Genomic DNA, 139,279 nt, shown 5'->3' with positions numbered 1-139,279 from the left:
CGTTTTGCAAAACAAAGAGCAGTGCTTAAGCTGTATTATATTTTCAGTGCTTTTTGGGGGCCCCCCCCCAAAAAAAAAACTTTTTACATTTTCTTCCCCAATTTGAAGAGCGGAGGAAAGTGGCTCCTGAACTGTGGTGGTTTCTAAGTTGGAGGGTTATCTTTTGAAACAGAAATGAGATGATGATGATTGCAACTGCAAGGAAAGAATTCCTCCTAAACAGTTGTTATTCTGGGAGCCTGCTTTTATAATTTTTCCCCTTTCCTCCCTGTGGGAACTGGGCTTCTTTCTCAACACCCCCCCCCCATAAAAGTCCCTTTTTTCCAAAACAGTAGGTTAGCAACATCCATAGCTTGGGTGTGTTCCTGAAAAAGGAAGGGAAAAAGAGAGGTGAGGGGGAGGGGAAACAAAAGGAGGAAATGAAAGGAACCTTTAACAAAAAAGGGAGGTTTTTTGGGGGGGGGGAATGAGGGTCAGTGGAGCTGTAGCTGAGTGCCTTTTAACCCCCAGGTTGGCAAATCCACCTCATTTTCTTTTCCACCCATCTCAGACCAGGCCTTGTCTTTTCTCTTCCTCCTCATTGAGAGAGTTTCATCCTTCCTTAGTAGGAAAGCAAACCCCCCCCCCCAAATTGCAAAAGGAAAAAGTGAAAATCTAACTGTTGCAATACTGGTTTGTTTTCCTCCCTGGTTGGAACCTTCTGTTATCTGTAGCAAGTCTTTTGTTTTGTTATTAAAGCAAAGAACTCCTTCTTTAAAAGCATCTTTTCTTCATCCTGCCACTTCCCAACTTCCCAAAAAGAACCCCCCCCCCAAAAAAAAGTGTTTTGATGTGAAACACATAAAGGGATTTGGAATCCTTGGGGTTTTTTATGCAGGGAACATCTCTTTCTTTCTCTCTCTCTCTCTCTCTCTCTCTCTCTCTCTCTCTGCTTATTGTCCTAAATTGGCCCCAGACAGTCAAAAATCAAAATGTCTCGTGGGTTTTGGAGATGGGGGAATACGGATGAAATCCTTCTGGGGACAGGCCTGCGGTGCTCCGAGCGAAGGGGACCACCCATTTGGATTCTTGCTCTCTCTGTAATTTTATTTTCCAAGCACTAACCTGTTATGTTTCTGCTTCGTGTGTGTGCGTGCGCGCAAAGTGTCTTCGTGGCAGGTTTTTAAAGCAATCTGTTAGGCAGGCTGTATATATAAAAACCTTGATTTATTTGCCCGGAAGTGTGTTTGCAAAGTCACTATCTTGGGTCTTGTTATATTCTGGCGAGGCCTTTCTGGAACGGATAAACCAAAGCGTGAGAATCCTTCTGGCAGGAGAACATTTGACCAGGAAATACATCAGATTCTCCCCTCCCTCCTCCTCCTCACGAGTGAAATGCCGAGAAACAGTTTCAAAAATAAAATGTGTTTAGGAACTTCTGAAAGAAGGGGTTGGCTTATGAGGCCAGCCATGTTCACTTAGGAATATTTCTTTATTTATTTTTTCTGAACAGCTTGACAAGACACTGGAGAAATTTTGTTTTGTTCCCATGCAGGCTAAGGGAAATTGTTTATAGACTCATAGAGTTGGAAGGGACCACGAGGGTCATCTAGTCCAACCCCCTGCAATGCGGGAATCTTTTTGCCCAGTGTGGGACTCGAACCCACGACCCAGGGCTTCAACATTTGCAATACACGGAATAATAGAAAACCGCATGTGGAGGAGCGGGGACGCGAACCCGGCTCACCAGATTACGATTCTACCGCTTTTAACCGCTACACCACACTGCCTTTGACAGAGTTGAACCATTCACCTGCTGCACTGACTGGCAGCTGCCCTCTGGGGTTTTAGGCAAGGGACCTCTGCCAGCTGAGCCTGGAAATGCCCTTTTAAATGCAAAGAAAGGTACACCACTTCCTGTGAAAGTAAGTTAAGACTCTAGTCCTCAGTGTTTTTGTGGTTTTAAACAGGAAGGTGGGGGCTGAGCCTTTCCCATCAGCTGAGCCTCTTCCCACTGCTTATGTTTTGCCGTGGTTCTTAAATCTCCTGACAACGCTGCGAGGTAGGCTCAGTCTGAGAGGCGCATTAGAATCTTCTGCTCCACAGTGGTTAGCTTAAAAGCACTTGCGCATGGGAAACAGTGACTTGCTTCTAGTTCTGTGGCATCAGCTGATACAGGGTCGAAAACGCCGATATATTAAAGATAAAGGTACCCCTGACCATTAGGTCCAGTCGTGGCCGACTCTGGGGTTGCGGCGCTCATCTCGCTTTACTGGCCGAGGGAGCTGGCGTACAGCTTCCGGGTCATGTGGACAGCAGGACTAAGCCACTTCTGGCGAACCACAGCAGCGCATGGAAACGCTGTTTACCTTCCCGCCGGAGCGGTACCTATTTATCTACTTGCACTTTGATGTGCTTTCGAACTGCTAGGTTGGCAGGAGCAGGGACCGAGCAACGGGAGCTCACCCCGTCGCGGGGATTCGAACCACCGACCTTCTGATCGGCAAGCCCTAGGCTCAGTGGTTTAACCCACAGCACCACCCGCGTCCCTGCCGATATATTAGCTTATCTCCAAATGGCACCTTAAACCCAGCTTGTTGTCGCCACAACAGAATGTCCAGGCACCATGTTATTATTACTTTCATTTCTGAGTGGTTGACAACACATGAAAACATTAAACCGCATGGAGATCTTTCTGGGTGCCTGGATGGCGACTGACCTCTCCCTCTGGCTGCTCCACCCCCTCAGCTTTCTTCTGCAGGGAAGCAAAAGAGCTTATTTATTGCATTTCTCTTCCATCTTTTTCTCCAAGGAGTCCATGGTCCACCCCCTCCTCAGTTAATCCCACAACGACCCTGTGAGGTGGGCCAGGAGTCTGTGACTGAGACTCCAAGGTCACCCAGTGAGCTTCAGGACTGAGTGGGGACTCGAACTCTGATCTCCCAGGTCCTCGTCCGACACTCTAACCACTACACCACCCTGCCTTCCTAAAGTCCTCCTGCTATAGGGCAGCTCTATAAATTAAGTAGGTAAATCAACGGGAGGAAAGCCAAATGTCCCTGAGAAAAGGATCTGAAATATTTTCCTGGAAGCTTGGATTTTTTTTTATTCTGAGTTGTTTGATTTGACGTTTTAATGTGTTGTCAACTGCTTTGGGATTTTTTCCCTTTAATATAAAAAAGCTTTACGGTTTACTATTACATTCTTATGGGTTGTTGAATATAGCTTTATTTGACATTGCTTTGTTTTCTATAAGTTGTTTATTCTGTAAAGTTATTGTGACTTTGTCTTGGTAAAGGGACCCCTGACTATTAGGTCCAGTCGTGGACGACTCTGGGGTTGCGGCGCTCATCTCGCTTTATTGGCCGAGGGAGCCGGCGTATAGCTTCTGGGTCATGTGGCCAGCAGGACTAAGCTGCTTCTGGCAAACCAAAGCAGCGCATGAAAACGCCGTTTACCTTCCCGCTGGAGCGGTACCTATTTATCTACTTGCACTTTGACGTGCTTTCGAACTGCTAGGTTGGCAGGAGCAGAGACTGAGCAACGGGAGCTCACCCCATCACGGGGATTTGAACCGCCGACCTTCTGATCGGCAAGTCTTAGCCTCCACTTTGTCTTGGAATATTTATCTACTTGCACTTTGACGTGCTTTTGAACTGCTAGGTTGGCAGGAGCAGACACCGAGCAACGGGAGCTCACCCCGTCGCGGGGATTCGAACCGCCGACCTTCTGATCAGCAAGTCCTAGCCTCCACTTTGTCTTGGATCAGATGCTTATTAGGTGTATGATCTTTGCTGCCTGTCCTGTGATTTCTTCAGCTCATAAACCACTTTCTGTATAGTAATATAGAAAGGAGATATACAAATTGAAATGAAATGAAATTTAAATGAAAGCAGTATAGAAAATTAATTTTATTATTGCGGTGGTGCCTTGGAATTCAAACGGAATCCGTTCCGGAAGTTCATTCGACTTCCAAAACGTTCGGAAACCAAGATGCGGCTTCCGATTGGCTGAAGGAAGTTCCTGAAGCCAATCAGAAGCTGCAGAAGCCACACTGGATGTTCGGGTTCCAAAGGACGTTCACAAACTGGAACACTCACTTCCAGGTTTTGCGGCGTATTTCATATTTCAATATGAGTAGGAAAATGAGAGTACCCCTAAACATTTTTTAAAGGGGAAAAAAAGCACTGATTAGTGTTACAGTGGGTTACCTTGGGTTACGTACGCTTCAGGTTACATCCACTTCAGGTTACAGACTCCACTAACCCAGAAATAGTGCCTCGGGTTAAGAACTTCAGGATGAGAACAGAATTCGTGCTCTGGCGGCGCGGCAGCAGCAGGAGGCCCCATTAGCTAAAGTGGTACCTCAGGTTAAGAACGGACCTCCAGAAGGAATTAAGTACCTAACCCGAGGTACCACTGTATTTCATTGGGGGGAGAATGATGCCGAGACAGTTCAGTGTGGCGACTTAACCTAGGTTTAAGGTGCCATTTGGCGGTTAGCTTATATATCTGAGTTTCTCACCCTGTCCAGAGGGTCCCATTTATCTCCCCAGCTAGTGCTGGGAAGGTCCCGTGCCCAAAACTCTGGAGAGAGCTGCTGCCGGTCAGTGTTGACAATATTGAATAAGATGGACTAACTCGGTAAGGCAGTTCCTTTTCTCCCAGTTTGTTAGAACTGCCAGGCCTGGAACCTTACAGTGCAGTTGGTGCGAATAATTACAGTCGTACGTTGGAAGTCGAAAGGAATCTGTTCCGGAAGTCCGTTTGACTTCCAAAACGTTCGGAAACCAAAGTGCGGTTTCTGATTGGCTGTCCTGCAGCCAATCGGAAGCCGCGTCAGACGTTCAGGTTCCAAAGAATATTCACAAACCAGAACACTCACTTCCGGGTTTGCGGTGTTTGGGAGCCAAAACAACTTGCAAGTTGAACACTTTGGCTCCCAAACACTGTAAAAGTGAGTGTTCCGGTTTGCGAACATTCTTTGGAACCCAAACTTCCTGATACAGGGCTGCGCTCCAATGCCTTCTGATACTCTGCCAGTCAGTGCAGAGGGTCTGACTGTATTATAAGGCAGCTCCCTGGGAGTGCCTGGCTTTGCAGCAGAGACTCCTTGGCCGAAAGTTTGAAAGCCTCTCCGCTCCTCCAGCCAGCTGCCCTGCACAAGCCGAGTTTTGTAAAGCCGCCTCGGCAAAGTTTAATAAATGAAGTGACCCAGGTGAGTTTTTTTTTAGATTACAATCACCGAAAAGCTGAAAAACCAGGTTAAAGCACATGTCAGCATTACCTAAACAAAACTGTTTTATCAAGTGAAGGCGTCAATAGGCAGTGAGTTCCAAAAGTGGGGAAGGTACCACACTGGAAGATGAATTTATGTTGTCAACCAATAGCAACTTAAAGCCCCTTCCCAAAAAGCCTCCAAAAGCCTTTCTCCACGCCTCTCCATTGATGGTTTGCTTAGTGGTTCTTGGTGAATCTCTTCCTTCAAATACTTTTGCGCTGTACCGAAAATCAAGCCAGGAAAGGAGGGAAAACCCAGCCGTCATGGCCAAAACCCAGTCGTCATGGCCAAGAGCCCTTGTCTTAGAATCACAGAATCTTAATTCAATACTACTACTACTACTACTACTACTACTAATAATATATTATTTATAACCCGCCCCTCTGGCTGGGCTGTCCCAGCCACTCTGGGCGGCTTCCAGCAAAATATTAAAATACTGTAATGCATCAAACATTAAAAGCTTCCCTAAAGAGGGCTGCCTTCAGGTGTCTTCTAAAGGTCTGGTAGTTGTTGTTCTCTTTGGCATCTGGTGGGAGGGTGTTTCACAGGGTGGGCGCCACTACCGAGAAGGCCCTCTGCCTGGTTCCCTGTAACCTCACTTCTCACAGGGAGGGAACCACCAGAAGGCCCTCGGAGCTAGATCTCAGTGTCCGGGCTGAACGATGGAGGTGGAGACGCTCCTTCAGGGATACTGGGATGAGGCCATTTAGGGCTTTCAAGGTCAGCACCAACACTTTGAATTGTGCTCAGAAACGTACTGGGAGCCTATGCAGATCTCTCAGGACGGACGTTATGTGGTCTCTGCGGCCGCTCCCAGTCACCTGTCTACCTGCCGCATTCTGGATTAGTTGTAGTTTCTGGGTCACCTTCAAAGGTAGCCCCACATAGAGTGCATTGCAGTAGTACAAGCGGGAGATAACCAGAGCATGCACCACTCTGGCAAGACAGTCCACGGGCAGGTAGGGTCTCATCCTGCGTACCAGGTGGAGCTGTGAGACAGCTGCCCTGAACACTTGCAATGCAGGAATCTCAACTCAAGCATCCATGACAGATAATGCCATCCAACCTCTGCTTAAAAACCTCCAAGGAAGGAGAGTCCATCACCTGGCCAAAGGAACCTGTTCCACGGTCAAATAGCTGGTACGCTCAGAAAGTTCTTTCAGCTAAGCCAATGCAATTCTGGGCTGCATCAATAGGAGTATAGCATCTAGATCAAGGGAGGTAATAGTGCCACTGTATTCTGCTCTGGTCAGACCTCACCTGGAGTACTGTGTCCAGTTCTGGGCACCACAGTTCAAGAAGGACACGGACAAACTGGAACGTGTCCAGAGGAGGGCAACCAAAATGGTCAAAGGCCTGGAAACGATGCCTTATGAGGAACGGCTAAGGGAGCTGGGCATGTTTAGCCTGGAGAAGAGGAGGTTAAGGGGTGATATGATAGCCATGTTCAAATATATAAAAGGATGTCACATAGAGGAGGGAGAAAGGTTGTTTTCTGCTGCTCCAGAGAAGCGGACACGGAGCAATGGTTCCAAACTACAAGAAAGAAGATTCCACCTAAACATGAGGAAGAACTTCCTGACAGTAAGAGCTGTTTGACAGTGGAATTTGCTGCCAAGGAGTGTGGTGGAGTCTCCTTCTTTGGAGGTCTTTAAGCAGAGGCTTGACAACCATATGTCAGGAGTGCTCTGATGGTGTTTCCTGCTTGGCAGGGGGTTGGACTCGATGGCCCTTGTGGTCTCTTCCAACTCTTCTATGATTCTATGAGTCTATGATTCTATTCTACTTAGTCAGAATATCCTTTCTTGTAAATTGAAGCCGTTGGTTTGGGTCCTGCCTTCCAGAACAGGAGGAAACAAGCTGGCTCCATCTTCCATGCTCTCCTATCTCCTCTCAGTTGCCTCTTTTCCAGGCTAATTATTCCCAGCTCCTTCAACCGTTCCTCATCAGGCTTGGTCTCCAGACCCTTGAGCATCTTGGTCTCCCTCGTCTGCACACCTTCCAGCTTGTCCACATCCTTCTTAAACTGAACCACCTGGAATTCGCGGACACTCTCCAAGGGCTGCCCCACACAGTGCAGTGCTCAAGCTTGATAAAGAACGGTGGCAGTATTTTTTGGGCCATTTTTTTTTTAAAAAAACACCATTATTTTAGGGACAGGTCAAGAGCAACCTTGCAACCTCCTTATGCCGCGTCAAGAGCTTAGAAAAGAAATGGGAGTGCCAGTCTTCTTCCAAATTCAAGTTTGCCAGGAGGTAGACCTGACATGCTGCAAGGCAGACAGCTATTTATAAACCTGGTCTAGGAAAACTTAGTGCAGAAAGCGAGAAAAGAGAAGTGGAATGTGTGCAGGGGTTTTTTTTGGGCAGGTAACACATTCACGGGAAGCACCTGGAGGCCTCCACCTGTTTGCAACTGGAAACACGCCAGGCGCCTGGGGGGATTTCTAGCACAGATACATTTGAATGGTGCTGGGCGCCAGGCTGAACCAAGATGGCAGACTTTGCTCCTTCGAAAGCGGCGCTGCCAGTTTGAGAATGACACTGGGTTTCTTTTTCGCTTTCTCCAGTTTCTTAGACTTCCTGATTGGCTCTAGCTAGGAGCCTGTTTGGAGAGGCCGGTAGCGTATCTGCGTGTCCTGCAAATCGTTGTTTTTCTTTCAGGAGCGTGAGCACACAGGCATGTCTGTCGGCCGCTCTCCTGCACGGACAGCATGCATGAAACGCCTCATTCACAGCCGCCCTGAGCCAAATTGCAGGCATCGCATTTCTCTGGGGGCGGGGGGGGGGCTGCAAGCGCTCCTGCAAAAACAGCTGGGGAATGAGGGCTGCAAAGGGGCAACATGGTGGAGCTGCCCCTCCGACTCTCCATTAGTCCTCTTTTACGATGGCGGAACGAAAGCTTTGTGGTGCAGAGGGGAAGGCCAGCGTCTCCCCAAAAGATGCCCCCCCCCTTTTTAAACACCTCCACTGACGGGTTTGCAAGAGCTAGACTGGATGCACAAAACTGGCTTGAAGTCCGTATCATGATACAGTGGACACTCGGGTTGCGAACATGATCCGTGCGGGATGCATGTTTGCAACCCGCAGCGGCGCGTCTGCGCATGTGCGGGTTGCGATTTGGCACATGCACAAAGAGCGATTTAGTGCTTCTGCTCTTGCACGACCGCCGAAACCCAGAAGTAACCCGTTCCAGTACTTCCAGGTTTCGACAGTCCGTAACCCGAAAAAACACAACTTGGAGTGGCTGTAACCCAAGGTATGACTTTATTCGTTTTGTAGTTTTTGACCTGGCAATATATCGCAAATTGTAATGTGTGTGCTTTTGTGTGCTATGCAGCCAATGCCTCTACATACATTGTGATATATTCAGATATTGGTATATTGCAATGTTTAGCTGGTGATATATTGTGATGCTGGAAACCAGATCTCACCCACTGCATTTTTTACGTCCTTCTTAAAAACTAACTTTTCTCCTAGGGTTGGGCTAGACTAGACAATGATGCTTGGGGTTCCTTCCAAACCCACTGTTCTGTGATTCCTCCATTCTATACCTTCCTGTGTGTAGAGCTCGAATACAGGTGGTTCAGTATTCAACAGGGCCACAAGGGAACAAGGGGGAAATAACGGAGGGAAGAAATAATTGGTTGAAGGTAAAGGTAAAGGGACCCCTGACCATTAGGTCCAGTCGTGGCTGACTCTGGGGTTGCAGCACTCATCTCACTTTACTGGCCGAGGGAGCCGGCGTACAGCTTCCGGGTCACGTGGCCAGCATGACTAAGCCTCTTCTGGCGAACCAGAGCAGCGCACGGAAATGCTGTTTACCTTCCCAGCGGAGTGGTACCTATTTTTCTACTTGTACTTTGACGTGCTTTCGAACTGCTAGGTGGGCAGGAGCAGGGACCGAGCAACGGGAACTCACCCCATCGCAGGGATTCGAACCGCCGACCTTCTGATTGGCAAGTCCTAGGCTCAGTGATTTAACAGAGTATTGCTCAAATGCTTAATCAAAACAGACACATGATTTGTTCAGGAAAAAGGAGAAATAGTCATACCTCGGGTTACAGACGCTTCAGGTTCTGTTTTTTTTGTGTTACCGACTGCAAAACCCAGAAGTACCAGAATGGGTTACTTCCGGGTTTCGGTGGTCGCGCGTGCGCAGAAGCGCTAAATTGTGCTATGTGCAGAAGCGCCAAATCGCAACCCGTGCATGCGCAGATGCGCTGCTGTGGGTTGCGAACGTGCGTCCTGCACAGATCACGTTCACAACCCGAGCGTCCACTGTACTTTGGAATTTGACACAGGGGAAGCAACCTTGGTTTTGCCGGTTTCAAGGCAACTGGGCATCCCTTGTGCAGCGTCATGCCTAGTTGCACATAAGAGCGTCATAAGAGACTGTCGAATCGGACCAGTGGTCTGTCTAGTCCTCCAGTGGCAAACTACCCATAAGAAGCTATGAATCCAGACTGTCTCTGGCTGTGGAGGTTCCACAAGAGCGCAAGAAGATCCTGGCTGCTGGAGACCAGGACAATTGACCCATCTATTCCAGCATTCTCTTCTCACTGCAGCCAACCAGATGTCTGTGGGAAACGAGTGAGAAGGATCTGAGCACCAGAACGTTCGGCTCCGTCGGACGCCCAGGATTCTAGCGTTGGGAGAGATGGAGGAAAACCTTTCTGCATTCCGTGCATAATTTTATGAACTCGTGTATCATGTCGCCTTTATGTTCGGAGGTAACCTAAAAGCTGCCGCCGTTCCTTGCAGGGGAGTCGCAGGGAGTGTGTTTCTCGCGCCACCTGCGACCCAAGATCCCGGGGCAGCTTGTTTTGCTCCTTCTCTTGATCTCACGGAGGAGAGAACCTCTGATTGTTCGTCCCGGGAGATCCAGGGAGCAGAGATTTGCCGAGCCTTGTTTAAAAGACTTGCCGACTTCTCCCCTGGGGTTGGAGAACCTGAAACCCTCCTGGGACGAACGGATCCTGCGCACGGCATCTTGTCTTCACCACACCTTCCCCCCAAACCCTCCTCTTCCTTTATTTTTCCAGCATGGGCGGGCACATGTTTTATTTAGACCCCTGGCCTATGCAGCGCTGCAAAAATCTGTGTGCGCTCGTTATTTTTAGTGCTTTCCTGTTTTCTTTGTGATTCCCGAACGGCCCTGCTTAAAGATTTGTGTGTGCTTTCTTTTTTTCCATTGTGACATCTCGTCACTCCCTTTTGGTATTGCACTGCATAATATATAAATATCTGTATATTCCAACCAGGTGTGTGCTGGCTTGTCTAGAAAAGGTGGAGCCCAGGAATCCTGGTAGGCGGGGAGTTAGAGCTGGCCTGATTTTTAGCATCTGGAAGAGACAGAGGCGGCATTCATGTCTCTCCCTTCCCTCTTGTGGCCGTCGAGAGTTTCTGTGTCGTCCTGTTTTTGCAAGATTTGGGGGTGTCAGGGATGTTCCTTTGGGAAAAGGTAGCAGAACGTTTGGCTACAGCGCAAAATACAGAAGCAGTTGTGTTGCAGTGGGTTCGACTAGATCAGGCATAGGCAACCTCGGCCCTCCAGGTGTTTTGGGACTACAGTTCCCATCATCCCTGACCACTGGTCCTGTTAGCCAGGGATGATGGGAGTTGTAGTCCCAAAACATCTGTAGGGCCGAGGTTGCCTATGCCTGGACTAGATCATGGGTAGTCAGCCTAAGGCCCGGGGGCCAGATGCGGCCCAATCGCTTTCTAATTCTGGCCCACGGACGGTCCGGGGAAAAGCGTGTTTTTACATGAGTAGAATGTATCCTTTTATTTAAGATGCATCTCTGGTTTATTTGTGAGGCATAGGAATTTATTCATTTAAAATATATATATATATAGTCCGGCCCCCCACAAGGTTTGAGGGACAGTGGACCGGTTCCCTGCTGAAAAAGTTTGCTGACCCTTGGACTAAATGATCTCTGGGTTCTCTCTCAGCTTCGGAATTCTACGATTCTGTCAGTCATATGTCGGAGGTTGAACAGAATCTGTTCTGGAAGTCTGTTCGACTTCTGAAACGTTCAGCTTCCAAAGCATGGCTTCTGATTGGCTGCAGGAAGCTCCCATTGGACGTTCGGCTTCTAAAAAGACATTTGAAAACCGGAACAATCACTTCCGGTTTCCGATCGTTCGGGAGCTGGATTGTTCGACTCCCAAGGCGTTTGGGAGCCAAGGTATGACTGTATATTGTTCTGGCAGGAGGACCATGTTCCCGACTGCAAAAATATTCTGGGAGCCACATGTTTGCTGGTGGGTGCAGGGTTAGAAACTCAGATATATAAGCTAGGAGCCAAAGGACTCCTTAAGGCCACGGTTGCAGTAGCCAAAACAGAATGTCTATAGTTGCCATTCTGGGGCAAGGCGGGTCTAATGTCTTATTTTCCAAGTGATGGACTGACTCTGACTGATTCTCTGTTAAACATCTGGCTAGTTGAGAGGACAACTCTGAGCTCGCTTAATAGCTTTGAGAACTTAAAAGAGGAAAAGTCAACTTGATCCAGTGATTGGCCTATTCCAACAGGATGAACAGAAAAGGCATTTTGGCTCCAGAAATTCGTTCCGATTGTGCGGATAATAGATAACGGATAGAATTTTACAGGATGCGGTATTAGTGTGCGAAAACAGTCCAGATTCAAGGATCCCCGGATTGTGGAGATGTCAGGAGCCATCATCACTTGGTCGCAGGTGGCGATAGCCAGGTGCAAAATGTGCCTGGTGCCCGGCTAATTCTGAACAGGTTGGAGGCAGATTCCAGGCCGGCCCACGGGCAGAGAGGTGACCCCCCTGGGGGATAAGGGGTCCTCAGCCATCTAGGGCTTTTAGAGGTTGAAACAAACAACAAACTTAACTGGGTAACCAGCGCAGTTTAGGCAAGAACTGGTGCAGTACACTCAGACCTTCTAATCCTGCTTGTTAATCCCAGTAGCCAAATTCTGCGCGATTGGGTTGTCTCCAAGGGCAGCCCCACGGAGAGTGATCTGCAGTAATCTAGCCAAGAAGTTACCAGAGCATAGACAGTGGAGGTTAGGGTCAGTGGTGGTGGAAGGCGCAAGTGGGTCCAGAAGTATTTGTCCTCCTCTGAAGAAAGGTCCTCCATTAACAACAACAACAACAACAACAACAACAACAACAACAACAACAACAACAACAACAACATTATTTTGGAGGTCCCAGGTCTCAAGGTGGTTAGGTTGGTCTCAACTAGGGCCAGGGCCTTTTCAGTACTGGCCCCAACCTGGTGGAACGCTCTGTCCCCAGAGACCAGGGCCCTGCGGGACTTGACATCTTTCCGCAGGACCTGCAAGACAGAGCTGTTCTGCCTGGCCTTTGGTTTGGACTCAGTCTGACCCTTATGTTCCCCTCCCCTTATGGTTTTGATCTATGGGCTACTTTTCAAACGAGGCTGCATTTTAAATCGCATTTTAAACCTGTACAGTCATACCTCATGTTACGTTTGCTTCATGATACGTTTTTTCAGGTTGTGTCCCTCGGCGACCCAGAAGTACCGGAAAGAGTTACTTCTGGCTTTCGCCACATGCGCAGATGCGCAAAATGACGTTATGTGAATGTGCAGAAGCGGCGAATTGCAACCCATGCGTGCGCAGATGTGCCGCTGCGTGTTGCGTTCTGCTCATGTTGCGAACAGGCCTCTGGAACGGATCCTGATCACAACCAGAGGTACCACTGTATTTTAAATTGGTTCCCGCCCTCCCATTATGTTTTTACTGTAATTTTACTGGTGTTAGCCGCCCTGAGCCCAGCTCTGGGCGGGGAGGGCGGGGTATAAATAAAATCTATTATTCTTATATTAATAATAATAATACTATACTATACTATACTATACTATACTATACTATACTATACTATACTATATAATAATATAATACACCGTATTTTTCGCTCTATAAGACGCACCAGACCACAAGACACACCTAGTTTTTGGAGGAGGAAAACAAGAAAAAAAAAACAATTCTGAATCTCAGAAGCCAGAACAGCTAGAGGGATTGCTGTGCAGTGAAAGCAGCGATCCCTCTTGCTGTTCTGGCTTCTGGGATAGCTGCGCAGTCTGCATTCGCTCCTTAAGACGCACACACATTTCCCTTTACTTTTTAGGAGGGAAAAAGTGAGTCTTATAGAGCAAAAAATACGGTAATTGTACCCCACACATCAGACAGGGTTGCCCCAGTCACTCTGGGCAGTGGATGATCAGTTTAACCCAGAAACGCTGGATAAACGTTTCTGTGTTTTTAGGTGGCTGGGGAATTAGGGAAGGAGGGTTATCTGCTGGCTTGCTGCCAAAATTCTGGCTTTTGGAGAAGGGACTTTTAATATTTATTGGCTGAGGGGGGAGGGGGGGGTCTGGCAATGCTTGCTTTATAGACACAACAGGCTGTGGGCAGGAAATTATTCCAGTCAACACACAAACATTTGAATTAGTCCTGGAAAAAGATCAACTGTGCTAAAGGCAGCTCCACCAGCTGAAATGCACAATTTCAAGAGTGCATGAACACACACATAAGAAACACAATCGTGGCACATTTTTTATTCCTCTGTTCATTTTATATATACCACATTTTTAGCCAAAGCTTTCTTTAAAGACTATATATGGTCATTTCCCCTGCCTTTATATTTTTAAATCCTTAACAACAACCTTGCGAGGTGGGACCAGGTGGAAAAGAGGGAGGCTGACCGTCCCCCGTCCCCCCGAGGTCGCCCAGCGGTCTTCAGCAGGGATTTGAACCCGGGCTGTGGCCTTGGGTTTTGGTGTGCTGTTTGCCTCCTGCTTTTGCAGCCGCAACACTGAAAACAAAACAGCTGGCTGTAAGGACGGCGTGGGAAATTGTCAGATATTGGAAGCCCGGTAAAACAGATAAAAAATGCGTAGCCTAGAAATAAGGCAGAAATCCATCAAAGGAGTGTTAGAAACTGGGGTAGAAAAGCTAGGAGCCAAATGGGGTTGTGGGCGCCAAAACAGAATGTCTAGTCGCCATTTTGGGGGGGTCGACAACACTTTTTAATTATTATTTTGATAAGCATGAACTAATACACAGTTCATGGACACTGTGGGTTAAACCACAGAGCCTAGGACTTGCCGCTCAGAAGGTCGGCGGTTCGAATCCCCACGACGGGGTGAGCTCCTGTCGCTCGGTCCCTGCTCCTGCCAACCTAGCAGTTCAAAAGCACGTCAAAGTGCAAGTAGATAAATAGGTACCACTCCAGCGGGAAGGTAAACGGCGTTTGGTTCACCAGAAGTGGCTTAGTCCTGCTGGCCACATGACCCGGAAGCTGTACGCCGGCTCCCTTGGCCAATAAAGCGAGATGAGTGACGCAACCCCAGAGTTGGCCACGACTGGACCCAATGGTCATGGGTCCCTTTACCTTTAACATACAATTCACATGAGTGACACATTGTTAATATCATTGTTAATACAGTGGTACCTCAGTTTCAGAACAGTCCTGTTTAAGAATGATTCGGTTTATGAACTCCGCAAAACCAGAAGTAGTGTCCTGGTTTGCAAACTTTACCTCGATCTAAGAATGGAATCCAAATGGTGGAAGGGCACCGGCGGTGGGAGGCCTTATTAGGGAAAGTGTGCCTCGGTTTAAGAAAAGTTTCGGTTTAAGAACGGACTTCCAGAACGGATTAAGTTCGTAAACCAAAGTACCACTGTACATGTTTAATTTGGTGTTTACAATGAAAATATTGGTACCATACTTCTCGTGGCCCCTTCCTACGCTACAATTCTATGATCTGCACTATGCATTTAAAGTGGGATCACGCCACGTTAAACAGTTGCAGCTTCCTGCAAAGCATTCTGGGAGCTGTAGTTTGACAAGAAGCAGAGAGTGGTTGGGAGACACCATATTCCCCTCCATGAACTGCAACTCGCAGCGTTCCCAGCGAAGAGGGAACGATTATCAAACAACTCTGGGAACTGTAGCTCTGGAAGAAGGATAGAGTGTCTCCTGACAACACCCACAGAGCTACAATTCCCAGACGATTAACTTATACAGTCATACCTCGGGTTACAGATGCGTGAGGTTGCGTGTTTTCAGGTTATGGATGCGCCGAAACCCGGAAGTACCGGAATGGGTTACTTCTGCATTTCAGCGCATGTGCAGAAGCACTAAATTGTGCTTTGCGCATGCGCAGAATTGCAACCCGTGCGTGCTCAGACGCGGCGCTGCGGGTTGCGAACGCTGCAGGTTGCGAACGTGCCTTCTGCATGGATCACGTTTGCAACCCGAGCATCCACTATATCCATGTTCCTTACACTGGACGGCTGATACGATTACAGTGGTACCTCGGGTTAAGAACTTAATTCGTTCCAGAGGTTCGTTCTTAACCTGAAACTGTTCTTAATCTGAAGCACCACTTTAGCTAATGAGGCCTCCTGCTGCCGCCGGACTGCCAGAGCATGATTTCTGTTCTCATCCTGAAGCAAAGTTCTTAACCCGATGTACTATTTCTGGGTTAGCGGAGTCTGTAACCTGAAGCGTATGTAACCCGAGGTACCACTGTACTATTAACATTTGTGGACCGCCTTTCATCAGCAGATTTCGGGCTGGTTTGCAACATAAAAATATGCAAACCTGGCTCCATGACTGCTGTACTTTTTGTGTTGATAACAGGAAAAAACCCGAAAGAAAACGGGTTGCTGTTTTTTTGCTGGTGGAGAAAGTGTGTCTGAAACTGGACAGAGACTTTTGCAAGAGTCACAGCTCCCTAGAATCTCTTGGGGACAGCTGATATATTTTGTGTTTGTAACACAGCACTGAACGTGGCACATATTAGCCGTGTGCGCATGGATTTGTGGAGGGGCCAGTTTTCCCTCCTGGGCAGCCCCACTCTTAGCCAAACCTTCGCCGCCAGCTCTGCCGTGGTTCTGCCGGCACCGTGGTTCCGCTCGTCTGTTTATGATGTGGCTTCCTTTTTTCCCAGAGCCCGGCCTCCTCCTCCTCCTCCTCCTCCTCCTCCTCCTCCTCCTCCTCCTCCTCCTCCTCCTCCTCCTCCTCCTCCTCCTCTTTGACGTAGAGTCGGCCGATGCGCTCGTTAGGTCTCTGAGAACTTGCTTGGTGGCGCTTCCTCCCTCCTCTCCCCGCCTGCTTTCGGCTGTCAAACCAGGAAATAGAAAAAGAGTCTCCGTTTGCTGGGTTAGAGAGACACACACGGAAGCGTTTCTCCAGGCTGTTCCACGGCAAGGTTTTTCTCTCTCCCCCCGCCCCCTCAGAAAAACCACGCTTGTGCAAATCGGGAGATAGAGATTTATATTTGGGGAAAGTGCAGCCGCCTCTCTGGAGACAAGGAAGGAGAAGGAGGAGGGTAAGGAAGCTGGAAAATGTGTGTTAAACACACCGTGGGAACAAGGTGGACCTCTGGTTCTGGTTTGGAGTCCCAGGATCCTGTTTCTGTGGGTCACCTGGGTGCTGTGGGTATGCTCAAGGGGGCGACCCCTGGTCCTTTCGCCTGTTCTCTGCTTCCTCCCCGTGTCTTGGTGCATAAGATTTGCACCCCCTTCCCGTTCTGTCTGTGTTTACCTGAGCTCAGAAACTTGGCAATTTCCTGGTATCTTGAATCTTGGGGAGAACTTTGGACGTGTGAGGCTACTGGGCGGCAGCAGTGTTTGTTCACAGGATCCGAAAAACTTCCCTTCCGCATCGAGAACGTAGAAAGCTAGCTCATCAACGTTCCGGTCCCTTTGTCATGCTAGCTTTCCCCTGGCGAGAAGTTAGAACGTTATTTTATTCTTGGGCTTCACCTCATCTTTGTTTCCATGCGTGTAGAAAGCTAGTCCTTCAGCAGCCCTGCCTCCTTGGCACGGCGGCTTTCCACTGGCAAGACGTCAGAACTTTATTCAAAATTAACCCTCTTTAGCTCCCTCTTTAATTAGGGAGGACGAGCCCGCCTTCCCACGCCTCGCTGGCAAGCCCTTGGGAGTTTGCTGCCATTTCTCCCCTCTTCAAGAGAGGCCTCTCCTAATCCAGATTAACAGGGCACCTTTTAAAAAAACTGGGTGTTTTGGTTCTTGGGGGGGGCAGTTCCCCCCTGCCCCTTGCACCAGCCACAAGCCCCTTCACTTATTCTTATTATTCTTATTATTCTTATTCTTATTATAATTATTAGTGAAATGCTTCCCTAAGGGAGAAAATCAAAACTGCAATTCTGGACCATGGTTTCCTGGGATTGTGAGCGCAGTTGCGTTCTGAGGGGCTTCTTGAGAAAGCGATGGCGCTGTGAGACACATAGTGCACGGCTTACCTGCGGAACTCTCTGCTGCAGTGGTCAGCAGCGGACACCAATCTTGGATTGCTTTGCCAGAGGGTTGGGCAAATCTGTGGAGGAGGAGAGGGCTGTCGATGGCTACTAGCCACAAGGCCCCTCTGCTCTGCCACCAGGGCTGGGGGAATAATGCTTCTGAACGCGAGTTGTTGTGGGACGGAAGGGAGCTCTTGCACCCAGGTCCATTTACGCCCTTCAACCAAGGTTTCAGGGGCCATTTGGCAATGAGTTCTATATATGAGTTCCCAGCTTTGCTCATGCTATTTGCTGTTGTTGTTTAGTTGTTTAGTCGTGTCCGACTCTTTGTGACCCCCTGGACAAGAGCACGCCAGGCTCTCCTGTCTTCCACTGCCTCCCGCAGTTTGGTCAAACTCATGAGAACACTGTCCCACCATCTCCTCCTCTGTCGTCCCCTTCTCCTTCTGCCCTCCATCTTTCCCAGCATCAGGGTCTTTTCCAGGGAGTCTTCCCTTCCCATGAGGTGGCCAAAGTCTTGGAGCCTCAGCTTCAGGATCTGTCCTTCCAGTGAGCACTCAGGGCTGATTTCCTTCAGAACGGATAGGTTTGATCTTCTTGCAGTCCATGGGACTCTCAAGAGTCTCCTCCAGCACCAGAATTCAAAAGCATCCATTCTTCGGCAATCAGCCTTCTTTATGGTCCAGCTCTCACTTCCATCCATCTCAACTGGGAAAACCATAGCTTTAACTATATGGACCTTTGCTGGCAAGGTGATGTCTCTGCTTTTTAAGATGCTGTCTAGCTCATGCTATACCAGCAGATAATGACTTGGCCGCTAAGCTCACTTGCGGGCTGCCTCTCCGCCCAGCCTTCCTCACAGGACTGTCGTGGGAGACTAAACATGGAGGGGGAGAGCCACATACATGCCACAATAGGAATACAATAGAATGGGGACGTCCAACTCCCAGTAGACTGCGATCTGCTTGCAGCATAAAAAAATGGGCAGTGATCTACCCAAAATTGTGGAGCTTTTTTTAGTAAGCCAAAGTTGGTTGGTTGGTTGGTTGGTTGGTTTTTTTGCTTTTTCTGCTTTTTTGTAAGGAGAGCGCTGAGGGGCCAGAGGTCAACCAGGAACGATCTCCCAGTTGGACATGCCTGCAATACAGTGGGACCTCTGGTTGCGAACGGGATCCGTTCCGGAGGCCCGTTCGCAACATGAAAAGAGCGCAACCCGCAGTGGCGCACCTGCACACGTGCAGGTTGTGATTTGCCGCTTCTGCGCATGACATCATTTTGCGCTCATGTGCAAGTGGCGAAACCCGGAAGTAACCCTTTCCGGTACTTCCGGGTCGCTGTGGGACGCAACCTGAAAGAACGTAACGTGAAGTGGACGTAACATGAGGTATGACTGTAGAATTAACGGCTCTCATGATGGACTACAGTGGTACCTCGGGTTACAGACGCTTCAGGTTACAGACTCCACTAACCCAGAAATATTACCTCAGGTTAAGAACTTTGCTTCAGGATGAGAACAGAAATCGTGCGGCGGCAGCAGGAGGCCCCCATTAGCTAAAGTGGTACCTCAGGTTAAGATCAGTTTCATGTTAAGAACGGACCTCCGGAACGAATTAAGTTCTTAACCCGAGGTACCACTGTATATGGAACTTGCAGAACTGTCTGGGAGACTCCGAGACCAGAGAGAAGAGACGTTGGAAGAAGAATGGAAGAAGTTTAAGGAATATTTGAAGAAATATGTTAATATTTAAATCTTAGAATAGCTTGGAAGTGGATAAAGGCTGTAGGGTTAGAAGTAGAAGATGGTGTATTTTAAAATAGTATTATTTGTTAGTGATAAAATGTGAAGTTTTTTATGGTTAAAGTAAGTGTGATAAAAAAAATAGGGTTAGAAATTATGATATATGTAAACTGCTAAAGATGAAGTAAAATGAAAATCAGATAGGTGGGACTTGGGGAAGCCCACTTAACAATATTTAGAAAAATAAGGATAAGACAAGAATCTGTTTGTATTGTTTGTTTTTCTGTTTGTGTTCTTTATTTGTGTTATAAAATGAATAAAACATTTTGAAGAAGAAAAAAGAATTAACGGCTCTCATGAAAAATTGGCTTGTACAGTGGTACCTCGGGTTACATACCATAGCTGTCAACCTTCCCTTTTTTTGCGGGAAATTCCCTTATTCCAACGCCGTTTCCCGCTGCTATCCCGGATTGTTAGATATCCCGTAGACTGTCCCCGGGACAGGTGAGGCTGCTGATCCCTTATTTTCAAATCTGAAAGTTGACATACGCTTCAGGTTACAGACGCTTCAGGTTACAGACTCCGCTAACCCAGAAATAGTACCTCGGGTTAAGAACTTTGCTTCAGAATGAGAACAGAAATCGTGCGGTGGCAGCGGGAGGCCCCATTAGCTAAAGGTGCTTCAGGTTAAGAACAGTTTCAGGTCAAGAACAGACCTCCAGAACGAATTAAGTACTTAGCCCAAGGTACTGCTGTACCTGAAATACAACTCTGTGGATGCTTGTTTCGTATGCTAACCTGCCCTCTGTTCCCCCTCCAGCTCGCACGTGAAGCGTTGTCGCAGGACAGCCCCTCTGAATCTCCCCCTTGCCGCCATGTCGCCGTCTTCGGAGAGCAGCCCGCTGCAGGCGCCGGAAGGAACCCCCACGGCCCCTTCGAGGAGAGGACCCCCGGCCCACTAGCGCGGCACATGCGGGTGGCGGTCCGCCCCCTGGCACCCTCCCCTCCTCCTCCTCCTCCTCCTCTACCCGGGATGGTTTACTGACCAAGAAAAGAGAAGCGGCGTTTTCAACCTCCTTTTCCTCTTCTCTCGCTTTCGCGCTCCCCTTCCCCTCCTTCCCCCTGACCCCCTCCCCCGCCCCCGCCCCGCCCTGACCCCCCAGCCAGCCCCCGCAACGTTTCGGCCCTCGGATTTGCATGGCAGCGGCATAACCGTGGAGAAGCCGGGGTACCACAAACTTATGGATTTTGATAAGAGAGGAGGCAAAGGGGACGCGGAAGAAGGGCGAAGGATGTCTAAGACAGGGAGCGGCCGCAACACGCACGGGAGCCGGACGTCCGGGACCAACTCTGGAGTCTTAATGGTCGGCCCGAACTTCCGTGTCGGGAAGAAGATCGGGTGCGGGAACTTTGGGGAGCTTCGACTAGGTAAGTCTCTGCACCTTCCCGTCCATGGCCTGTTTTCAAATTCCAAGAAAAAAGCACACCAAGAACTCAGGCTGATGTAAGTTTCAGTAGTGGGAGTGGTCCTTACTCGCAAGTCAATGTTGTTGTGTCCGCCTCTTCGTGACCCCCTGGACCAGAGCACGCCAGGCACTCCTGTCTTCCACTGCCTCCCACATTTTGGTCAAACTCATGCTGGTAGCTTGGAGAACACTGTCCCACCATCTCGTCCTCCGTCATCCCCTTCTCCTTGCGCCCTCCATCTTTCCCAACATCAGGGTCTTTTCCAGGGAGTCTTCTCTTCTCATGAGGTGGCCAAAGTCTTGGAGCCTCAGCTTCAGGATCTGTCCTTCCAGTGAGCACTCAGGGCTGATTTCCTTCAGAATGGAGAGGTTGGATCTTCTTGCAGTCCAATGGACTCTCAAGTGTCTCCTCCAGCACCATCGCAGGTCAATAGTCAATAGTAACAAAAACTAATCCATTCACAAGTATGTATTCTGACAAGGATTACAAACTCTAACAGAGATTACAAACTCTAGCTCATAAAAATATGTATAACCCTTTAAAAATTAGGTAAGGACCCAAATGTTATATAATACTGTTTTACAAATTATAATTTATGATAATTTAGAATTTAAATGTATCTTTATGTAATATTTGATACTTCCAGCTGATGAAGGTGAATACATCGAAACAGGGCCCTGTCCTGGTTTCTGATCCATAATTGACTTCTGACTTCTGCTCAGTGATTGAAACTAAGACCTCCATGACGAATCTGACTATGGAATAACATGAATTTATCTCTACTCATAAACTCTTCTCTCTACTTCTGTAACGAGTTATTGTGTTATACATATTTTTATGAGTTTGAGTTTGTAATCTCTGTTAGAGTTTGTAATCCTTGTCAGAATACATACTTTTGAATGGATTAGTTTTTGTTACTATTGACTATTTATTTGCGAGTAGGGACCACTCCCACTACTGAAACTTACATTGGCCTGAGTTCTTGGTGTGCTTTTTTCTTGGTATATTTAATAAGAAGAACTCCCAACTGTTTTCAAATTCCACCCTGCTTTCTGAACGCAATGCATTCCCAGGAAATGGTTTGCTGAATGAGCTGGCTGACGATTCCCATTATTTATAGGGACATTAGATGCATGCTTTCTGTCCCAAACTGTTGCAGACCCCCCAGTAAAAGTCAAACAAACAGGGGAGAAACCTGATACGTCTCATTTCTCCTGCTCCTTGGTTTGTTCCATCTCTCTCCCTCCCTGTGTGGTTTCTGCCCAAAAATGGCTTCCGCTGACCAGCAAAACACAAGCAGGTGTGGAAGTGGACACACTCTGGCAGTCTGGATATTTGAAGCATCCATTCGTGTATCAAGGTTTGGGTATAATTACTTAACTGAGATTTTGGATAACGGGCCTTTCCTGCTAGTGGGAGCTGGGCATGTATAAAATGTGGAGGATGATTAGAACAACAGGTGAAAATGAAAAGGTGAGAGGCAAAACTCTGAAGCAGGTACGCAGAATGAGTGCAGTTGCACATGGGTTGAAATAGAATCTCAGCGTAATGTGATGTTCAAGCTTACGATGAAGGTTGTCTTGGAAATTATGGTTCCACAGTGAATGTCAAATCATATATAAAGTGCCCGCAGGTTCTAGTCTGTGTTGAAATCTCAAATTGCACATGATTTTCTCCATGACAACGACTACATCAATAATAATAATTTTTTAATTTAAATGCTGCCCATCTATTGTGTTGCTCCAACCACTCTGGGGGGCTCCCAACTAAGTATTAAAAACCCAATAAAACATCAAGCATCAAAAACTTCCCTATACAGGGCTGCCTTCTGGTGTCTTCTAAAAGTCAGTTCTTTTATCTCCTTGACATCCGACGGGAGGGCGTTCCACAGGGTGGGCACCACCACCGAGAAGGCCCTCTGCCTGGTTCCCTGTAACCTCGCTTCTTGATTGGGGTGGAGACGCTCCTTCAGGTATACTTGGCCTTTGAGGCCGTATAGGTCTTTAAAGGTCAACACCAACACTTTGAATTGTGCTCCGAAACGTACTGGGAGCCAATGTAGATCCTTTAGGACCGGAGTTGTATGGTTCCAGTCCCCAGTCCAGCTGCTGCATTCTGGATTAGTTGTAGTTTTCGAGTCACCTTCAAAGGCAGTCCCACATAGAGCGCATTGCAGTAGTCCAAGCGAGAGATAACTGGAGCATGCACCACTCTGGCGAGACAGGGAGCGTCTCAGATGGAGCTGGTAGACAGCCGCCCTGGATGCAGAACTGACCTGCGCCTCCATGGACAGCAGTGAGTCCAAAATGTCCCCCAGGCTGCTCACCTGCTCCTTCCGGGGCACAGTTACCACTTTCAGGACCCCACACCTACCTGCCCCCCAGAAACAACAATCCGTTAGCCGCCATCCATCCTCCAACCGCCTCCAGACATTCACACATCCCAGAATGGGCATCTGTTGCAAGATTTGGGGCTGTTTCTCCGTTGAGTTGCAATTGCCAGTCAAACTGCCCAGTTCATTCTGTTGCAGCCACCGCAGCCGAGGTTTCAGGTGGCATTTGGCAATTAGCTTACGTATCTGAGTTTCTAACACTGTGATCTTGCCGCCTAGCTGAGCACCAGCAATGTTTGCAGACCCTGGCAGCGCCAGTCTGTATCCCTGGGAGGATAAGTCCCGGGTGCCAGCTGGAGAGTAGCCCCTCTCGGTTGCTCTGCTGCTAAGGCTATATTTTCCGCTACATCCTCCCAAATGCCAGGGATTATCTCTCCTCCTTTATCCTCCGCCGCCCGCAGGCCAAGCCTCTCGTTGCGGCCACCCCCTGGCAGACAGACAGACAGATCTCCGCTCAGCTGGAGCTCCCACACTCTGATTTATTTATTTTTGTTCCTTCATTCACTCCACCCAAGCCCAGATCCATAGCTGTCAACGTTTCCCTCTTTTTTCAGGGGAATTCCCTTATTCCACATAGGATTCCTCGCAAGAAAAGGGAAAAGTTGACAGCTATGCCCACATCAGGTTTCCTTTTCCGGGTCGTGTTCCTCAGAGACGTGGTATTTTGAATGTCGCACTCATCAGTTCCCCAACCCCGCAAAAACCCCTGCTTCTAGACTTGAAAGCAATCATAGAATCAAAGAATCGTAGAGGGGGAAGGGACCTCTGAGGGTCATCCAGTCCAACCCCCGGCAACGCAGGAATCAACATCTCAAGCATCCGTGACAGAAGGTCACTGAGATATCTGTGGCCATGGAACTGAGCAGGATTTTTCAAAAATCTGGTGTGCCTGGGCAGAGAGTAGCATTATTCTCTGCGCAAATTAAATTTCTGCAAACACAAAAAGTTTGTAGGCCTTAAAATAAGGCAGCCCACTGCGAATTGAGCTGAATTTTACAGAAAATGAGTTCTATCTGTGTGTGTGAACATATGCAAATTAAATTTATACAGAATCAAAAGTTTCTGGGGATTTTAGACTGAAGGCATTCCACACAGTGAAGTAGCAGCCGCAGTGGAATTGTGTAGGATTTTTCAGAAGGGTGTCTGTGTTTGCAAGGAACACGGATGTCTCTGCGTAAATTAAATTACTACAAAAGTTTTTAGACCTTAAGACTAAATGCACGAGACCCAGCAAAATAGCCACAGGACGGAGCAGAGGAGTTGTAGTCGCTAATAATAATAATAATAATAATAATAATAATAATAATAATAATAATAATATTTATACCCTGCCCATCTGGCTGGGCTTCCCCAGCCACTCTGGGTGGCTTCCAACCGAAAAACAATACAGCATCAGACTTTTAAATCTTCCCTAAACAGGGCCGCCTTCAGTTGTCCTTTAAAAGTAAAATAGTTGTTTATCTCTTTGACATCTGGTGGGAGGGCGTTGCACAGGGCAGGCGCCACCACCGAGAAGGCCCTCTGCCTTGTTCCCTGTAACCTTACTTCTCGTATAGTTGCTTTCCCTGTGCAAAACAAACTTTATGCAAATGGACGGCGTCATGCATGTTGCAAATACAGGTTATGACCCCTGTACTTTTAATTCCATTTCCCTTTTAATTTGCATACCTCCTTTCTATATTGCCCGGCCTATAGATTTGAGTTTCTAACAGTGCTGGCATCATATTTTTGTCCTATTTATTTATAAATACACACCCACACCCCCTTTTTTTTTTTTTTTTTTTGGAAAACCTGCTTTCTCCTCCTCCAGTGGTCGTTTCCAGGCTGTCTCCAAGGGCGGCCCCAGGGGCAGAGCATTGCAACAGTCCAGCTTGGAAGCGCCCAGGCGGCAAACAAGGTGGCCCCCTCCCAGCGCTGCTGGACTACCAACTCCCACCGTGCAGTGTGTAAAATAGCAAAGGACAATGGGAGTTGTAGTCCACCACCACCAAAACCTCCATGCCGAGCGGCCGAAATCAGTTTTCCCCCCAGGAAGGGGCAGAAACTGGTGGGTGCCCCAGAATCCTTTGCAACACAGAGAGGTTCTGTGGTCGTTTTATGGGGCGGATTGGGATGGGCGAGCAGGCAAGCAAATGTGGCAAAGGTATTTTGCCGTGTGGGAATTTCTTTCCAGAGAAGGCAGGGGGCACACGTATTTCCGCTTGGCGGCGGCGATGAGCCCCAGCGCAAAAGCTTCCCTCTGCCGGACGCCCTTGAAATCGGACCCTCGAGGTCCGTATTCTTTCATTTCCTTTATTTTTATTTTTTAAATTAAATGCTTGGAACGCCTCTGGAACAGGAAAGGTCAGGAGAGATGCAAAGCGCTGATGTCCGGGAGCAGCTGCGAGAGAGGAGGGGGCAGATTTGCACGTAGAAGAGCCACAAGGACAAATTGTTTTGAGGGGGACAGCGAAGGAACGTTTGGCTGTTTCACCGTGACCTCATAGCATTCCTTGCCCTCTGCTCGGGAAGGGACAGGCTGCCAGCTTTCCATGGGGCCATCAGAGAATTGGAAATTTGTCCCCCACCCCTTGAGAAGCATCTGTTGTCGGTGCAAAGCCTTTCACTCTCTAGCAGAGGGTGTTGTCTCTGTGTGAGTTGCTGTTCCTGAGCTGTTGCTCCTCTAATTAATCAATCAATTTCGCTACTTTAAAATGTGGATTTTTTTAAATTAAAAAATTGTATTTATGCAGTTATTTTTGTAACCCTGAAAAACGATTTGTATACTTATTTATTGCATGGTATATCAATAATAAGGGACACGGGTGGCACTGTGGGTTAAACCACTGAGCCTAGGACTTGCCGATCAGAAGGTCGGCGGTTTGAATCCTTGCGACGGGGTGAGCTCCCGTTGCTCGGTCCCTTCTCCTGCCAACCTAGCAGTTCGAAAGCACGTCAGAGTGCAAGTAGGTATCACTCCGGCGGGAAGGTAAATGGCCTTTCCGTGCGCTGCTCTGGTTTTGCCAGAAGCGGCTTAGTCATGCTGGCCACATGACCCAAAAGCTGTATGCCGGCTCCCTCGGCCAGTAAAGCGAGATGAGCGCCACAACCCCAGAGTTGGACACGACTGGACCTAATGGTCAGGGGTCCCTTTACCTTTATATCAATAATAATAATAATAATAATAAATTTATACCCCACCTACTCTGGGTGGCTTCCAACAGAATATTAAAATACAATAATCTATTGAACATTAAAAGCTTCCCTAAAAGCTTCAATTGCCTAATAAGTATTTTCTTAATTTCACTTTATTTTTTAAGCGGCGTAAACTGCTTAGAGACTCCTTTCTGTTGCACTGTGCATTTATTTATTTATTTAAATTTTTAAAAATATGCCATTCTGTCTATTCCTATGCTTCGTTTCATGTCACAACTGATGGTGATATTTTTTATACCCCACCCATCTCCCTGTGTTGCCCCAGGCACTCTGGGCTGCTTCCAACATATATAAAAACATAATAAAACATTGCAAAACTTCCCTATACAGGGCTGCTTTCAGATGTCTAAAGGTTGTATAGTTACTCATCTCCTTGACATAAATCTCCTTGAATAAATTATTGCAATTTATTTGATTTAGATATCCCCCTTTTAAATCCCAGGACAGTGTACATTAAAAACACATATGATGGAATCATGATGTGTGTGTGCTATGCAAAAATCACAATGCAGAAAAAACTCTGAAGCCAGCCAATGCCTCTACATAACTCCATCCTTATTTCAGACATTGTGATATATCAGTATATCAGTCTATCGCGATGTTTAGCTGGTGATATATCACAACGTTGAAAGCCAGATATCGCCCAGCCCTACCACCACCCTCTCCCCAGCTTTAGCCAGCCAGTAGATTAGTTAATGGCCAAAGAGGAATGCTTTTGCTTGGCACCTGAAGACATGTAATGAAGGCTCCAGGCAAGCCTCTCTGGGGAGAGCATCCCACAGGCGGGAGCCACCACCAAAAAGGCCCCGCTTTCGTGTTGCCACCCTCTGAACTTCTTGGGGAAGGAGGACAGGTGTGATGGCCTGGGACTTGGGCTCGGACTCTGAACCAGAGGAGTCTCAGTCTGCACCGGATCCTTTGCCTCAGGCATCACCTGAACCATGTCTGGGGCCTGATCCTGAAGAGTCCCAGTCTGCACTGGGGTTCCCCTGCAACAAACCCCAGCTGGGCCGAGTCAGGGGCCTGAGCCTGCCCTGGCTCCAGATGCGGGGATGACCTCGTTGCCTCCAGCTGGGCCATCACTTACAGCTGCTCCACTACCGGTTGGGTCAGGGGAGGCTGAGGCAGCCTCTGGGTCTAGTAACCCTCCAACGTCTCCTGAGCTGCAGAGACTGAGGTCTGAGAGAAGGCGAGACCTGAGTACTCGCAGGAGGAGTGCTCACCTTCGGGCGAAACAGGGAGGCGAGTCGCCGGGGGATCAGGACTGGCTGCTACCCCGACAAAGATAAAAGGCTGACGGACCCTGCCCCAGGTTGCGGGAGCAACACTGCTGTATTCTAGATTCTGTACCTGTCATTGCCTCATGTCCTGCCTTGGCCCTGTCGGACTGACACCTAGCAGAACCTTTGGATTCTGGACCGGACCTGGACTGCGATTCTCGGGTTACCCCCGGGTCCAGCACAACATGTTATTATCGTTCATGGGACTTTAGAGTGTGCTTTGCCTCCCCAAGGAGCCCAACCAGGGCAAGCGGACACGCCGTGTAAAAGCGAAAAACGCTCAAAACATTGCAAACGCCGATTGCCATCTGCAAACATTCGAAAATCAGGTTGCAGTGAAAAGCATTTTCCCCTCGGATGATCTCGGGGGGGGGGGGGGGTCCAGGAAGAGGTTTTCTTCCGCCACCAAATGCCTAGGTTAAACCGGAATGTTTTCAAATTCCCACACTTCTTTTTCCTAAGTCTGGGGTTGTTCTGCTGGGCTGGGCTGGCTCCGTTTAAGGCGCCCGCCCGCCCCCCGCAAAATGGATGCTGCAAAATAGTTGCTCACTGCTGCTCACGGCTTGTGTAAAATGGCCAAATAACTTAATCCTGAGTTTGCTTCTTTCCTCCTCCTGCCAAGTCCATTTTCCTTTCATGCTGTGTACTTTTTAGATTGTAAGCCCCAAAGGCAGGGATCTGTTTCTCTCTCTCCTCTTTTAAGTGGTCTGTAATCTACTTTGGGAGCTTTCTTTGGTGGGAGGAAACTATTTATTTATTTATTTATTTATTTATTTATTAAATTGGGAGGAAACTATTTAAATAACTGAATCGGGTGCACATTGGACAAAGGAGAAGAATTTGTCCATGATGTCAAGAGTTTTTTCAGGCAGAACACTCATTGAGTCTTGACGAGTTACTTTTAAGGCAATTATGCCACAGGCCAAATGAAACCGATTTATCAATCACACCCTTTACCTCTTGGAAGGGTTATGTAATCTGAGGTGCGGAAGAACAAGAAAAGAAAAACCTGGATGTAATCAGGAAATTTTGAAGGCAATTGAATATGATGATGCTAATGTATTCTTGGTGCAGAATGTGAATAAATATGCCAACTGGATTTAGTAACTGCAAACCTTTTTTTAAAAAAAGAATTAGGAATATCAGGAGAACGTGTTGCACTTTATATGATCTTGAAAAGATTATTTATATGAGAATACTTATATTTTTTTTTTCATAAAAAAGCAGTTTACAACAAAAATACAGTAAAAGCATACCAAAAAAACCCAAAAAACCCCCCACAATGGTTAAAACATCAGTCAGTTCCACCTAACCATTTAACCATTGTGGGAAAGATATATTCTTAACTGCCTACATAGGCCTGGCAGAATAGACAGGTTTTCAGGAGGTGTTTAAAAGTTGAATCTCAAGTGGCAGAGAGTTCCGCAGGGCTGGGCTGATAACACTAAAGGCTTGGGTTCCTTGTTGTCAAACGAACCTCAACAACCCTGGGAATGATCCAACGATTCTCCTGCAGGTAGTCTCAGCGATCAAGCTAGGGCTATGAGGGTTCAGCCGAGTCCTGAAAAGCTTTAATTTTCACCCACCTATCTTATTTTTGGAATGGTTGTTAAGTGTCGATAAACATTGCGATGGAAAATCTTTCCCCATAAACTTCCATGAGGGCTTTTTTTTTGGTGATGCTGCAAATTATGGGTTGTCCTGCTCTAAGGAGACCCATTGGACCAGAGTTGAGTCACACCCACCCAGTTTCAGTGGATCTGAGCAGGATTTAGTTGGGCACAACCCTTGCATGGTATGTTTTACCTATTGATAAGTCGTATATTTAAGTATCGATTCAATTAAATTTGCCCATTTTTTAATAGGATGCCTCTGTGCAGATGAGGGCTGATTTTTCAACTGCCTTTAGGATCTGCTTTTGAAAATCTTCCTTCTTAGCTTATTTTCAAATGCATTTGAGAACAGCCACCACCTTCTGTGATTAGATGTGACTGCTGTATTTCAGGGGGTTGGACTAGATGACTCTGGGGTTCCCTTTCCAGTTCTACCATTCTGTGATTCAGTGACAAACAAATTATTAACTGTAAGATAATCCTGGCATTCCTGGTTATTCAAAGCCAGCAAAAAGAAAAAGGCCCGTTTCACGAATCGTTCACACTTGATAGACTGCGTACCCAACTTTGTTAAAAGTTGTACTAAATTATTAAAAGTTAATCATTATTTATCAGTTAATTTGTTTGTAATTAGCAAGAGGTGCAGTACAGGAATACGCAGCTGTCCCTGACGGGGATCAAACCTGCAACCTTGGCATTTATCAGCACCACGCTCTAACCAACAGAGCTGTTCGCTTGGGGAAGAAACATAACACAACAAACAGAACAAATTCCAGCCAACAGATACTTTATAATGCTGCTTTGAATTTTAATCTGTCTTTTTTTTTTTTTTTAAGTCTGTTGCCCATTTTAATTTCTTAAACGTTTCGAATTATTTTTGTTCGTTGTGTTTTATCGATGGTTTTATTGTTTTGTCGTCTTTCGTAAGCTGGTTATTTATGAAATACTGTATTTTTCCGTGTATAAGACTATATCCCCCCCCCCCAAAAAAATTTAAGTTTAAAATTGTGGGTCGTCTTATATACGGAATGTTGCAAGTAATTATTTATTAATTTTGGGCTCCAAAAATACATGGAAAAAATATGGTAATAATAATAAAACTTCCTCAGAACCGCAAGGGGAGAGGCACTCTGTACATGCACGGCAACACCCTTATCGTACAATAGGCTTTTCATTCCTTTGAAAGAGAGAGAGAGAGAGAGAAGAGAGAGATGCAATGGTTCTACCATTAGTACCTGATAACGATGGTTTGGAAGAGAACACTTTTTATTTATTGGATGTTAAAAAAGTGGGGGAGGACACAAGATTTACCCACCTGGGAAGAATGGCAGATGAAGGTGATGGACTATATGGGATTGGCGGAAATGACTGGCAGAATCCGAGACCAGGGAGAAGAGTCGGTGGAAGAAGATTGGAAGAAATTTAAAGACTATTTACAGAAACACTGTAAAATTAATATCTGTTAGAAGGATGTTGGAGCAATATTATATGATTTTAGCAGGAAGGATATAAAGGATTTGGGAATAACTGACTGTTAATTGGTGAAAAGAGGAAAAGTAAAGCTACATTATATTAAGACAATTTACAGGACAAAAATTTTTTAAAAAGGGAAAGGATTTGCTGAAATAGATAATAGACCTAGAATACAAAAAAGGGAGGTGTGAGGAGGTCAAGGAAATAAGCTAATGAAAGAATGGTAATGAGGAGATCTGATGCATTTTCTTTCTTGCGTTTTTGTTTTTGTTTAATGGGCTTTATTTCTCTGTTGTTGTTTTTTCCTCTTTTTTATATTGTGGTGTGTTGTTTTGTTTTTGTTTAATGTGGTATGTTTATTTTTTCTTTCTGTAATTGTTGAAACTTTAATAAATATTATTTTTTTAAAAAAAGAAAAAATAAATAAATAAGTGGGGGAGGAGCATGGTACAGTGGATGCTCGGGTTGCGAACGTGATCTCTGTGGGATTCGGCACGTCTGTGCATGCGCAAAGCATGATTTAGTGCTTCTGCGCATGCGCGACCACCAAAACTCGGAAGTAACCCGTTCCGGTACTTCTGGGTTTCGGCGGTCTGTAACCCGAAAAAACGCAACCTGAAGCAGCTGTAACCCAAGGTATGAATGTATTTGTGGACAGAATATTATACAGTCATACCTCATGTTGCGTCCGCTTCATGTTACGTTCTTTCAGGTTATGTCCCGCGGCGACCCGGGAGTACCGGAAAGGGTTACTTCCGGGTTTCACTGCTCGCACATGCGCAGAAGCGCAAAATGACATCATGCGCAGAAGCGGCAAATCGCAACCCGTGTGTGCGCAGACGCGCTGCTGTGCGCTGCGCACTTTTCATGTTGCGAACGGGCCTCTGGAACGGATCCCGTTCGCAACCAGAGGTCCCACTGTAATCACAACAGACAGTGATACTTAAATTGTAAATCCCCTTTTTTAAAAAGCATTCGTAAGTGGGCTTATACCATCTTTTGCAGACATAGGTCTCTCACAAAGAATAATGGAGTCGGAAGAGGGGCCTCCAGAGTCATCTAGTCCAACCCTCTGCAATGCAGGATTTTTTTTACCCAATGTGGGGCTCAAACTCTGGGATTAACTGTCATGGAATTTTCTAGTGTGGAGATCCTAAATTAGGATTTGTGTGTGTGTGTAATTGTCTCTTTTTTTGTCTAAATTCGTTTCTTCTTCTTTTTTTAAAAAACCTTTCTTATAGGGAAGAACCTCTATACGAACGAATATGTAGCGATCAAGTTGGTAAGTGATCTTCTGATAATAGGTTGGTTCTCTGGGTTTGTCTGTTTTTAAATGGGTCTGTCTCTTCTTTCTTCCCATCCTTATCTTTAGGTAGGGACCATTGTTTTTCAAAATATTATTATTATTATTATTATTATTATTATTATTATTATTATTATTTATTATCTAGTTGGCCACTGTGAGAACAGTAAGCTGAACTAAATGATCCGCTGGCCTGATTGAGCAGGCAGACTCTGATGTTGCCCCATTTGCACCGGAAAATAAAGGGATTTTTGCAGCTCTCCATTCTCTCTTCCTCTCTCCAGGAACCCATCAAGTCCAGAGCTCCTCAGCTCCACCTGGAATACAGGTTCTACAAACAGCTGGGAAATGCAGGTGGGTAGCGGGCTGGCCGGTCTTGCGTGCCGTACACACGCCGCAGAGGGGCTTCGGAAGAAACTGTAATAAACGAAAATCTGCCCTGGTTCCCTTATGGGGGACACAAGAGCCCTTATAGAGTCCCTTGCAGGTTCTCCATCGGTTGGAGAAAAGAACAGAGGCTAACCAGAGAATCTTGAGAAGCAAAGCAGCTAGTAAGCCTGATCTTTATTGAACTCTTGCAACAGGGTGCCCCCTTCACACGCAGGAGAAGGAGGAGGACCCCGAACCAAGGTGTGGCTGCCCTTATATAGACGTTTTAAATTGCCCGCCCTGGAGTCCAAGACCACCCCCAGAAACATCATACCTGCATCACAGAAAGGGTGATCTACAACAGAAATCTGAGTGCGTTGCTGACCTCCTGTCTGGCAGGTTACTGTTAATGCTCTCTTGATTGGATATCCAGGGGAGCCTGGCCAGTCTTTTGTAATGACAAATACTTAGTTCCTCAGTCAGGTCACAGGCTCACCCTATTCATACACAGACATACCCTTAAGGCAGGATTTGCGAAGGAAAGGACAATGGGGAGGCTTTTCCATTTTCCTTGACCTTGCAGAGAAGTCATTTGGTCAGTCTGGGAGTCAAAATGGTTTCAGGGCTGTTCTCCTGTGCTACTTCAGGCATGTGGTTTATATATTTATGTACGTGTTTGCTTGGTACATTTATGAACATTTATTTTATATATATATAAAAAGGTAAAGGGACCCCTGACCGTTAGGTCCAGTCGTGACCGACTCTGGGGTTGCGGCGCTCATCTCGCTTTACTGGCCGAGGGAGCCGGCGTACAGCTTCCGGGTCATGTGGCCAGCATGATTAAGCCGCTTCTGGCAAACCAGACCAGCGCACGGAAATGCCGTTTACCTTCCCGCCGGAGCGGTACCTAGTTATCTACTTGCACTTTGACGTGCTTTCAAACTGCTAGGTTGGCAGGAGCAGGGACCGAGCAACGGGAGCTCACCCCGTCGCGGGGATTCGAACCGCCAGCCTTCTGATTGGCAAGTCCTAGGCTCTGTGATTTAACCCAAAGCGCCACCCGCATCCCTTGTTTTATATATATATATATATATATATATATATATATATATATAACCTTAATCCCCCCCCCAAAAAAAACCGGGCGCTAGTCCTTATGATGGTGCAACGAGTGGCTTGGAAGGGATGTTTTGCAACACAGCCTCTGGAACAGCTGCAAAGATTTGAGACAGGTGTTTTCAGGGTGCCCCTGGAGAAGACGGAAACTAAAAGAGACTGCCCCCTCCCCCAGTGTTGATTTTTCGACGTAAGCTGTGCTGCCACCTTGCTCTTTTTTTCAGCCTTCGCCTTCCCTGTCCGCAGGACGGGCGACAGTCATGCTGGCCTACCTTCCATTAAGCATATTATTAAGCGTTAATAATATTGACAGTCTCTTCTGCTCTTCTCTTTCTCGTTGACGCCAGGCAGGGACGTTCCCTGAATTCAGTGCCTCCTGAAAATACATTTACTTATGCAAGTCAACCCAGACCCATGTCAGACGTTGACATGTTTCAATCTCTCGTTAATTCTGCTGCTAATTCTAAGGATCTCTTAAAGCTCAAAGCCTACTCTTAACTCTCTTTCTGTCGATAATTTTATTACTCCTTACGAAACTGCTCAGGTTTCGTTACAGCCAGCAGTGGGGGAATTCTGTTAGGTAGAAGATGTAAGTAAAAATGAAAGAAGTCAATACAAATAAAAGAAGTCAATAAAAATGAAACTGTGTGTTGATAGCCCTTAACCTTTTCACAACAGCACTTGGGGAACACACTGAGATAACGGGACTCAATTGTTAGTGAGATTACTATTTAACTTTTAAAATTGGACTTAAAAGCCCATTCTTTTTACATTATGGTCTTGGGGGCTGAATCTAGGCAGTGTTATAAACTCAGATATATAATAAGCTAGGTGCCAAACGTCTCCTTGAACCAGGGTTACAGTCGCCAAAACGGAATGTTTCATTGCCCCTTTGGGGGCAAGATGGCTCTAAAGTCTTATTTTCCAAATGATGGACTGACTGTGATGGATTCTCAGTTAAACAACTGGCTAGTTCAAAGGACAACCTTGAGCCAGGTTAAGAACTTAAAAAAAGAAAAGTCACTTGATTCAAAGACAGTCCACCTATCTATCGGCCTATTCCGACCTCTTTCTCGTAATGGTGACTCAGACCATTCATAACATAGGAATATTCTTCCCAACTCTGAGCAGGGCAGTGGGAGAAGCCAAGACAAGCGACAACAATTCACTATAACGTCGTTCACTGCTCCTGCTCAGACTGCACAGAAAAAGTATTTTGGTTGCTGAAATTCATTCCGATTGTGCAGGTAAAATATATTGGAGAGAATTCTACAGGAGGGGGGTGTTGGTGTTTGAAAACAGCCCAGATCCAAGGATCCCCATCCTGGCGCCCAGGCATCTTCACTTGGTGGCCAATGGTTGTTGTTTAGTCGTTTAGTCATGTCCGACTCTGGACCAGAGCATGCCAGGCTCTCCTGTCTTCCACTGCCTCCCACAGTTTGGTCAAACTCATGAGAACACTGTCCCACCATCTCCTCCTCTGTCGTCCCCTTCTCCTTGCGCCCTCCATCTTTCCCAACATCAGGGTCTTTTCCAGGGAATCTTCTCTTCTCATGCGGTGGCCAAAGTATTGGAGCCTCAGCTTCAGGATCTGTCCTTCCAGTGAGCACTCAGGGCTGATTTCCTTCAGAATGGAGAGGTTTGATCTTCTTGCAGTCCATGGGACTCTCAAGAGTCTCCTCCAGCACCATAATTCAAAAGCATCCATTCTTCGGCGATCAGCCTTCTTTATGGTCCAGCTCTCACTTCCATACATCACTACTGGGAAAACCATAGCTTTAACTTAACGGACCTTTGTCAGCAAAGTGGCCGATAGCCAGGTGCAAAATGTGAATCTCAAAAGCTGCTCACGAGGAGGCGTGCGTCATAGTGTTTGCTCCAAAAACCAGAAAGTTCTCAGCCACAAGGAGCATCCTGGAAAGTCAACTGATCTTGTACTGAACCAAAATTGTCCCTGACTCCACTTTGCGGTATTCTGAACTGCCTCCCCCTCTTCTCCACAGAAGGGATACCTCAGGTCTATTACTTTGGGCCCTGCGGGAAGTACAACGCGATGGTCTTGGAGCTGTTGGGGCCCAGCCTGGAGGACCTCTTTGACCTCTGCGACCGGACCTTCACCCTCAAGACGGTCCTTATGATCGCCATCCAACTGGTGAGCAGACAACACTCCCCCTTTTGGGGAATGACCTGTGCAACACCCCCCAACGCCCTTGCCCACTGTGTAGAGGAAGTAGCACGACTCCTGCAACGCGTTGGCGACAAATAGACATACAATAATTACCGAAATAATTATACATTCTTTATCAATCTTCTGAGAAAAGTACAAAACCTTGTGTAAAGCCACAGAGACTTAAGATGAACTTACCGTGTCTGGTTTCAGAGGATTTTTCAAAGGCTTAACTCAGTCTTTTGTTTTCTTTATCTTTTTAGGTAAGTTCATGAAGATACCAACAAAGGGTAAGTTCGGTGTTGTTCACAATACTGAGAGATGCTAGTGAGGTTGTAGATGGATGTTAATGAAGTTGTAGACAGGGCGCTGGCGTTTTGCATCCATCTACAACCTCACTAGCATCTCTCAGTACAGTGGTACCTCAGGTTAAGTACTTAATTCATTCTGGAGGTCTGTTCTTAACCTGAAACTGTTCTTAACCTGAAGCACCACTTTAGCTAAAGGGGCCTCTCGCTGCTGGAGCACAATTTCTGTTCTCATCCCAAAGCAAAGTTCTTAATCCGAGGTACTATTTCTGGGTTAGCGGAGTCTGTAACCTGAAGCATCCGTAACCCGAGGTATCACTGTATTGTGAACAACACTGATCTTACCCTTTGTTGGTATCTTCATGAACTTACCTAAAAAGATAAAGAAAACAAAAGACTGAGTTAAGCATTTGAAAAATCCATTGAAACCAGACATGGTAAGTTCATCTTAAGTTTAGGTGTCTAATGAAGGTGCCAGGTGAGCCTCCCCGGGGAGAGCATTCCACAAACGGGGAGCCACTGCAGATAAGGCCCCGTTTTCCTATTGCCGCTCTTTGGCTCTCATGCAGAGGATTCTGCAAATGGGGAGCCATTGCTGACATGCAACCCCTGGGGTGTTGCCCAGTCTAAAAAACAACAGATTCCCCTCCTCATGAAAATGCATACAGGTGGAAGAATGGAATTCTTTTTCTCACATGAGATATAAGCCACAAAAGAAATTGGAGGTTATTGAATTGTTTTTATGATATGGCAGTTAGAAGATGGGAGAAATGAAGTACACCAGGGGTAGGCAAACTAAGGCCCAGGGGCCGGATCCGGCCCAGTAGCCTTCTCAATCCGGCCCGCGGACAGTCCATGTTTTTACATGAGTAGAATGTGTCCGTTCATTTAAAATGCATCTCTGGGTTATTTGTGGGGCCTGCCTGGTGTTTTTACATGAGTAGAATGTGTGCTTTTATTTAAAATGCATCTCTGGGTTATTTGTGGGGCATAGGATTTCGTTCACACCCCCCCCCCCAAAATATATAGTCCAGCCCACCACATGGTCTGAGGGACGATGGACCGGCCCATGGCTGAAAAAGGTTGTTGACCCCTAAAGTACACCAAGGAAAACTGGAGGGGAGGTTGACAAAAAGAAAAGAAAAACTTTTGTGCATATGTGAAACTTTTGAACTTTTACAGTGGTGCCTCGCAAGACGAAATTAATCCGTTCCGTGAGGCTCTTCGTATAGCGGTTTTTCGTCTTGCGAAGCAAGCCCATTGACAGCTTAGCGGATTAGCGCTATTAGCGGTTTAGCGGCTTTTAGCGGATCAGCTGATAAGCGGCTTATCAGCGGATCAGCTGATAGGCGGCTTAGGGCTTAGGAAAAGGGGGAAAAAAGGGGAAAAAACCCGCAGGAACTCGCAAGACATTTTCGTCTTGCGAAGCAAGCCCATAGGGAAATTCGTTTTGCAAAGCGCCTCCAAAACGGAAAACCCTTTTGTCTAGCGGGTTTTCAGTCTTGCGAGGCGTTCGTCTTGTGGGGCACCACTGTAATAAAATATAACTGGGGGGAAACTCATAAACCTACAAGAAGCCCCAGTTTTCCTGGACACAGACCCTCAAGTGCTCCTTTGCGCATGGCACAGAGGCTCTGGCGGTTTTTCCTTTCGGCAGATCACCCGCATGGAGTACGTCCACACCAAAAGCCTGATCTACAGAGACGTCAAGCCGGAGAACTTCCTGGTGGGGCGGCCCGGTAGCAAGCGCCAACACGTCATCCACATCATTGACTTCGGCCTGGCCAAAGAGTTCATCGACCCCGAGACCAAAAAGCACATCCCGTACCGAGAGCACAAGAGCCTGACCGGCACCGCGCGGTACATGAGCATCAACACGCACCTGGGGAAAGGTGAGCAGGGGGAGGCAGCCCCTTGGAATGGGGAGGGGGGGCAAGGGGGGGCAAGGAAAAGCAGATTGGGTATGTGCGGCAGAGACAGAAAGAGAGAGAAAGAATGTTGAAGAGAAGAGAGCATAACTCTATGAATGGTGCAGCCATCTCTGAATCGCTGCATCCATGCTGGACACAGAAACTGTTATTTTAAAAGGGGTGTGTGTGGAGGGAAGCCCAGGCAGCCAGAGTAAAGATACAGTGGTACCTCAGGTTACATACGCTTCAGCTTACAGACTCTGCTAACCCAGAAATAGTTCCTCAGGTTAAGAACTTTGCTTCAGGATGAGAACAGAAATCGTGCTCCGGCGGTAGCAGGAGGCCCCATTAGCTAAAGTGGTGCTTCAGGTTAAGAACAGTTTCAGGTTAAGAACGGACCTCCGGAATGAATTAAGTTCTTAACCCAAGGTACCACTTGTATTCCGTGTTGTTCTTTGGGTTTTATTTAATTGTTTTAAAATATTTTTTTATTAATTTTTACATATTATCATTCATACAGCAAAACTTCACTTCTTATACAATCTTTTTGGACTTCCATCAGCTCCTCTGATGGTCCTCCATTCTTATCACTTATTCTGCATTTCTTAAATTCCTATTGCCTTTAATTATCTTAACTAACAGTCTCCCTCATTACCTTTTTCTTGCAATATTTCAAATAGCCCACCTTACAAAACTTCTCGCAAACCGACAAGCGTAATCTGATCATCACCATTGCTTTCCAAATAACCCGTAAATTTATACCAGTCTTCTGTGAATCTCTGATCCCGCAGATTTTGCATTCTTCCTGTTAATTTATCTAATTCTGCATAGTCCAACAGTTTCATCCCCCAATCTTCTTTTGTTCTTTGGGCTTTAAAAAGAAAAAAAAAGTTGCTGAAATGATGACAAAGCTGCAACTGAAAATGTCCTCTGTTGTCTCTTGCACAGAACAAAGTCGCAGGGACGACCTGGAGGCGTTAGGCCATATGTTCATGTACTTCCTCCGGGGGAGCCTGCCCTGGCAGGGCCTGAAGGTGGGTTTCGATGTGGAAATGGAAAAGCTTTTTCTCAACCGCCACTGAGCCTCATGGGCTTGCCCAAGGTTATCTCCATCATCTTCCTTAATTCGTCGTACAGTGGTGCCCCGCAAGACGAACGCCTCGCAAGACGGAAAACCTGCTAGACGAAAGGGTTTTCCGTTTTGGAGGCGCTTCGCAAAACGAATTTCCCTATGGGCTTGCTTCGCAAGACGAAAATGTCTTGCGAGTTCCTGCGGGGGTTTTTTTTTCCTTTTTTCCCCCTTTTCCTAAGGCGTTAAGCCGCTTATCAGCTGATCCGCTAATAGCCGCTAAACCGCTAATAGCGCTAATCCGCTAAGCTGTCAATGGGCTTGCTTCGCAAGATGAAAAAACCGCTAGACGAAGAGCTTCACGGAACGGATTAATTTCGTCTTGCGAGGCACCACTGTATATTTCCCCCCCCCCCAAAAAAAATCTTAATCTTTTCGCACGTCCACCACATGTGGATCATGTCACCGTTATTTCCTCCACATCTCCAGCAAGCATTCGCCAAATTCTCATTCTCCACCCCAAATTCTCATTTCAGGCGGACACGCTGAAGGAGCGATACCAGAAGATTGGCGATACCAAAAGAGCCACCCCCGTCGAAGTGCTGTGCGAAAACTTCCCTGGTAAGGACTGGGCGGAGGAAGGAATGACCGCTCCCTTGGGTGCCATTCCAGACTGGAGGACCCCCTGGGTGTGTGGGTATCCCCCTTTCTGAGTCTACAACCCTACGATTCAGCAACCTTTCCTAGAGTAACGTCATGGAGGAAGTGGGAGGAGGCAGGTGTGCCACAAAAACTGGCCTCTGAATTGAACCTCCATATCAGGAGCACTCTACCACCATTCAAGCAGTTGGTCCCTTACCTTTCCTGCCCCGCCCTGGCCACAGTGATCCATGCGACGGTCACCTCCAGGCTTGACTACTGTAATTCGCTCTACGCGGGGCTGCCCTTGAAGCTGTCCCAGAAACTCCAGCGGGTGCAGAATGCTGCAGCGAGGCTCCTCACGGGGTCTCTGCCATGGGAGCATATTCACCCAGTGCTTTTCCAGCTGCACTGGCTCCCGGTGGAGTACAGGGTCAGGTTCAAGGTGCTGCTTTTGACCTTTAAAGCCCTTCACGGCCTAGGACCCTCGTACCTACGGGACCGCCTCTCCTAGTATGCCCCACGGAGGACCTTACGGTCCATAAATAGCAACACCCTAGAGGTCCCGGGCCCTAAGGAAGTTAGATTAGCCTCAACCAGAGCCAGGGCCTTTTCAACACTGGCTCCGGTCTGGTGGACCGCTCTGTCTCATGAGACCAGGGCCCTGCAGGATCTGATTTCTTTCTGCAGGGCCTGTAAGACAGAGTTGTTCCGCCTGGCCTTTGGCTTGGAATCAACTTGATCCCTTTCCCCTCTTTCTTTTTCCTTTCTCCTCCTGTGATGAGGCTGCATTTTAATGTTTTAATGTTGTATTTTAATCTTGTTTTTAAGTTGTATTCATTCAACTTGTTTTTATTATTGGTTGTCAGCCACCCTGAGTCTGGTCTTGGCTGGGGAGGGTGGGGTATAAATATTATTATTATTATTATTATTATTATTATTATTATTATTATTATTATTAAATCCCTGCTTCTTCAGGGTGGCATGTGTTGGGGTTGCCTTTTGGGTCCCTCTGAAAGGCTTCCTCAGGTGCATCCAGGTGGCCACAAGGTGCCATGATGCCCCTACAGGTGTGTTGCCAGACGCCAAGCCCTCAGCAGCCCCTGCATTGCTGGTGGCAAGGCCTGTTGGCAGAGGCCCTCTGAATATCCCTGTGGGGGGGTTGGGAGGCCACCCAGCAACCCCGTAAAAGTCTGCTTGGAATATCCCGTTGGCAAAAGTCTGATTCAAGCGCCACCCAGCACACAGACTGGGGTGGCGCTGTGGGTTAAACCACAGAGCCTAGGGCTTCTGATCAGAAGGTCGGTGGTTCGAATCCCCGCGACGGGGTGAGCTCCCGTTGCTCGGTCCTTGCTCCTGCCAACCTAGCAGTTCGAAAGCACATCAAAGTGCAAGTAGATAAATAGGTACCACTCTGGCGGGAAGGTAAACGGCGTTTCCGTGCGCTGCTCTGGTTCGCCAGAAGCGGCTTAGTCCTGCTGGCCACATGACTCGGAAGCTGTACGCTGGCTCCCTCGGCCAATAAAGCGAGATGAGCGCCACAACCCCAGTCGGCCACGACTGGACCTAATGGTCAGGGGTCCCTCTACCCTTTACCTAGCACACAGACCTCCCTCTTCCCCTCTCCCTGCAACAGGATCCCCCCAAACTTGGGTCTCCAGCTGTTTTTGAACTAGCTTGCAGGTCAGGAATGGTGTGAATCGTAGCACCAAAGCGGCTGGAGAACCAGGTTTGGGAACCCTAAGTTTGCCCTGCCGATCCAGTTTAACCCTTTGGATTAGCTTCCCTTGGTGAGATTGCCCGTGCTCTGACCATTGGACAACCGCTGCCTCTTCCGCCTTCCTCCCCTTCCGCAGAGGAGATGGCCACGTACCTCCGCTACGTCCGCCGCCTGGACTTCTTTGAGAAGCCGGACTACGACTACTTGAGGAAACTCTTCACGGACCTCTTTGACCGGAACGGCTACATTTTTGATTACGAATACGACTGGGCAGGGAAGCCTTTAGTGAGTTGGGGTTTTTATTTGGGGGGGGGAGCGGCTGGCTTTGGGTTGGAGAACTGAGGGGCCACATTTGCTCATAGGCAGCCCTTTTGAGGGCCGGAGCAAATGCAGGCAGATGCAGATCTTGACCCTTAAAAACCACAGGGCGGGTTTTAAAAAACAGCTATATTTTTCCACTTTCTCCTCCTGTGATGAGGCTGCATTTTAATGTTTTAATGTTGTATTTTAATCTTGTTTTTAAGTTGTATTCATTCAACTTGTTTTTATTATTGGTTGTTAGCCACGCTGAGCCCGGCCTTGGCTGGGGAGGGCGGGGTATAAATAAAATTTATTATTATTATTATTATTAATTTTGTAAAGTTGGTTGTTCATTCTGCGTTTGAACACCTCTGGATATATTGCCGCCAAATTTTGCTGGACACAGGTGGACGCCATGTTGAATCAAGGCTCCCTTTGCGGACCTTTCAGAACGGCAATTATGTCCACCATATTTTGCACGGTTCTTCCTGAGATCAGACAGCAGGAGTTTGCCTATATGTGTTGGAACCTTTTGAAACGGTGGCGATTTGAAGCTGCGCAGGTTGTTTGATTTCTTAGAAATCTCAAGCGGGTGGGTGGAGAGAGGGAAAAGAAATTTCTCTCTTTTTAGATCATTGTTGAGTTGGAACGGACCCGCAAGGGTCATCTAGCCCAACCCCCCGAAATACAGTGGTGCCTCGCAAGACGAAATTAATCCATTCCGTGAGGCTCTTTGTATAGCGGTTTTTTCGTCTTGCGAAGCACGGCGATTAGCGCTATTAGCGGTTTAGCGGCTTTTAGCGGATCAGCTGATAAGTGGCTTAGGGCTTAGGAAAAGGGGGGGGAGGGAAAAAACCCCGCAGGAACTCGCAAGACATTTTCGTCTTGTGAAGCAAGCCCATAGGGAAATTCGTTTTGCAAAGCGCCTCCAAAACGGAAAACCCTTTCGTCTAGCGGGTTTTCCGTCTTGCGAGGCGTTCGTCTTGTGGGGCACCACTGTATAGCAATTATCGAATTCCGAATGAACCTTTGCTTCAAGATGTCCAAGGAAAGAGAGTCCATCAGCTCTTAACACCTCTCTCAAATTTCTATCCTCTCCCTCTTTATTCACCTTTCCCCCAAACTTCTCCACCCATTTGGGAGGGGCTGTGGCTCTGTGACACATCAGCTGCTTGGATTGCAGAAGGCAGCAGCCCCTGATTTCTCCCAAGTACGGCTGGGAATACCCCCACCCCACCCCACCCCACCCCACCCCACTCTGATACAGAAGAAAACATTTTGGATCAATTAGACAGTCAGACTCTTAATCTTGGGGTCCTGGGTTCGAATCTCGGGCAAAAGATTTCTGCATCGCAAGGGGTTGGGCTGGATGACCCTCGGGGTCCCTTCCAAGCCTGCGATTTACAAAGGAGCGCGGTACCGTCGACGTTCCTGATCTCACGCTCCCGTCTCTCCTTTTCCTCCCCTCTTTGCAGCCGACCCCAATTGGCACAATTCAGAGTGATTTACAAGTCCAGGCTCCAAACAGGGAAAAGACTCAGCAGTACATTAAACAGCAGGTAAGTGGGGTTCTTCCCCCCCCGCTCCATGCCCCAGGGGTCCATAATGGGGTGTGGGGCAGTTAGAGGGCTGGCGATGGGGTGGGAGAAGAGGCCAGCCAGAGCCTGAGTGAGTTGTGGGCGAGCCTGCAAAGTTCCTCCACTTCTGCCAAAACAGGGAGTGAATGGGGATCACAGAGGGGTCAGGCTGCCAAATTGGGCCTGCATGGGGCTTGGGTGAACAATGAGAGCCGGCGCCTTGCGGAGGCGGGAGCAGAGGCTTGGCGCCACCTGGTGGGAAGAGACGGAGGCGCCTCGGTGTCCGAGGAAAAGTCCTTCCTGAATAGGAGGAAGCGTGATGGTTGCCTGGGTGTGGCGGAAAAGCGTTGGTCCATAGATCTTAGTTCTGCCTACACTGACTGGCAGCAGCTCTGCAGAGAGGGCTGTTTCCCTTTCAACAACCGGAATTAATGGCTTGCTTTCAATGGGTATGCAAAGGATTGATCCCGCGTCCTTCTGCACACATAGCAGGTAGGCTGGTGGCTCCTTCCATAAAAACAAAGGCAGATTCTAGTCCTCATGGTGTTGAACAGTGGGCTCATTTAATGGGGAGGTGCGGAGCTGCCTTCTAGCAAAGTTTCGGGGCTTCAAGACAGGGACAGACTTAACCTGGGATGCCAGGGTTTTGAACCTGCAACCTTCTGCATGCCAAGCAAGTGTTCTGACCCCTGAGTCGATTTGCTAGGGACATAGCCTTATTCTGAGTCAGCCCTTGGGTCTGTCTAGATCAGGCATGGCCAAACTTGGCCCTTTAGCTGTTTGGGGACTACAACTCCCATCATCCTTAGCTAACAGGAGCAGTAGTGAGGGATGATGGGAATTGTAGTCCAAAAAAACAGCTGGAGGGCCAAGTTTGGCCATGCCTGGTCTAGAACAAGGTTTCCCAACCTTGGGTCTCCAGCTGTTTTTGGACTACAACTCCCATCATACTTAGTGAGCAAGACCAGTGGTTAGGGATGATGGGAAGTGTAGTCCAAAAACAGCTAGAGACCAAAGGTTGGGAAACACTGGTCTAGAACAAGGTTTCCCAAACTTAGGTTTTCAGCTGTTTTTGGACTACAACTCCCAACATCCCTAGCTAGGCGGTATGCAGAGGGCCAGGAGGCTGGGCCGTCTCCTTCTGGCAGCCCGGGGCAAAGACCATCACTTCTGCTCCGACGTAAATCAGCAACCCGGGCTTCAAAGCCAAGGGACACTATCAGCAGATCGAACTGCGCACACAGGATAGGTGTGAGGCTTGGGGAAGCATACTACAACTACAGATTTATTAATCATAAAGCAGGACAAAGAAACACGTCGTCTCTCTCTCATGTCGTCTCAGAGAGAAAAGCAAAAGCTATACACCCAACGGAAGTTCCCAGCAAGCTGTGCTGGAATGTAAACAGACATGTGACATGTAACAATCCCACGTCTGTTCCTTAAGGTGGAATGGACTTCTCAACATGTTCATCATCCCTAGCTGACAGGACCAGTGGTCAGGGATGATGGGAAATGTATTCCAAAAGCAACTGGGGACCCAAGTTTGGGAAATGGTGCTCTAAATCCAAAGTCCTTTGGGGATCTTTGTGCCATTTCATGGAATCATAGAATTGTAGAGTTGGAAGGGACACCGAGGGGTCATCTAGCCCAACCCCCTGAAATGCAGGAATTCACAATGTGTGTTTTGAGTGTGACCTGGTGTGTGTGTGTGTGTGTGTGTGTGTGTGTGTACACGTATCCCTAGCATCTCTTGAAGGCCATGCCATTTGTCAAGAGTTTCCCAAACTTGAGTCTCCGGCTGTTCTGGAACTACGATTCCCATCATCCTTGACCCTGCTAGTAAAGCATTCTGGGATTTGTAGTCCCCCAAAACAGCCAGAGACCCACATTTGGAGTTTGGAGGCACACCTGCAAACTCGGCAGCAGCTGTGAATCTAACAGGGTTTGGTCATGGGGGCTCTGATCGCTGTCCCCTTTCCCTTCCAAATGGCACCGGTTGCTCTCAGGGTTGGGGTACCTGTGGCGTTGCAGGTGTTGGGGTGCCAACAACCGGCAGCCATTAGGGACGCTGGGAGCTGGAGGCCAGCCAGGCTGGGAACCCCCCCCCCCCGCAAGACAAGAAGGGGCAGTTTGGGGCAGCAGGGGGCAGAACCATTATCCCTCCAGAGGTCCCTTCCTTTCCGAGAAAGTGGGGGACTTCTCTTTTTAATTCAGGGATGGAGGAGGGTGGAAGACCCCCAGGTGCCCTTGAGCCCAGTGGGCGGTGGAGGTTGGGAGTCGTAGTTCAGCCGCACCCGGTGCCCCCCCCCGCCCCTCTTCTGGGGGAATTTGCGTCCAGGCCTGTTTTATATTCTTTCGTTTTGCATGCTTTTTCGTTTTGTTTTTTCTTCCTCTCTCTCTTTCCCTCTCCCCCCTTTGTCGCCTCTCCCCACAACCCCCCCGCCATCTTTTTCTGACCCCTCTCTCGCCTTTGTCACCCCCCTTTTCGTCTCCTCCCCCCGTCGCTAGCAGTCCCCCGAGGGGACGGAGGTGTGGGACCCTCAGGCTGGCCAGCAGCTTGCCGAGGAAGCCCTAGGAACCCACCTTGCAGCCAGCAGGCTTGGGGGGTCTGTGCAGGTACATTAGAGGGGCGTATGGGGTGGGGTGGGGGCTGGCAGGGGGTGGGCATGACCTGCAAACCGCTGTCCAAGCCCCATTGGCGCCTGCAAACATTGCCACCGTCCCAGGCGCAACTGACCTGGCCCCATTCACTTCAATGGCTCTGCTCTTGGGACTCAGCTTCCACCAGTTCGTCCATGGCAGTGTGCCTACTCTTGAGTAGGACTTGCGTGGGCTGCCACCCTCTCTTTAGGCCCTGCTGCTTTCTCTCGCCTGTGCCCCCACCCCCAGTGTTGCTTGGAGAAAATGAGTGCACAGCGCTTTCCTTGATGGTGAATCGGGTCCGCCTATGTGTTCGCCCCTGTCTCTGCCTGTGTCCACGCATGATGTGGGCCCCCCCCCCATTTTTCTGGGAAGGGGGCTAGTGCGAAATGTTTCCGGAGCTCTAGTGGAAATATTGCAAGCCTACTGGGGGGTGGGGTGCATTACACCGATAAATCTTACTTGGAGTACACCCGCAGAAATTACTAGGACTCGTGCCTGTTGACTCCAGTGTGTCTACTCTTGAGTAGGACTAAGGTTGGATGCAGCCCGGCATCTGTTCTCCTCCCCGCCCCTCCCATGGCAAACTTCTTTGGTGAAGTTGGGGTGGGTGGGTGTGGGTATTTTTTATTTTTTAAAAAAACCTTGGCCACTGTCCTGTCTGTTTTACTTATTTCATAAAACCTACATACCATTTGATAATTTAAGAGGGGAAAAAAACTTCACAAAGCTGTTTAGAAACAGAATAAAATTATATATATATATTTACACACACCCCCCCCCCCAAGAATTCAGGGATTCTCTCTCTGTCATTGCAAATCCGCAGCAGAGTTTTTTGAAGGTGGGTTTCCTGTGACAGCAACTTGTTCCCTGAGAGGCATGATTCAGAAAAAAAGCCACTATTTTCTATCAACAGGCTTGATTTTCTTCCAGGATCGTGGTTTCAAAAGTTCAGCGAGATATCCTTCCAGCTTTTGCCATTTATTACATAGGAAAAAGATTTCATTTTCTTATCACACCATGAATAACAACAACAACAACAACAACAACAATAACAATAATACATGACATTATTTGATAATAGTATTAACAATAACAGTGTTAATAATAATAATAATATTTAACAGCCACAATAATAATATCCTAGTCCCCTGCAGAATCCCACTGTCGGCACAACCTTTTATGTAAGAGGCGAGAGCTCTGGAATTCTGTAAACGGCAAACTAAAATTGTACAAGCTTTTTCCCATTGCAATGTTTTGGGACATTAATTGTTTGTTTCTGCAAAGGAATTTTATAGACTGAAGGAAGCTGTTCTCAGACGAGGGGCTGGAGAAGAGAAGTTGGGGCATGTAATGGGATATTTGGGGGGGGGCACCCGGTGATAGGATGGCCACAGGAAACACCGTGAACACCCAGAAAGAGCTAAACTTGGTTTCTGACAGTGGTTTCTTAATCCTTACAGGTTTGCACATGAAATTCAGAATTTCCAATGTTAAGACTGAAAACTTGGGGTTCCGTTTGGTTTTCAGTTCATCTTCCGACGTTCTTAAAAGCCAGAACCATGAAATGCAGCTTAGCGAGAGCCACAAAAATGTTTTCTGGATAACGCTAATAGCAAGGTGGTGTTGCTGGTTAAACGCCCAGCCTTGAGAGGGATTTGAACCACCCACTATAAACCTGGTTGGTTGCAGCTGTCCTGTGATTGAGTATGTTCTTTGACGAACCCCTGTGTGGTACTAAGAATAATTATTTGAAAATGAGCTGGCCTTTTACAGTAATGTACCCTCTCCTTCCTCAGGTTCAGATCTGGGCTGCTTGCGCATTTTGCCCAGCACAGCCTGGCTCAACTGAGTTGAATTTTATTATTACGGTCACAGACCAGTTCCGGCTCACTTACAATATTAGGAAAATCATAAAACACAACAGGAACACATTGAATTGCAGTTGGGTATAACAGAGACAGGACAGATATAGCGGCAGTTAAAATATATATATTAAATCTTGATCACTTGTCATTTAAAACCTTAATCATTTTGGTAGCACAGCTTGTTCCCTAAGTTTTATGGCAGTCGCACAGAATTTGGCGACCCTGAGCGTGATCTCTAGATCCTTGTCCTCAACCAGGAGTTTTAGACATTGAAGTTTCGGACCCATTTGGAGATTTTTGTATAACAGGAGTGATAAATACCGAGCGTATATCCCCGTAGAAACGGCAGTGTAACAAGACGTGAGAGACTGTTTCCACCTCCATCAAGCCGCAGGGGCAGATTCGTTCCACGTATGGTTTACCCTCAAATCTGCCCAGCCTGGCTCAACATGAACCAGGGTCTGTGCAGAGCGGCCACTCTCCTGCCCCCCCCAGCAATCAGAAACCCTGGCTTGGCTTGCAAACGGTAGATTCTAGGGCAGCAAGATTGCTCTCCTCGCACCAGGTATCAAAGCGACTCCTGATTTCTTCCCCCGATTCACGGTTTGCAGGGAGTAGCCAAAGCCTGTGGCTTGCAGTGCAAGCGGTTTCGAAACCTTGTGCGATTGCTTTGGTGGAAAATGTCTTTGGACCTTTTGACTCTGCACCCCACGTTTCTACTCAAATCAGGTCGCTGCTCATCTCCAAACCAAAGAGAGCTCAGCATCGGCCCTTGAATTCTTTGCTTTGAATCCTGACAAGACAGAAGTACTGTTTTGGGGGGACAGGGGGCAGGCGGGTGTGGGGGACTCCCTGGTCCTGAATGGGGCAACTGTGCCCCCGAAGGACCAGGTGCGCAGCCTGGGAGTCATTTTGGACTCACAGCTGTCCATGGAGGCGCAGGTCAATTCTGTGTCCAGGGCAGCTGTCTACCAGCTCCACCTGGTACGCAGGATGAGACCCTCCCTGCCCGCAGACTGTCTCGCCAGAGTGGTGCATGCTCTGGTTATCTCCCGCTTGGACTACTGCAATGCGCTCTACGTGCGGCTACCTTTGAAGGTGACTCGGAAACTACAACTAATCCAGAATGCGGCAGCTAGACTGGTGACTGGGAGCGGCCACCGAGACCATATAACACCGGTCTTGAAAGACCTACATTGGCTCCCAGTACGTTTCCGAGCACAATTCAAAGTGTTGGTGCTGACCTTTAAAGCCCTAAATGGCCTCAGTCCAGTATACCTGAAGGAGCGTCTCCACCCCCATCGTTCTGCCCGGACACTGAGGTCCAGCTCCGAGGGCCTTCTGGCGGTTCCCTCCCTGCGAGAAGCCAAGTTACAGGGAACCAGGCAGAGGGCCTTCTCGGTAGTGGCGCCCGCCCTGTGGAACGCCCTCCCACCAGATGTCAAAGAGAAAAACAACTACCAGACTTTTAGAAGACATCTGAAGGCAGACCTGTTTAGGGAAGCTTTAAAATTTTAATAGGTTATTGTATTTTAATATTCCGTTGGAGGCCGCCCAAAGTGGCTGGAGAAACCCAGCCAGATGGGCGGGGTATAAATAAATTATTATTATTATTATTATTATTATTATTATTATTATTATTATTATTATTTGCTTTTCACCTGAAGGGATTCGGCTCCAAATGCCAGGCTCAATGTCACACACTGCGTTTGGGGGAGTCCTGTCTTGGGGCCACCCTGACCTCTGCATTTCTGTGCAAAACCCCAGAGGCAGAGGGGTGCAAACACTGGGCTTTTCCCAGTCTCTTTTCCCCACCTCACCTGCCTCCTCTTCCTTCCTCCTCAGGTCATGAGTTCGACCAACGGGGAGCTGAACACAGATGACCCCACTGCCGGCCACTCAAATGCCCCCATCACCGCCCCCGCCGAGGTCGAGGTGGCTGATGACACTAAGTGAGTAATTCAAGTCTTCTTGCGTGGGGGGGGGGGACCCAGAGTCTCGCTTGGCCTGGAGGAGGAAGTTCAGGTCCGGCGCCCAAATCCAGCCCCCAAGTCCTGGCCCTGCTTTGCACCCCTGCATTGCAGCGGGTTGGACTAGATGACCCTGGGGTGGAGAGGACTCTTCGAATTCTGCCGTTCTCTGATTCCGCAAGTGATTTTGCCTCCCTGGGGGCCTCTTTCTGGAAGCGGCAGGAGAGTTTTGCTCTTGTGCTCAGGCCCCGTTCGAGGTGCGCCGCTTGGGCCTGATCCGCCTGCAAGGCTCCTAACGCCCTCCTCTCCTCGATTCTCAGGTGCTGCTGTTTCTTCAAGAGGCGGAAGAGGAAAACCACCCAGCGCCACAAGTGACGTGCTGCCCTTCCCCGCTTTGGCCGAGGCCGGCGTCCCCTCGGGACTACGTTTTCACCCTCCGCCCCTCTTCCTTTTCACTTCCTGTCTGTGGATAATGGATCTTGATCCTTTGGTCGGATGGGAGAGGACGGGCCTGATCCCCTCCGCCTGCTCCAGAGTCGCAAGGGGTCCGTGTGGCGTACAAGCCGCCTTTGACTCCACTCGCAGGCTCACCCGGGGAGAGGAGGGGAAGCTTCTCCCCCACTCTCAGCCTGAATATATATATATATATCTTTTATTTTATTTTCCCTTCCTCCAAGAGACACAGCAACAGAGGGAAGCGGAACCGGCAGGAGGAGGAAGAAGAAGCACGTCGCTGAACTTTCTTTGGAAGTGCCCGCGCCCTCCTTGGTTTTGCAAAGAGAAAAAAGCATTAACTATTTATGCAGCTGCCCCCCTCCAAGGGGAAAAAAACCCACACTTGTCTGGGCTCTTCTCTCCCCGCTTCCTCACCTTGGTTTCACGGAATTATTTTTTTGGAAGCAAAAAAAGAACCCCGGGAATCAGTTCTTTGCAGAAGATTTGCTGGGACGATGCTGGGAATGTCAGCTGCAGCTAATATTCCCTCCCCATCCCTCCTCCCCCCCCCTTTTGCTGTTTCTTTGTCTCTTTAACTTAATTTAAAAATTGCATCTTAGTCGTTGCGTTTGTGGGACAGTCTCCTTATTTTCTTTCTCCCCCTCCTTCCCTCTGTTTTTGTAGCAATGCAAACTTTGCATCATATTTTTTTTATTTCATAAAGTATCTTGTTTTAGATTTGTGCCCCCCCCTCGCAACTCTCTTAAGTTTCTCCCCGCAACCCCTGCCGATTTAGTTGTGGCCAAGTCCTTTTGGGGAGACAGAGGGAAGTCCCTGGGGTGCCCTCCCCGTCTTGAGCGTGGCTGGGGGGGGGGCAGAGTGGGGTTTCGCGCCTGGGGAGGAAAGCGGCTCGTTTACACTACCGAATCTTCATTTCTCAATGCACTTTTTTTGGGTAGCAATACAAGGAGCACCTGTGTCTTGGAATTAACCGGGCTTTAGAGAATTCTTTGGGGTTCGTTTTGAGGAAAGCTAGATTCTCCTTTAATTAAAAAAAAGACCCACTGACTCGCTGGGGGTGGAGGGGGGCCTTGGATCTCAGGAACAGCTGCTGGCCAAGATGAACCCCCCAAACGACTTCCGTTGCTATGAGAATTTTTTTTTTGGGTGGGGGGAGTTCAGAATGGAGAGGGTTTGGGGTGGCCAAAGCCAAAAATCGAAATCTGATCTGCAGGGGTCAAGCCTAGCCCCCTAAAACTTCCAACTGGAACAGATCTGTGGCGAAAGCTCCTTGGGAGGGGGTGAAAAGGAAACTTTGGCTGAACAAATTCATGTGAGGACAATCCACCCTGTTGTTTTTGTGTCTCTCCCCCCCCCCCAAAAAAAATACAGATCAGACACTCACAGTGACAAATGACAGTTTCTGCTAAAATGCTCAGCTACGGGATGTTGTCTTGAGAAGTCCGGCTTTCCGCTGCAGTTTTAAATCTTCTGCATTTTGCTGCAGGGAGCCAGGAAATGGGTAGAAGCAGATTTCTTCCTTGGGGGGTTCTTTTGGGGCAGTAGGGAGCGGCCCCCCTTTCCTTCTGGGTTTCTTGGCCATCTTTAAATCCCAGCAATGATGCTCCCAGTTAGGACCACACCTTGGCGAAGGCTTGTTTGTGGCCCCCTCTCTTCCAGCCAACCGGATCCCAACAACCACCTTTCTAGGTCCTGCAAAGTTCCCGGGCACACTTGGGGGGGGGGGGGTCCGTTGCTTCCAAACAAGGACTGAGAAGCCTTGCTGCTTCTTTATAGACAAATATATTTTTATACAGAGAAGAAGGGGAGGGCACTGCCTTCCCTTGCACCTATTCCAGAGTAGCATGTTCTGTTTCCTTTAAAATAAAATAAAAAGCCTGTCGTTGTCCCCCCCCCCCACTTAGAAATGTTGTAATCACGACACTTGTTAATGTCAGGCTATGGTTGGCTATGGGGGGTGGGCTGTGATTAGACGGGCAGGGAAGTTTTTTTGGGGGGGGGGTCTTTGGTCTCTTGCACTAAATGGCACCCACGTCGCCCAAATTCTACGTGTCTTAAAACTGCCGCACCTCCTCACTAGTAATACCCCCCCCCCGTTGCTTCGGTTCCCACTACCTGTCCCCCCCCCCCAGAAAAAAAATACCCACCAAAGCTGTGTATGCTTGCCCTCGTCTTGTTCACTTGATTGTGCTAGAGTCAAATTGGTTAACAGTGGGATCCAAGTTTCTAGTCCTTCTCGTTCCTGGACAGCAGGACCCCCCCCCCCCGGCCGACCCCAAGTTGCGTTGGAGGGAGTTAGTGCCAGAATGCAAGGCCCACCCTGACCACCCTCCATGCCTCTCTCTACATCGGACCCCTTGCAAAAAAGCCGAAATTAAGTTTTCAGTTGTGTGTGCTTTTAAAGATGGGGTTTTTTTGGGGGGGTGCCCCCTTTTTTTCTTTTATGGCTGATTTCTTTTACGGCTACTTGGAGAAGAGGCAAGGTGTGGGGAGGAGAAAGAACTAAAAAAAATAATTCAGATTATTGTCTTGCTCTACCTGGTCTTAGGTTTATAAGTGCCTCAAAAGAGGGGTGTGTGGGGGTTTTTTGGGGGGAAGGGGCATTGGAATGGAAAGATGGGAGGAGGCGTTAAGGTAAAGGGCAGGAAAAAATTATAATCCCCAATTCTGGCGACTTTCACTAAAAATAGGGTTCCTTAGATATGTGCAATGTTTGAGCTTGTTCCCCAAACAGTGCAGAAGAGGGGAGGGAATTTAAAAATTCAGCCTTAAATGATATGCCAGGGGGGGGTGGTAATGTAGTTCCAGTCCCAGGAAGGGTGTAAAAGAGAAATTAAAATTAAAATGTTTATGTAAAAAGAGTGCATGTGAGTGTGCTTGGATTACCAGTTGCAATGTGGATTATTCTGGTTTTGAAAAAGGGCAGACTTTGAAAAGATTTACCTTGGCAGAGGTCGACATCAAGGTGTGTTTTTTGCCGTTTGGGCCCAGATTGTCAGAAGCTTGCATCAAAATGAATCTTGCAGACCCAGCAATGGTGGTTTGTTTGGTTTTGTTTTAGAAAATAAAATTGCTTTTTTTTTTTTTGTTTGCTTAAGAAAATGGGGACGGGGGGGGTGATCAATTTGAGTCTGCACAGAGACGTGATCTGTTGACGATGCAGTCCCAAAAACTCGAGGCAGCGAGAGACACTTTTCCATTGTCAGTTTTTAGTTAACTGCTTTAAGCAAAACAAAAATGTACACAGGTAGATGGCATATAAAAGTTTCTCTGAAGCTTCTTTGAAAGCCATAGAGGTTTAGGGGCTTTTTTTTTTTTTTTAAATTAAAAAAATTCAAAAAACAAGGAGAAAAAAAAACACCTGAAAAACAAAAAAATTAAAAAAAAAACTTGAAAAATAAATTCTGCAAAGATGTTTCTTTGGGTTTTGGAGGGTGTGGTACTCTAATGTTTTGTTTCTGAAAGTTCCTATAGTCCAGGGTATAGTGTAGGTTAGAGCACTTTCCCAAACTTGGGTCTCCAGCTGCTGTTAAGACTACAACTCCCATCATCCATAGCTAGCAAGTCAGGGATAATGGGAATTGTAGTCCAAAAGCCGCGAAAGACCCAAGTTTGGGAAAACCCTGGTTTACCGTGTCATACCAGGACCTGGAAGACCACACTATTTGGGGTTTCAGGCAGCAGACATTCCTAGCCATGCTGGTCCTGATGAATCTAGGGCTGATTTAGCAGGAACAAAGAGTTGCAGCATTGGTCCAGCTAGTTCAGTATTGTCGACACTGATCGGCAGCAACAAAGGTTTCAGGTCTCTCCGAGCCTTGCCTGGAAACTGAAGCTGGGATCTTGTGTTTGCTCCTAAGCACTGAACCACAACCCTCCTCCCAAATAGAAACCCCACAAGCACTGTGCATGAACCAGTCTTGCACTTGGTGGCAATCCAAGGTAGACTGTGCTTGCGTGTGGAGGTGCGCCAGCAAAGCACACGACGTCTGAGCTGCTTGCAAGAGGAATGGGTGGGCTCATCATGCTGCCATCGCTGCTTCCCTTTGGCCAGGAAGTTGGGGGTCCAGTAACATCCAAGAGAACTCCAATTGCAGAAAAAGGGGGGAGGATTATTGCACCAGGTTTTCCAACACATGCTTTCAGACAGGGCAAAAATCTGGGTACTTTTGTGAAGGCTGAAATGCTCCTTGGCTGTTAAAGTATCTGAGAGGCCATTGATCCTGGTGTACCTTGTACGTTCATAAAAGCTGGTTGGTAGACCTGTGTTTTGATTTTTTAAAAAGCCAAAGATTAGTTCCTGCAAGCTTGAAGCTTGCCCACTTTGGACATTTACACCCAGCAAAGTGGATTTCCTTTGCAGTCGATGCTGAAAGTGAGGTGCTGCTGTGAAACTCCTTTCCCCCTCACCCTCATTTATTGCCAGAAGGAACGTTTCTCTTCTCCCACCTAGGCCCCAGTTGATCTACTCAACTGGGAGCAGTCCCATGGCTTCTTAAAATATATGAATTTTTATTAAGGTTTTTCAAAGGTAGCAAATTTACGTACAATTCACTTACATTTTTGCAAATTTACGTACAATTCACTTACATTTTTGTTACTAACCCACGTCTTGTCATCCCCCCCCCCGCTGCTCCCTCGAATCCTCGTGGTTTTGTTGCTATACTACTTTTGAGATAGTCCCAAAAAGGCCTCCAATTTTTCCGTAAACACCATTTTCATCTCTTCGTTTTACAGTCGATTCCTCATGTTTTTAAGGGCTATCAAGACAGGGAGCAGTGCACCTTGAGCCCCGGCCAACCAAGATGTGCAGGCACCATTATTTTGCTTCCAGGGTGGCAAGAGTGCCTGTGCTCATCTGAAGAAGTGTGCATGCACACGAAAGCTCATACCAAGAACTAACTTAATTGGTCTTTAAGGTGCTACTGGAAGGAATTTTTTTTGTTTTGACTATGGGCAGACCAACACGGCTACCTATCTGTAACTGTGCTCATGTGATCACACTTCCCAGCTCACAGGACAAAGCCAAATCATGCAGCAAAAAAATACCTTTTTAAAACAATCATTTCATTATTTATACCCTGCCCACCTGGCTTAGGAGGCTGAGGTTTCCTTTCTTAAAAAAAGAAATGGACACGTCTTCAGTCGCTTGCCAGGAAATGCAACTGACCTACCTTTAGAGCCGCACTGGCGAAACCCAAGTACTGGAGAAGAAGTTATTAAGTCGCTGAGCTGGGTGCAGACATTGGTAGTCCAAAATATGTGGCAGGCGATGAAGGCAAACTATTCAGAATGTAGTTTCCCTCTCCCTATTGATACGCAAAGGACCAGGCCTGGTCTGCGAAAGAATCACCCTCCGCCGTTTTAAAATTTCCCTGCTTTTGCAGTATGTGTGCATACCGCCCCTTCCTTTCTCCCTTTGAATCACAAAGAATCCCTTGCTGAAAGACAACCTGCCTTTTATTGGATTTTCCTATTTACAAATCAGAAAGAGAGAAACCAGGGTGAACACTGAAAATTATATATATATATATATATATAATATGTATATATAGCACATCTGATACATTCATTAGATTTCTGTCATAATTAACATGAGCAAATTTCCAGGCGCGTCAGACCTTCCAAGAGGTTGGGGGCTAGGCATGGTGGGCAAGCGAGTTTGTGAAGGGCAGGATTCGCACCAGGGCCCAAGAACTATCGACTGGACAGGATTCTGCCTTCGACTGGTGTGAACAAACCACCACCATCCCAAAAACATCCTATAACCAAGAAGGGCGCATTAGTGAGATTCCAATTTGGGGGGGGGGGCCTGCAACGGTAGTTAAATTTAAGCTACTCAGCCACCCAAAAAGTCAGCAGCTGTGTTTAGAACCTGTTCAGTGATCTCTATATACAGACTGGGGGGGGCGTCTATGTACACAGCTCAAAAAGGGGGGTGGGGGTGGAGAGCAAATGGAGAGAGGCAGTCGAAAGCCCCTCCAAAACTGATGCGCCACTTCTGCAACAACATGCACTAGCGCACTCTTCGGAAGAAGCCAGAGACACACAAAGGCTTTTGCACCGATGAGAAGCTGGTAGCTGAGGAATGGCTCCATTATCCATACTGGCCATATTGAGGCTCACAAGTGCAGGTAACAAACCTAGGGACTTGCACTGGGTGCTCTACCACAAAGAAACTTTTTGCATTTATTTTTTTTAAAAAAGCTCAGCAGCGCCAGCTTTCAAGCACAGCTAGGATTCAGGTGATGACAGCTGCATACCCAAGGCAAGTTAGTTGCTTAAAGGTTTACACAGGCAGGAGATTTCACGGCGGGGGGGGGGGGCGGCGGAATGGGCAAACAAACTGTCCAATCAGTACTGGTGGAGATCCCACCTTTAGCACAAAAGCCTTCTAGGTTTGGTGCATTTCTGTCAAGATGCCAGGTTGCTCTTGTGCTTTGAGTGCTGTGAGAGCAACGAGCAGATTTGATGCCAAGACGCCAGGGTTTTCTAGAGGTGGGGATTCTTAAACCTCTGTTTGGCTGCTGGGTTTTCGGGAAACGCAGCTCATCGTAGCCCTAGCGAGACATCTCCCAGCTCGAAAACCAACCCCCAAACGAGCAAATCAATCACGACACCAGCTTGTGAATGGGAACCAGACTCAAAAGGAGACTGTAGAAGAGTAAAATGCATTGTTGAGTTGCACTATATTATTATTATTATTAGCAGCAAGCAACATATTGACAATCAGAGTCCAGGGACTTCAGCCACTCCCGATACTCTTCAAACAAGGCAAGTTTTTTTGTGGCTGCGAATCACCCTCACTGCCTCGCGTTCAGGGACGAGTCCCTCCCCAAAAAATCTGTCCCGTGACACGATAAGGTAGTTGTCCAGCGAGGGCAGGAGCAGCCTGGGCTGGCCAGGGTCCTGCAAAAAGGGCGTTCTGGGTCAAGCCTTGCCAGCTGACAAGCCGTCAGAAACACAGTTCCTCCTTGCCCTGCCGCATCCCCCTGTCCGGCCTGATCCTGGCACAGAGGGGGGCTTCCTTTGGCAGGGATTGTCCATCCGCAAGAGCGAGTCTGCCCCCGCCTCCCCACTGCAACAGCTGGATGTAGAAGCAGCTACGTTCACGATGCAATGGTAGAGCCGAGCTGCCGGCATGGGCAGAAGGAACTGCTAGCCGCCGTCCCGGCCCAACTCAGGCCAGCGAATCGTCCCGTCAGTGGGCTCCCGGTGTCAGCCCCGCTGGGCCCCCAGCCCCGGCTAGCAGCCCTCCTGCCAGCATGGCGGAGGACGGCCTGCGGTTTCAGCTGGGAAGGACACGCAAGGGGTGTGCATGGAGGGGGAGAGATGAGGTGGGAGGAGGGGGAGCAGCGCATGGCCGTCCGCCCGGCAGCGAGCTATCCCCCCGTGGCGGCCTCTATGTGTAGAAGATGATCTCTGGGATCTGTCCGTCCTCCACGGACGTGCCGTTGTTGTTGCCGGCAGCGTAGCAGAAGGTGAAGCAGGTCTTGGCGCCCGTCGTCGGCGACTCGTGGATCACTTTGCGGAGCCCTTTGGTGCCGTAATGGGAATCGGGGCCCTGGGAGAGAAAAGGGAGAGAGCATGTACGCAGTCTTGCAGTCAGGCCCCAGGCCAGCATCCTGCTCTCAGTGGCCGACCAGAGGCCCCCGGGGGAAACCCTCACACAGGACTCAAAGCACAAGAGCAACTCTCCCCTCTTGGGGTTTTCGGAGGCATTTTCCGAGGTCATCGATAGATTTCTTTGCCACAAATCTGTCCAATCCTCTTTTTAAAGCCCCCCAAAGCTGAGGTAATAATAATAATAATAATAATAATAATAATAATAATAATAATAATAATAATAATTTATTATTTATACCCCGCCCGCCCGGCTGGGTTTCCCCAGCCACTCTAGGGGGCTTCCAACAAAACACTAAAATACAATAACCTATTAAACATAAAAGCTTCCCTAAACAGGGCTGCCTTCAGATGTCTTCTAAAAGTTTGGTAGTTATTTTTCCCTTTTACATCTGATGGGAGGGCGTTCCATAGGGCGGGCGCCACTACCGAGAAGGCCCTCTGCCTGGTTCCCTGTAACTTGGCTTCTCGCAGCGAGGGAACCGCCAGAAGGCCCTCGGCGCTGGACCTTAGTGTCCAGGCTGAACGATGGAGGTGGAGATGCTCCTTCAGGTATACTGGACCAAGGCCGTTTAGGTTAGTGAGCTCCACAGCTGCGATTTTGACCTGAGCAATTACAAGGCTGGCGACCCCCCCCCCCCCACACACAAGAGAGACCAGTGTCTGATGTTGGGGCTGAACAGTCAACTAGCCGTAAAGGGTGGGTGGTCCATGTTGGGAACATTTAGGAACCACTGTTAGAAATTACCCAGGCACCAGGCCCGTTTTGCGACTGGCGCAAGTCCAATTGCGACCCTACGGAGATCTCGGGGCACCATGTGGGCTACCGACATCTCCACCTGGCTGCCCCTCCAGCTTCCTTAAGCAGGTCAGAAGAAGAGCTTATCGGCTGCATTTATCTCCCACCTTTTCCTCCAGGGATGACATGCTTCAACCCCCCCACCCCCAGTTAATCCCTACAACGACCCTGTGAGGTGGGCTAAGGGGCTGGGACTGACTCCAGGGTGAGCTTCATGACTGAGTGGTGATTTGAACCCTGGTCTCCCAGGTCTGACACTCTAACCACTACACCACCCTGCCTTCCTAGAGCCCTTCTGCTAGGGGGAAGCTCTATAAATGAAGTAGGTAAATAAATAGAGGGAAAGCCAAATGTCCCTGAGAGAGGGATCTGAAAGATTTTCCTTGAAATTTGAATTTGTTTTATTCTGGAATGTTTTATTTGATGCTTTAATGTGTTGTCAACCGCTTTGGGATTTTTACTTTACAATATAAAGCGGTATAGAAATGAAAACAACTATTAGCACTATACAAACACCATCGGGGGAGGGGGATAGGCACCTAGACATACCTCAGTTTAAGGTACCCTTTGGCGATTGGCTTATATATTCGAGTTTCTAACACCGTTAGGAGCCCACTTGCCATTCTACTCGCCCAAGACTACGAAAACAAGAACAAAACCACAGAAATGGGTGATTTGGGGCTAGTCACCGTCTCTCAGCCAAACCTACCTTGCGGGTTTGTTGTGAGGATAAAATGGAGAGACTTGTTGTACAAAAGATGTGGATATAAATGGAATAATAAATGGAATTTTTAAATAAAATAATAAAAGGAACAGGCAGCTAGTGAGCCACAAAACTAGTGGACTGTGGCGGTCCCCCTCCTACACACCTTCCCAAGCCAGGACAAAGCATGTCTTCAGAACCAAATATAAAAGGACCGGGAATGTTTGCACACTCTCCCTGAAGGACAGAAAAAGCTCCCCCCCTCCAGAGTTACCTTCAAGGTGGCACAGGCTGTGTAGCTGACAGTGGGCAAGATCTCAACGGGCTCTTTAAACATGACCCGGAAAGTGTTGGAAGACCCATCGCAGCTGAAGCCGGTGTCATTCTGGCCCAGGATTGTGTTGCTGTCAGTGTGAATAATCTGGGGGCAGGCAGTGGAGGGAGAGAAAGGGAAAAAGAGAAAGAAAGGGAAACCTTTTAAACTCACGACACCTCTGCAAATGAAGATGTAAACTCCTCTCCCTGGCCTACGGAACCAGAACTCCGAGTCCACCTAGCCCTGGGCTTCCCAAACTTGGCCCTCCAGCTGTTTTGGGACTACGATTCCCATCATCCCTGACCATGGATCCTGCTAGGTAGGGAGGATGGGAGTTTTAGTCCAAAAGCAGCTGGAGACCCACACTTTGGAAACACTGATCTCGCCAATGCTGTCTGCTCCGCAGTATGTGCTCAGACACACACGGTTGTTTTTAACAACATGAAATACTTTTAAAAATAAAAGTCAATCCACCCTGGATTTTCTGGGTTTTTTCCTTTACTATGGGATCTTCCACTCAGCCACTGGATGCCCCACTTTTCTTCAAAAACAAGCATCTAAAAAGTATTTGTGGGAAAACTTCCCTCCACTGCCTTCCATCCCTGGGTACCACATTTCCTCAACAACCATCGGTTGGTGGGAGGACGGAAAAGCAGATGGGAGTCAGTTATGCCCCTCTCCCTTCCTCTCTTTCTCAGCAGATCCCCCTTTTATCTGTACACCTGCCTGGCCCTTTTCACGGATCTTTGTCCTTGCCCCAAATTGCCCGCCCCTGCCCCAAGTCAAAACCTGGAGAGTTCTCTACCTGTATATTTACTTGATAATCTGTTGGGCCGTGGATGGATCCGTACAACCCGAATCCGACGATAAATATCCTTTTGTTGACAGAGAACCTGGAGGGTTGGAGAGGGAAAATACAGAAGATCAAGCACAGAAGAATCCTGCTGGATACAGGCAAGCGAAGGTTGCTCTGGGGGGGTGGGGCTTGGGGGTCTCGCAGATGATACCAGACTCCTGCTTGCAGCATCCCTGACACAGCAGCCCAGGTGGCCGGGGGCCAACGCAAGGAGGAACCAGCAACTCATGGAGGCAGTGTTAGAAACTCAGATATATAAGCTGGGTGCCAAAAGGCTCCTTAAATCAAGGTTAGGTAAAGGTAAAGGTACCCCTGACCATACGGGCCAGTCGTGTCCGACTCTAGGGTTGCACGCTCATCTCGCTCAAGAGGCCGGGAGCCAGCGCTGTCCGAAGACACTTCCGGGTCACGTGGCCAGCGTGATGAAGCTGCAACTGGCGAGCCAGCACCAGTGCCGCACACGGAAACGCCGTTTACCTTCCCGCTATAAAGCGGTCCCTATTTATCTACTTGCACTTAAGGGTGCTTTCGAACTGCTAGGTGGGCAGGAGCTGGGACCGAACGACGGGAGCTCACCCTGCCGCGGGGATTCGAACCGCCGACCATGCGATCAGCAAGTCCTAGGTGCTGAGGTTTTACCCACAGCGCCACCCGCGTCCCCCAATCAAGGTTACAGTTGCCAAAATGGAATGTCTAGTTGCCATTTTTGAGCAAGACAGCTATAAAGTCTTGTTTTTAAAATGAGGGACTGACTGTGGATTCTCAGTTAAACATCTGGCTGGTTCGGATGCCTTGAGCTGGCTTAAAAACTTTGGGAACTGAAAGAAGAAAAGTCCCTTGACCCAGAGACAGCCCACATATATATTGGCCTATTCCGACCTCTTTTTCCTAATGGTGACATGGACCATTCATAAATGTGGGGATATTATTCACAACTGTGAGCAGGGCAGGGGGCGGGAAGCAAAGACAAGTGACAACAATTTGCTATAACGCTGTTCCCTGCTCCTGCTTAGGATGCACAGAAAAATGCATTTTGGTTGCTGAAATTCATTCCAATTGGGCGGATAAAATATAACCAATAGAATTCTACAGGATGGAGCCTTAGTGTGTGAAAACAGGTCCTGATCCAAGGATCCCCGGATGGTGGAGATGTCAGGAGCCATCCTAGTGCCCAGGCATCTTCACTTGGTTGCAAATGGCCGATATCCAGGTGCAAAGTGTGCCGGGCACCTCACAAATTTCGAACACTGTCTTGAGGGTGATAGGTTTCCCCTCCCCTGGTCTAAGATGCATTCCCTGTTCTCAGGAGAGGTGCTCTTTCACCTCTTGCCTGCAGCATTATTATTGTTGTTGTTGTTGTTGTTGTTGTTGTTGTTGTTGTTGTTGTTGTTGTTGTTAACTTTTATTTATGCCCCGCCCTCCCCAGCGAGGGTGGCTAACACCGGTATAAAAACAATTGATTGAAATACAACTTAGAAACGAGATTAAACATTAAAATGTAGCCTCATTACAGGAAGAATTCAAATCAAAAACTTTTGGGGGGATGAAAACATCAAGTCTTCACCAAGGCCAACTATCCAGACTGGTCCTACATGGGCCAGAAAAAAGCCAGGGAAGTCCCCAAATAGGAGTTTCATCATAGAAAGAGAAAGGAAAGAGGGGAAGGGGATCAAGTTGATTCCAAGCCAAAGGCCAGGCGGAACAGCTCTGTCTTACAGGCCCTGCGGAAAGAAATCAGATCCTGCAGGGCCTCTGTCTCATGAGACAGAGCGTTCCACCAGGCCGGGGCCAGTGTTGAAAAGGCCCTGGGCTCTGGTTGAGGCTAATCTGACTTTCTTAGGGCCCAGGACCTCTAGGGTGTTGCTATTTATGGACCTTAAGGGAAATGCTGCTTTTTTAAATCCGGGATGGAGAACTTCAGATGCTCCAGACATTGGACTCCTGCCTCCCATTACGCTTGACTGCTGGGAGTCGTAGTCTGGCAATGCCTGGAAGGCGCCAGGATCTGGGGAACCCCGGTGCCTGCTCCAGAAGCCTCTCTCCCAACCCAGCTGGACAAGCAGGCGAGTGGCGTCAGGGCCCCAGGTCCCACCTGATCCGGTCGCTGGTCCCACTGTACCCCCAGCGGCTCTCCACCTGCTGGAAGCGGTTGATGCTGCACTCCTTCCCACGCAGGCAGCAGCGGGGGCGGTCGATGAACTCCACCCGCGGCTTGGGGTTGACGGTGAAGTGCAGGAACAGGCTGACCACTTCGCGGTCGGTCAAGATGCCCGACTGAGCTGGCCCTGGGGAAAGGCAGCAGGAAACGTCAACAAGGACAGCGTGAGCTTCAATGCCACGTTTACTGGTTTGTTTACTTGGTCCCTCCCTCGTTCTTTTAATTTCATTTCGCTTTTAATTTGTACGCTGCCTTTCCATATTGCACGAGGCCATTTACAAGCCGAAGAAACAACAAAATGCACAACGAAGTTCACGCAGCTTCTAGCAACCCCGTCCGATGCAAGCAGGTCATAATGAAAAATAAACAGCTTCTACTGAATAATGTAACGTTCGATAATCCATTTGGAATATAACATTACGCAGCAAAATTAACTCTCAAACTATTACCAAATAATCACCTTCAGTGATTACACCAAATCATGACCTTTAAAGCCCTAAACGGCCTCGGCCCAGTATACCTGAAGGAGCGTCTCCACCCCCATTGCTCTGCCCGGATGCTGAGGTCCAGTGCCGAGGGCCTTCTGGCGGTTCCCTCATTGCGAGAAGCAAAGCTACAGGGAACCAGGCAGGGGGCCTTCTCGGTAGTGGCGCCTGCCCTGTGGAACGCCCTCCCATCAGATGTCAAAGCGATAAATAACTACCTGACATTCAGAAGACATCTTAAGGCAGCCCTGTTCAGGGAAGTTTTTAATCTGTGATATTTTAGTGTATTTTTGGTTTCTATGGAAGCCGCCCAGAGTGGCTGGGGAGGCCCAGCCAGATGGGCGGGGTACAAATAATAATAAATTATTATTATTATTATTATTATTATTATTATTATTATTATTATTAGACTATAATCAATTAAGATGACAGCAAGTCGCAAGACATAAAGCCATACCTTTTTAAAAAAAAAACCTGTAAAAATATTGAATTGTCACAACCAAGTCACATCCAGCCAAGGTTACTCCAGAAGGGAATTTTGTGGTTTAATTGTGCAGTTTAAACTGTGGGATTTGCTCCTGCAAGGCGCAGGGATAGTCACCAACTTGGGTGACTTCAAACGAGGATTAGACATATTCACAGAGAAGGCGATTCATGGCTATGAGCTCCTGCATCTATACTCTCTCCCAACTGTCGGAGGAAGTAAATGCCTCCGAATGCCAGGGTTTGAGAATCACAAAAGAGGAGAGTTGCTCTTGCACCCGGATCCTGCTTGAGGCATCTACTTGGCCAATGTGGGAACAGGAGGCTGGACGAGGCAGGCCCCTTGTTGTCCTCATCCAGCTGCAGGACTCTTTAGGATGTTCTTACCCGAGGGAGGAAGAGGGAGAACATGTCTGGGCAACTGTTCAGGGTCACGGAGCAGATTGCTATGGGGAGCTAAACCCAAGTATAGTCATAACTGCCCTGAGACCTGCGGGCATACGGCAATATACAAATAATAGTAATAATAATAATATCTCTCCACTCCAAAACTACAATTCACCGCCAGCTGAAGGAGCGTCTCCACCCCCATCATTCTGCCCGGACGCTGAGGTCCAGCGCCGAGGGCCTTCTGGCGGTTCCCTCATTGTGAGAAGCAAAGCTACAGGGAACCAGGCAGAGGGCCTTCTTGGTGATGGTGCCCGCCCTGTGGAACGTCCTCTCATCAGATGTCAAAGAGATAAACAACTACCGGACATTTAGAAGACATCTGAAGGCAGCCCTGTTCAGGGAAGTTTTTAATGTGTGACATTTTAGTGTATTTTTGGTCTCTGTGGAAGCTGCCCAGAGTGGCTGGGGAAACCCAGCCAGATGGGCAGGGTACAAATTATTATTAAATTATTATTATTATTATTATTATTATTATTATTATTATTATTATTATTATTATTATTACCATGTTTCTAGGAAAGAGCTTACAAAGCTGACACATGACATGAAGAAAATAAGGACAGGAGAAATGACCCTCTCCTTTTCCTGCAATGCTAGAAATCAGGGTCATCTAATGAAACTGAAGGTGTTGAGCTTTAAAAGCCCTAAACGGTCCTGTTACCTAAACGGTAAGAAGGAGCGTCTCCACCCCCATCGTCCAGCTCAGACACTGAAGTCCACCTTGAATGTCTTCTGGCAGTTCCCTCACTGAGAAATGAGATTAAAGGGAACCAGGCAGAGGGCCTTCTCGGTGGTGGCACCCGCCCTGTGGAACACTCTCCCAGCAGATGTCAAATAAATAAACAACTATCTGACTTTTAGAAGACATCTGAAGGCAGCTCTGTATAGGAAAAGTTTTAAATGTGTGATGTTTCACTGTGTTTTAATTTGCTGGAAACTGCCCAGAATGGCTGGGGGAACCCAGTCAGATGGGTGGCATATAAACTTAGTAGTAGTATTAGTAGTATGCACAGGCACTAGCATCTGGCCCCGCCCACCACTGTCATGTGCCTCAGGTCATGTGGCCCTTGGCCTTATTCATCCCTGAATTAGACGTCCTTCCAACTTTGTTTCAGACAGAGGGCATTCCCATCCCACCTGGAGATGCTCTGCCGCTGAGCAATGGCCCATGGCCCTCTGTCCCAGAAGCTTTAGCTGAGATTCCTGCACTGCAGGGGGCTGGGCTGGATGACCTTTAGGGGTCCCTTCCAGCTCTACCATTCTGTGATTCTATGATGCACAGCGTCCTCCTGCCCACATCATACACTCTCACACTTTATCCAAAATCCACGAAATGGGGGGGGGGGCAGTTGCTTCACAGCTCTTGTGTGCTGCCAACAGTTTCTGGCCGCAAAGCCCTTCAGCAAATATTTGCTCTGGAGGAAAAGGTGTGGCGGCAGCACAGCTGCTAGTTGACTGCAGAGGCCGGATTCTCTGCCCCCAAGCAGTGTGTGTGAATGTTTGGCTGGAGAATGGCTGCCGAGGAGGCCTCATCGCGTGCTGGCAAAATACCCAGTCAGAGCCAAGCCAGCGGGTGCTGCATCCACAATATACATTTACAGCACTCTTACACCACTTTGGGGACACGGGTGGCGCTGTGGGTTAAACCACGGAGCCTAGGACTTGCCGATCAGAAGGTCGGCAGTTCGAATCCCCGCGACGGGGGGAGCTCCCGTTGCTCGGTCCCTGCTTCTGCCAACCTAGCAGTTCGAAAGCACATCAGAGTGCAAGTAGATAAATAGGTACCGCTCTGGCGGGAAGGTAAACGGCGTTTCCATGCGCTGCTCTGGTTCGCCAGAAGCGGCTTAGTCCTGCTGCCCACATGACCCGGAAGCTGTACGCCGGCTCCCTCGGCCAGTAAAGCGAGATGAGCGCCACAACCCCAGAGTCGTCCGCGACTGGACTTAATGGTCAGGGGTCCCTTTACTTTTTACCTATACCACTTTGAACCATCACAATGAAGCTCACAGAGTGACCTTGCGGCCAGTAACTGCTTCTCAGCCTTACTTCCCTTGCAGCTAATCCCCTGTGGGGATTAAATGAGGAGGAGGGAGAAGCACGTGCTTCTTGGGAGAAAATGTGGGATGTAGATGCAATAAATAGAACAACAGAATCGCAGGTCTGGAAGGGACCATGAGGGGATCAAAACTGCAACGTTGGGAGTTATCAACACCAACTGTCCTACACATTCCTACATGTTCCAGCCACAAACCCCTTCACTTTTGCTGATGAACCAGTCAATGAACTTCTATCAACAACCAGAGATTTGGGGGTGGGCGGAGAGAGGGGGGGGAGGAGAAGGGGGCACTACGCCCAACCCGTGAACCCTTTGGTTCTTGCAAGCATCCCAAGCCCTTCTGTCACAGCACCTCAAGCTGCCCTCCAGAGCCAGCCCCACTGATGTGGGTTTTCAAGGGGAGGGCGGGAATAAATTGGAAAACTTCCCGATGCTGCCTCAAAATCAGTTGGGACCTGATTCAGCATCCTGCCCTCACACTGAGCCAACCAGGTGTTCATGAGAAGCCTGCAAGAGATCTTTAAAAGATGCCGTTCATTATAACATGGAAACTAACCAGTTTGACTACTGTAGTTTCCATTGTGTTACTAATCCGTTTTTTCAGAAACTGAATTTTCCCATGGAGAAGAAACGGCGGCAGCAGTGGAATATTTCCTGCTCCGCATCACTGCCTGGCTTCCCCCTCGATATTTGCCCTCCACGGCAAGCGGCAAAAGTGCCTCTTTGTTCCCAGGAGGCATTTGTGGGGCTGCGCGAGCTGGCAGCACACGTAACTCTGCACATTTAGTTTAATGGCTTTTGTTTATTCGCAAGCAGCCTTGGGGAGAAGGGGAACAGGCCGAAACAGCTTCCAGTAAAATAATCCAGAGGGCGACTCCGGACTAGCCATTGCTCTGAGTAAGAGAGCAGGCACCCTGTCTGCGTACAGAAGGTTCAGTCCCCAAAAGCGCCCCCAGCTAGGCCTGAGAAGGACTTCCTGCCCAAATCCCTGGAGAGCCACTGTCAGTCAGTGTGGACAATATTGAGCTAGATGGGCCAAAGGTCTGATTCGGCAAAAGGCAGCTACCTCTGTTCCTGAGGACTAGAATCTTAATTAACATTTAGGGGAAGGACCCTAGAATTTTGCAGCAGAGCACCTGCTTTCCAGAAGGTCCTGGGCTTTTTTTAATATTAATTTTTTATTAAATTAAAAAGAAAACTTCAACTTCAATACTTATTTTCCTTAACCCTTAACTCCATGATGTTTTTGTTCCCACCCTTTTTTTTCCTGCTGCGTTATGTGACACATTTACACCCGACAGTTATTTCCTCTATTGCAATCGGCGTCTTTCCCTTACATTTTGAATCCTGCTTGCGACTTCATTCAGCTATGATACTCCCTCGAGTAGTCCAAAAGGGGACCGCTCTTCAGTAACAGAAAGCCCCATGTTCAATCCTGGGCAGGGCTTGAAAGGGCTCCAGGGCGCTGGCACCCTGGACTTGGGATACGGCAGCCGCTTATGGTCCTGTGACCTTCAACTGCTAAGTCTCCAGACCCCCTGGATTTCAAGAAGGGCTCCCCGCTTACCCGCTGCGAACTCCTCGATGGTCATCAAGGGGAAGCGGATGAGGGAGAGGGCCTTGCCTAGAGTTTTCCGCTTGTTTTCTGGGACCACCTGCAGCTGCTGCCGCTGGCACTCGGCCTCGGACCACCGGACCACCGCGTTGAAGAGGCGCACCTCGCGGATACCAAGGGTGTCCCTCTCCAGGACAGCCACCAGTGTATCTGTCGGGCAAGGAGAGTGGGGCGTCAGCTGCAGGCCCCGGCGATATAGGGCTTGAGGGCAGGGAAGAGGGGCAGCCACAGCTCTCCACAATGTTGCTGGGCAGCTATTTCCGTCACCCACACCAGCTGCCAGCTCACGGTTGTTCCTCATCCCTAATCTGAGAAGAGGCATGTTCCCATTTCTTGCACACAGAAGGAATGCTATTTCTTTCTTGCAACATCTAAGATGCTGACGGGACTCCAACTCCCATCATCCCGACCACTGACAACGCTGGGGCTTCTGGGAGCTGGCACCCCCTGAAGGGTCACAGGCTCCCTTATCCACACATTAGGGCAAACGGGGACGGCATGGAGCTGTTTTCATTGCCATTTCATCCAGGAAAGGAAGGAACCTGGGAGGTTCACTGGTTTTCGAAAGGCAGCTTTGAGAAAAGTTTCACAAACTGAGCCAACTGCTCTGAGTCGCAGAGAATTCTGGGGCAAATGCAGCTCTCACGTGAGGGCAAAGGCCAGGTCCTGTCAACCTCAGTGCTCAGACCTGAGCACGTACTCTCCAGACCAGTCCCAAAACCCCACTGGGGGTAAAATTCCTGCCATCCTTGAGCTGGCTATGGACAATGGGAGTTGTAGTACAGCAACACCCTGGGACACCCGAGCTAACAAGTTAAGCACCTTGTTGGGTGAAGCTGAAGTATCACCAGGTCAGTGGGACAGGAAGCTCAGAGAGTTGCAGCAGCAACACTCCCAACACAGCAAAGGCCGGCTGTTCTAGCGGGGAGCTTGGCTCTCTCAATCTGATCTCCTTGCCAAGAAGACCAGAACTTTCCCCCAAAGCAGCCTGACGATCGCTGCCACAGATGAAGAACTAGGGCTCAAATCTGCACGGATCAGTCTCTGCATGTATGCAGAGGTACGCCGTGACGGAAGGAGGAAGGCTGCACATGGGGCAAGCCAGCCACCGCTGCTACTGTTGGCTGCCCTGCCCTGTTCCCACTCGCCCTTTTCATCCTGCGAGGCTTGGGAGGAATGCAGCAGCACAAACGAGACCTCTGTTGGCAAGCATCCTGTGTCTGCCAGACAATGGGCATTGTGGCATTCGGCTGGTGGAAGACGGAAGGACAGAATGTCCTCTCTGCCGCCTGACGCAGAGACCGACTTAGTTGGGACACAAAATACCGACCAATGAGGCTTGTCTCCTGGCTTACGTGTCGTTTTGCTTCAAACTTGCACACTTAAATGCTCCTGCATGCATTTAAAATAAATAATAAATAAGACACACAATGCACATATACAAATTGGGTGTAGGGATATGGCAAGGCCAAAACCCTTGATGCACAAACTTTCTATGCACAGGAATATCTTAAAACAAGACATTGTACAGTGGAGCATTCAATCATGCTGAGTTTCCGCACCGGCAGCCCAAAGGGGCGCTTCAGCTCAGACGCAAATTGGCACAGCCTCAATCGGTTGTTTCTGGGATCAACTTGGGACCCTCAAAGGCTTGTATCCAAAACAGCAAATGCACACACACCAGCACACAACACAACAACCATGAACTGCTGTGCCAATCTGCAGGAATCAGATTTGTAATTATGCACATCTGCCCAGGGGCACAGCAAGAACTCCCTCCCCTTTGCTGGAAGTCTTATTCTGCTACTTCTCCCTGCTGGGTTTTGCATGAACTGTTTGGCAGCATGCTTTGCAGCTATGGGGACTAGCAACTTGGGGGTTGGTGTGCGTGGTTTTTTTTAAATAAAAAAAATGCATATCATGAAACTGAAAATGCTCAAGGAGCACTCTGTGAATAGTACAGCTTCCCCTGCCTTTTCCTTTATTCACACAGGCTCAATTCCAGCCCTTCAGGAAGCCAGAACCCAAGCAGTACAGAGAATTATCCAGCAACCGACCAACGCTACGATCCCCACTGAGCCTGCAAAGTAGACTACTCACCAAGGTCAATATCTGTGAAGCCTTCTGCGTTGATGGCGTCAGATGTGTTCTTATCTATGTTTTCCAGGCAAAGGCTTGCCAGCTGGGGCTCATCGAAGAGTCTGGCCTGAAAGATAGTCATCAGCCAGCAAGTGAAATAAAAATATACAAGGTTAATTAAAATGTGGGGGGGGGGGGGACTCTATGGAGGGCAGCAGCCAGAATGCGGCAGCTAGACTGATGACTGGGAGTGGCCGCCGGGACCATATAACTCTGGTCCTAAAGGATCTTCAATACCTCCTAGTCCGTTTCCAAGCACTATTCAAAGTGTTGGTGCTGACCTTTAAAGCCCTAAATAGCCTCGGCCCAGTATACCTGAAAGAGTAGTCTCTACCCCCATCACTCAGCCAAGACACTGAGGTCCTCCTCTGAGGGTCTTCTGGGGGTTCTCTCACTGCGAGAAGTGAAGTTACAGGGAACCCAAGCAAGAGGGCCTTCTCAGTGGTGGCACCCACCCTGTGGAACAGCCCCTCTCATCAGATGTCAAGGAGATAAAAAACTACACAATTTTTAAAAGACACCTGAAGGCAGCCCTGTATTGGGAAGTTTTTAATGTTTGATGTTTTACTATGTTTTCATATGTGTTTGAAGCTGCCCAGAGTGGCTGGGGCAACCCAGCCAGATGAGCAGGGTATAAATAATAAAATAATAATAATTGACATTATCTTCTCTGAACTAAGAAGTTCCTAATGATGCAACCTTTCCACATAGAGTTTGAAAGGCATTGTCTCAGCAAAGAACTGGGGGGCAGCTGAGGCTGGCCGGCACGGCCTACACCACCTTCTCCAACGCCTTCCAGATCAGTTGGGACCACCACTCGCGACAGCCTCTGCTAGCACAGAACCTCCTGTGCAAGCATACCTGCGTTAAGAGCATGAAGGCGTTATCTGCCCTGAGGTTCTTCTTGAGGAACTCCACACAGTGGGCTTCGAGCGCGGGGACGGCATACTTCTTAGCGGTGTAAAGGGTCGTCATCACGGTCTCTGGCCCTATCTGAACCTCATCAGAATAGAGAAACCTGGGAGCGAGAGCAAGGAGGGCAGGAAGAAAGCACTGCTGCAATTAAAAACAAGGATTTTGACTTAAGATACAGCACTAGCATGGAATAAGTTAGCTGTTAGGTATGAAGGGTTCTCCGTGCCCATAAATGGGAGGTTGGGGGGGGGGTGTCCTCCATTTTGCACCTGACTCAGCAGCAGCCCAGTCATAGCACACCATCAGAAGCCTGGAGGTGTCTGCCTCCTCTTTCTTGCAATTTTCAGGCACAAGGAAGACTAGAAACCTCTTTTTAAAAATTAAAGATGGACATCTCTGAGTGGAGAGCATGGTAGGCTGGGCAGGGCAGGTATGCGTAGTACTTGCTAAATAACATTTATAGCTTGTTTTGTTATGTTTTTGTATGTGCTGGAAGCTGCCTAGAGTGGCTGGGAAGTCCCAGCCATAGGGGCGGGGTAATAATAATAATAATAATAATAATAATAATAATAATAATAATAATATCTGCTTCCAAAGAGCATAATACTGTACTCCTCCTCCTCCATTTCAACTCTCAAGGTTGGGTGTGAGGATAATGTTAGCCTGAGAGGTAGCGACTTGCTCAAACTGCACCTGGCAAGCTTTGTGACTAAGGGTGCAATGCAATTTGTACCTGGCTATCCTCAGACAGAGTTTGGCACTCTAACCACTACACCATACTGCCTCTCAAACAAACCTGGACCTTCAATTTTTGTTTGTTTTTAAAAAGTATATTCACTTGATTCAGTCTGGCTTTCCATGGGTTATTTAAAAGCTCGGTTTCCACGAGCTACACAAACACACACACACACACACACACACACACACACACACTCCACCCCCTGGGAGTAACTTACTCTTATTTGCTTTTATGCTGTATGTCTACGCTTGTTTTATTAGTTGGATTGCTTTTAACAACTGTTACGTTTTTAGGTGTTTATTGTACTTAGTGAACTGTTGGAAAGTGCCCTAGGGGGTCAGGTCGACATGACAAAGGAGGACCGACAAACTGCAGAAATAAACAAATAATGAAATAAAACAAACTCCTTGTGGACTGCAGCCAAAAACATTGGAGCTGAAATGTTCATTAAAACTCTCTCACACACAAAAATCTCCGCTCTAGTAAAGCAGGAAGCTACCTCATACCGAGTCAGGAGACTGGTTCTGTCTAACTTAGTATTGTCTACACTGACTGGAAGCTCTCCAGGATTTCAGACTCAGGGTCTTTTCCTCACCCCCTGGCTGCTGATGCCATGGGATGAATCAGGGAGCTTCTCTCATCAGGCACGGTTGAGAGAGCTGGGCATGTTTAGTCTGGAAAAGAGGAGACTGAGAAAAGAGATGCGAGCCATCTTCCAATAGCTCAGGGCTGTCACCTGGAGGAAGGAGCAAGCTTGTTTTCTCCTGCTCTGGAGGGGAAGACCCAAACCAAAGAACCAAGAAAGGAGATTCCGACTCAACATCAGGAGAAACTTTCTGATGTTAAGAGCTGCTCCACAGTGGAACGGTCTCCCTAGGGAGGTGGTGGACTCACCTTCCTTGGAGATTTTTAAGCAGAGGCTGGCTGGCCATGTGTCCTGGATGCTTTAGTTGAGATTCCTGCACTGCAGGGGGTCAGACTGGAAGACCCTTGGGGGTCCCTACAACTCCCATCAGCCCCAACCAATGCCTGGAGGTCACCATGTTGGCGAAGGCAGGCCCAGTGGTAAAGGGACAAACTTAAAGACAAATCTCCGGGCTCTTAAGGCTGCCCAGGTCTCAGAAGCACAGCCCTGCTGCCTCGTAAGAGAAGAGGGTTTAATCTGCTCAAGGACTTACAAGAAGGAGGGAGATGGAAAAGAGAACTTCAACAGAAAAGCAAAGGCCGGCTGTGGGGCAGGAGGCCACTTTAAGGTGTTGCACAGAATCTGAAGGCTTGGCGTCTTGAGAATCCTCCCCCAAAATTTCTATATAACCATGAGAGCTAGTGGCTTTAAAAATAAATTTTAAAAAAGCAGAAGGGAAGCAAGCGCTCCGCTATTAGAAGAATCCAGCCCCTGGAGAGCGATTGCCTGGTGTTTCTTTGGAGAACTGTGTTCCTCCTGAGGAAGCGGGGGCTTACTTCAGCAAAGCAAGGAAAGCAGCCGGTTCCACGTCGGGTAGTTCTATCTCGGAGGACGTTGTAGCCATCCCACCATTGAACATGGCATCAAAGACCGCACTGCCCACAGCCAGCACAAACCTGACATTTGGAAAGAACAAACAAGAGGGTTCCGGCATTGACTGGATTGCACTCTGAATCTCGTCCATTCCCCACAACAAGAACCACAAATTAAGACTTTGCTATAACCGTATTGCACAGTGCACTGCCCTGAAGTTAGTCTTCCTCCTCAGAACTTCTGGTGCACAGCTCACACAACAGAGTAATAAAAACGATGCTTAAAAAAAAGGAACAGACTTAGATCAGGTTTATTTACATTGTGGTTGTTATCAACTTATCAGGCACCCTAACAACCATGTGATACCTGGATGTTACACAAATGTATTGAAAACTACGCTCTTTAGTCCTTCAAAAGTAAAGGTAAAGGTAAAGGTACCCCTGCCCGTACAGGCCAGTCTTGCCAGACTCTAGGGTTGTGCGCTCATCTCACTCTAGAGGCCGGGAGCCAGCGCTGTCTGCAGACACTTCCGGGTCACGTGGCCAGCGTGACAAGCTGCATCTGGCGAGCCAGCGCAGCACACGGAAATGCCGTTTACCTTCCCGCTGGTAAGCGGTCCCGATTTATCTACTTGCACCCAGAGGTGCTTTCGAACTGCTAGGTTGGCAGGCGCTGGGACCGAACAACGGGAGCGCACCCCACCGCGGGGATTCGAACCGCCGACCATGTGATCGGCAAGTCCTAGGCGCTGAGGTTTTATCCACAGCGCCACCCGCGTCCCTTCAAACAGGCTGTCAAAAGGTGTTTTTTCAACATAAAAGAACGAAGCACAAATAAAAACATGACTTCCAAATTCAGGCATTGCAATTCATGGCAGAATAAATTGTTTGTTTGTTTTACAGTGCAAGTTGTGAATATTTAGACTGCATAAAGAACTTAAGTAAAACCAAACAGGCTTTTACTTCATCTAAACACGGGAGCAACATCCATCTGCCATGTGCAGCTACCAGCCTTTGCTTCTGCAAAGTTCTGGACCCTCCACCTTCAAGGCAATGGTCTTGCTTAAGTGTCCTTAACACGCGGAGGAAGAGGGAGAGAGAACCAGGCAGAAACCTTTCAGAACACAATTGCTGCCCTGACACTAAGCAGGAATCAGTTCCCTAGTGTAAAAGGGCACAGGAACTTGCAAGGTCAGATGGGGGTTTTTTTTATTACGCTCCTGGGCACTACAAAAGCTCTATTTGCAAACAGATATGCTTTTAACTGCTACAGCAACCAATTAGGAGACATGCTTGCTCAGAGAATGCATGACGTAAAACGCTCGTAGAAATTAATCCATTCCACCTAAAGGCTGGATCATTTTTCTTGCCCAAAGCCAAGAACAACCAGACGCTCAGAATGAACATCCTTGTGGTTCAAAATCAACCAATTTATCTGCCCAATAGCAAATAGTTCTGTAACAAAAGCAAGCAAGCCGAACGCAGACTGGCTGCATCTTTCCTGGGGCCTTTCTGCATGCGAAGCGAACGCTATGGTGCCCTCCTATAAAGCTATCGGTGGACCTAGGTAACTTAGAATTATGGTGGCATATTTCCAGGGCAAGTTTCCCCCTAGTTTTGGGTAGTAAGTGTGTAACCAGCCACAACTCGGAACCTCTAACATGCCAGAATTGGAGCTCACTCCTTGCTAGCTTATGCCTGCAGGTGTATCAGGAAAGCTTATGCCTGCAGGTGTATCAGGAAAGCCAGCTACAAATAAGCAAACTCATTTTGTTTCTAGTCTGCTTCCCATTAAATATAATCCCACAGCATAATGCAATCTGATAAATCCTAGTGAGATCCATAATTCATAAAAACAAAATCAATAGCATAAGACAACAACACAGTCCAGCAAGGATGCATTTTCGACCTCATGGGAACCTAAGAATCAGCCTTATAGCTCAGTAGGGCCTACACTGGCTTGCAGCAGCTCTTTAGGATTCCAGGCAGGGAATATTCACAGCCCTACCTGGAGATGTCAGGAATTGAACCCAGGGCCCTTGGCATCCTCTTTAAACCCCATCCCACAGATGCTCCCTTGTTTGCACAGCCATTTGTCTCTATGAAGCCCCCTTCCACCCCACAGCCCTTCTCAGCAGCAAAAGCCTCCAGCAGCCGCCCCACACCAGACACACACACACACACACACACACCTCTCTCGGACCCACAACTGCCCCCCTCTCCCCAGCTTCCTGTCCCATAACTTTACCCATATTTTCATAACAAACAACAACTACCGGTATAAAGAACAGCCAAGTCCATCACATCCAAAGAATGACAGCCTACGGGGGGGGGGGTATGTGTACAGCACAGTTCTCTCCACCCCCCCAATCATACTCAAAACCCCACTGTAACCTGCCCCCCCCCATAATAACTTGCCCTTAAGAGCCCTCCAAATTTAACTGTTCTCAGCCTCCCCCTTGAAAAAGGCCCATGGCTCTGTAACAGGCCCCTACTGCCCATGGCCATTCCCCTCTTTCCACGCCCCTTTAAGTAGGTCAGCGGTGGGGGGAGTTGTCCCTCCCTACTTGCCCCCCAACCAGGGGTGCTAACTTGAATAAAATATGGGGGGGGGAGGCAGATAAGCCCTGCCCTGTATAACTGGCCACAAGACGTAGTGCGCTCACACTATCTGAATGGCAATGCCCATTGACTTCGGTGTGGGTGGGTGCACGACCCCCCCCCCCAAATATATTATCCATTCATTCATTCATTCATTTGCACATCGCCTACTCCCGCAGCTCTGGGGGCGGTTGCAACACAAAACCACAACATAAAAACGCTAATGCTGTAATCATTCATTTGCTCCCCACCCATCTGACAGGGTCGCCCCCAAATACATAAACAACAACAACCTGACAATCCCCCTCCCCCTGATCCCCATTTCAAAAGGGCATGGGATATTGGGGGGGGGGGCTCCTAGGCATGGGCCTAGCCAGGATTTGTTATTGGGGGGGGGCGTTGTAAACAAAACCCACCTGCCCTTTTTCCTTTATGGGGTATCCAAGAGCCCATAGAGGCAGTGGCGTAGCGTGGGTTGTCAGCACCCGGGGCAAGGCAAGTAATTTGCGCCCCCTAACCCGTGGATTTGCGCCCCCTAACCTGTGGATTTGCACCCCCTAACCCGTGGATTTGCACCTCCTAACCCGTGGATTTGCACCCCCTAACCCGTGGATTTGTGCCCCCTAACCTGTGGATTTGCACCCCCTAACCTGTGGATTTGCGCCCCCTAACCCGTGGATTTGCACCCCCTAACCTGTGGATTTGCGCCCCCTAACCTGTGGATTTGCACCCCCTAACCTGTGGATTTGCGCCCCCTAACCCGTGGATTTGCACCCCCTAACCCGTGGATTTGCACCCCCTAACCTGTGGATTTGCACCCCCTAACCCGTGGATTTGCACCCCCTAACCTGTGGATTTGCACCCCCCTAACCCCCAGATGTTGCACCTGGTGCGCCGGCCCCCCCCTGCACCCCCCACGCTACCCCACTGCATAGAGTCTCCATAGATAGGTTCTTATGCAGTTATGCATTTCTATTGATTTCTATTGATTCAGTGGGGGGGGGGCCTTGGCTACGCCCACGCTCCTCTGCCCCCAACCAGGGGGGGCTCCGACGTGAATAAAATCTTGTGTGTTGGGGGGGGGGGTTGCTTCTGCATGCTCGACGTGGCTAAAATCCAGGGGGCCGACCCCTCCCCCCCATACGCCGAATGACCCTTTTTGAGGCGGGGGGTGGCGGCCCTCCAACATGGGGGGGGCCGTTGCTCCTCTACCCCCAACCAGGGGGGCTCCGACGTGAATAACATGGGGGGGGGAGTTTGCTTCTGCATGCTCGACGTGGCTAAAATCCAGGGGGCCGACCCCTCCTCCTCCCCCCCCCGCCCGCCATACGCCCCTTTTTGAGGCGGGGGGGTTGGCGGCCCTCCAAGATATGGGGGGGGGTCGGCCTTCCTCCTCCTCCTCCTCCTGGTACCTGTGGGCGGGGAGGCGCTGGGCCCCCGCTCGGCCTTTCCCCACCAAGAAGTGGACGTCGCTGAGCACCTCGTTGTTGAAGAGGAAGGCGAAGCGCTCCTGCACCGTCGGCTTGGTGGCCTGCCAGTTGTAGGCCGGCTCGCGGGGGCCCGGCGGCGGCGGCGGCGGAGCGGGAGCGGGAGGGGAAGGCGGCGGCGCCGCAGCGGGAGAAGCCGCCGCCGGACACGACGACGACGCCGAGGCCGGCAGAGGGTTCCCGACGCGGTGGTTGTGCGTGAGGGGAGAAGAAGAAGAGGAGGAGGAGGAGGAGGCCGCCGCCGTTGGGCCGGCCTGAGGCGGAGGAGGCGGAGGAGGAGGAGGCGGCGGTTGGTGCTGCTGCTGAGGCGACGCCGCCGCCGCGGCTGAGGTAAAAGACGGCGGGAGGCCTCCGCCCGCCACGGGCCCGGCGCCGGCCGCCATTTTGCGAGGGGCGGCGGCCGGCAGAGGAGGAGGAGGAGGAGGAGGAGGGAAGAAGAAGGGCGAAGAGGAGGAGGAGGCGGGGAAAGAGGAGGAGGAGGGCGAGGGAGGCGGGGAACGTTCAGACGAGACGCCGGGGGGGGGGTCGCCAAAGACACGCGCGCGCGGAGAGGGAGGGGGAGGGGGGAGGGGCACCCCAAGGTCATCCAGTCGGACCCCGGCCAAATGCGCGCGGGGCTGGGGGCAGGCGGGGAAGGTTCAGACGAGACGCCGGGAGGGGGGTCGCCAAAGACACGCGCGCGCGGAGGAAGGAGGGAGGGAGGGGCACCCCCAAGGTCATCCAGTCGGACCCCGGCCAAATGCGCGCGGGGCTGGGGGCAGGCGGGGAAGGTTCAGACGAGACGCCGGGAGGGGGGTCGCCAAAGACACGCGCGCGCGGAGGAAGGAGGGAGGGAGGGGCACCCCCAAGGTCATCCAGTCGGACCCCGGCCAAATGCCGCGGGGGTGGGGGGAGGCGGGGAACGTTCAGACGAGACGCAGGGGGGGTCGCCAAAGACACGCAGAGGAGGAGGAGGAGGGAAGAAGGGCAAAGAGGAGGAGGCGGGGAAAGAGGAGGAGGAGGGCGAGGGAGGCGGGGAACGTTCAGACGAGACGCAGGGAGGGGGTCGCCAAAGACACGCACGCGCAGAGGGGGAGGAGGAGGGAGGGGCACCCCCAAGGTCATCCAGTCGGACCCCGGCCAAATGCGCGCGGGGGTGGGGGGCGGAGGGAGGCGGGGAACATTCAGACGAGACGCCGGGGGGGGGGGTCGCCAAAGACACGCAGAGGAGGAGGAGGAGGGAAGAAGGGCCAAGAGGAGGAGGAGGCGGGGAAAGAGGAGGAGGGAGGCGGGGAAAGTTCAGACGAGACGCCGGGGGGGGGGGGTCGCCAAAGACACACGCGCGCGGAGGAGGAGGGAGGGGCACCCCCAAGGTCATCCAGTCGGACCCCGGCCAAATGGGTGGGGGGGTGGGGGCCAGAGGGAGGCGGGGAACGTTCAGACGAGACGCCGGGGGGGGGGTCGCCAAAGACACGCGCGCGCGGAGGAGGAGGAGGAGGGAGGGGGCACCCCCAAGGTCATCCAGTCGGACCCCGGCCAAATGCGCACGGGGGTGGGGGGCGGAGGGAGGCGGGGAACGTTCAGACGAGACGCCGGGGGGGGGGGTCGCCAAAGACACGCATGCGGAGGAGGGAAGAAGGGCCAAGAGGAGGAGGAGGCGGGGAAAGAGGAGGAGGGAGGGGGGAACGTTCAGACGAGACGCCGGGGGGGGGGTCGCCAAAGACACGCGCGCGCGGAGGAGGAGGAGGGAGGGGGCACCCCCAAGGTCATCCAGTCGGACCCCAGCCAAATGCACGCGGGGTGGGGGCAGGCGGGGAACGTTCAGACGAGACGCCGGGAGGGGGGTCGCCAAAGACACGCGCGCGCGGAAGAGGAGGGGGAGGGGTACCCCCAAGGTCATCCAGTCGGACCCCGGCCAAATGCCGCGGGGGTGGGGGGAGGCGGGGAACGTTCAGACGAGACGCGGGGGGGGGGGAGTCGCCAAAGACACGCGCGCACGGAGGAGGGAGGGGCACCCCCAAGGTCATCCAGTCTGACCCCGGCCAAATGCGCACGGGAGTGGGGGGCGGAGGGAGGCGGGGAACGTTCAGACGAGACGCAGGGAGGGGGTCGCCAAAGACACGCAGAGGGGGAGGAGGAGGGAAGAAGGGCAAAGAGGAGGAGGCGGGGAAAGAGGAGGAGGAGGGCGAGGGAGGCGGGGAACGTTCAGACGAGACGCCAGGGGGGGGGTCGCCAAAGACACGCGAGCGCGGAGGAGGAGGAGGGAGGGGGCACCCCCAAGGTCATCCAGTCGGACCCCGGCCAAATGCGCGCGGGGGTGGGGGGCGGAGGGAGGCGGGGAACATTCAGACGAGACGCAGGGAGGGTCGCCAAAGACACGCACGCGGAGGAGGGAAGAAGGGCCAAGAGGAGGAGGCGGGGAAAGAGGAGGAGGGAGGGGGGGAACGTTCAGACGAGACGCCGGGGGGGGGTCGCCAGGGGGGGTCGCCAAAGACACGCGCGTGCAGAGGGGGAGGAGGAGGGAGGGGCACCCCCAAGGTCATCCAGTCGGACCCCAGCCAAATGCACACGGGAGTGGGGGGCGGAGGGAGGCGGGGAACGTTCAGACGAGACGCCCGGGGGGGGGGTCGCCAAAGACACGCGCGAGGAGGAGGAGGAGGGAGGGGGCACCCCCAAGGTCATCCAGTCTGACCCCGGCCAAATGCGCGCAGGGCTGGGGGGGGTGGTCTCAGCGACGGAGGCCCTGCTTCAAAGGCCGCCCCGCCCCCCATGAAGCGTCGCATGAGTTAGAAGGGGACCCCCAAGGTCATCCAGTCTGACCCCGGCCAAATGCGCGCGGGGGGTGGGGTGGGGGCGGTCACAGCGACAGAGGCCTGCTTAAAAGGCCGCCCCGCCCCCCATGAAGCGTCGCATGAGTTGGAAGGGGACCCCCAGGGTCATCCAGTCTGACCCCGGCCAAATGCGCGCGGGGTGGGGGGGGCTCTCTCAGCGAGGGAGGCCCCGCTTAAAAGGGCACCCTGCCCCCCATTAAGCGTCGCATGAGTTGGAAGGGGACCCCCCAGGGTCATCCAGTCTGACCCTGGCCAAATGTCTCAGCGAGAGAGGCCCTGCTTCAAAGGCCGCCCCGCCCCCCATAAGTCGTCGAATGAGTTGGAAGGGGACCCCCAGGGTCATCCAGTCTGAACCCCCCCCCCCCGCAATGCAGCTGAAGCATCCCTGACCTCTGCTTAGAAACCGCCAGGGAAGGATGATGGTGCTGATGATAACGATGACGACTCTATTCTTGATACCTTTGCCTGTCTGGCTAGGTCAGGGGTCAGCAAATTTTTCCAGCAGGGGGCCGGTCCACTGTCCCTCAGAACTTGTGGGGGGCCAGACTATGTGAACGAATTCCTATGCCCCACAAATCACCCAGAGATGCATTTTAAATAAAAGCACACATTCTACTCATGCCTAGCTGTCAACTTTCAGATTTGAAAATAAGGGATCAGCAGCCTTGAAAATAAGGGATCAGTCTATGGGATATCTAACAATCCGGGATAGCAGCGGGAAACAGTGCTGGAATAAGGGAATTTCCCGCAAAAAAGGGGAAGGTTGACAGCTATGTACTCACCCAGAGATGCATTTTAAATACCGTATTTTTCGCCCTATAGGACGCACTTTTTCCCCTCCAAAAATGAAGGGGAAATGTGTGTGCGTCCTATGGGGCGAATGCAGGCTTTCGTTGAAGCCTGGAGAGCGAGGGGGGTCGGTGCGCACTGACCCCTCTCGCTCTCCAGGCTTCAGGAAGCTATCCGCAAGCCGTGGGAGAGGTGCCTGCACCCGAAGCCTGGGGGTACGCTGAGCTCAGCGCCCCCCCCCCAGGCTTCGGGCTTCGTGCAGCTCTCCCACGGCTTGTGGAGAGCTTCCTGTTCTGGGATCTGGGGTCGGGGGAAGCTCAGGCTTCCCCCGCCCCAGCCCCGCGCCTGGGGGGGAAATAAAAAAAAAATCTTTATTTCCCCCCCAAAAAAACTAGGTGCGCCCTATGGGCCGAAAAATACAGTAAAAGCACACATTCTACTCTTGTAAAAACACCAGGCAGGCCGTGGGCCAGATTTAGAAGGTGATTGGGCCAAATCTGGCCCCTGGCCTTAGGTTGCCTACCCATGGGCTAGGTTGTCCCAGCCATTCTGGGTTGCTTCCAACAGAATATTAAAACAATAAAACGTCAAACATTAAAAAGCTTCCCGATACAGGGCTGTCTTCAGATGTCTTCTGAAATATAGTTATTTATCTCCTTGACTTCTGATGGGAGGGCGTTCCACAAGGCGGGCACCACCACCGAGAAGGCCCTCTGCCTGGTTCCCTGTAACCTCACTTCTCGCAGCGAGGGAACCGCCAGAAGGCCCTCGGATCTGAATCTCAGCGTCCGGGATGGATGATGGGGGTGGAGATGCTCCTTCGGGCATAGAGGGCCGAGGCTATTTAGGGCTCTAAAGGTCACGTATGGAACATACTAGGAGCCAGTGAAGATCCTTTAGGACCCGTATTGGCCCGGAAAAAACAACAACCCTGAATATAAGCTGCTCCATTCCTCGCTGCTCCTGGCTGCATACTTGGGGGGGGGTCTGCACTGAGGGCCTTTCCCCTTCCTTGCTCTCCCCTTCCGGCTTTGAGGGAGAGGACAGGGGACTACGCACAGGGCAGGTGCCACTTTGCGGAGCTCCTGGCGCTGTTTGCCTTGCGCTCCTGGCTGCATACCGTAAGGTCGTGATTATAAGCCACACTTCACAGTCAGAATTTGGGGGGGAAAGTGAGACTTATATTCATATATATATGTATGCCTCTGGCAGTCACCAGTCTAGCTGCTGCATTCTGGATTAGTTGTCATTTCTGAGTTACCTTCAAGGGTAGCCCCACAAAGAGCGCATGGCAGTAGTCCAAGCGGGAGAAAACCAGAGCATGGACCATTTTGGTTAGACACAGAGCAGGCTGGGAGGGTTTCAGATGGAGCTGGCAGACACCCACCGTGGATGCAGAATTGACCTGCGCCTCCATGGACAGCTGTGAGTCCAGAATGACCCCCAGGCTGCGTACCTGGTCCTTCAGGGGCACAGTTACCCCATTCGGGACCAGGAAGTCCCATCCACCCCTTGTTTCCCCAAAACATCATTTGTCTTGTCAGGATTCAACCTCAATCCGTTAGCCGCCATCCATCCTCCAACCGCCTCCAGACGCTTAGGACCTTCACTGGTTCCAATTTAACGGAAGGAGAATCCACCTCCCAAGAGAGAACGATCCACGGCTTGGACTGTCAGAAAGTTCTTCCTGATCTTTAGAGTTGGAAGGGACACCCAAGCATCATCTAGTCCAATCCCCTGCCAAGCAGGGATCTCAGCTAGAGAGTCTCTGATAGGCAGGGGTGCCAACTTGAATAAAATATTGTCCTGGGGGGGGGGAGATGAGCTCCACCCCACATAATCACATAACATCACACACAAACACACTTTGAATGGAAACTCACCTCAACTTTTTTTGGGGGGGGGCAGATCCCTCAAATATTTTATTGGGGGGACCAAAGGGACCTCAATCCCTAGGAGTTGGCTCCTATGCTGACAAGTGGCTGTCCAACCTCTGCTTAATAACTTCCATTGAAGGAGAGTCCACCATGCTGTTCCACCATCAAAACTACAGTTACCAGAATTCTTTAAAGCCATAACCACTTTAAATAGTTAGATTGTACAGCTTTCAGTGCATAGTGCATTGAAATTTCCACTTTGGAAAGGAAATGTAATGGGAGCGTCATCCTTCCTTCATTAAAGAAACACACCAAATGAACACTAGAGGTTGCTGCAGACCGCAGGATGAACAGATGTGGTAAAGGGAGAGCTAGCTTCTGCCTGCAGATTAAAAACATAAGTAAAAATAAATCTGGACCTGCCGAGTGCCCCCCCCCACACACACAGAGGGACTATTACTTTGCAATCCCTATGCATACATTTCACTTTGAAGCAAGCCTTGTTAACTTCCCTATTACTTGATGTACAAAATCTCACAGCCACGATTCAGCAAAGCTCATGGCATTTTTAGACAGCGTGCAGTGATTTTGTGTAGCTGCTCCCCCTTATTTTGACATCCATTGTTCTTCCTCCTCCCAAAGGGAGGTGCTTTGTCCCCAAGTTTTGTTTGTGTGCATCGCCGAGAGCGCTTTCCAAGCAGTATGAAATAAATAAGATTACCTGTCCTTCTGTGTCGGCTCTGCAACTACCACCTCCAGAGTTGTTGCCACCCTAGGAGCAAAGGGGCGTTTAAAGGAAGTGCCCCCTTCCATCGGAGGCACAGTGGAAGAAGGGGCAAGACTTAGGAACAGTGAACCATTCCAATATAACGCTGGGAATCTTTTCTCAGTTCTGCAGTGTTCCTCTCCTGAGCCCAGGGATGCAACAAGCCAGCTCCCGAATGAATAGATCAAACTCAAGGGTTAAGGAAGGCAGCCAACCCTACAAAGATGCAGATTTCTATGTGATTACGGAGGGTTATTTTCAGTGGATTTGTCAATCGTTCTTCTATGTCCCAGAGGCTCTCCTTGCCGTTTGGAGAAGTATAAAACACCCATCGTGACATATAATCTTTCTGCCCAACTCAGCTTGTCTTTGGACAGTTTCTTTTTAAACTTTGTGATTCACTGGTGAACCCTCTGGTAAGCACAAGTTTACTGGTAACAAACAAAACAAACAAAACCCCTCCAAATGTACTAAAGACACACTCATCTCTCTTGAAGGCAGAGAGAAAAATAAGGTAAATGGTTTTATTACTAAGCAGAAAGCTGACAGCGAAATTACGATATCAAAACGATGAACTTTTCATAGAAGAATAGAGGCCTTTCATGGACTTTGGAAAAGCATTACAGACAAATGAAATCGTGGGCAGGATTCGAGAAAAGCCATGGAAGTAAAATGGCAAAATAATTGTAATAGAGGAATTTTTTTGCAATAAAGACATAATGCAGTAGAAAAGGTTTGAGAAAAACACTGCGGATGAGGGTGGAAAGTCAACTCGTGAACCAATGTAATTATCTGATTCGAAGGTCATTGTGAAAACATTGGGGGGTGGAATTAATATTGCACATAATTGTTTTATTTATTTGGTTTCTTACCCACCCGTCACTCTAACGTCCCAGGGTAGCCTGCATATATTCAACAATTCAATATAAAAAAATACTAGTCGCAAGAATAGGGTGGGTCCTATAAGATAGCTCAAGCACCTAAAGGTCAGACTTAAAGAGGTGAGTCACAAAGAAAAAAGCAGAAAGCAAAAACTCTTTTCGAAAATGTGCCTGAAATAGCTGCATTCGCCTTATTTATAACCCGGGCCTCTTGCTCACCTGTATGGAAGCTTCGACTATCCAAGGCTGGTAGTCATGATGGCGGGATTCTCAGTCGCTGGGGAGGAGGAACAGGGAGGTTGCCAAGGTGATGATGCCCCACTGGTGAGTTTCCCAGAGGCATATAGACAACTGCTGTATCCAAGATGATGTTGGAGCAGACGAGTCTCTGGTCTGATCCTGCTACAGGGCTTGTCTGACATTTTTACATGCACCACCCTTTATCCAGCAAGCTGTGTATCTGCCACCACCAACACATTCATTTTACCCCCTACAACAACCCTGTGGGGTAGGTTGCACCAAGAGGTAGCAACTGTCCCAAGGTTACCTTGACATTCATTCATGGCCCTGAGATGATTTAACCCGGGTGTATGGAGTGATGTATGGAAGTGAGAGCTGGACCATCAAGAAGGCAGATCGCCGAAGAATGGATGCTTTTGAATTCTGGTGCTGGAGGAGACTCTTGAGAGTCCCATGGACTGCAAGAAGATCAAACCTCTCCATTCTGAAGGAAATCAGCCCTGAGTGCTCACTGGAAGGACAGATCCTGAAGCTGAGGCTCCTAGACTTTGGCCACCTCATGAGAAGAGAAGACTCCCTGGAAAAGACCCTGATGCTGGAAAAGATGGAGGGCACAAGGAGAAGGGGAGGACAGAGGACGAGATGGTGGGACAGTGTTCTTGAAGCGACCAGCATGAGTTTGACCAAACTGCGGGAGGCAGTGGAAGACAGGAGTGCCTGGCGTGCTCTGGTCCAGGGGGTCACGAAGAGGCGGACACGACTAAACGTGTAATGTACCTTCTGGTGGCGGGAGACACATCCTGCTCCTTCTGTTTTGTTTTGTTTTGAATAATATTTATTAAGATTTTGGAAATTACAAAAAGAAAAAAGAAAGGTTAAACATAGAAAAACAAAAAACAAAAAAAACTACATAAAACATTAAATTAGCAAAACAAGACAAAAACAATTAAAAACACTTCCAATCTTTTCAATCTTAACTTTCATACCCTTGTTTCATTGACTTCCTCAACACCTCCCTTTTTGTATTCCACTTCAATTAACTATTTCAGCAAGTCCTTTCCATCTTCATCTATTTTCTGTCTTATAGTTAATTTTAACATATTGTAACCTAATTTTCCCCCCTTTTAATACATTAACCATCTATCTATACCTAGTTCCTTCTAACATTTCTGCCAAAGCCATATAACTTTATTCCACCTTTTTTCTAAAGCTCCTTAATTTTACAGTATTTCTGTAAATAATCTTTAAATTTTTTCCAATCTTCCTCCACCGACTCTTCTCCCTGGTCTCGGATTCTGCCAGTCATTTCTGCCAGTTCCATATAGTCCATCAACTTCATCTGCCATTCTTCCCGGGTGGGTAGATCTTGTGTTTTCCAGTACCTTGCGATGAGTATTCTTGCTGCTGTTATCGCATACATAAAGAAAGTTCTATCCTTCTTTGGCACCAATTGGCCGACCATGCCCAGGAGAAAGCCCTCACATCCTGCCTCCTTCTGGGGCAGTTTGTCCACCTTTGCTCCCCACCAGCACTCAGCTCTCACCTGTGGCTCCTAGAAGCTGCCAGCGGCCACAATCCTGGAAATGAAGCCACCCAGAGTGGCAGGGGCAACCCAGTCAAGATGGGCAGCGTATAAAATTCAGTGCTGGCTAACACAGCAGTTTTTCACCCCTAGAGCCACATCCCACCCCCAAGGCTTGAAGTTCCCCACCCGCAGGGCTTCATGTGAACAACAGATATGCCCTTGGGGAAAAGACTGCAGCCACACTGCTCTCGTCTCCTGTCCTGCTTTTGCCACGCTACCTGATAATCGCTGACCCTTCTCTTTAATGATGGTGAACTGGTTGCTAGAGAGATGACTTGGTAAATGGACTCCGTGGCAACTTCCAGACTGGACTACTGCAACACACTGTCTGTGGGGCTGACCTTGGAGGCAACTCAGAACCTTCACTTTGGTCCTAAATGCAGCAGCCAGATTCCCGGCTGGGGTTCCATTTATATATCAGCCCCAATTTTTTTAAAAAAGCTACGCTGGTTGCCCGTAGGGCTGGCTGATATATCGTCCAATACCTGTTTGAAGTCTATATTGTGATACCGGTTTCATATTTTTTTCACCCGGCAATGTATTGCTAATCATGATGTGTCTGTGTGCTTTGCAAAAATCACAATGTGGGGAAGACCATGAAGCCAGCCAATGCCCTTGTATAGCTCCATCCTTATTGCAGACATTGTGATATGTCACTTGTTGTACCGCCATTTCTAAGAGGATCTTGGGATGTGTGTGGGACCTTAAGTAGCATTTTTAAAATTTCTATTTTGGAAAACAAACAGACCCCAACTCCAAAAACATTCAATTCGTTTATGTGTTTCAATGCATTTATTAAATTCTTACAAAACAGAATACAAAAAATTCTGGCATCAACAAGATGTTACGAAGGAAAAAATTCCATCAAGCTGTATCAGTTAATAAAGTGCTTGGTTGCTGTTGTCTTATAAGTTTTTATTTTTTATATATTTTTATGTTTTTTTCTCTTTTTATTTATTTTTTTTATTTCTCCTTTTAATTTTTTTAAACCAGTCCCTTTCTGAAGGACTTGCTGCTCATAAGAGTCCCCAACGGTACGTTAAGGTGACTGCATGTCCAAAAAAACCAAAAAAACTTAAATTTAAAAGCTCCACAAAACCTTTGGCAGTCTTTCTGATAACCAGAGGAAAATATTTCTCCTGGACTGAATCCCACCCGTGCAAAAAAAAAGAAAAGAAAAAGGGACGTGAAAAGGAACAGATTTTCACAGTAAAATGTTGCTAACCAACATCTAAGGAAACGTAAAATCTAGAGGAAGGAGACGTCGTTTAAAGCGATGACATTCCCACCACCACCCCAAATTTGCAGTTAATACAACTCATAATAAGGAGGTACAGAAAAAAATATGCTTTCCAATAAAAGAATTTCACAAAGAAAAACATTTTGGTGGGGAGGATTGGTGGAAGAAAGAGAAGTTTAAACTAAGAACTTTGGCAAGATAAGGGTTAAAAATCCATGCACAGTTTAAAGACTTGCGGGGGGGGGGGGGGATAACACAACCAAAGATAGTATACCTGGAAAGCAACCTTGAGAAGGCTGGTTAAGAGGATGTCAAAAGGGTACACTGGATTAAGTCCCCATCATAGAGACAAGAGGTCCCTCATATCTCTATGGGGGACAAGTAACTTTGAACTCAGTTTAAACTCTTCCAGCTTCCAAACCAGGGGGATTGTGGGCGACTACTTCAAGGCAATCCAATAAAGGGTATTCTTAAAGGCAAGGATGAGGGGAACCTGTGGCCAAGCAAGTGGAAGGACACAGGTTCGCCATTTCCAAAGCCCAAAATTCCTTGCATGTTAAAAGATCTGAGCTTTGGTGTGTATTGTAGTGTGAAACATGGTAGGAAGACTTATTTCCCAGTAAAGAAGGAAGGGAGGGAGGGAGCCTTAAAAAGAAGAGGAAGAAAACACATGTTTTATCTCTGAATTGAGCGGTGGAAAAAAAGAAATCAAAGCACCACCAGTTTTGGTCACACAAACGAAAAGGTGCACAATCGCGGGAGTAAGGAGAAGGATCAGGATTTTGCTCACGTCCTGAGAATAACCATTAAACAGAAACAAAATTTCAACACACACATATGAAAAGCCTAAATATATTTGGGGGGGGGCATGGGGAGAAAATCCAGCTCACTTGCTAATCATGACTCAACCCATTGAAATGGGAACTAGACAAGTTAGCCATATCTGTTGTTTGCAATGCAATTTATTGTGTGTCCCCACTAGGACTCAAGCGGACTTCTTACCTCCCCAGTTTAAGCAAGCTGGGGAGTGGGGGGGGGAGGGGGGAGCTCATCACTATGTTGGCAAAAGCCAACCCCAACCAAGCAAGGCTGGGTTCCTGATCTGACTTGGCAATGCAAGAATGGGAAGGCAGGATATTGTGTCTTCACAACAGCAGTTCTTTAAAGAAACAAATATGACCAAAATGCCAAACCATCACAATCGCCTGGCGTTTTCAAGCCACAAAGAAATCATCCGATCAGAAATTGGGGGAGCGGGAAGAGTCGACTTTCAGCGACGCTCAAACCCAAACACAAAGATGCAAGTCATTCACCACTCAGGAGAGAAGAGGTGGACTTGATTAAACGTCCATTATGGGATTTGATTCCATTATGCTGAATGATTTCTAATGCTGGTTTGCTACCAAATCCAGGTACTTTGTGGTGGCGCGATCCTAGCACACTGCCCGCTTGCACACACAAAATAATGCACACCCTTGGCCAGAGAGGGTATGCATATGAAGGTATATAAGCACAAAGGGGGAGCGAAGAACCGCAACAGCCACATTAAAGCGCTCCAAATCATTTTATTCTGCAACAGTGCTCAATGATGCACACTCTCTGGCGTTTTGTTTTCATTAAACGTAGGACAAAAGTCAAAAAGACTCAAGTTGGGAAAAGGAAACCTTTGAGCAGTCCTTCACACGCTGAAATTATCCTGAGAAGTCCCCTTTATTTGAAGAGAGGAAGAGAGAAAGAGAAGGGAGTGGTTCTCGCCAAAGAACTTTGGTTCGAAAGCCAAACCACACAAGCTTAACCACAACCCTGTGAGTCAACAACTCAACATGGGCTTGTTGTTGAGGGAGTTTCCAGCACTCCTGAATTTTGGCCCTTCAGTAATGAACTGGGTGGGGTGGGGGGGCGCTCATCCACCCACCTTCCCCAAAACAGGATCACTAACACAGAAGAACAACAACATGATCCCATACAAATTATCTGGCCCTCTCAGAGGCAACGAGGATCACTCGCAGACCTTACGGTCGCCACCGCCTGAACAGGGTCAGCGGAATACGAGGACCACACTGTTTCTGGAGAAACCAAGACGGCTGCAGACCAACTTACCTATCTGCAACTTCTACTGCAGAAACCACTATGTGTTTCTGAGATATTACATGCGTAGTACTGGTGTAGTACTGAATAAGTGGGCTTAGGCAAAACCCAAAAAACGTCACAGGTAGCGTTCCTGTGCTCAAAAGATCTGCTTTTAAAAACAAGGGTATGCTGCTTTTCAAAGGTACGCCCGGCACCCTGCCCCTGCCGCAAAAAAACAACAACCCACCCCAGGGAGAAATCAGCTATCATTGTAACGTCGCCACTGCAAACGTTAAAACCCGTTTCTGAACCATTGTAGCTCCCAGTACTGTGGACACTGGGAACTGTGCATCTACCGTGGGTCCCAATGCTGGGCATCCTGGGAACTGCACATCTACTTTGGCTCCCAATTGCTGGGAACTGTACAACTGTGCAGGATCCCGGGGACATTCAAGAGGACTCTATGTCCTCAGAAGTCGGCAAGTCCCAGAATTTTTTAGGACAGGTAAAATAAGCCCAAAGAGGGAAGCGGTCCCAAACAGATCAGAAAATCTGCGTTTTAGATAACAGCCGAGAAAGGAGGAGAGAATCTCCCGTCTTTCCACCAAAGGAACTGAAGCTAACCTTGCAACACCTTTTGCGAATGCTCTTGCAAGCAAAAGCAGTGTAGAAACTGCCACTCTCAGTTCCAGATGCAAAGAGTTGCCTTCGCTTCTTGCCCTGGAAGGGTGAAACACACCAAAACAATTTCACAGCCATCACCCGCAGCCTTGAGACAGCTTTCCTGACCAAAAAGAAGGCGGCATTGGTGCACAGCCGTCCAATGTTCAAGTATTTCTTACCCTAAGATGAAGCTCTACAACCAAATAACAAAATGTGTTGTAAAACAAAGTTTAAAAAGAAAGATAAAGGGGTTCCCCACCCCTTAAAAAAAAGAAAATCTCTCACTAACTTTACACAGTGAACCTCACATCCCAATCTGACCCCCCCATCCCCCTTGAAAGGACATTTGCTAGATGCTGAATGTTCGTGAAAAGGAAGCGACAATAAATTTCGCAGCCGGAGGGGGTGGGAGTGGAATCATACTCTGAGCAGAACCACTGAAATTGATGGACAGCACTTACATAGGTCAATCAATGCCAATCGGTCTAACTGTAAGTATGAATGACTTTGGACACAACCCCAGGTGCCATATTCCCTGTTTGTGGTTTTCTTTGGGGGCGGGGGTCCAAAGTGGGAGGGAAGGAGTAGACCAGTCAAGCCAAACTATTTCACAACCCAATTACACCTCTCACCCTCAGCTGGAAGTTAGGGTTACCTGAAGAATTAAAAAAAAAATAATTTTTTTTTGCTATCATCTATCTCTACCTAGACAACTATTGCATAGTATTTCTTAAGTCGGGGGGGGGGGGAGAGAGAGAGAGAATAAGAGAAGTTATCACTCTGAAAACACAATCGTATCAAAATTCCAGATATGCACATCCGGACAGGAGTTTTAAGAAAGTTTAACAGCCGGGGGGGTGAGGGGGGAAGCTGCCACACTGAAATAAAGCGAACTTAAAACGACAACAACAAACCAGGGAGAATCCGCCAGTGCTGGTTTGTCATTCCTGGGCCCACTGGGCAATTCTTTAAATTTTATTTGAAACCGCTCGTCTGTGGCTACAACCTCCAAGAAATGGATTGAGAACTAATGAAGAGAGTCCTCAAGATGGAGCTTTGCCTCGTCCCATCGCAAGACAGAGGAACATCGCTTTGCACAATGCAAAGAGGGCGACGGAGAGAGTCCCATCGCCCGCCACCCACCCAGCAAGGAGGGAAGAGGGTGGCACCCGCCCCAGCCCCACTTAAAGGGCCTGGGGTTTGGGCACAGCTATGCCATGACCTTGCAAACAACGCTGGTAGGAGGGTCTCTCTTCAGACCCTCTCGGATGGAAGAACGACAGACAAGACCACCCACCTCAAGCAAGGCGCACGTCAGAGACTCCCTCTGAACCAGACCGAACTTTTCGCTCGGGGAGGGACAGCCGCAAAACGGACGGGAAACAGCTGCAGCAAGAGACAGCCCCCACCCAGAACCTCCCAAAAGTGATCCTCTAGAACAGTGTGTCCCAAACTTGGGTCTCTGGCTGTTTTGGGGACTACAGTTCCCATCATCCCTGACCAATGCTAGACAGGGATCATGGGAGTTGTTGTCCCAGAACAGCTGGAGTTTGGGAAACGCGGCTCTAGAAGTTGTTGCCCCAGATACACAACGCCCGTTTTCCTCCTGACCATCAGCTGAGCTGGCTTAGCACAGACAGGAGCTGGAGCCCAGTGGCGCCGGAGGTGGGAGCACGCGGTTGTGCAAATTTCGGGGCTGGTTTTTTTTCTCTTCGCAGTGACTTTTCCATCAGACAAAACAAACCCATTTTGGGATGGGGGTGGCAGCAACAAATCCATCTTTCCTCCCCACAGAAATAGGGGGAACCTGGGTTTGAAACAAAATGGGCTGTGTTATTTTTGGGGGGGCAGGGGTGGGGGGTGGACAAGAACGGCCCCCTTGATACTCTGGGCCGGCCCTCTCGGGACAACTTCTGGAGAGCCCCAAACACTCCCACCCCAAATCTTACAGAATCGGTAGCTCTCGGGGGTGGGGTGTATTGGGGGGGGGGAAAGGGACTCTCCCCACGATCACCACCCCAATCAAATGGATCTTTACAAACCCGACCCCCCCGCCAATAAGCGCCCACAATGCCTTCTGGGGCAAAACCTAAATCCACACGCCACACCCCCTCAAACCGCAGCTGCTGTTTTCAGTTCTAGAATTCCGTTAGGTTGAAAATGAAACAAAACATTTTTTTAGAAATAAGGGAGGGAAGAAGAGAAACAGCAAAGCCACATTAAAAAAAAAAGGAAATGGGGAGAAAAAAGGAATAATACACCCAAAAACTTAAAATGCTACCTTTAAAAAGTTGAGGACTTTTAAGGGTGTGCCCCCCCCAATATTTTCACAGTATAAAAAGAGGCAACAGAAAACAGAGTAACAGTAGCCTGGTGTGTTTTTTTAAGCTTTTCGGGGGGGGGCATGTCAACCTGGTATTTCCAAAGAAGCAGGAGGGAGTTGGGGGCAGGGAAATCCATTTATTTTTTGTTTTAAAAAAGCGAAAATATATTACACGTGTGTCAAAATGCAACCTTAGTGGGGGGGGGTTTAATAAAATAAAAAAAAACCTATAGGTGAGTTAATATGGAGGTTGGTTTTTCCTTTTTTCCTTTAAGAGAGATTTATAAAGGAAAAAAAGAAGGGAGAAGTCGGGGGGGGGGGAGTCGAGAGGAGCCAGTGTTCAAAACAAGACCAGGAAACAATATAAAATGAAAAGAAAGAATAGATCCTTGGAATCCAGCCAACTTGAAAGAGAGGGGTCTGATCTTGTTTTTCTTTCCCCCCCAGCTATCAAAAACAGTATACATATATAGATATATTGTCCGAAATTGGGGAGGGGGGATGTACACGCAGCCGGGGGACGGGCGTTCACATGTGATCCCCCACCAGGACCAAGGGGGTAACCAGATGCTGGTTGGCGTCCAATTTTGCCATGCTGGTCTTCTGCCGCCGCTTGGCCAGCTTCGACTCGGACGGCGGAGAGAGTTGCATGGAGCGTGAGGTAGCTTTGATGATGATGGGGGAGTGCGACTCCACGGCAGCCTCCTCGTCCTCCTCGTCCCGCATCAGCTGGCGGTTGACGGCGATGGCTTCGGCCGCAAAGGACGTCAGCTCTTTGGCACAGCTGTTCCTGCGGAGAGCCAGGGGGTGGCGTGTTTAGGAAAAGAAGAAGAGACCGGCCGGATCAGGCCAGCAGCCCCCGCAAAGCCTAGCCATCTTCTTCTCCCAGGACGTTTCCGAGCACAATTCAAAGCGTTGGTGCTGACCTTGAAAGCCCTAAACGGCCTCATCCCTGTATCTCTGAAGGAGCGTCTCCACGTTCCATCATTCTGCCCGGACACTGAGGTCCAGCTCTGAGGGCTTTCTGGCAGTTCCCTCCCTGCGAGAAGTGAGGTTACAGGGAACCAGGCAGGGGGCCTTCTCGGTGGTGGCACCCGCCCTGTGGAATGCCCTCCCACCAGATGTCAAAGAGATAAACAACTACCAGACTTTTAGAAGACATCTGAAGGCAGCCCTCTTTAGGGAAGCTTTTAATGTTTAACAGACCACTGTATTTTAATACTTTGTTGGAAGCCGCCCAGAGTGGCTGGGAAAACCCAGCCAGATGGGCGGGGTATAAATAATAAATTCTACTCTATTCTATTCTCATAGGCCCAACCAGATGCAAAGCAATTGCCGCAACCCCAGAGTCGTCCACGACTGCACCTAACGGACAGGGGTCCCTTTACCTTTACCTTTAACTCAGTGTGTGCGAAACTGTGAAGCCAGCCAAGTCCTCTACATAGCTCCATCCTTATTTCAGACATTGTGATATATTGGTATATCGTGACATTTAAAGGTAAAGGGACCCCTGACCGTTAGGTCCAGTCACAAACGACTCTGGGGTTGCGGCGCTCATCTCGCTTCACTCTGACGTGCTTTCGAACTGCTAGGTTGGCAGGAGCAGGGACCGAACAACGGGAGCTCACCCCGTCACGGGAATTTGAACCGCCAACCTTCTGATCAGCAAGTCCTAGGCTCTGTGGTTTAACCCACAGCGCCACCTACAGCATGCCATTTAGCTGGCGATATATCGCAATGTTGAAAACCAGGTATTGCCCACCCCTACGGTGGAGGCAGAACAGTCATAGAATTATACAGTTGGAAGGGGCCCTGAGGATTCCCCACCGGGGCTCAAAATTATGGGGTGGAGGTTCAAGGGTTTCCTCTTACCTTTGAAGAATGATTGGGGTTGGGAGAGTGTTATCCGGAGCACACTGAAAAGAAAAAAAGGAACGAGAGAGAGAGAGTGAGAGCTAATATTATATAATATTATTTTCTGTCTGCAACAGGGTTACCCAAACTTGTGCCTCCAGCTGTTTTCGGGCTACAATTCCCACCATCCCTGACCACTGGTCCTGCTAGCTAGGAATCATGGGAGTTGTAGCAGAAAAACAGCTGGAGACCCAAGTTTGGGGGACTCTGGTCTACAACGTCCCACACCCAAAAGCAGGGAGGGAGGAAACACAAATTTTTCTCACACTGCTAAATTTTATCTGAAAGGCAGGGTTTTTATCAGAAGTGTTTTTAAACATTTTCTTTAACTCATTATATCTCATTTCCCAGAAAGCCTTTACCTCTTTTACAAGTGCACCACAAATGGTAAAAGATACTTTCCTTGTCTTTATATTTCCAACACTCGTTAGATCTTGTCCTATACATTTTACCAAGTTTTCATGGTGTTAAATGCCATCTATACATCATTTTCATCACATTTTCTTTAAGCGCGCTACGTGCAGTAAATTTAATACCTTCATTCCGCAGCCTTTCTCAAGATTCTAACTGAATATTATATCCAAAGTCTTTTGTAGTCTTTTGCAGAAGCCTTTTTACTAGGTGAAGAGATACCAAGAAACGATACAAGACTGTTCATGTATGCAACAACAGCGGCAATAACCCTTTTAGCCCCAAAATGGAAACAACAACGAAAGAAGAATGGCAGATGAAAATGATGGACTTTGCGGAACTGGCAAAGCTAATGGGGAAAATCAGAAACCAGCACAATCAAGTATTCCAAAAAGACTGGAGTCAATTTATACAACATCTGAAAGCTCATTATATGCAATTAACACCACTAGTAGGGTTATCTGAAGATCTATAATGAGATTTTTTTTTTACCTTTCTATATTTATTTAAACTCTGAGGTATTTTGTGATGAGTCTTATTAGAATTGGAAAATATATAAAATGCTATGATATAAAGCTTAACTTTGAAAGCCAAGAGGTGGGAGGGAAGGAAGTCGATAGGCTCTAAAGAGCCAAAGAGGGAAATAGGATAATAATGATGTGATTATATATATTTAAATGGACAATTAATAAAAAATATTTTTTTAAAAAAATGAAAGGCAGGGTTTGAGGAACCTTCAGAGGATAGCTCCACAGCGCCACCTAGCGCACCAGGGATTTCAAACCCACACTGTGAATCCTGATCAGACAGGCATCCTGTGTTTTGCTTCTGATTAGCAGCCCTGTTTAGGGAAGCTTTTAATGTTTGATGTATTACGGTATTTTAATATTTTGTTGGAAGCCGCCCAGAGTGGCTGGGGAAGCCCAGCCAGATGGGCGGGGTATAAATAATAAATTATTATTATTATTATTATTATTATTATTATTATTATGCATCCTCATTGTGATGGTTTTCTCACAGAGGCTAACTTGTTAAACGCAGAACTGTTAAGAACTAGGCTCTTCTAAGTATAGTTCCCAATTGCCCACAGAGACGGCAAAGGACCTCTGCCCCAACTGCAACCTTGGTTAAGTGCAGGCTTGCTTAGTAGCCAAGGGAATTTTTACAGGGGACGTTAGGGAATTTCAAGAGACAAAACTTTGGTCAAGTAAGGAGCAAAGTATTATGGGAAGACCAAAGGCCATAGGATTTATGGGGAATGTGTTTTGTTATTTTACAGATGCAGACTAACAGTCTCTGAAAGTGTGATTTGCTTATCTCAGGCATCTGAAAGAAGGAAATTCTCCAAGTTGATTAGTGGGGTTTTAGCACCTGGTACCAAAAAAAGGCTGCCTGGGTGTGAAGGAGTTATCAACCCTAATCACTCTGGGAATGTGTATCTGTTGAATTTCTGCCTGCGGGTTGTGGAAGCAACTTGCAGGGTGGGGGGCAGCCGGTAACTAGGAAGGATAACCTTCTCCCCTGGGTGAAGCCTTCTGGTGCCCCGGGTACAAGGGAGTGGTGGCAGCAACTACCTTTCTTGATGTGTTTTGTCCAGAAAAAGGTATATGCCTCCGACTGCTGTTCCCCTAAACCTGATCCAGTTGGATGGTAGGACAGGAGAGGGAGGGGTAGAGTGGCCGGAGCATTCCTACATGGTGTCAGTGTGGTGGGATTAAACCTACCCTGACTTTACTACAAAGTCCCTTTCCAGAGGAGGCCTGCCTGAATCTCTGTGGAGATGCTGCCAGTCAGTGCACGCAATACTGAGCTAAATGAACCAAAGGCTTGTCTCATTTCATGCAGAGAGGAAACAGGACAGGTTTATTGGGGGCTGCAAAAAAACACACAGAAAAACACCCTAACCCCAAATCACCGAACCCCTCCCGCCTTTCCCCCCCACTGTGCTCACCCCTTGCACCCACGAGTGCTTGAGAACTTCGGCTGCGCTGAGGCGCTTCTTGGCATCTCTGACCAGCAGCTTGGAAATGAGGTCTTTGGCTCCGAAAGAGATGTGAGCCCAGTCCTTGTCTGGAAATTCGTATTTACCCTCCTGGATGCTTTCAAATAACATGTTCTGGAAGGAAGGAAGGAAGGAAGGAAGGAAGGGTCACGGAACCGTACAAAATTACCTTTTCTGCTTTACTGCTGCATTACACTGTTCACAAAAGGGACACGGGTGGCGCTGTGGGTTAAACCACAGAGCCTAGGACTCGCCGATCAGAAGGTTGGCGGTTCGAATCCCCGCAATGCTGGGGTGAGCTCCCGTTGCTCAGTCTCTGCTCCTGCCAACCTAGCAGTTCGAAAGCACACCAGTGCAAGTAGATAAATAGGTACCACTCTGGCGGGAAGGTAATCGGCGTTTCCGTGCGCTGCTCTGGTTCGCCAGAAGCGGCTTAGTCATGCTGGCAACATGACCCGGAAGCTGTACACCGGCTCCCTCGGCCAGTAAAGTGAGATGAGCGTGGCAACCCCAGAGTCGGCCACGACTGGACCTAATGGTCAGGGGTCCCTTTACCTTTTACACTGTTCACTCATGTGCTCTGCTAGGACCCCTAGATCCTTTCCACATGTACAGTCATACCTCTTTTTGAAGTCGCTTCAGGTTAAGCCTTTTCGTGTTACTTCTGGGTTTCGCCACTCGCGCAGACGCTCAAAATGACATCACGCGCATGCGTGGAAGCGGCGAATTGTGACCCATGCAGATGCGGGTTGCGTTCGCTTCAGGATGCAAACAGGGCTCCGGAATGGATCCCGTTCGCATCCAGAGGAACCACTGTACTATTTGTGCCCCCCCCCCACCAAAAAAATCTTATATTGGTGCATAGCTGTCAACTTACAGATTTGAAAATAAGGGACTAGCAGCCGCGAAAATAAGGGATCAGCAGCCAAAATAAGGGATTTTCCAAACACAGGTATGTTCAACTTCTGAGCCCCTCCGAGCCAAAGGCAGAAAGCCCAGCCAGCAGCCCAACGAAGCCTCAAGCGGTGGTTCCCACAGCGCAGCAACCCGGCAAAGGGGATGCAGCAAGGAAAACCACCGTCACCTCTCCGCTGGGAAGCGCTGAGCAAAGGCGAGTCCCCAGGCAACGCGGCCGATTTGATCAGCACAAGGCATGCAAGCTCCACCCCCCAGTCATTCTTAAAACTCCTTATTGGGTGAGCAACGCAGCCAAGCAACACAGTTGGAGCCTCCCTCCTCCCTGGCCGGCCGGCAGGGAGGGAGGGAGAGGAGCTGCATCCTTTGAAACCCGGGAAATTTAAGGGACATCGTCAGTAAGGGACAGCAGCTGGAAATGGCGCTGGGATAAGGGACTGTCCCGCCAAATAAGGGACGCTTGACAGCTATGTATTGGTGCAGCTGCTTCTTCTTGCCCAAGTGCAGAACCTGACCTTTGTGCAAGGAACAAAAGAAGAGGAAGGAGCCCGAGGCCTGCTCACCTGGCAAGCGGGACACGCTTCGCCGCGGTCCCAGCCGCAGTCGGTCCCGCAGTGGCCCACAAAAGGCGGGTAGCCGCTCAGCATAATGTAGAGGATGACCCCCAAACTCCACAAGTCGCAGCGCTTGTCGTAGATCGAGGCTTCCTCGTTGAAGGCTTCCACAACCTCCGGGGCCATGTATTCAGCCGAGCCGCACTGGAATCGGGAGGAGAAGAGAAGTTGCAAATGTCAAACAACCCCTACAATAATAGATTGGCAATCACTCACGCTAGAGTACTTTCAATTAGCAAAGCTGACCGGAAAAGTCAGAGGGGCCCCAAATCAAAAAAAATTCAGAGAATGGAGACTATTCAGAGAATATATAAGATTATATTGTAATAACGATGTTATCCTAGCAGAACTGAATGATACTTGTACAGTGGTGCCTCGCAAGACGAAATTAATCTGTTCCGCGAGTCTCTTCGTCTTGCGGTTTTTTTGTCTTGCGAAGCACGGCTATTAGCGGCTTAGCGGCTATTAACGGCTTAGCGGCTTTAAGAAAAAGGAAACAAACTTGCAAGAACTCGCAAGACATTTCATCTTGCGAAGCAAGCCCATAGGGAAATTCGTCTTGCGGAACGACTCAAAAAACGGAAAACTCTTTCGTCTTGCACGTTTTTCGTCTTGTGAGGCATTCGTCTTGCGAGGTACCACTGTATATAATAAACCAATGGAACAAATATACTAGAAAAATATACAGGAAAAGTTATAAAACAAACTGTGCGATAAAATTAAGACAATAGAAAAAGTACAATGGGAACGATTGGAAGTTTCTTTCAGAAGACTTTATTAGAAAAGACAGGATGTTATAACCAATATTCATTTATTGCTAACTTTTTTTTGCTTTTTATTTTTATTTTCTTTATCTTCTTTCTATTCTATTTTTGTGTTTAATTTTGATGTAACTATTTGTAATATATATGTAAGATGATATTTTAAATCAATAAAGACGAATTTGTTTTTTGTTTTGTTTTTTTAAAAAGAGGAATCGGGCAGAGAAAGGGTTAAAAGCCGCAGGGTCACACTTTTGCTTTTCAAAATCCCCCCACCGCAAACAAAAAAATGTTCTGGATTTCACATGCAGAAGAAGTGCATGTCATTTGAAACCACTAACTTTGCAGGAAAGAAACTCCAGTTTGCTCTTTCAGAAACACACACATTTTACACAAATGGAAAGTTGTTTTACTGTCTAAGATCTCTGGCTCCCACAATGAAATTGTTTAGCAACAGATCTGGACTGGCAAGGCGGGGGGAAAGTCTCAACGGTCTTTATAGTTTCCCCTACGCTCAGAAATGGAAGGAGGACAGAACAGCCTCCAAGGAAGAATGGCAGGTGAAAAACCTTGAATATGCGGAGATGTCAAAACTGACCACACTGATAAGAGACACAAATTTAGAGTCTTTTAAAGGAGGCTGGGACCCATTCGTATCTATTTATAAAAAAAAGTTTTTCCCCCATAAGGGAAGACGCCAGTGGGGTTTGGAGTGTAAGAAGGCAGCAGAATGTGTTACAAATCACGTTAGAAAGGATGAAATTGGATAAAACAATGGGGACTGGAACCTTAAAACGCAATCGTAATTTGGTCAAATGTTGAGTAACAAATGTAACATTCTATGTGGAGTAAAGGATAAAATGTTATTAGATAGATTATTAGAAAGATAGATTTTCTTCTTCTTTAAAACATAATGTGGCGCGGAAATGAAGAATAATAATAATAAAATTCACCAAGGAAAAAATGGCGCCTAGACATTCCATCATGGCGACCGCAGCCAAGGTTTAAGGTGCCATTTGGCGATCAACTTGTATATTTTGAGTTTCTAACCCTGCTTGGGGGGGCTGTCCTTCCTTGGAGGTTTTTAAGCAGAGGTTGGAAGGTGATCTGTCCTGGATGCTACAGTTGAGACGTCTGCATTGCAGCGGGTTGATCTAGATGGCCTCTGGGGGTCCCATCAGACCAGGAAGCATTTTCTCTTTCGCCAAGTAGCCATGCTCTCTGGACGGCACCAGATGAGTTTTGCTTCAGCTGGGGGGCACGTGATGAACATGCCTCTGCCCCACATTTTACCCCTCATAAATAAAGCCCCCCCCCCCAAAAAACCCGGGACATTCTTTCCCAGAAGCCCTCAGGGCCAAGAAGAGGGAGACCATCCAAGGTCTATAAAAAGCCAGGCAGCGTTTCCTGGAAAAAGGTTTTGCAATGTTCAGGGCACAGCTATAAACCTGCCAGAATAGTTCTGTCGGATGAACAAGGGGAAGGGATTGCGTATGCAAGAGCTGGGATCTCCCCGAATTCACAAACTGCAGGAATTATGTTCTCCTCCCCACCCCTTGAAAAAAGAAAAAAGTCCAATTGCACTTGCAAAGGAACTTGGCGCAAATATGTGTGCAAATATTTGACCCAAAGTCCTTGGTGAGCAAATGCATTTTTCTCGCACTAGCTAAAAAATAAAGCAAAAAAACTGTTCTGAAGCACAGAAATACCTCACGACAAAATGGCTCAAGGGTTTGAAAATGTGGAAGTCCGTTGTTTTGAAAAGTGCAAACCAAGCTGCTAGACCTCAGGTTGTTGGGGAGAACACACTGCTGGTGTTTCCCAGACTTCGGATATCGGTACCGATATCATTATTTTTATTTATCAAATTTGTAAACTGTCCTATGCCCACAGGTCTCAGGGCGTTTCGCAAGATAAAATCACAATTAAAAAACCCTCAAAACACATAATAAAAATAAAAACAAACTAACAACACAACACCCCCCAGATTTTAAAAGGGCGGTGAGTGTCAATCCAAAGCCTGGTTAAAGAGTACATTTAACTTGTGCACATTTCTGCTTAATATATGCCTGGTAATTAAAAAATAATAATTAAGAAGCGGGCCAAAATGGGGGGAAACTTCCAGTGGGAATCTCACCCAACATGTTTTGACTCTACACAGTTTTGGCTTCATGCTGTATCCCCAGAATTTATCCCCCACGAGAGATGAGCAGGGGTTTGTGTTTTTTTCTGCAATAAGATTGGGGGTTCATTTAAGGACTTGGGAAGAGAGCTGTAATTTGGGGGCAACCCCCCCCCCACCAGACCTTTGAAACAATCCGCTGGGACAGTTCTTGCATGGAAGAAGAAAATAAATCCATCTAGTTAGTAGTGCCTGGAGAAAATAAAAATGGCGGGGGCAGATTTGGAGATCGGAGCCTCGAAGGTCATTCATTAAAAAAAATATATCCCAGAATTGTAGAGTTGGAAGGGACCCTGAGGGTCATCCAGCCCAACCCCCTGGCAATGCAGGAATATGCAGCTGTTCTGAACTTGCAACCCTGGCATTATCAGCACCACAATCTAACCCAGGCATGGCCAAACCTGACCCTCCAGATGTTTTGGGACTGCAACTCCCATCATCCCTAGCTAACAGGACCAGTGGTCAGGGATGATGGGAACTGTAGTTCCAAAACAGCTGGAGGGCCAATAGAGCTATCCAGGCTGACATTCATTTGATGTATTTATAGTAATAGTCAAATTTTATTATTTGCACCCCACCCACCTGACTGCATTGCCACTTCTCCCAAGTTGGCAGCTTACAGCGTTTTAAAAAAACCCCATCCATTTTAAAATACCAATTATTTGAAACAAATCAGCTAAAAGTAATAGTCGAAATACAATAAAACACATGGGGAGGAAGATTTAAAATGCTGATGGCCCTGGTAGGAGCCAGTTGGGGACATTGACTATACCAGCTTTTTTTGTTTCTATTTTAGTATCCTCAGCAAACTTAAAGACACCCTTCTTGGCTCTTAAAAAAACAACACAGGTGCGTTATCGAGAGGGGGAAAAACTGGAGCTTGAAGTTATTCCATGCTAAATTAATTTTAATTCCAAAACGATCAGTTTATACGCTTCGGGATTATCAATCTGTCGTTTGCAGATTTTAAAAGGAGGGTAAACAGTGTGATTGGTTTAAATTGATTGGAACTGGTTTAAATAGAACGCACCTCCCTGAACTCTTCTGTATACATACAGAAATCTTTAAAAATCAGTGACAGGAGAATCCCTGCTCACCGCCTCCTAAGCCCTGTCCCTTAATCCCAGATACGCAGCAAAGGAAGGAGGAGGAGGAGGAAAGGGTTCTGTGTTGGAAAGGGCGCTCTGCACATGCTCAGAGGAACCCTCGACTGCAGCTGCAAAACAAGACCAGCAAAAAACCACACAGCACCAAAACCCTTCGCTTGTCGCCAACCAACCGAGGCAAACAGAGTTCACTCTTCCTTTTCACCACATCCTCCCTTCCCCGAACAAGACCGGATCAAACCAGCTGAGGCGCAATCCGCCCGGCGCCGCGTCAGCTGCCTAACTCTGCCCTTCCTCAAATTAATACATACGCAAATCCACATTATCCGGACTCGGGCAAATCCTTCAGAACAGGGGCAGGGCCCAACCGGCCGGCTTACAAAAAGGGAGGAGAGAAGAGCTGCTCTAGAGGGCAGGGGAAGGGGGCACGCTTAGGATTCACAGAGGGAACCCACGGGGTCATCCAGTCCAACCCGCTGCGGCGCAGGAACCCCAGCTAATGCAGGAACCGTTTCAATGGCTTTTGGGAGAGTTCATTGGCAGGACACCTGCCTGGCATGCAGAAGGCCTCAGGTGCGTCTCCAGGTAAGGGTGGGGAAAAGACTGCTTGTCTGAAAGCACGGAGAACCGGTTCCGAGTTCGAAACACTAGGATAACACACTTTAAACACACTTTAAAATAGTCGGCGCTCCCTGCAGAGAATTCTGGGAGCTTTAAAGGTGCTGAGAGTTCGAAGAAACCCCGACTAAAGAATTATGGCAAGAGAAACTGATGGACTATGCAGAATTGGCAAAATTGACATATAAACTACGGGACAAGGATAACTGTGACTTTAAAGATGAATGGGAACCCTTTACAAAGTATTTGAAGACGCAATAAAGTGAACTGGACTCCTTGGCAGGTTTTGAATAAACACTCACAAACTTTTTATTGGTAATATTCAGTTAGATAAATTAAGGATCTATACAATTTTGTAACATGCAGAGAATAGCATTTACAGAGAAACCAGAGATGGGAACTGAGGGAAGTCAAAGGGGGGGGGGGTTGTTCTATGGGGGGGAGAATTAAGGATGATATGTTGTAAGATAATATGTTCTGTTTAAATTCCTAATAAAAAATATTTTTTAAAAAAAGGGTGCTGAGAGTTGTGTCCCCCCTTTTCCCAGAGCTACAATTCCCTGGGAGGAGGGATGGAGCGATAAACCAGACTGGGAACTGTAGCACAGGGATTCGTCAAACAGCGCCCAGCACCCTGAAAAAACTTGCACTTCCCGGGGGTGGGGTCCTTTGCGAGGTGCGATGCCAGGACCGTTCAAAGCGGCGTAACAGAGCTTTAAATCTAGGGTGTTAATACAATCTGAGAGCAGATGCCCCCTCCCGATATCTACAGATGAAGGCCAGCGTACAAATTCAATGAATAATAATAATAATCAACAGAACCCATTGACGTGAATCACTTCCATCAATTCCAATGAGTCAACTCTTGAGTAACGCTGAATACCACCCTGGGCTGCAGAGCAAAGATTGCTTTTGTTGTTGCTGCTGCTGCTGCAAAAATAGCAAAGGGTGTGGGGTTGTTGGTTTTTTTTGCATTTTTTAAAAAAATGCAAAAAGGCAAAGGGTTTTTTTGCAAAAAAAAAAAAAGCAAAGGGCGTTTCGTTTTCGTTTTAATCATAGCGATATTTATAACCCTTTTGACACACATGGCTGGGATTTGATCAGCAGTCACGAAATTAAAAGACGCCTGCTCCTTGGGAGAAAGGCGATGGCAAACCTAGACAGCGTCTTAAAAAGCAGAGACATCATCTTGCCAACAAAGGTCCGTATAGTTAAAGCTATGGTTTTCCCAGTAGTGATGTATGGAAGTGAGAGCTGGACCATAAAGAAGGCTGATCGCCGAAGAATTGATGCTTTTGAATTCTGGTGCTGGAGGAGACTCTTGAGAGTCCCATGGACTGCAAGAAGATCAAACCTCTCCATTCTGAAGGAAATCAGCCCTGAGTGCTCCCTGGAAGGACAGATCCTGAAGCTGAGGCTCCAAGACTTTGGCCACCTCATGAGAAGAGAAGACTCCCTGGAAAAGACCCTGATGTTGGGAAAGATGGAGGGCACAAGGAGAAGGGGATGACAGAGGATGAGATGGTTGGACAGTGTTCTCGAAGCTACAAACATGAGTCTGACCAAACTGCGGGAGGCAGTGGAAGACAGGAGGGCCTGGCGTGCTCTGGTCCAGGGGGTCACGAAGAGGCGGACACGACTAAATGACTAAACAACAACAAAAACTCCAGGAGTTTGGGGTTTTTTTTAAAAAAAAATCTGTCCATAGCCGGCCGTCTCCTTGCCCCACCCCCCACCACAGAAATGGGTCAGAGCAGCCTCTACAAAGCAAGGGGAGGGGAAGGGGAGGGGACGAGAGAAAGAAACAGATGGAAGGGGGGTGGAGAGAGAGAGGAAATCCCCAAACCTCAGACCTGACAGCCAATCAGCCAAGCTGTTGCTAGGGGCAAATTTTACAGCATCTCAGCAGTGGTTTGGGTGGGTGGGGGGGAGCAAGAGAGATGGGAGACAGGTGGCCCCTCTCTCTGCTTAGGGTGGGAAAACAACAGTTTTAAAAAGCTTTCGAAAAGAAGGGGAATAAATTAAGAGCATTATGGAACCCGAAACCTGGGATGGGGGGGGCCTGTGTCTTTGCAACGTGCCCCAATTTCGTGCACTTCCTCCCCTCCCCGCAACACTTTTTTCAAAACTTTGTTTGCAGACTGCAAATGGGAGCCCCTTGGCTGCTTCGCTTCTACCGGAACATGCAGATTTGCATTTCGCAGGTCTGTGCCTCCCCCCCCCCCAAAAAAACACCCCAAGCCTGTTTCTTTCATTCAAAAGACTGAGCCACAGCCAACACAATGTGACCTTTCTCGATTCCGCGCAGCCCCTCAGGAAATGCAAACCAGCCGCATAGCCGAGATACAGAACATTCGTGACACAATTCTACGCCACAAGTTAATAATCTCCTCGGCGACCCAGGAACAGGCCGTGAAATTTCGAAGTTGATCACGCAGGTCACCTAGTCCAGCCCCTTAATGCAGGAATCTTTTACTTGAACCCACAGCTCTGGGATTAAGAGTCTCGTGCTCTACTGACTAAACCAGGGGCCGCCAAACTAAGGTCCGCGGGACAGATAAGCCCCGAGGGACTCGTTCATCCAGCCCACGGTAACCCCAGCTGCGCACTCTTACTGGCACTGCGCTGCGCGGCTGCCCACTTCCGGGTCGGAGGAGCACCGGAAATAGCTTGTGCGCATGCGCAAGCGCCATTTCTGCATGCGCAAGTGTTATTTCCGGCGCACATCCGGGTCGGAGGAGGTCCGTGCACATGCGCACAAGCTATTTTCGGTGCTCCTCCGACCCGGAAGTGCGCCGGAAATAGTGTGCGCGCACTTGTATGGGCACGCACTCCCCCGCCCTCTGGCCCTGTAGACACCAGCCCGAGGCGCAGTAAGTTTGCTGACTCCTGGACTAAGCTATCCAGGGTTCAAATCGTCCCACCCGGCCATGAAACTCACTGGGGGTGATGTTGGGGGCCAGCCTAATCTACGCCACAAGGGAGAAGCACGTTGGCCTCCCTTGGTAAAAACGAACACAATAAATAAAAACATTAATAAATAAGCCAGATGGAGCCAGAAATCAAATCTGACTATGGCAACACCCTAAATAAAGAAGGCAACATCCTCCCATTTTGAAATATCTCCCTTCCTGGTCTCCTAGGGGGATCCTTGACTCGCCATAAGCCACCACGTTCTGGACAAGCCAGTTAAAGGAACCCCCCCCCAAAGCACCGTTTCGTCCAGGCTGGATCTGGGAATGAACCTCACAATACAGGCCGGCTTGAAAGATAAAATTATAGAAATTACAGAGAGGGATTTTGGAAGGCCGGCTTGCAGCAAATTATGACCAAACACACACACGGACAAGCCATACAAAGCCGAACAGCTCTTTCCACCAATGCCAAAACATCAGCAAAACACACAGCGAAGGCTATATGGATCGGGGTGTGGGGGTGGAATCCATCCATCCCCAGTATTCTGATTCCAACAGTGGACAGCCAGACACCTCTGGGAATCAGACTATGGGGTTGCGGAGCTCATCTCGCTTTCAGGCCGAGGGAGCCGGCGTTTGTCCGCAGACAGGTAGACTGCACCCAAGCATGCAGGCTTCCATCTGAGCCATCACAGTGAACGGATGCTGAAATTCCTGGAGGATTTTCCATTTTTAAAGCCTGCTAAACCTCAGCAACATTCAGCCCATCTCATGCCTTTGAATTCCGTCAATTATATATATATATATATATATATATAAAAAAGCCTTCCTCCTCATTCAAAGCCTGCTGGCTGTCACTTTTGTTGGTTGAGCCCCAGTTCAGATTCTCCTTCCAAGCACCATTTTAAAAGCATTTTATATAAATTGGGTTTTTCCACGCTTGGGGGAACTTACCGGGGTGAGCAACTCTGGAGTGGAGATGGGTGAGCAATCGCCGTTCAGCTTGATCCCGCTTCCTAGATCGAAATCGCAGATTTTCACGGGCGAAACCTGCATTGCAGGAAAGAAAAAGAAGTTGCCAGTTGTTTTTTTAAAAAAAAATCCATAGCTCCAGAAAGAATTAATCAGACAAACCTGTGAATTTCACATTTCCCCCTCCCCAAGCAGCTCAAATTCAGTTCATTTTCCCCCACCCACCTTTGCTTTCCACCATGAAAAATTTTGATGTCCGCATTAAAAATTCCTGCACGTTTTCACGTGCATTTATCTTAACTCACCCTTTTAACTAATATGCACAATCCTCAAGGGGTTTTCTCCGATTCAAAGCATTATTTTAATGTCTTTTTAATTTTTGTTGGAAGCCGCCCAGAGTGGCTGGGGAAACCCAGCCAGCTGGGCAGGGTACAAATAATAAGTTATTATTATTAGACATTATTATTGGACATTATTCACAGAGCCATTTTTACATCTAATATCCTGGAATGGTGAAGTTGGAGGGGACCACGGGGGTCATCTAGTCCAACCCCCTGCAACGCAGGAATCTTTTGCCCAATGTGTATCTCGAACCCAGAACCCCGAGATTAAGAGTTTCTTGTTTCGTTGGAGAAACACATCGCAAAATCTGGAGAAGAGCAAATTTCAAAGGGCAGCTGCATGTTCGTCTGCAACCCCTTTATTCCAACATCCTGCAGACAGCAGTTCCACAGATCGTACACCAAATGGCAACTTTCTCTTTAGACAAGACAAGAGGGAGCATCCTGTTAATGTGTTTGAATCCACTCCTTACCTGATTGGAGCTTTCACAAAGGATATTTTCTGGTTTTAAATCTCTGTGTGCTATTCCTGAAAAGGAAAGAAAAAGACAGTCTCAGCAAACAAAAGCACGGAGGCTAAACTTCTTGCAAGATCCAAGAAACCTTTTTCGCACAGCGAGGAAATGAAAGCAAACACTGGGCTGGAGTATAAATACAGGTTACGGAAGGAGAAAGCAAAGGCACTAGTCCCTAAGAAAACTAGCTCCCACCCGACGCAGAGTTCAAAATGCGCCAGAAGCATTTTGCAATTGGCCAGCAGCCGCTTGCGACCGAGTGAAGATTCCTGGGAGCCAGGATGGCGTCTGACACCCCCACCACCTGGAGGTGCATGTCTGGGGATCCTCGGATCTGGACCTTTTCACACACCAATCCCCCATCCTGTAAAATCCTATTTGTTATATTTTATCTGCACAGAGGAATTTCAAGAAGCGAAGTGTTGCCTTGAAAAATGGCCGTTTGGGCAGCTGCAACCCTGGTTCCTAGCCTGTTATCTCTCGGGTTTCTAACACAGGGTTGCGTGGCAGGGGAGGGTTGGACTAGATGACCCTCTGGGTTTAAATAAAAAAATTAAGGTCTTATATATATATATAATAAATGTTCATAAATGTACCAAGCAAACACGTACATAAATATATAAACCACATGTCTGAAGCAGCACAGCAAAACAGCCCTGGAACCATTTTGACTCCCAAACTGTCTGTGTATGAATAGGGCAAGCCTGTGACCTGGCTCAGGAACTAAGTATTTGTCATTACAAAAGACTGGCCAGGCTCCCCAGGGTATCCAATCAAGTGACCATTAACAGGTAACCTGCCAGACACGAGGTAAACAACGCACTCAGATTTCTGTTGTAGACCGCCTTTTCTGTGATGTAGGTGTGATGTATCTGCGGGTGGTCTTGGACTCCTGGGCGGGCAATTAAAATGTCTATATAAGGGCGGGCGCACCTTGGTTCTGGGTCCTCCTCCTTCTCCTGCATGTGAAGGGGGCACCCTGTTTCAACAGTTCAATAAAGACCAGGCTTACGAGCTGCTTTGCTTCTCAATATTCTCTGGTTGGCCTCTGTTCTTATCTCTGATCGATGGAGAACCTACAAAGGACTCTAGAAGGGCTCTTGTGTCCCCCATAAGGGAATAAGGGCAGATTTTCGTTTATTACAGGGTCCCTCCCAACTCTACCATTCTAAGATCCCTTTCTCCTGCAGGAGGGAGTTCCACGGTTTCCAACACTGAAGAGCCCTGCCTAGATTTCTACCTTCCCCACGCTTCCACAATTTGCAGTTGTTAGGAGGAAGGAAAAACTCCTCTTTCTGTTTCCTCCATGATTTCATAAACTTCTACCGTGTCGACTCTTTGCTCTCTCGCCTTTTCTCTAAACTGAAAGGTTCCAAACGCTGCAAACTTTCCTCCTAGGGGGAGTCCCTTTGAGAGTTCAGACTGCCCTCTTCCAAACTTTCCCTCTGGGTTGCCAGACAAAATATATATTTTTTCAAATAATATTTATTAAAGTTTCCACCATTACAGAAAGAAAAAGTAAACATACCACATTAAACAAAAACAAAACAACACATCTCAATATAAAAAAACAAAAAAAAACAGAGAAATAAAACCCATTAAACAAAAACAAAAACACAAAGAAAAATGCATCAGATCTCCTCATTACTATTCTTTCATTAACTTATTTCCTTGACCTCCTCACACCTCCCTTTTTGGTATTCTAGGTCGATTATCTATTTCAGCAAATCCTTTCCCTCTTTTAAATTTTTTGTCCTGTAAACTGTCTTAATATAATGTAACTTTACTTTTCCTCCTTTCACCAATTAACAGTCAGTTATTCCCAAATCTTTTATATCATTCCTGCTAAAATCATATAATATTATTCCAACATCCTTCTAACAAATATTAATTTTACAATGTTTCTGTAAATAGTCTTTAAATTTAATAACAGTGATAAGACCCAACAGCCCCATGGTATTCGCAGACTCGCAAAGGATTTGCTGACCTTTGTTGTGCAAGAAATTGAGGGCGCTGGCGATGTCGTTCACAACCATACTGGCCTCCAGCTCGTTGAAATGGCGGCGGCGATGGATGTGAGTCAGGATGGAACCTGGAAAAGATCGGGGCAGAGAGAGATAAGAGGACACAGCAATGTTAGCAATCTCAGGCAGCAAAAAATAAAAAGTTTGCAGGCCTGGGGAACAATCAGGACAGCAGGCAATGCCAAACTTCACGGTCTGACTCGAATCAGTTCTCAATTTGGAATCAAGAGGGCTAGAAACATCACTTTTTAGGAGGAAGGTAGTTGCTCTGCAGTAGAACGGCTGCATTAACCATCCGTTAATTTAGCTGAGTAGTGTCTGAGAAGCAGCTCCATTCTTTGCAACTACGGCAGGTAAATCTGCAGGGAATTCGCTCCCCACGCAGGGCTGCCAACTCCGGGAGAGGCAGATATTGCTGGTTTTCACCTATAAAGCCTTAAACGGCTCAGGACCGCAATCCCTTAAGGACTGGCCTCTCCCCGTATGAACCTGCCCGGACCCTGAGATCACCCTCCAAAGCCCTTCTTTGTATGCCTCCTCCTCAAGAGATCCGGAGAGTGGCAACACAAGTACAGGGCCTTTTCTGTGGTGGCTCCGTTTGTGGGACGCTCTCCCCAGGGAGGCAAATCTGGTGCCTTCATTATACACCTTTAAGCGGCTGGCTCAACCTGATGCCCTTTGCAGGGGTAGATTATCGGTTTGCCTTTGCTTTTATTATGCATTTTGTGTTTTTCGTCTCATAATTTTCCGGATGAAGGGAAGTATACGGATTTAATCAATGATAATGATAATAACAACTCCTGCAGAAACACAGGCACGAGGCTTTTTCAGAGGAAAAGCAGCCATCCTTCACCCAAGAATAAAATCTTTTCACAGGTTCCAGTTCAATACAGTGGTGCCCCGCAAGACGAATGCCTCACGAGACGGAAAACCCGCTAGATGAAAGGGTTTTCCGTTTTGGAGGCGCTTCGCAAAACGAATTTCCCTATGGGCTTGCAATGCAAGACGAAAATGTCTTGCGAGTTCCTGCGGGGTTTTTTCCCTCCCCCCCCCTTTCCTAAGCCCTAAGCGGCTTATCAGCTGATGCGCTGATAAGCCGCTTATCAGCTGATCCGCTAAACCACTAATAGTGCTAATCCGCTAACCTGTCAATGGGCTTGCTTCGCAAGACAAAAAAACCGCTATACGAAGAGCCTCACGGAACGGATTAATTTCGTCTTGCGAGGCACCACTGTAATTTAATCCGGCCTGCGAGTTGGGATCCCTTTCCTCACCCACCTGCAGGCAAAGTTGGACAGGCAGGTGGAGCCCGTCACCTGGGTGACCAACACCCAGGACAGGCGAGCACGGCTCAGCCAAAACTACCAGAAGGGCCAAAACAAGCTGGCCAGGTTAGGCCCACAGGCCAAACGTTCCCGACCAGCAACATGCCAGACACGAACGTCGCTACTTGCCTCCTCGCATCTTCTCAAACACGAGATAGAACCGGTCTTCCTCCTCAAAGAACTCAATCAGCTCCAAGATGTTCCTGCCACGAGCAAGACAGGGAGGACATTTTAAAATGGGGGGGAAATCTCCACTTTGCATGGTTTGCTCCTAGAATGAGGACATCTCTCTTTCTCCCCCACTGCACAGCCTTGCCAGGTCAGTCCAAGAAAGGTCCACACACCCCCTCCCCACATTTTCTTCCCCCAAATGGGATGCGTCTCCAGGAAGCCTGCAAAAGCAAGGCTGCAGATAGACTGCTCTTGAGCATGGAGGTTTCGTGGGGGCGAACCAGGTGCTGGTGGAACATCAGGTTTATCTGAGCCACTATCATGGGCACCGTCAGTCCAAATTACCTCTTAATAAACCCTAGAGCTTAAGCCACCAAAAAATAAAATTAAAAATACCTATGTCCTTGGCACTGATACAGCATCTCTACTTCCCGGAAGACCCTGCTCCGGATGTGTCCGAGACGCTTTTCGATAATCTTTAAAGAGAAACACACACAAAGCAGCGAACATCAGCGCACAGTCGCGTCAGGGATTTGAAAGCGGCCAGTTGGGTGCAAGCAAGAGTTTTGCGCCCTATTAACATGAGTTCAAGCCATTCCCTTGTCTCTGCGGGAGTCTATGTGCATAACAGGCACCATTCATGGCCACCCATGTCCTGTCGCAACTCCCCGCCCACCTTGAAAGGCTAGCTCTCTAGCTGCAAGGGTGCCGTTTTGCACAGAAGACCGTTCTCGTGCGCGAGTTCCCCCAAGCATCTTGCTGGAGAACAGCTTTTTAAAAACGGCATCACGATTTATCTGCTTGCACACAAACGCTCACCCACCAACCCAAAAAAGCAAGTTTCTCCGCAACTAGAAAGCAAGAATATCAAGAAGAAATGTAGACCCTGAGAGGCTTTGTTTTTATGTGCAGGGATTTCTGTGCAAGTTCAGCCTCTCTCAAGCTAAGGTCATACCACGAAGCAACAGAAAATTTTCCGCAGCAAAGGAATTGCTCCCAGTTAGGCACCATAAACACACCAGCCCCCAATCACCACTTCCTTAATTTTTTTTATTTTTTGCAAAACACATCTGTTCCCTTTGCAGCTGTTTCCTTTTCAAAAAAGCATTTTACGAAGACATTCTTGGGCTCATCCAGGGACTTCCTTGTTTTGCTCCAGCCTCAAAAAAAAAAAAAAAAAAAAAAAACCTATTTTGCTTTTCACGCCTACAATCGCAGATCAAGAAAATGTCCTTAAAATCTAAGCAGCTCAAATAGGAATTGCAACCCAATGGGAAACAGCCCAAAATCTTACACCGGGCACTCAGTCCCACCACTCTGGAATACAGTGATAATGGAGAAAATTGAGCATCTTTTGAGATTTTAACGAGGACTAGAACTTCCAGACACTTTACATATAATTTGAAATTCCTTCATTACATATGGACAGTGAAGCCATCATTTTTGAGACAAGCCTGGCAAACAGGAAACGACGCTTGAAAATCCAGCAACACCAATATTCTCTCTTAATGTAAAGACTTTTATTCTCGTCTTTCTTTCTTTCCTTTCTTTCTTTCTTTCTTTCACTGGGCTTTGTTATTTCACCGGGGGGGGGGGGGGCATTTAGTTTCCCGTCTTTTAATTTTCATCTGTCACTACAAAAGTTAATGTTCCTAAGGTGAGAAAATAAATGTCTTGTCTATTGCTTTATCTGTGTGCGTACACACATACACAATTTGTTTTCTCCTGCTCCAGAGGGCGGGATGCGAACCCATGGCTTCAAGCTACAAGAAAGGAGATTCTGACTAAACATCAGGAAAACTTTCTGACAGTAAGAGCTGTTTGACAATGGATGGAAGGTGGCGGACTCTCCTTCCTTGGAAGTATTTAAGCAGAGGTTGGCTGGCCATCTGTCAGGAGTTCTTGAACCGAGATCCCTGCATTGGAGGGGGTTGGACTGGATGACCCTCGGGGGTCCCAACTCTACAATTCTATGAATGTGCTTAGGGGTGTGTAGAATCATAGAATCATAGAATCCTAGAGTTGAAAGAGACTACAAGGGCCATCGAGTCCAACCCCCTGCCAAGCAGGAAACACCATCAGAGCACTCCTGACATATGGTTGTCAAGCCTCTGCTTAAAGACCTCCAAAGGAGGAGATTCCACCACACTCCTTGGCAGGAAATTCCACTGTCAAACAGCTCGAATGTGGCTGCTTTTGTGAGAGCATTCCCCCCCATGCACATACCCCCCCAAAATTGCTTCTCTCTCCCCTTCTAAAATCAGACTTCGAAGAGACACAAAGTACCTAGCGCAATATTTCAGAAGATCACGCCTGCAGCTGTTTTTGCACTACAATGCCCACCCTCCCTAGCTAGCAGGACCAGCGGTCAGGGATGATGGGAATCGTAGCCCCAAAACAGCTGGAGACCCAAGTTTGGGAAACGCTGACCAACTGTCCGCAACGCAAAATAAAAATTGTAAAATGAAAAACACCCGTGTTCGTTTTCACTCAACCCAAAGTTCTTAAGACGAGAGAGGGAATATGTGCATTTTATATTGGTGTTGGTGCTGACCTTTAAAGCCCTAAACGGCCTCAAAGGCCCAGTATACCTGAAGGAGCATCTCCACCCCCATAATTCAGCCCGGACGCTGAGATCCAGCGCCGAGGGTCTTTTGGCGGTTCCCCCCCTGCGATAAGCGAGGTTACAGGGAACCAGGCAGAGGGCCTTCTCGGTGGTGGCACCCGCCCTGTGGAACGCCCTCCCACCAGATGTCAAAGAGAACTACTACCACCAGACTTTTAGAAGACATCTGAAGGCAGCCCTCTTTAGGGAAGGTTTTAATATTTGATGCATTACTGTATTTTAATATTTTGTTAAAAGCCGCCCAGAGTAGCTGGGGAAACCCAGCCAGATGGGGAGGCTATAAATACAGTGGTACCTTGTTTTGATTCAGGATCCGTTCCAGAGCCCCAAACGCTCAACAAAGCGCCGCTCCGCGCATGCGCGTGAGCGGTTTTGCGCTTCTGCACATGCATGAAGCATGATTTAGCAGGCATGTGCGAGCAGCAAACCCGGATGTAACCCGTTCCGGTACTTCTGGGTTTGCCGTGGACGTTCCACGAAATGGACACTAAACAGGGCAGACTCACAACGAGGTACTACTGTAATACGTTGTTGTTGTTGTTGTTGTTGTTGTTGTTGTTGTTGTTGTTGTTGTTATTATTATTATTATTATTATTATTCCCTCCCCAGCCAAGGCCGGGTTCAGGGCTGCTAACAACCAATAATAAAAACAAATTGAATGAATACAACTTAAAAACAAGATTAAAATACAACATTAAAACATTAAAATACAGCCTCATCACAGGAGGAGAAAGGGAAAAAAGAAAGAGGGGGAGGGAATCAAATTGAATTATTATTATTATATCCCCATCTGCACCCAAAATCTGGCTCCGGAAAGGGGTGAGGGGGTTCATTTTGGGAGCTGCCATCACTGCTGCAGCCCCAAACCCACAGTCATAAGGAGCGAGAATCGGATTATTTACGGAGCTCTAAACTTTTCTCCTCGCCCCGAGATGCCACTTTGCAGCCAAACCCCAATGAAAAGGCCTGCTTGTTCCTCTCCCTCCTGCGCATGAAAAGGAAGGGGGCGAGGGGGGGGCGTGATGCCAGCGCCAGACCAGCAGCTGTTCTCCTCCCCTCCGGCCCAGGCAGGTCACAACCTCGGCCCTCCCCAACTTCTGCCTCCATAAAACGACGCCAGTTTTGCCACCACCGCCCGCCCTCCCTCGCTCTGCATCTCCCATGCGCTGGAAAAAAACAGCCTCGTGCAAGACTGCAGAGAGAAATTTCTTCTTTGGGGTGGGTGGTGAAAAAAGAGGCAGGGGTCCGCAGAGGAAAACAAGGAAGCGATTGCAACAGGGTGGCAGACGCGGCGCCAGCGAATAGAGAAAAACTTTCCTTCCTCTCTCACGAGACTCAAATCCATGGGCATTTCTTAAAGCCGAATGCTAAGAGCGCCCGAGTTTGTTTGTTTTTTTAATGTATTTTTATTAAAGATTTTCTTGATTTACAAAAGTGTGTGCAATGCCTCTCTCTCTCGTACTTTCCTTTCTCCATGTAACATTTTTACAAATCAGTTTCATTTGTTGAGATATTAGGGAAAGAGGTGGGTGGGGAAGATGAGGGGGGGGGTCGGATGGCGATGTTTCTACAGTGGTGCCTCGCAAGACGAAATTAATCTGTTCCGCGAGGCTCTTCGTATAGCGGTGTTTTGGTCTTGCGAAGCAAGCCCATTGACAGCTTAGCGGATTAGCGCTATTGGCGGTTTTAACGGCTTTTAGCAGATCAGCTGATAAGCGGCTTAGGGCTTAGGAAAAGGGGGGGGGAGGGAAAAAACCCCGCAGGAACTCGCAAGACATTTTCGTCTTGCGAAGCAAGCCCATAGGGAAATTCGTTTTGCGAAGCACCTCCAAAACGGAAAACCCTTTCGTCTAACGGGTTTTCCGTCTTGCGAGGCGTTCGTCTTGCGGGGCACCACTGTATTTTACTTAATATACAGTATGTGGGGTTTGGTGTCAGCGTCGCTTGTGCAGGTTCTTTGCTGTTCACTTGTGTTCCTTTGGTGGCGAGAGAGGTTGGGGTTGGCCTAAGGGCAGGCGCCCCTAAACTCGGCCCGCCAGACGTTTTTGGGACTACAACTCCCATCATCCCTAGCTAACAGGACCAGGGGTCAGGGATGATGGGAATTGTAGTCCCTAAACATTTGGAGGGCTGAGTTTGGGGATGCCTGGCCCAGGGTGTGGCTGTTCCTTTGTGGCTGGCTGCAGTGGTCTTTGTTTTCACGTGTGAGTGGGGTGGGCGGGTGTTTTGGATCAGGTTAGCCATATTGATTTGTATGCTGTTGGTGAATTTTTGTCACTGTCTTGTTGGGCTGTGTGTGTGTGATAAAGGGGAGCCATACCGGGGTGAAGGTGTCTTCTTCTATTTGTCCCTGTATCAGTTTCAGTTTTTTGGTTAATTTTTCTAGTAGGGCTGTTTCCCATACTATTTGGTCCCATTGGTCCATGCTTACTCCTGACAGGTCTCTCCAATGTCTGGTTATGGCGTTTCTGGCTGCTGAAAGTAGGTGGGTTATGAGTTTTTTGTGGTGTAAATGGGCATTATTGTCTTGGAAGATGTTTAGTAAGGCCAATTCTGGGGTGATTTCCAATACTTTCTTGGTTATTTTACTTATTTCTCGTATGGTTGTTGTCCAGAATAGTTGGATTTTGGGACACTCCCACCAAATGTGGAGGAAAGCGCCTGAGCTCCAATTGTCCTTGCTCCTATTCCAACAGCACAAAGAATCCTAGAGTTGGAAGAGACCACAAGGGCCATCGAGTCCAACCCCCTGCCAAGCAGGAAACACCATCAGAGCACTCCTGACATATGGTTGTCAAGCCTCTGCTTAAAGACCTCCAAAGAAGGAGACTCCACCACACTCCTTGGCAGCAGATTCCACTGTCAAACAGCTCTTACTGTCAGGAAGTTCTTCCTAATGTTTAGGTGGAATCTTCTTTCTTGTAGTTTGGATCCATTGCTCCGTGTCCGCTTCTCTGGAGCAGCAGAAAACAACCTTTCTCCCTCCTCTATGTGACATCCTTTTATATATTTGAACATGGCTATCATATCACCCCTCAACCTACCTGTGAAGACCTACCTGTGAAGAATTTCTTTAATTCTCTCTCTCTCCCCCCCCCTCCAAATCCCGGCTAACCACACCAACTGGGAAAACACTACCGCAGACGTTTCATACTGGAAATTCCTGACACACACACACGCACACCAATTTTGGCCCAGGGAAGACCTTCACGCAGGACCTGTGGAACTCCTTGCCACAGGAGGTGGACGGCTTCGAAAGAGGGTTTGGAGGAGAGGGTTATCAATGGCCGGCAGCCACAATTGGCTATGCTCTGCACCTCTGCGGTCAGAGGCAGCCATAATAGGCACCAGTAAAAGCGCAACACAACCATCTCACACCCAAAACACAATGCAGTTGCGGGAGGGGAGAGAATCCTGCTTGGGGCATCCGGCCAGCCTCTGTGAGAATCACAGATTTGTGGAGCTGGCGGGGACCCCGTGGGTCATCCATCCCAACCCGCTGCCATGCAAGAATCTCTTGCCTGACCCGGGGCTCAAACTCCAAAGTCCCCAAGCCCCCTTACCTTCACTGCATACTCTTTGTTGGTAATGAGGTTCACACAGGCCTGGACTTTTGCATGAGCGCCTTCCCCCAGGACCTCTTCTTGGAGTTGGTAAACGTCTGAAGTTTTGGGGGGGACGGAGGAGACACAGAGAGAGAGAGAAAGACAAGGAAACAAGAGAATTATGGGGGGAATCAAAGTGCTATTCCCTGCCTCGCTGCCCGAACTTTGTTTATTCCAAAAACTCTGTTTATATTCCAAAAATTCCACATAAAAGTCCAATATATATTTAAAAAATGTTCTTTTTGTATCGCCAACTTCCCATCTCATTTTCTGTGATGTTTTTCTTATCTCCCCGCTCCCTTTGCCTGTCTCCCCTCTTTTTTAACACAGCCGTAGCGCAATCATCGTTCGTTCTTTCTGCTGCTCATAGTTCGAATCCTGATCACGGATGCTTTGTGCTGCCGTATTTCTCCAAATGATCCGGAAAAGGCTTCCATTCTTCAAAAAAAAAAACACAAAACCCCAAGCACCAGATCATCTTATTTTCACTGATGGCTTTGTTGATTTGACATAGTCCATCTTTGCCTGAATTTTGCAGGCGCCTCTCCCTGCTGCTCCTCAAATTACAGATCATCATCATTGTTGTTGTTGCTGTCATTATTATTTCAATTTACATGCCACCCTTTAACATTCAAAACACATTACAGAACATCAACAACAACAAAAAGCATACTGACAGACCGCCTAATAGTAAAATAGCCAGTAGCTGCAGTCCCTGCCGGTTTAAAGTTCTAGCCCTCATTGCCTCTCACCGTTCCTGCAAAAATAAAACAAGGTGCTAGACCTCATGATTCTGAACCAACAGGCTGGTTTAAAAAGGAAGGTCTCCTTCAAACAGCGTCACACCTTTGGGTCTCATCCAGCTCAGTGCAGTCTACACCAACCTTTCCCTAAACGCAAGAGTCTAATCCAGGGTTTCCCAAACGTGGATCTCCAGCTGTTTTTCAACTACAATTCCCATCATCCCTGACTGCCAGTCCTGCTAGTTTGAGATGATGGGAGTTGTAGTCCAACAACTGCTTGAGAACCAAGTTCTCCTGGTCTAATCCATCTCCTTTGGATAAATAAAACACACATCTCTCCTGCAACCCTCTTCCTGCAGGCTTCTTGTGGACACAGCCCCTCTCACAAGGACTGAGCGGAAAACATTTTGCTGCAAAGGGAAGGATTTTGAGAATAAACGCTGGGGACTAGCAACTTGAGCGGCTCACCTTCAAACCTTCCGGAGAAGCTATCCGTGGCCCGACAGCGTTTTTTCTTTTTGTTCCGTTTCTTCGCGTTGGGGATGTCGATGGGCTGACTCGAAGGCATGTCTGTTCCACGAGATTTTGGGGGGGGAGGAGAATCACAGTTAAAAGCAGCATTTGAACCCAGGACCAGGCACGCAACAATCCCTAAAGCCAGAGGCGTGCTGGGTTCTGAAGTCGCCCTTAAACTTTGCATTTTGCATGAAACAGCCAGCGGCTTATATTTCAAGGTAGACTCTCTTTGAAAATGGAGGCTCCATTACAGGAGTTAAGACCAGGGTGGGGAAGCTGTTCCACATGACAGCTGTGGGCGGGGCTATGGGCAAATGTGGGCGGGGCTATTAATAAAAGCTTCACTTTTGTACAGTAGGGCAGTGCTGCACAGTGGTTAGAGCAGTTTCCCAAACTTGGGTCCCCAGACTACAATTCCTGTCACCCCCAACCACTGGTCCTGCTAGCTGGGCATGATGGGAGCTGTCGTCCAAAAACAGAGACCCAAATTTGGGAAACTCTGGGTCAAGACGAGGGTTCAAATCCCGACACCTGTTCACAAAGCCAGCCACCGCTTCTTAACTGAACCCACCTCACAGGATGGGGAGGAAACCATGAACGCCAGATTAGAGGAAAAAGGTGGCATTCTGAACGCAATAAATGGGAGAGTTATGAGGGCCAGAAGGAGAGGTCTCGGGGGCCGCACTCCTCTCCCCTGCAGTTCACAATCCCTGGAATAGAGGTAAAAAGGTAAAGGGACCCCTGACCATTAGGTCCAGTCGTGGCCGACTCTGGTGTTGTGGCGTTCATCTCGCTTTATTGGCCGAGGGAGCCGGCGTACAGCTTCTGGCTCATGTGGCCAGCTTGACTAAGCCGCTTCTGGCGAACCAGAGCAGCGCATGGAAATGCCGTTTAACTTCCCGCCAGAGTGGTACCTATTTATCTACTTGTACTTTGATGTGCTTTCCAACTGCTAGATTGGCAGGAGCAGGGACCGAGCAACGGGAGCTCACCCCGTTTGGGGATTCGAACCGCCGACCTTCTGATCGGCAAGTCCCAGGCTCTGTGGTTTAACCCACGGCGCCACCCAGAATAGAGGCCCTCCATCAAATTGTCTGAATTTCAAGAGGCGTAAACCTAGGACAATTCCCAGTTCAGGAACTGATTTTCTTCCTCCTGATCCCAAAACAGAATTAAAACGGCGGTGCTCACCGGGCCGAGAGGGGCATTCGAAGTTGAAGACAGAATCCAGGTGAGTGGACTGGGAGAATTCGATGTCAAACGGGTTCTGGCCCTGGGAGTAGAGAAGGAAAGGGGGAGGGAGAGGAAAAGTCATATCCAAGCCAGAATTAAAGGGGGGAATGGTGGTAAGAATTTTCCGGGGGGGTACTAGGGGTCTGCTAGACCTGAGCTACACAGTTAGCCTCTCCTAGACCTGAGGTGCATATTCGGTAAAAAGCATTTGCTAGACCCGAGCTGCACATTCTATTTCTCCTAGACCTGAGGTGCATATTCAGTAAAAAGCATTTGCTTTTCAGTATTCAGTAAAAAGCATTTGCTAGACCTGAGCTGCACATTTGGCCTCTGCTAGACCTGAGCTGCCAGCTTCTTAAAAGGCAGCCAACATCGACGCCAACTTTTTCTGGCCAGCTACCCAAGTGCAGAAAACCTTGCCTGCCTGCTCCCTTTAGGTCAACAATATTTAATGGGCGCAGTCAGGCAGCCCAAATTTTGTACATTTAAAAAAAAACCTTTGCCACTTAGGGGCTGGTTTTGCTTTTCCAGAGGCAGCTTCTGTGTGTCGTTCAACCCAGACGCAACTGGTTGATGCAAAAAATAAAAAGTAATTTGAACTTTTCTTGTGGACTAGAAACTTAGCAACCTGCAATTGCAGCTTTGCAGGAGCCAACTCCCTTGAAAGTGCTCAAACCAGTTCCTTCCCTGCTGCGCGACAGCCTGGCGAGGGAGAACAAAACCAGGAACCTGACTCTTCCCCAGTACACAGCCGCCGTGGACAGGTGTGACTGGTGGAGGCCGCAAAAGGAGGCCAACAGGGAGGAGAACACAGGGTAGCTTAACCAGACCTGGCCGGAACGCTGCCCCACCGGCTATAGCTGGGGATCCAGCCCATAATGAGCAGGGAGGAGACTGCTTGTTTGGGAACAGCAGGGCAGGGCGAGGCGAGAAGCTTGCAGAGACAACCAGAAAACACAGGAGGCGTCTGCTAGACCTGAGCTGCGCACTAAGCCTCTCCTGGACCTGAGCTGCGCATTTATATATCGGAAGGAGCGTCTCCACTTCCATCGTTCTGCCCGGACACTGAGGTCCAGCGCCAAGGGCCTTCTGGCGGTTCCCTCACTGTAAGAAGCCAAGTTACAGGGAACCAGGCAGGGGGCCTTCTCGGTGGTGGCACACCTTCTCGGTGGTGGAACTCCCTCCCACCAGATTTCAAAGAGAACTACCACCAGACTTTTAGAAGACATCTGAAGGCAGCCCTGTTTAGGGAAGCTTTTAATGTTTGATGCATTACGGTATTTTAATATTTTGTTGGACGCCACCCAGAGTGGCTGGGGAAGCCCAGCCAGATGGGCGGGGTATAAATAAATTTATTATTATTATTATTATTATTATTATTATTATTAAAACAGCATGTGGCAGAGTCCTTTCTGGGTTGTACCACAGAGGTGGGGTGCGTGTGGCAAATGGACTTTGAAACCCCCCCCCCCCAGCATTTATATTAAGGAGTAGAATCATGGAATATTAAGAGCTGGAAGGCACCCTCAGGATCATCTAGTCTGACCCGCTGCAATGCTGTCCCAGACGGCGATTGAACCCGCAACCTTGGCGTTATTATCAGCGCCATGCGCTAACCAACAGCGCTCTCATCCAGGCTCCTCAATTCCACATTCTATATTTAGTACCTTGAAGGTAGAAGAGGAGCAGCTCAGGGAACAACGCCTTTTGAAGAATCGGGGAACAGCTGGAAGGGACCCCAAGAGTCATCTAGTCACCCCTCAATCCTTAACATCTCTTTGTAGGAGGGCCACCCCCCCACCCCCCGCGTGTTAGAAACTCAACTATCTAAGATGGGCACCTTAAACCTAGGTTGTAGTCACTGCAACAGAATGTCTATTCGCCAGGGGGCGGGGGTTGGACTAGATGACCGCTGGGGTCCCTTCCGACGAGACAATTCAACGATCTCAGCTACATTGCTTGACCAAGGCTTCCTCTTACGACAATTCACTCGTAAGGCGGAGAAACACACACAGCGGAAATGGAAACGGCATTGAGTGTGGACTAAAAAAGAGGTTTTCTTTTCTTTTAAATACATTTTTATTAATTCTTTAACATATCATTTCCAACAGTCATTGAACACAAGTTCTTATCTTATACAATATTTTAGACTCCCGCCAACAACCTCTGAAGATTTTCCGTTCTTTATCACTTGGGGAAACTCAGCCAGATGGGCGAGGTATAAATAATAAAATTATTATTATTATTATTATTATTATTATTATTATTATTATTATTATTATTCTGCATTTCTTAATTTCTCTATTACTTTTAATTATCATCAACTTGCAATATTTGACATAACCCTCCTTACAGAACTTCGTCTTGCAGTCCTACCAGCGTAATCTGTTTATTACAATTGCTTTTCAAATAGTTCAAGCATTTACTCAAGTCTTCTAAGAATCTCTTAGATTCTTAAAGCAGAGGTTTCCAAATGGCGCCCAGGTATCTCCACGTTGTCGCAGCCGGACCAGCACCAGCAGCAAAACCAGCGTTTGAAACTCCGAGTCAGGCGCATTTTCTGAGTCCTCTAGCCCCAAAAAGGCAACCTGGAATTCCTTTTACCCAAAAGGAAACCCGAGTTTAAGATTTGGCGCCTGGCTTCCATATCTGAGTTTCCAAGCCTGCTCCTTGAGTGCTCTCTGCACGCGCTCAAGCAACTCTTCCCCCTGGGGGGAACCCCATTATTAGCACCCCCTGACCACAAACCAAATCCACCCCCATCTCTTTCCAGGCCCAAAAAAGGGAGGGAGCAGCAGCCTTATCACAAGCGGCGCCTTTTGAACCCGCAGCCTGGATAGACAGGCTGTCCTCCCGATTATTATGAAACCTACTCAGGTGAAGGAGGCAGGCGCTTCCCACAGTAGAGAGAGAAATATTTCGTTCAAGCTCTCTGAACACAAACACACCCCTCTGTTGCCTTGGTCCTTAGCAGAGAACAAGCTAGTTTCCTCCTGTTCCGGACGGTAAGACTCGAACCCGTGACCAGAAACGAGATTCCAACTCAACCTCAGGAAGAACTTTCTGACAGTAAGAGCTGTTCGACAGGTTGCAGATTCTCCTTCCTTGCAGGTTTTTGAAGCAAAGCTATGACGGCCACCTGTCATGGATGCTTGGCCTGAGATTCCTGCATCGCAGCGGGTTGGGCTGGATGACCCCTGGGGTTCCCTTCCAGCTTATGATTCTATCCGCAGCCTTAACCTCCAGACCCTCTTTTGAAAGCCAGCCTTCTCCCCACACCCCTTTAACCCATTCTCAATGCACGAGGCTGGGCACATTGTGACTTTTTAGTACTAGATTGCAGCTATTAATAAAGAACAGCGGCAAGAGAAATTGACGAACTACGCAGAATTGGCGAAACTGACATACGAACTGCGAGATAAGGACAACTGTGACTTTCAAAAAAGAATGGGAACTTTTTACAAATTACTAAAAAAACAAAACAAAATGAGCTGGACTCCTGGACAGTTTTTGAATAAACATACACAAATGTATTGATTGATAACATGGTAGACAGATAATGTAAGGATTGGTATAATTTTACAACATGCAGAGAATAATATGTGCTGAGAAATCAGAGTTGCTGAGGGAAGTCTCTGGGGGAAAAGGGGGAGAAAATAATAATGTTTTGATATGTTGTTATGTTGAAATTGTTAATAAAAACATTTTTTAAAAAAAGATGGCGGCTATTAATATTTGACTTTTTTTGTGTTTTTCTATGTGTCGGGAGCCGCCCAGTGTGGCTGGCGAAACCCAGCCAGACTAGAGGAGGGGGGTATAAATTATTATTATTACTTATTATTTTCCACTCTACTTGTGCCAACCCCTGATCCCCTTTGTGCCTGCTTAATTTCCACCCATCCCTCAAAAAATGCAAAAACCAACAACAGGAAAACCCAAGGACCCATTTCCGGGTTTCTCCTTCAACCTCTCTGCTCCTGCCACTTTGGATTTTGCAAAACCCGGGTCTGGGAATTCCCCGTATGCGACTCCCTTGCGCCTTTGCGCACCAAACGCACAGACTGCAGAGCCCAAGATGCGCTTACATAACCCATCCCGCGCTGCGCCAAATATCCCTCCATGGGGCCTCCCGGCCTCGGAGAAGTTACATCACCCGGCCGCAAGCGAGTTTTGCAAAACGCAGGGTGCAAAAAGGGGGGGAACTGTAGGCAACTCTCCTGTCGCGCCTCCGTTCAGCGGCCTCCTTCCTCCACCCCCTGAAACACACACTTGTGTGCGCACACAAACCCAGGTCTGAGGCTGCACACAGTCCCTGCACTGCACTCTTTTAAAACTGGAGAGTTGTGCAGCAATCGACTTAAGGACCCAGGCTTTTCACAACAAGCAATAAATGCAAGGGAATCTATTGTGCAGGCTTGTGTGTGTGTGTGTGTGTGTGTGTGTGTGCGCGCGCGCGTGTCGGCATGTTTAAAAATAAGCGCAAGGGCATTAATTTGAGATTAGGAAGCAAAGTCACAGGGTGGCCGGGAGGCTTCGACCATCGCCAATCCGAAAGGCACCTGGAAAGAAATCTCTTGGAAAAATACTAGCAGGAAACGCAACGGGGGGGGGGCATGTCAAGCCCCGTGCAAAATTGGGCGTTTGAGGCACACACCCGCATTCTAAGTTGCAAAGTAAAGATTTTGCATTACATAAGGAGGAATGGAGTACGGGATCTCAGCATGCGCTGGGGAGGGAAGCGAAAATAAGATTATTTCTAAGAGCAGCTGTTATTTGCAGGCGGAAAACCCCATGAGGTTGGCTGTAGGGCAGGGAATGGGGTTAAGAACATAGGAGATTTGGAGGCATGGATGGAGGCAGCTGGTGGAACCCACAAAAAGGTTCCCTCTCTCACCCCATAGTTATCCTAGATTTTTGAGGGACACCAGGGGGTCATCTATTCCAACCCGCTGCGATGCAGGGAAGATTTGCATGCAGAAAGCCTAGGCTGAGTCCTCAGCATCTCTGACTAGGAAGCACCGGATAGGCACTGCCAATTGGTTGCCGTTAATACTGAGCTACATGGACCAGCTTCCTGTTTAATCTTCACAACAACCTTGCGAGGCAGGCTGAAGCTGAGCGAGAGATATTCCAGAGATCAGCCGGCAAGTTCAGTGAGGGTTTGGAGGCGCAGACTCCTCGGTGCCCGACCTTGACGCCACACAGATTCACTTTGGAAGTCTGAGGACAGTTTCAAAACCGGTATCTCGCAGCTGGAGCAGGCGAGACCTGGGTTCGAATCTCCATTGAGCCACAAACTCAACTCTTCCAGCTCCGAAACCTACAAAGGACTGAAGAAGACAGGCCTCTTGCAGGAGAAAGGACAGAGCAAAAACCTTTGGGAAGATCACTTTTCTTGTCGGAATCGCCGCTCTGGCTAGGCTGGCCTACCTCGCACGGTTGTTGGGGTGATTAATTGAACAGAACCAGGAACGGCGACACCTTGAGCTCAGTGGACAAAGAAGGCAGGCTACAAACAAAGTAAATAATAGGGAGCCTCGCCACCCCAGTACAGAAACAGCTCCAGGCCAAGGGAACTGCTGGGTTTTGCAGAACTACATATCCCATCATCCCTGGCCATTGGGCTATGGTGGCGACTGGGAGCTGGAGCCCAGCAACGATGACCGGAGAAGCAGATGACCCCCATGGCTGTGTTGTCTTGACCCACACGGCTACTCGTCTGCAATGTTTGCAGGATTATTCCAGCTGCAAAAAATCTTGCAACCTTTTAATTTGGAGAAGAGGGAAGCAAGCATACGTTTGTACGATTACGTCCACCGTGGAAAAAAGAGTGAAAAGCTTTTCTCCCTCTCTCACAGACGCTTACGGACGTCCCAACAAAGCTGGGAGATCTGGGACAGACAGAGGAAAGCCCTTCTTGTGCACCGTTAAAACTATGGAACTCCTTGCTGCAGGAGACAGTCGTGCCCACCAACCCAGAAGGGTTAAAAAAACAGGATGAGGTAACTTCATGGCAGACAAGGCTACTAGCCAGGAAGGCTAGAAAGGCTCCTGAAGACCAGTTGCTGGAAAGCATGGAATCGCAGAGTTGGAAGGGAACCCTCAAGGTCATCCAGCCCAACCCGCTGCAATGCAGGGATCTCAGCTCAAGCACCCAGGACAGATGGCCACCCGACCTTGGGCTTGAACACCTCCAAGGAAGGAGAGGCCACAACCTCCAAAAGGCAAATCCAGCCCAGGCCTGAACTGCAATGAAGCCCCAGGGTTGCGGGTTCGAGGTCCACGCTGGGCAAAAGATTCCTGCATTGCAGGGGGTTGGACTGGATGACCCTCGGGAACCCCTTCTAACTCTTATGATCCTGTTCCCCGGAGGGAGTCCCAGCTTCTCTTCCGACCTGCCCAACCGGTCTGGCTCCGAGCCGCAGAGGACCAGCCCTCCCGCGTGGCTCCCAGCCTCTGCCAACCAGGACGCCGGCATCCCATAATTAGGGAGAGCCCTCGGCAACCAGACAGGGAGGGAGGGAGGCGGTGCATCACGGGACAAACCCCATGACTCTGAGCGCAAGCTGGCAGCCCTGCAGGGAGGAATTAATCTGCAGGGCCAAACAACCAACCGGGACTCAGCTATCCCGCCTGTGAAATGGGTACAAGACAGTAGAGACAGGCGTGGAAGCCTGTCTGGCCCCAGGACTCCTCCCTCCTTTTGTCTGTTCAAGAAAGGCAAAAATATTGGGAGCGTTTTCCGGGTGTTTTGCTTGAAATTGAGTGCAGCCCAGCAGCTGTCCCTGGCGGGGACTGAACCCACAACCTTGGCAATATCAGCACCAGGCTCTAACCAACGCAGGGCCCGTGTTGAACCTTCGGAGTGGCAGGAACCCGTCATCTCACAAGGTAAAGGTCACCTGCCACTCAGCAGTTCAGACAATTGGAGCCACAATGCGGGATCCTGACTCAGACCAGCCATAACCCTGTTTCGTGCGAATTACAAAAACAAAACACTTGTACGGCATTATCCAATTTGGCCTCATTTATTCAACCTGGGAGGCGTCCAACCAGGGCACAAGCAACCATTGCTACACAAATGCACACACCTCTAGCAACAACATCTCGGCCTCCATGAGGGCTAGAAACCTGGCTGCAACTAGCAGAGAGCATCTGAGGATCAACACGAATTGCAGAAAGCGTGCAGGCGATGTCGCTGCCTCCATGGGGACTAGAAACCTGCCTATGGGGAGCAGAGAGGTCACATCGCCACCAAGCCAGCCTGCCAAAGGGTTTTGGGCAACTGCCATCGGCTCATAAATCACGGAAATTGAGGCGGCGCCTACACACGACTTGCATCACTTCCCAAACATTTCAGGCAACCAGTTTGGAAGGACAGGATTCCCTGACGCACTTGCACAACACAGAAGTCGGGCCCTGGCCGTCTCCCTAAACACACGTTCCGGCCAAAGGAACTGACACAACCCTCTTTTTGCTCATTCAGCCAAACAGACACACAAAACCCCAGCACCATTGCATGTCAGGGCACCAGCGAAACGGCAAGCAAGCCTTCATTAAATGCAAGCACCCGGCTCTCTCTTTCAAAAGAGCTTGCAAGCGCCAAAGGCTTCTCTCTAGGAGGCCGACCCAGCAGCAAATTAATTCCTCTTAGGAAGCAGAAATTAATCTCGCACACAACTCAGAAAAGTAAAAATGTACGGCGCTCCATGCAGACGCCCGAAACTGCAACACAACTTGTCGCTAAAGCATTGCTTCTGACAACGCACACCCACCAAGACAAACCCTACGACAAGGTGCTGTAAATCATTATTAATTATTATTTTTAATTGTTATTATGTCGGGTTCCTTTTAATCATTATTATGTCGGTTGATTTCAGGTTGTACGTTGACAATAAAGGTATTATTGCTCTCGGGCCCCAACCACCTGCTACGTCTCCGTGCCGATTTCCCCCCTTTGATTGTAATCTCCTCGGGGCAGAGACCCTTACGTCCTGATGGTCCTCTATAATTTGATGGACAAGGTCAAAAACTCGCTTTTTGGTGGGGCGGAGGGCAGGGAGAATGTGGTCCAATCCTTAGCATCTCTAAGTAAGGGTGAGTAGGATTATTAATATATTATATGCTACTATTATATCTGCAGCATCAAAAGTTTCGGGGTTAGACCCACTAAGGAAGTATTTTCCACTACTCTGAGGAAACCACCTATGCCACACAGGATCCCGAGTCAGCTCGCCTGACCGACTAGGAGTCCTGTGTAGCTCAGAAGCTTGCATGCAGCTTAAAAAAATAATTAAGCCTTTTTACAGTGGATATACATGCTGCAAAAGTTTCAGTGCAAACAGTTTCACAGCACATATTTTGATTCCCAACGTAAGTCTCTCCATAATTTTTTTTCCCAATGAGCAACAAAGGCATTGCAAGCCTAGGCCCACTTACCTGGGAGTAAGCCCTATTGAATTCAATGGGGCTTCTTTATACCTACATATGCCTGGGATTGCATTGCAAAAACACAACTTTTTTTAAAAAAAGGGAAAAACAGAAAACGGAAGCAACTTTCAGAAGGCATTAAAAAAACCCAGACACATTAACTCCGCAATCCGACTTCCGCTAAATAATAAGAGTTTTAATCTATCTTACCTTGAAGGAACGGTGGAAACCTTTGAGTTCTGTTTTTTTCTGCACCATTTTGGAGGTTTTGAAGATGCAAATGAAGAGGGGGGAGTAAAGAAAAGAAAAGGGGGGCGGAGAAGGAAAAAAAATTGGGGTGAAGCTAGTCCGGGTCTGCCGATGGAGACCCTGTAAAAGGGGAGAAAAGAAGAGAAAGGCTTTATTTTTATTTTTTAAAAAGTTCAAGATTCAACCACTGGGTGCATAACCATAAAATAGCTGTTGGGATTTTTTGGGGGGGGGGGATCTCATTTTTGACAAAGGAAATTTAAAAGCAAAGCACCAGACTCCTGGAAAAAGGAGAAATAAGAACGGCGGTTTGCAAATGACACACAACACAACACAACACAACACAACACAACACAGGAGCAGAGTGCGTCCCGAAATACAGAAAATCGCAAGCAGAGATTTTGCAAACACACAAAGAAGTGGGGGCTTCCAGGGGGGGGGCAAGTATTTTTCTCTGACAACAGAGGCCCTTTTGCACAGAAATCCTCATATTTAATAATCATAATCATCGTCATAATCACAGTAATAATAGTTTGTGCGTTTAAGATTCAGCTCCCAACCTCTCCGACATAAGGCCTTTATTACAAAAATATCTCAATCTCCCTCTCTCTTTCTCTGTGTTGCACCAGATTTTCGCCCCTTTGTGATGCAATGCAAAGCTTAGGAAGAACATTCCTTGTTTATGATTTGAAAGAAGTTTTGCTTTATTTTATTTTTTTTTCAAAGGAAGGGGGGGGGACAAAATTCTTGGAGCGAAGGCAGATGTTGGAAGTACAGGCCCCGGGGAAAGAAGGGAAAAGGGGGGGGGGTGTACAAAGGGGGTGGGCACCACACACACACACACACACACACACACACACACACACAGGCCTTTTGCAAAGAAGGGATTATGCAGCCAACTCAAGCCCTACTCACAAGTAGACCCACTGAAATCAGTGGTCATTGCCCATAGATTTAAACAGTGGTTGCAGTTAGATGCAGCTGAGAACTGGCAGGAGAGGAATGTTATATTCCCCCCCCCCCAGCAGCACAAAATTTTAATATTTCCTCTCCACCCCCACCGCGTCGACCCACAGAAAACCATACATAATATTTTGCAGCTGATCTTGTGGGGCAGATGGAAGAGACTTTGAAACTCGCAGATTTGCAGTAAAATCCTAATAAACCCAACGCTCTCTGGACTTTATTCTGAAAATCTGCAATTGGGGGGGGGGTGGAAATAACACAGCAAAAATACACACCCCTTTTTTCCAGGAGGGGTGGACTATTTCCTAAGGGAAAAAAACCCCTACATCCTGCATAGCAAGGGAGGGGGGCGTGATCATTCGCCTGAGTTCATTTTCTATTCTTGCATTGAGGAAGAAGGTAAAATGGGGGAGGAGAAAAAGAATCGCTCACTACTGGGGGGGGGGGACGTGAAACGGATACCCCCTCCACGCAAACACACCTCCCCAGGCTTGCAACACAACAACAACAACACCACAATCCGGCCCTTTTCAATGCTATCAGGTTTGCAAAAGGAAAAACATCGATTTTTAAATCCCCCCCCCATTTGCAAAAATAAGTGGGGGCACCAAAACACGGTAAAAAAGAAATAAAGGGGAATATTGGGGGGGTGAAGGGCTGCCTCCCCAGCCCCTCCCCCTTCCTTTCCCCTTGCAAAACCCCTCCCCCCCCCTTAAAAACACACATACACAAGACAGATTCAGCTGCGCGCGCCATGCAATGAGTTTGCAAACGGGGAGGGGGGGGAATGCAATACTCCCGACCTGCTTTATTTATTTGCTGGGGGGGGGCATTCACCCCCCCCATCTGAAGTCTTCTTCCCAACCATTCTCTCTCTCTCTCTCCCCCCCCCCCCCCATTTCCATTGCAGAACTACGGAGATCCAGTCGTCTCTGGTTTTTGCAAATCGCGTTTTGCAAATGCAAAGGACGCGGCTTTGCAAAAAGCGCCCGGGGATCGGGGGGACCCGGCCCTCGGCAGCCCTCCGCCCGGCCCGCGGTCGCTCCCCCTTACCGAGGCTCGGGCTCCGCAGTGCTGGCGCCACTGTAGATGGAAAAGGCACAGCCGGGCTCGGGAAGGGAGGTGCCGAGCAGGCGCCGCGCCGAGCCTTATATAGGCGGCGGCCCCCGCTTGCATCAGCTGAGCCCCACCGGCCCGCCCCGGCCTCCGCCTCCGCCTGCCGGGCCGGGCAGCAGCCGGCAGAGGCCAGCGGGGAGCGAGAGGCAGAGAGGGGGCCTCTGCACATGGGCAGAGAGCTTTCTGCTCCTGCTGCCTCTGGGCATGGGCAGAGTGCCTCGGCGGCAGGAGAGGAAGGGTAAAGGGTACCTGGAAGCATGTGCAGAGAGTTTTCGGCTCCTGCCGTCTCCTCTGGGAAAGGGGTGTCTCTAGGCATGGGCAGAGTGCCCCTGTGGCAGGAGAGGGAGGGTAAAGAGTACCTGAAAGCATGTGCAGAGTGTTTTCTGCTGCTGCTGTCTCCCCTAGGAAGGGAGTGCCTCTGCGGCAGAAGAGAGGAGGTAGAGTGCACATCTAAACATGTGCAGAGAGTTTTCTGCTCCTGCCATCTCCTCTGAGAAAGGGGTGTCTCTAGGCATGTGCAGAGTGCGGCAAGAGAGAGAAGGCAGAGTGCGCCTCTAAACATGTGCAGAGAGTTTTCTGCTCTGCTGTATCCTCTAGGGAGGGAGTGCCTCTGGGCATGGGCAGAGTGCCTCTGCGGCAGGAGAGAGAAGGCAGTGCGTGCCTCTAAACATGTGCAGAGAGTTTTCTGCTCCTGCGGTCTCCTCTAGGAAAGCGGTTAGTCCCTCCCTGCTGCCTTCCTCACCCCCAACTTTTACCATCTTTTCAGTGGGTATTTCTAAACATGCACAAATCCACAACCTGCAAACCTCCTTCTTTTATGGGTGACCTCTGCAAAAACTAGCCCCTTTTTTCCCTCCTGGAGACCAGAGCCCACATTGCAGGATCCGTCCCCCTGCCCAACCCCACCCTGGCTTCACTTTTCCACTGTTAATAATAATAATAATAATAATAATAATAATTTATTGCATGACCAGATCACTCAATCCAGCCTCTAAATCAACCCAGGAGTGTAGAGGGTGCGAAATACGCCACGATTCGTCTACCACGTTCGCCAAAGACAGATGCAACCCCAATCCTTATTCCACGGCATTCCTGGATTGCGGCGGGTTGGTCTAGATGACCCCTGGGGTCCCTTCCCGGGATCTGTAACGCCTCCCTCTCTCCCCCACCTTGGGATTCGAGGAAGCTTGCAGCGTTTGAAAAGCATCGTTCGGAAATGCAAAGTGACAAGGGCAGGTTAATGAAAAACAATAATTAAAGCGCATCGCAGCGCATTTGAAACCAGAAATTAAAATCCCGTTTGCCCTGCCCAGCAGCCCAGTAATCGCCATTGTCCAAAGGCCTCTCCAAGCAAGGGCTTGGCCTGTCGCTGGAAGGAGAGCGAAGAGGGAGCCAGTTTAACCTCTCCGGAGAGGGATTCTGCAACATGGGAGCCACCACAGAAAAGGCTCTGTCGAGCCCCAACAGCCGTTCCTCCATGATCGGTTAAGACACCTTCTAAAAACCAGTGTCTCTTTGCGAATGGGCATCACTCTGTGCATGCTCAGAGACTATTATTTCCCCTTAAACTTCACATTGTTGTCATTTTAAAAGCCCCACACCTATCAAGAAGGGGTTGACAGGCCCTCCAAGCGTCCCTATTTTCCAGGGACAGTCCCGGGTTTTCAGAAGCCGTCCCAGTTTCTGATTTTCCTTAGGACGTCGCTATTTTCTTTGGAGGAATATACACCCTTTCGAAGATGTCCTCTGAAGGCAGCCTTGCATAGTGAAGTTTTATAATGTTATGTTTTTATTGTCAGAGTGACTGGAGATTATTATTATTATTATTATTATTATTATTAATAAACAGGACGTCCCTATTATCATCCGAGAAATGTTGGAGGGTATTGCACTCTATGTATTCTCAGAGGTTAAGCCCACTGCTGGCAACAAAATGAAAGTTAGCTGTCCCAGGGTCGATAATGAGGGGCTGGGTTCAAAAGCTGCTTGTGCATCCATAGCCTGATTTTTCTCCCTATCGGTATGCAAAGCACCTATCTGTCTCTGGAAAGTGAGTTTGCCTGTTGCATCCCTGCACGATGCGCTCGTGTGCATCCTTGGAATCATTCGTCGGAGCGGGAGAACTGGTTTTTCCACGCTTTTGCACTGGGCACAATTGAATGCTCCAAACTGCTCCAAATGCAGAGATGTGCAGGACGGATGAGGTCGCCCGTTCTCTCTCTGCGTGAGTCACTGCTCTGGTCTTGCCTAAAATGTAGGGAGCCTGGCTTGCTTATTTTGGGGGTAACTCTCCTGCTTATTTTGGGGGTAACTCTCTTATCAAGCATCTTTAGGAGGCTAGGTGGAGTGGGGTCGCTGGGCAGGGAGATTGGGAGGTGGGGCTTATAATTTAATTAAACTCCCCCCCACACACACTTCCTGCATTGCAGGGGGTTGGACTGGATGACCCTGAGGGTTCCTTCTAACTCTGCCCTTATATGATTCAGCGCACATGCACACACAAGACTACATATTTGGATTGAGTCAGCCGGTCCCAACAGGGAGGTGGAGCTAAGCCGTATGTTTGTTTGTTTTTAATGAATTATTTATTAGGATTTTCAGTAACAGAACAAAAACAAAAATAGACAAAAAGAAATGACAAAAATGCAAAAATACAAAACTTAAAAACAATTAAAGACACATAAAATTTCAATTGCTTATTTTCCTTTAACTTGTTTCTCAGACCTCCTCACACCTCCCCTTCTTGTATTCCAATTTAAATTATTAGCTCAGCAAGTCCTTATTACTTATTTCTCAACTTTACTTCATAATTTATTTTAACATATTATTATTTTACTTTTTCTCTTTCTTCCATTTCCTTAATTTATTTTTGCAAACCTTATCTTCATTTAGTTTAGACCGTTTTAGAGACCAGTTTTAACTTATCCAAACTTAAACATCAATACTTATACATCAGTACTCATTCTTAAACATTTTTCCTAATGTCGACCAAACTTCCCTTCCACGACTTTCCCAATTTTCATACCAATAGCAAAACAATATAAAAACAGAACAAATTATAATTGTATACCCTTTGGATTCCCAGTCTCCACCCACCCCTTTCCCGGTTTCAGTCCCCAGCAAGTGTCCATCAGTCTCAATATAGTTCGAATATAGCCTGGAGATCTCACATCGAGGCTCTTAAATCTCTCTCAGTTCCTCTCTGCCGGTCTTTTTGATAGTCCTTAATGTTAAACCCCAAATCTCGGAGAGGCTCCGGCCCAACAGGATCCATGTTTCTTCCAGCCAGACCTCCATACTTAAAAATGAAGCCTATGGGGTATTCCAAATCTTGTTTCATGCTCCTTTCAAGTCCAAATGTCCCCAAAGCTCCAGCTTCCACCTTAATCAAATTTATAATGCCTCCCTGTTGCCCCCCTGCCTGAGTCCCTGTTCTTCGTGCAACTCCTTCCAGTTTCAACACACAAGCAAAAGCTTGGGAAGTGAAAAAAAGCTCGTCATGGGCACCCGAAGCAGTTCCAAGCAGCTCCGACCTGCTGCAAGGCCTGGTAAGATTGTGCAAGCAATTTGTCTCCCCTCCGGTGAAATTTCCCTCCCTGTTCGCTTCTTCAATCACGTACAGACTCATTCCTGTCCAGTGTCTCGTGTGCCAAAGCATTGTCTGTCCCTTCTGCCATCAGGTGACTCTCCAAATCCTTTCCTGGGGAGAGCAGGGCTTGGTTTTGTAAGACCAGAGAGGTTTCTGTTTTTAAAGGCCATCCGCCCCCCTCACCCCAAAGAGATTCTTAAAGAGACATGCTTGGTTTAAAAATAAATAAATATCATTGAGGTTTATAGAGGAAAATGCAAAGCTTTATATCTTTCTCCCCTGTTTTTAACCAAACAAAGACTTTAAAAGAACAAAAAAAAAAGGGGGAGGGGGATAGAGAAAGAAAAAGCAAGTAAAGAGAGAAGATTGCTTTCTCCTCCTCTGGAGGGTAGGACTCGAACTCATGGCTTCAAGCGACGAGAAAGGAGATTCCGGCTCAACGTCAAGAAAAACTTTCTGGCAGTGAGAGCTGTTTGACCGTGGGGTGGTGGACTCTCCGTCCTGGAAGGTTTCTAAGCAGAAGTTGGACGGACATCTGTCACAGGTGCTTTAGTTGAAATTCCTGCCTTGCAGCAGGTTGGACTGGATGACCCCCTGGGGTCCCAACTCTGCAATTCTAGGATTCAACACAACGTTCTGAAGCACGGACTCTGAATGGCACCATCGTTGTTTAATTCCGCAGATAGGGAGCTTTGTTAAAAGCGGGGTTTTGGTAAGGAAATTCACCGCGGTTCCTGACGCCCTGGGTCAAGTTTGAGGTGTTCCTATTAGTATATGAAGCCCTTAAGAAGTTTACCTGCGAGAAAAACACAACAAGACGGAAGAAGTAAAACAAAAAACTGAGATCACACATGGGTGAAGGGAGTGGGGAGTATAGGGGAATTTATAACATTATTTATAATATAAAAATTTGTTGCAGGTCCTGCTCAACGCCCCTTCTGCACGGCTAAGAACCAGATCTTTTTAGCGTCTGCACTTTGGAACTCCCCGCCACTTGCCGCCAGGCCTTCCCTGTACTATTTTGGACACCTGCTAGAAACCCCAGCACGGAGGCAGGAGGAGAGGAGGGAGGCCTGTCCCACGCAGGGGGTGCTTCCGACGTTCTCACCTGGCCTGCGCGTTTTGGCATCTGATCCACAGGGTAAGACCTACTGGGGGCCAGCTGCTCTGCTCACTAGGCCTGACGCTCCACCAAATCTATTCCGGTTGCGTTCTCGCTAATAAATAGTTCACCCCAATTTGTATCACATCTGACGTGACTGATTTGTAGACAACACAAGAAACATGAGAAGAGTCAAAACACGGACTGTTGTAACCAAAGAAAATCACACACGCACAAAAACACGCACATTATCTCTAACTTGCACAGTGTGATTCACTCCCGACACCCTCGTTCTCTCCCTTCTCCCCCCCTCTCTCTCTCTCTCTCTCTCTCTCATTCATTCAGCCTTTACAGTACTGGCATCATTTAGACAACAAATCATAAATGGAAAAAATAATAATCCATAATACATTGGTACTTGAGATGCATCAAACACATAAGACATATAGAAGACTCAGTAGACACCATTAACCCTAACCTCTACATTCTTGTTATAAGTTTGATATTATTATCCTAAAAGTTAAAGGTAAAGGGACCCCTGACCATTAGGTCCAGTTGTGGCCGACTCTGGGGTTGCGGCGCTCATCTCGCTTTACTGGCCGAGGGAGCCGGCGTACAGCTTCCGGGTCATGTGGCCAGCACGACTAAGCCGCTTCTGGCGAACCAGAGCAGCGCACAGAAACGCCGTTTACCTTCCCGCCAGAGTGGTACCTATTTATCTACTTGCACTTTGTGCTTTTGAACTGCTAGGCTGGCAGGAGCAGGGACCAAGCAACGGGAGCTCACCCCGTCGCGGGGATTCGAACCGCCGACCTTCTGATCGGCAAGTCCTAAGCTCTGCGGTTTAGACCACAGCGCCACCCGCGTCCCTATTATTATCCTAATATGTATGTAAATATGAATAACCTACTAAATTTGGTAGAAACTCATTCCAAAGATTGCCATACTTTTAAATTATAAAAATAGTTAGGCATCATTCCTTTTTTATATATATACATTTTTATTGGTTTTTTTAACATATCATTTTCAACAGTCAGATAACATAAATTTTCATCTTATACAGTGTTTTAGACTTCCATCAACACCTCAGATGATTTTTCGTTCTTTATCACTTATTCTGCATTTCTTAATTTCACTATTACTCTTAATTGTTATTAACTAATAATTTTCCTCATAGTCTTTCTTGCAATGTTTCGAACAATCCCCCTTACAAAACCTCTTGCAATCCTACTAGCGCAATCTGTTCAGTACAATTACTTTTCAAATAGCTTGTATATTTACTAGTTAGGGTTCATTCCATGATGGGAATGCAAACCTAAGTAAGAAGATGAGCCTGCAAAGGGCCGAGTAGCCTGTCTCTTTCTCAGCACCATCTCGCTGAGCGCCCAGAACGGGGCATCGTGCAGGGCAGCAACGGGAGGCCTCTTCTTCTGCCGCCCCAGCCCCAGCTCCTCTCTAATTGGCTGCCCTGCTCCCCGCCTCCTTCTCATGCTCCAAGGTTCGGGGATTGTTAATGTGGAGGACGGTTGCAGATTGGAGGTGAACGGGGCCACCTTGGCAGCAGCACCCAGGCTGAGGTGTGGCAGAGCAGGTTGACTCCCCGTAGCTCTCTTGAGTTTTATTGCTGCCTAAATTGCCCTCTGCTTGGTAGAGTGACCTAAATAACATTCCCAGGTGTTCTTGCAGGCCTTATCTTTATTATATATAGGTAGATATAATTTTTCATACAATAACAGAATCATAGCGTTGGAAGGGACCCTCGGAGGTCATCCAGCCCAACCCCCTGCAATGCAGGAATTTCAACTAAAGCATCTGGGACAGATAATGCCATCTAACCTCTGCTTCGAAACCTCCAAGGAGGAGAGTCTGCTGCCTCTACTGGGAATGGCTGCTGAGACCATATAACACCGGTCCTAAAGGATCTTCACTGGCTCCCAGGACGTTTCCGAGCACAATTCAAAGTGTTGGTGCTGACCTTGAAAGCCCTAAACGGCATCAGTCCTGTATACCTGAAGGACTCCACCCCCATTGTTCTGCCCGGACACTTAGGTCCAGCGCCGAGGGCCTCCTGGCAGTTCCCTCACTGCGAGAAGCCAAGTTACAGGGAACCAGGCAGAGGGCCTTCTCGGTGGTGGCACCTGCCCTGTGGAACGCCCTGCCATCAGATGTCAAAGAGAAGAACAACTACAGTCATACCTTGGGTTAATTATGCTCCAGGTTGAGCATTTTCAGGTTATGCTCCGCGGCGACCCGGAAATAACGGAACGCATTACTTCCGGGTTTTGCCGCTCGCGCATGAGCAGGTGCTCAAAGTGATGTCATGTGCATGCGCAGAAGCATGCGCAGACTTGCAGTCGCGTGTTACGTTCTACTCAGGATGTGAATGGGGCTCCAGAACAGATCCCATTCGCATTCAGAGGTACCACTGAACCAGACTTTTAGACGACATCTGAAGGCAGCCCTGTTTAGGGAAGCTTTTAATGTTTGATGCATTACTAAATTTTAATATTTTGTGGGAAGCCGCCCAGAGTCCCTGGGGAAGCCCATCCAGATGGGCAGGGTATAAACAATAAATTATTATTATTATTATTATTATTATTATTATTATTATTATTATTATTAGTTTTGCCTGCACAGGCTGGCAGCGGCTTTGTGGGGTTTCGGACAGCCAGTCTTTCCCCGGGTGCCGAACCCTGGACCCTAACCCCCCAGCCCCCCCCCCAGTGCATTACGGACCCTGTTTTCCTGCATTAAGCTGCAGTTTAAAGAGACAGCCGGGCGAGAAAGCAAGAAACAGAGAGGACTGGAAACATGAGTCCCCCTTTGCTGCCGCCAGGGCAGGTCGCTCCTCCTCCCCTGAAGGGTAAGGCAGGTCCCTGGACTCTGCAGAGCGAAGGGGAAGGGCGTTATCAGCACAGAAAAACAGTTGCAGAGCTCCTGCCAGGGATTACATAACCGCAAGGTTACCACGAGACGAGGTGTGCCTGACTCCCTAATAACCCCGATAAGCAGAGCGGCTGCTTGGCTTGCAGAAGGAGCTGGCTCCTTGATTGATTGACAAGAGCCTTTACCTCTACCTTAACAAAAAGTGCAACATTCTGGGATCAAATCAGAAACCGGGACCGGGCTTCTGCCAACCCAGGGCCGTCCCAGGAAAATAGGGATACTGGCAGGGCCTTCAAACAGAATGCACAAATTCTGCGCCCACCCAATATTATGGTTCCTGCATCCATAACAATTTCGGGATCTAGTCCGTCGCGGAATAGATCAGAGGCAAGGAAACGGCAGCTGGCAGAAAGTCTTGTCTGGCCCTCTTAAAGGCAGAAGAGCCCTGCCAGGGAGAAGCAGTTGGCAACTATGAACACTTGCAGGCTGGTTGCACAAGACGCCGGTTGTGCAATATCCAGAAATGAAGCAGGATGCAAAACTGGAGAGGAGACCTCCCCCCCCCCGCCAGTGTTCCTCCTCCAAAAGTCCTCTCCTAGGGGAGAGTTGCCAGGGAGGGACCCCAAGCGCTTATGAGCCCAAGGAAAATGCTGACGCCTCCCTCCCTCTCTCCCTCATTGGTTTCCTCCCCTCCCAGCCCACTGGACGATTCCCTTCCAGCCCAGCAAAACATGTTTTCCTCCGGAATCTGTCTGCTACGCAGGCCGGGAGACCGTCCCAGGTTTCCGAGAAAACTCTGGAGGCCTGGAATGGGCCTGACCTTCTTAAAAACCGCTGGAAGATCGCCTGAAAAAATGAGACCCTCGCTTGCTAGCTAGCTAGGCAGGCTGGCCTTCAAGAGAATGCCAAAGAAATCTGCCTTCTGTGTTTCTGTAGGAGCCTAGAATTGTACAGCTGGAAGGGACCCTGAGGGCATCTCGTTCACCCCCCTGCAAGGCAGCACACTTTTGCCCAATGTGGGGTTCGAACCCGCAACCCATCCTTTGCTCTTATTTAAACCGCTTTTGATTTTGAGCCGTTGAGGACTAGAATCTGGCTTTAAGGGGAGGGCAGCCGCGGGTCCATGCTGGGGTGTGTCTGTTTTTGCATGCAAAAAGGTCCAG

The 139,279-nt window shown here is 48.5% G+C and overlaps 3 protein-coding genes and 1 long non-coding RNA gene across 8 annotated transcripts; 1 reads left to right on the top strand and 3 right to left on the bottom strand.

Moving 5' to 3' along the window:
* Positions 1-20,091: 20,091 nt before the first annotated feature.
* On the top strand, positions 20,092-53,392 carry CSNK1G2 (casein kinase 1 gamma 2). Of its 2 annotated transcripts, XM_081846301.1 has the most exons (12): positions 20,092-20,699; positions 31,933-31,973; positions 32,279-32,348; positions 35,483-35,631; positions 37,612-37,846; positions 38,813-38,898; positions 39,470-39,554; positions 41,429-41,577; positions 43,068-43,151; positions 45,678-45,785; positions 49,523-49,629; positions 49,968-53,392. In XM_081846301.1, exons 1-12 carry the CDS (start codon positions 20,513-20,515, stop codon positions 50,020-50,022), a joined length of 1,356 nt encoding a protein of 451 aa, XP_081702427.1. In that variant the 5' UTR covers positions 20,092-20,512; the 3' UTR covers positions 50,023-53,392. The 2 variants fall into 2 exon arrangements, with proteins under 2 accessions (XP_081702427.1, XP_081702428.1); XM_081846302.1 differs by lacking the exon at positions 45,678-45,785.
* Positions 53,393-55,545: 2,153 nt separating this feature from the next.
* On the bottom strand, positions 55,546-83,632 carry BTBD2 (BTB domain containing 2). Of its 4 annotated transcripts, XM_081846241.1 has the most exons (11): positions 76,951-77,444; positions 72,902-73,021; positions 70,648-70,804; positions 69,748-69,853; positions 67,600-67,797; positions 62,493-62,685; positions 60,350-60,437; positions 59,503-59,649; positions 59,075-59,163; positions 56,585-57,667; positions 55,546-56,533 (listed from the first exon to the last, which is right to left on the bottom strand). In XM_081846241.1, the coding sequence occupies exons 1-10, from the start codon at positions 77,406-77,408 to the stop codon at positions 57,625-57,627; spliced, it is 1,599 nt and encodes a 532-aa protein (XP_081702367.1). In that variant the 5' UTR covers positions 77,409-77,444; the 3' UTR covers positions 55,546-56,533; positions 56,585-57,624. The 4 variants fall into 4 exon arrangements, with proteins under 4 accessions (XP_081702367.1, XP_081702368.1, XP_081702365.1 ...); XM_081846242.1 differs by lacking the exons at positions 59,075-59,163; positions 76,951-77,444 and adding an exon at positions 83,223-83,632; XM_081846239.1 differs by lacking the exon at positions 59,075-59,163.
* LOC309332802 lies at positions 63,511-64,610 on the bottom strand. The gene is made up of 2 exons (XR_014152335.1): positions 64,482-64,610; positions 63,511-64,094 (listed from the first exon to the last, which is right to left on the bottom strand). It is a non-coding gene; the product is annotated as an uncharacterized lncRNA (long non-coding RNA).
* A 3,110-nt stretch (positions 83,633-86,742) lies between the features above and the next one.
* On the bottom strand, positions 86,743-130,596 carry MKNK2 (MAPK interacting serine/threonine kinase 2). The gene is made up of 14 exons (XM_081846290.1): positions 130,477-130,596; positions 128,419-128,577; positions 119,737-119,818; positions 118,498-118,599; positions 117,245-117,342; positions 111,452-111,531; positions 111,014-111,087; positions 109,523-109,627; positions 107,494-107,549; positions 106,662-106,757; positions 98,075-98,269; positions 96,546-96,710; positions 94,142-94,185; positions 86,743-93,059 (listed from the first exon to the last, which is right to left on the bottom strand). Exons 2-14 carry the CDS (start codon positions 128,464-128,466, stop codon positions 92,798-92,800), a joined length of 1,407 nt encoding a protein of 468 aa, XP_081702416.1. The 5' UTR covers positions 128,467-128,577; positions 130,477-130,596; the 3' UTR covers positions 86,743-92,797.
* Positions 130,597-139,279: the final 8,683 nt, after the last annotated feature.

The sequence above is a fragment of the Podarcis erhardii genome (genome assembly GCF_964252035.2).
Source record: "Podarcis erhardii genome assembly, chromosome: 18".
Lineage (NCBI taxonomy): Eukaryota > Metazoa > Chordata > Lepidosauria > Squamata > Lacertidae > Podarcis > Podarcis erhardii.
The sequence above is the reverse complement of the archived record's forward strand: the minus strand, read 5'-3'. Positions and strand labels throughout refer to the sequence as shown.

Bases quoted from the DNA above. Each gene is read 5' to 3' on its own strand.
- CSNK1G2 (XM_081846301.1), top strand. From the start codon at position 20,513: ATGGATTTTGATAAGAGAGGAGGCAAAGGGGACGCGGAAGAAGGGCGA. The intron at 31,974-32,278 runs GTAAGTGATCTT...TCCTCTCTCCAG, and splicing joins AATATGTAGCGATCAAGTTG to GAACCCATCAAGTCCAGAGC. The intron at 35,632-37,611 runs GTGAGCAGACAA...TCCTTTCGGCAG, and splicing joins TTATGATCGCCATCCAACTG to ATCACCCGCATGGAGTACGT.
- BTBD2 (XM_081846239.1), bottom strand. From the start codon at position 77,408: ATGGCGGCCGGCGCCGGGCCCGTGGCGGGCGGAGGCCTCCCGCCGTCT. The intron at 62,686-67,599 runs GTAAGCGGGGAG...GCCTTTCCCCAG, and splicing joins CATCGAGGAGTTCGCAGCGG to GGCCAGCTCAGTCGGGCATC. The intron at 57,668-59,502 runs GTAACTCTGGAG...TTTCTCTCCCAG, and splicing joins CAGCCTGTGCCACCTTGAAG to GGCCCCGATTCCCATTACGG.
- MKNK2 (XM_081846290.1), bottom strand. From the start codon at position 128,466: ATGGTGCAGAAAAAAACAGAACTCAAAGGTTTCCACCGTTCCTTCAAG. The intron at 109,628-111,013 runs GCAAGTAGCGAC...GATCTTTTCCAG, and splicing joins GTTTGAGAAGATGCGAGGAG to GTTCCATCCTGACTCACATC. The intron at 93,060-94,141 runs GTAAGAGGAAAC...GGCTCTCCGCAG, and splicing joins ACCCCAATCATTCTTCAAAG to GAACAGCTGTGCCAAAGAGC.